This window comes from Anser brachyrhynchus (assembly GCF_964034855.1).
Source record: "Anser brachyrhynchus genome assembly, chromosome: 12".
NCBI lineage: Eukaryota > Metazoa > Chordata > Aves > Anseriformes > Anatidae > Anser > Anser brachyrhynchus.
This window is the reverse complement of record NC_137707.1, coordinates 3,657,381-3,765,629: the sequence shown is the minus strand read 5'-3', so window position 1 is coordinate 3,765,629 and position 108,249 is coordinate 3,657,381. Positions and strand designations below refer to the sequence as shown.

Below are 108,249 nucleotides of genomic sequence, written 5' to 3'. Positions count from 1 at the left end.
TTGCTCCACGTACTCCAAAGCAGCCATCTGGGACATACATGCATCAGCTCGGGCTGGGGCTGGGTGTGTTTCCAAGACATTCTTTGTAACAAAGGCAATCTTACATTTGAGTGAGAGTTTGATGAGCATGGACTTGATTAACTTGGCTGGTGCAGTGATGGAGGAACAGGACTGTACAGACAAGAACTCTGTGTTTGGACTTTTAGAACCGACCTCCAGTGAGGATGGAGACAGACCAGCAGCAAATGCTTTTATACATCTCACCTTGTCCCCTTGAAGTTCTTCAGAGCATTTGCAAGATGGTATGGTTGGGTAGCTTACCTGAGAAGATGAAATTGAGGCTGAAAACAAAGCAAAACAAAAAATCACTAATTCTCGGTTATTGGTATCATTCATTAGGCTTGTTTTTTCCATAAGGATTTGTCCTCATGTCCTATTTAGAATGAATAATTCCTTATCTTCCTCATATTTCTCCTATGGATCTAATGTTGTTTATGCAATCGCTGTGCTAGCAACTGCAAGCTTGATATTCCTGTGATCAAAATGGGACCGCAGTATGGGAAATGGGATGGCAGTACCTCACAGAGGCAATTCAAAGACAGAATATGGGATTTGTATGGTCTGTGAACTGGACATGGGATGGTTATCTTGTACGAGTACTTTGAACACCCACTTCAAACCGGCGCAGAAGTGGAGGGCTCCCCTCCCAGCCCATCCAGCCACCAAGGGTGAGTTAGGCCTGGACGTGGGCCGCAGCCGGCCCCGCCAGCGGCTATCACAGAGGTATGGGACACACAGGCCTGAAGAAGTCACCTGGTGAAGATAAATCTCTAGAAAATATTTAGAGAGTCTTCAGAAAAAATACACTGTAGGAGGTTTATGCTGTCTGAGGAAAGCAAAGCAGCCGAAGAAGCCAGGGTGAGGCCTTTGTTTTCTCCGTCCCCAGAGCCACCTCACTGGAGGTAGCACAAGAGCCCCGTTTTGTCTTGCTGAGATGCCTCTGAGCGTCTGAGAGAGCTGTTTTGCCTCTGTGCTGAGCTCTTTCTTGAGCATTTCATCAAACCCCACACCACAGCTGTCGCTGACAAATTTGTGATGCTGCCACAGGCTTTGAGACCAGACCAAGGCCGGTGTCTCAGTCGTACCCCACAAGCTGTCACATGAAAGTTGATTGTGGTCACTGAACCGATAAGGCAAAGCCTCAGAGCATCTCAGGCTCTCTGCAAAGCTCTTCCCCTTTAGTTATGCCTGTCCTTACTGTCAGCCCTGTTAGAATAACCATTATTTCACTTTTTCAGGGCAAATTTTAATAAGGTTAGGCCCAAATTTGACATGCCCCATGTAAGCCTGTGCAGACTTCCAAACTTCACTTCAGAAGTGTTGCTCTTGCTCCCAAATCTGTTCCTGACCTCTCTACATTTATTTTATGTGGGTGTGAAATTCTCTTTGACCTAATTACAATTCCCACTTCGCATTCTGGTGCTGGAAATTTAGAGGTAGAGGTGCTGAACAAAAAGTGTGTCGGATGCACCGTGGTCACCTCTGCCTGTCAGAGCAGAGACGAGCAGACAAGGGCTGCAGGCAGCAAGATCATTTTACATTTAAGCCAGTGTTTAATTCTCCTAATAGCACCAAGATTGCAAGAGCTCAGAGCCTTACACCGAGGATTAACAGACCTCCTAAATATAGCCTCGTTGTCGCAGGGAAGGTAAAAGAACAACAGAGTCTCTGAGAACTGTTCTTGAAAAACATTTATTTCTGTAATGGGTTTATAGCGCTGACTTCCAAGCCTCAGTACAACACAGTTTTCCCCCTATGCTTAGTTCAGGGGACAATTACCTTTGATGGAATAAAAGAAGCCCCCCAAACAAACAGTTTGGTACCGAACAAACTGTGCCCAGGTTCTCTCTGAGCCTCTGCTGTTGAATTTTCATCCCGACTGGGACAGAGCTGCCCTGCTCCGTCCCTCGGTCACAGCTGCAGGGTGGTTCACTACCTGAAGGCCCCAAATAACGAAGATGTTGTGTTTTAACTGCAAAAATGGGGGTCATGGGCAGAGAAGGCTGCTAGGATTCAGCTGCTGCTATTCTTGCAGACATTTAAAAAGGAAATCTATGCGTTTCAGTTTCACCTCCTGAGCCCCAGCATTAGGAAAGTCAAATACAAACCCAGAGACCGATGTACACAAAATAGTGAACAAATGTCCAGACATTTCTAAGCCCCCCAGTTTACTGTGCCGTGACACCTCCAAAAAACAACAAAACCCTCACATTCAGATCATGTTGGATCTTATTTTAAAGAGGGAGGGGTAGAGATGCAGCACATAGCATAGCAACTGTCAAGCAATGTTTAAGGCAAATTTATTCCCATTTATTAAGAGATGATTTTTGTTTGTTTGTTCACTTTGTGTTTTAAGCTGCTAGGTAACATCTGAGCTGGACATTTAAGCTTAGACAATTTAATCAAAGTTGGAGTGCACTCAATTCAAGTTGATCTGAGCCTAGATCAGCAAAAAATATTCTTCCCCAAAATATCAGTGAGAACAAATTAAAACAAAAAGAAAATAATGGATGTTCACAACTTCCCCAAAACTTTCTCCCCTCAGAGACCAGGTTGAGCCCAACTAAACACACACACATGCATGCAGACGAAGAAGGACACAATGGCAAGCTGCTACGAACACAGAGCTGAATACGGACCAAAGCAGAGTGAAACCTAAATGCCACAGATGCGAGAACATGGACAGAGTTATGAGTAAAAAAAAATGGGGGGAAAATCAGAACCCCAGAGAGGGATGTTTCATGAGATGGAATGGAAAACAGAAGTCCGCTGTATGCAAAGAAAGGGAGTTCTTAGGTGCACACACAGAAAGCTGGGGATTTCAGTTGCCTCATCTCTCAGTTGTGTTAGTTTGTTGTGCCTTCCCTCTCCCTTCGAGATCCAGGTGATGGTGCCAGGAGGTTCCTGCATTTACTCAGTCTGTGCATCGTAATTTGCCCCCCCTGCTTTCTTCAGCTCATTCTTGATGTAATCCTCATCCAGCTCTTTGTGGTCACTGATCACAAATTCTTTGGCAAAGTTCTGCAAGAGATAAGAAAAAGACTGTTTAAAAAGAGGACAGTTGTCCAAGTACTCGTATAAAGAGGACTTATCCTGGAGAAATTTCATGTCTACTACTACAGTCACCATCTCCAAGGCCTAATCCTGCCCTATGCAACAGCAATTCCTAGTGATAAATGCCCAGGCTGGGCTATGTCAAGTTTCCTAAGTAGTATGGAAATTAAAAAGCTCAAAACTGTGGACCTTCTAGCAGCCACAGACCTTCAGTACGGTTGTGGGCAAGTCACTGATCCTGTTGGTGCCCCCGTCCTTCTTAGCAGCCCTTCTAAAAAAAGCCAGTGCTACAGTACACTACAGTAGCGTGCCCCACAGGCTGGAGGGAGGATGCTTTGATTAAAGACAGAGCAAGATGCAGACGGTACCAGCAGCAAATACATCTACTTCAGCAGATTTACTGACCCTTCCTTTGAACTATCTAATTCACATCATGGTCAAAACCGCGATGCTGCACTAGACAGGCTCTGCTAATGGGCTTCGGAAAGCTCTGTGGTCTAATGATCCGAAGTGACCTTTAAGGACACATTTATCAGTACACTTGTGTACTGCAGGGCCGCTATCTAGCTCTTTGAAGGCTCTTTGCAACTGATGTGAGCTGGGCAAGCCCTAGGCAGCATGCTGTAATGTGAGGTTGGGGACAGAGAAAACCTTTCTCGGAACAGATCGCTGTGAATGGGATCGCACGGAGCCTTTAGGGCACTTGTCACCACGGCGTCACCGCGGTCAAGGGTTCGTTCCTTCATGGCCCTCCCGCCTCACAGCAAGGGTGCCATGCATGCGTGTGCACAGTCATTTAAGCAAACGTGCACGTTTGCTTCTTGCTTTAGCATTTTCCTTCACTTCCTAACCACAACTGAAAACATTTCATGCATCTTTCCCTTCCCCCCGCACATAGCATAAAAAACGCGAGCACCCATCGCACTCTGTATGGCCAGGGACAAACGGCTGATGACAAGACGAAGGGAAATCCCTGCTGCCCTGCTGCAGCATCTCAGGGAAGCAGCAGCACCGGGCTCCCCGGGCAGGGAGAGCCCCGAAGGGTGGCGCAGGTTGCCTGGCAGAAGGAGGCGATGCGCTGGGAGATGCCATCGTCTTGTCCGGGTCTCCCCAGCGCTGGAACAGCCCCAGCGCAAATGCGGAGCAGGGATTTCTAATTGGTTTCAGACTCCGAGCCATGGGAGAGCTCTTTATTTGGCAGCGTCTCAAGGGTCTCGGTTTGGGATCACAGTTGGGTAAAGGAGGGGGTGGGGAAGGATTCAGCTTGAAAGAGCCTCAGCACCTCTTTCATGCGGTGGAAAAAATGGAAGGGGGAGCAAACCAGCTCCCTCCCCCCCGCCAGTCTCCCAGGCTGCAGCTGATCCTGTTTCACACTGCAGGAAATCCTCACTACGGAAGAGTTGCTCCGGGGGAGGAAGAAAAAAAAAAAAAAGCTTATAGCAGCCAGGAGGAGCCTTGTCTGCTCTGCTTTCATCTGTGTTCGGCTTTGCTGGTGTGAGGGCAGGCAGACGTTACAGGCACTCCTCCATGTCATAGCAGAGCTCCGGGAAGATGGGAAAGAAATTATTTCCTCAGAAAAAATAAATAAATATATATATATATTGGAAATACAGGCAAACCCTGAAAACATCAAATTTGGTCACAAGTCTGGAGCGTGTGTCCTATTTCCAGCTCTCCTGTGTGAGATCTTTGCAAAGCTCAGCTCTTGCTGAGGCTGAACCAATGACTGCCACCTATGTGATGCTCACCGAGGTATGGTGCCCCAGGATTTTTGGGCTGAGCCTTTTCAATTTCTTCTCTGTGTACTAACAAGTTTAAGAAAACTTTCACAGCTCAGGAAACACAGATTATTTGGGGCTATGTGACTACAGCGCTAGTCTCTGACTTGGGTCAGTGACAATTGGGTCAGGCCCATAAAATCATTTCTGAGAGGGATTCCATGAAAAATGTGTGTATTTTATAAATGCAGGGAGGGTTTCCTTCAATGCCCAGTCTGCAGAATCAAGCTGCTTCTGAAATTAAAACCGCAAGTCCACTCACATATTAATAGAGGGGAACTAAATTACATGTGCCACAAAGTAATTACAATTACTCAAATGTCTTCGCAACTAGACAGCTATCCAGACGATTCCTGGGTGATGAGCTGGGGGCAGCAGCCACTATTTCATGTCGATAGCCCCGAGACACCTTGCAAAGTCTGAACAATTTCCCCCTCGCAGTTGGCCAGATGGGTTATGTTCCCAGCCACTCGTAAATATCCTCTTAGCTGACCGGGCCACCCCTCGGGCCAGATCCGCACCCTCGGCGAGCAATCTGGGTCACTGCCATAAATAACTCCAGTTTATTCCTTTCTGTTGGCAGGTGCTGTTGGGGGCTTCTTTGGTTCTTTGCGCTGGTTCTCACCCACCACGATGTCTCATCAAGCCTGGCCCCAAGGACAGAAGGCGCTTCGGGTGAGTTTGCTGCCTGGCACTCCTGATTGCAGTGTCCTGCTTGACCTTCCCTCAGCCATAGCTCCTTCATCGCTCCGAACTGTCCAAGCTCTCTGGGGTTGAGCTTTGTGAAGACTTCTCCAGGGCAAAAATCATAAGATGAAGGGAGGCATATAAGTGTTTTAGAGACAGCTGAAAGCGTCTGCTGCCTCCTGTGCCATCAGAGCTGCAAGGCAGGAGAGACTATGGCTCTCAGATCAGGGGATCAAACACTTGTGATCAACAGCAGCACTTTGCAGTCAAGGACCATCTTATCCAGAGTTCACCCTTTTTTTTTTGTCCCTGCTGAAACTGCCAGAATATAAAACTACTCCCAGCTGATTGAATTGGGTCTGATGTTAGCTAAACCAGGCAGTGGTCCTTATTCGGCATGACTGTCATCTGCAATTATAAATAACTGATCATAGTGAGCTGGCTCCTGCAAAGCACCAGGCAAGATCGGCACTTCGAGTGGCTAGCAGCAATGCCAACAGGCATCCGACTTCGGTCGGATTTCTGCTCTGCTACCGGATTTTCCTTATGCCCTTAAGAGCCTCTTTCTTTTTGGGGTGGGGAAAGTCCCCGGTTCCTCTTCTCTCACACACAGCATTATCTAGTGCCTTTCAAGTGAACTGCAGAACTCTTACAGCTGCCTAAGGCATGGTGCATAACTGATGCTTGAGCCCTTACTTTGCTGACAAGCATCTTCATTTTACCTCCTCCACTTCCTTTTCTGTTCTCTTCCCCCAACCCCCAAGCTTTTTACAACCACTGCAAGCCCTGCAAGTGAATTCTGCCCTTTGTATTCATAGCAGAGCCACCAGCAGCCTACAGATAACAAAAACAATGATGCCATTTATCACTCCCATTTATCGCACAACAGTAACCAGAGTCTTTGCTTTGCCTCTTCAATCATTGAATGCGACATAAAAAGTAAGGTTTACACATGGCTCTTCAATACACCTATCTAGCACACGCTTCACCCTGTGCCTGAGTAGCAGAGGGTCACAATTTTGTAATCCTGTCCTCTGTGTCAGCCCCCATCTGACACTATGGAGACAAAGGGCTCCAACCACGCAGGCCAGGTCACAAAAACAGAGCCCGCATCTCTCCCTGGGAGGCATGAAATTTGTGCAGCCTTTCTCTTCCAGACAACTTTATGGAGGAAAAGGGTGGAGTAGATTTTCTGCCTATTCCAGGCTCTGAATGTCTAGCATATGGGGCCATAAAATTTCCCTGAGCTGGCCAAGGGAAAATCTGCCTGGTGCAGATACTGTACCAAAAAGGCCTACAGAGGCCCTTATAAATCCCAGCATGTGCAGGCCTGAAGCCAGAAGGAAAATCCTTATATCATCTACGGACACATGGGTTTTTAGCAGTAGGGATGGGGCCAGGCAGTTGAGCAGCTTCTTGCTGTTTTTATTTATACTAGGCCTTGCAGGGGCCTCCACTGATGTTCAAAATCCTCAGATCCGCTGTGCTTAAGGTCCCCACTCCCATCCACTGAATACAAGATGACATCTCCCATTTTTCTTTTCCAGCATGGTGCGAATCCTAGAGCTGGGGTCATGGGGAAGAAAGGACACGTGTTCTGGCTGCAGCAAAGGTATGTTCTAGCGGGGCTTCTCTGAGTGCAAGGAGAGCTATAAAGTAACAAGTGCCTGCAGCAATACAGCACCACTGCCCTCTACTCCGCTCTGGCTGCACCTAAGCTGCAATCAGCTGTCAGAGTCTAAGTAAAACTCTTCTCTTCCACTTTACTCCCTGCCAATTTTTACACGCACCAGTTCCAGCCACTGGGAGAAGCCAGCCCTAACCTCTGGCAAACACATCTCACAGGAATGGGAGCTGCATTTCAGCTGATCTGCAAATTCTTCCTATCTTGCTCCATCCCACTGGGAAAGTCACAGGGCTGTGTTTCAGATGTGGGGTGCTGGGAGGCTGCTTATCCTGGCCGAAAGAAATTACTCATAAAGTTACCGCCTTCGCTCGACTAGGAATAGGAGTTCTTAAATCAATATCCATTTGGTATGGTCATTACAGTAAACCAGAATAGGAAAAACTGTCAAAAAGTACAACTGTGTTTGCCTTCCCAGCAGAATCTCACTCATTGTCCTGAGAAAGGCTGTCTTGAAACCAGTAACACACGAGTTTGATTTTCTGACTGCCTCTGACAAAGCTATGAAACCACGTTCAGTTTGGGTCACTGTACTGACATGAGAAACTCAGTGTACATACACAGAGTTATATATGTTGTATCTGCCCCAAGACCAGGGGCAGTAATCCCATAAGTTGGTCCTTATGAAGGAGCAGCATCAGTGCAGTGTGGAATCCAAGGGCAAAGAGAAAGACCAACAAAAAGATCTGACAACAAGCTCCAAAGCATGAACTCAGTAAACTTGTTGACATCACTAAAGTCAGGCAAATTCCTCACCAAAAATAATAATGAATAAAATGCCACGAATATTTGCCTACAGTAACGGAGCTGTTTTATCCTGAATAAGATTTGGCAAATAACAGAGCGCATGATTCTGTGGGGGCAGGAGTGCTGAAGAAAACAGAGAAGAGCCAGAATTCATGGAAAATAAGACAAATGGGCAAAGGTTGGTCAGTTCCTTTGCTGAGACAGCTCTGCAGGGGAATTCAGTCCATCAAGAACTGAATTCCCCTGAATTCCTCTACACAGCCTAATGAAGGGTTAAAGTCTCCTGGTAGGAAATGCTGTCATGAAGGGAAATGAGTTCCCGGAGGGGAAGCAACACTCAGAGGGAAACAAAGTCCTGCTTCCAGTTCTTCAGCATCTACATCAACGACAGACCCTGGTAGCACTGATTGCCTCTCCCAGTCCCAAACCATGGTGCCTGGGTTTGTCCTTCCTCGAAGAAAAGCACCGTAACCTCGTCCCCCTGCCTCTCCTCAAAGCGAATGGGGCTGCATGCTGTGAGGCCTCTGCTGTACTTAAACCCCACAGCTGCCAGGTTGGACCTTGCAGGTATTTTTATGGCTGAATTGAACCTCACGCCACCGGCTGTTGATAACCACGCTGAGCAGCTTACAACAGCCTTGGTTTCTGGGCTCGGGCTGACTTATCTGTGTCTCCTGGGTCTCTGGGATAAAGGAGGTCAAAACGACAGCCCTCAGAGCTGAGAGAGTCTCCTGGATAGATTTGTACTAATGCTGAATGAGCCACAGCTTGTGCATAGAAAGAAGGCAAAAGGCAGAGCCGTGTTTACTGCCAGGGGCATAAAAGAGGAGTTTAAGACTAGCTTTGGATGATCTCTTTTACAGCCAGGTGAAAAATATGCCCAAAACCTTTCTCTTCAGCTGGTATCTACTGGCAGCTGCGTAGGGCCTTGGCATGACAGCGAGTGGCTCACGGCACTCAAACTGCAGCTGTGCAGAGGGCACAAGGGCTGTGGGGTCGGCTGCACGTGTGGTTTACTGCAAGCATCCACCAGTTCACCCCCGTGCGCAAGACAGGACCTGCTACTGCCAATGGCAAAACTGATGAAGCCCTTTTAGTTCAAGTCATCCTTGACTTACTGTTTCATAAAATAGGTTCCTCAGCTGTAAGCATAGACCATTTTAGATCTAGGTTTAGACTGTACTCCACCAATGACCTCCCAAACATCTTAAACCACGGTCTGCAAAGCGTGGGATGTTGCATGCTTCTGCCCCCAGCCCTAGGCCTGTACTTGGCCTAGGCAGAAACTCAGTGGAGAAAAGGTACTGCATCCCCTTACTCCTTGGTAACACACAGGAAAGCCTCCACACCTCATTACCTAGCTATACCCTTAGGAAGTTATAAATACTTGTTCTCCATCCTGCCCTTACTTTCAACCTGCTCTCGGCTGAACTACTTGGGCCAAGTCTCAGGCTTGACCCAAGACTTCCAGCTGAGGTGAAGGGGAAAGGATGGAAGATAAAAAGCTGTGAAAAATGTTACTGGATGTTCCTTAAATGCAAAATGCATTTTTTTTTCTGCAATCCAAAATAAATGCAGTAAATGAATAACCCACTTTCCAACAACATTAAAGAGGTAATAAGGATAGTCCCAAATAAGCAAGAAGACCTGATTCTCAACTAGTACAGATCAGGGGAACTGTACCAGATGAGATGTGTCCCTATAATTTTACAGTTATCGCTGCTAAAAATCAATTGTCCTTTCTTCCTGAGAGATTTGCTGTCCCCCTCCTCCGATGACTAGTTGCATTGCTTCCCAGCCACCTCCCCATAGATTTCCCAGCATCCCCCTTCCAAGGGACAAATACAAAAGCAAGGGCAACCCAATCCTTCTCCTTGCTTTATAACATTTCATCCTTTTGTTCAAAAGCCCATAATCTACTCTTCAACAGTTAATATCCCTTATGTTTTCCTTACGGCAGGTGCTTCTGGGGGACCTTTAATAATCACCACGTGTGAACACTCTTTATTGTACAGATACAACATGGTGGGTTTTGCTTGCTAGGCAGTATTCAGGCTGAATATTCTTTCACTTTGAGCATCTCGGTCAAAGAACAATGTTTGTTGGCATTTGTTCAGGTTTCAGCAGAGCTCAACCCTAGCTCATCAATGCGTCTACAATGTATCAGAGAATACAAAGCAGATCTCCTCTCACAGGGGAGCTTTGGTCTTGTATAAGGAGCCGCTGTTGGATTTTGCAAATATTACAAGATAGTGAGCATCCTTCAAGTTTCATGGAAGGCATCTCAGTCTGAAGAGCTGTTGTTCTGTAATCCCAACCAGTCTCTTCTATAGATCACAAAAATAAAAGCTGTTACCTGCTATATAAAAGTCTCCTTGTGCCACACTTCCTTTGAAGGACAGCCATGTTGCACAGATTAAGTGCACCTATGGGTCATGCACAAAACTGAAACTGCAGGGAGCCAAATTGTATGCAAAATCTAGTTTCTCTTCAAGGTTTAAAAACAAACAAACACAAATCTCACTTTAGGGTACTGCTTATTCCAAAAGATGAACAAGCACTGGGACAAATTTGTAGTTTATCATTACAGAAAACAAACTGTTTTTCTTTGTATAACCCACATCTCAAATAATCCCTGTAAAAATCAGAAACGAGGGTGACTGGAAATATACTTTGGAAGATGAAGGTCAAGAGAACTAGTAAGAGAGAAATAGCTCTGGGATAAATTCCCTCAACTAAACTGCAATTGGTCTTTCCTGTCTTCCTTTATTTTGACTACCTGCAAGGTCACATGCATTAGAAAAAAAGACAATACTACTACTTTAATCCCCCTCCACTTTGAGGGTTCAGCTGCATGGATGGATAGCTATCTTAGTCACTATGTACTAGGATTATGTCATACATCCTTTTTCCCCTTTACATTGGTTTTAAAACAGCCAGCCACTAACTTAATTTGCATGAAAAGACTGCCAAAGAAATATAGAAAGTTGCTATCTAGCCTCTCTTTGTCCACAGCATCTTGGCAACAGTATGTTTGTCCTGCTACATGTCTCCACAGTGATAAAAAGTGAATTAAAAATGTCTTCAAAGTAGAACTGGCTCTACCTGTGTCACAGGCTGATCTGTGGAGTTTCTGCATGGCTATCCAACAATATCCAAACACGACATGCTGTATTCTTTCATGGTCTTGTAAGATGCTCACAAAGACATCTGTATAAATAGCTTTAATTTCTCTATAACAACAAAACTTTCCAATGGAGAGGAGATCACTGTTGACCTTACATTCAGAAACGCTTTGGAATGGGTCATAGACATGGTTGCTGAATAAAAGTGTACCACCACGTTGTATTGTTTTTATATTTTAGTTTAGATTAATTGGAATATGAAAGCTTTTAAGTAACAGCCAGGAATGGTTAGTGTTCCACTGGATTATTAACTCGCACAGGCTACTAATCAAATATGAAACAAGTGGAATTGCAAATAATATGTAGCAGACCTAAGAGACAGATCTTAGAACAGCAGTTGGGAATGCTATTCAGCTCCACAGGAATAAACTGTCTAAACATATTTTAAAAAATCTTGGTCTTAGTGACTCTTACGTGAGTCATTCATTAGTACCCTATAATTTCATCCCCAGCTGCAATAACACAGTTTCATCTGCCTCACATGAACAGAGACTTGCTTTCCTGTCTCTCAGGTATCATCATGGAAGTCTCTGTTCAGAATGGCCCCCTCAGCATAGTTGTCATTTTGAAAGACTGTTATATTCTTTATGCTTTTTACCTAAAATATCTTCTGTATCATACAAACTACTAGTGGGGGGGCCTTCATTCTCATACTCCATATTGTCCTATTGGAAGATTCCCAGCGCAGCAAGAAAGACCTTGCTTTAAAAACATCTCCAGAGTAAACATGTTAAACATTAGCATCTTCTCTGTCTTTTCAGCAGTTCTTTGTACCCTTCCACAATTCGTGTCTCTCGTGGCAGTTGTTTGTTTTCCCTTGCTTTGACCGAGCTTGGAGCCCGACAGAGCGAGCACAGCTCAGCGAGCCCTGGGAGGCCTCAGCGGAGTTAAATGATATGCTCGGGACAGACAAATTTGGGTGAAGCTCTTCCAAGGTGTGCACTAAGCACATTTCTCTTTTTCGCTGATACGCCCAAGGCCAAACAGAAGAGTATTCAAATTTAGTTAGCTATTAAAAGCTGTTAGTTAATTGGTACTGATAAGGACTTCAGACTCCGGTTGATTTTCTCCATGAATACATTGTGCAGAGACGAAAGGCATCAAGAGAAAAGTTCACACATGGGCGTGGATTCTTCTGTTTAATTTTACCTGCTTAACTTAATAGTGCCTTGTTCTCTACCACTCAATGTTGTATTATTTTCATATCGAGGAAGCAGATTGGAAACATCTTAATGGTGACATGGAGTGGAGTTCATATTCCCTCCTCATGAAATAGTGAAGGCAGCCTTAAGCTCAAAGGTGCTTCTTTATGTCTGAGTGCTCAAAAGGCAGATATTAAGTCTTCCTAGTAAGAAGACAGGCCCTAGGAAACTGTCTTCTTTTTAAAGGATTAACCACTAAGATGAAGGATGATCCAATCCTTCTCCCTCTCTCACCTTCTGCTGATGTTCGTAGAGCTACAAGCAATGAGAACAACTGGTGTTTAGAAGCAGAAGGAAACGGTTACCTGTACTACTTCTTTGACCAGAGTCTTGTCGGTCCCAGTTTTGGCTCTCTGCAGGCCACTGACATCCTCTCCAATCCAAGTGATGAGGGCAAACTTGACTCGCTTGCTCATGGCATCGCCAGTGGTGAATCGGACAAAGCCAAACAATCGAACGTCATCTGGAGGGACACAGCAAGAGGAGTGAAGTGAAGTGAAGTGAGCAACAACAGAAACATCCCTGCCACACCGTTCTCTGGGGTAAGACTATTGATCCCTAATTAAAGACCAAGTCAAGGCACCGATACTTCGTTATGACAGCATTATTTTAGACTAACAGGGCAATACAGAGGCTCTGCTTAATTGTCCTTTGCTGGCAAGGTACACTTTGCTAGTGTTAGGTCTTCCTGGGGTGCTCTGAGGGACTGGGAGGAAGCTGGTTCTGCCAGCAGGCCCATGCCACACTACTGCACTGCTAGAAAGTCATGAAATGGCTCAAATACAGTCAACAGGCAGTTTGAGAGCACAGAGCTAACCCCAGTTACACCTTCAGCCCAGAATTAACCCAAGTTATGCATTCAGCCAAATCACCAATCTGCATGCAGGTCACTGGTCAAGAAGGGAATAAAGTGATTTCCCAGCCTCCCTCTTACCAGATAGCAGGATTAGGATCACATTTTGTAAAATATACCCAAAAACCGGTCGTGGTGCAGATCTGACCCTTTTCCTGACTTCCCTTCAGCAACATTTCTGCCTCACTTGTACTATGAGCTTACATGAAGGAGAGGAGGAGAGGAGAAGAAGCTAAAGAAAATCTGCAACTGCCCCCCCAGACGTGCTTTTCTACTCCTTCCTAAGCCCTGTAGAGAAAGACCTTGGATTTCAAAACTGTTCTGATCGTTGCTTCACAGCTGGTTTCTGCTATATCAGGCCAGACTAGGGTTATTTAGTCTGGCTATATGTGTAAAAACCTTGTAAACTCCTTGTCTCGGAGAGTTTGATCTTTCACTGCAGGGTGACTCATCACCCGAGGCAGTTGGACGCCTTCATGATCACTGGCACTCGGAAATCGGGTGATACCATCCTCTGAGATCCCCAGCCCCGGTGGCATGCAGGATGCTGGAGCCTTCAACCAGGATTGTGCAAAAACAGCAGAGCAGATGGACAGTTGTGCAATCGTGGAATATACCTAATCATAGCCACTTCATCTGTTATAGGTCGCTCAAGACCTTTTTAATGAAATGAGATGACTCAAAATAGAAGAGCAAGCTTGCAGATTGAAAAGAATCATATTAATTCTGGTTACGCTTGTTGTGACCAGTTCAACATGTTTCCTAGTTCCTCGCTGTCTTGACTACTGCTGGGTGAGAACACAGTCTCCAGGTGTAGTAATGTCTGCCAATATCCCCTTCCTCGGGTCCATCCCCTTCCTTCCAGCCCCAGGAGCTCCAGGGAATGAGGAAAAGCAGCTCTAAATTGTGCGTCCCTAGAAAATATGCTGCTAGAAATCAATACAAAAAAAAAAAAAAGAAAGAAAAAAAAGGAAATGTTCTTTAAAAGCTCACAGATCTCTGAGATTCTTAAACACTGTGTTTTGCCAAAGAGTCAGTAAAGACAACTTCCTTTAATGAAAGATGTCAAGGTTTAATGTTTAAAATTAAAACAAACCACCTATGTTCTTCCTATTTTGCTCTCTAGATATTTTTTGCCACTGACAGAGGACTACTGGGGAAAACTGGAAAATGTAAGTAGGGGTCTGTAAGCGTGTGAGAGTGTTTAAAACAAACTGCTCTAAAGATTTCAGATTTGAAGTAAAGAGATATTCAAAAGATAAAAATCCACATGGATATTCTGAAGGAGAATAAGAGCCACGTGTATCGACAGTGCAGGCAAACAAAACTTCTTGCTCGTACCCTATTACTGGCAAGCAGAAGAAACCTATGGTGAGGCTCCCGTTCCTGACAGTAAACCCTCTTGCTAAGATTGATTAGAACAATAAATGAACCAACAGCCAGGAAATACCAAGGTGAAGAGAGACAGTAAATCCCCAAACGTTACTATTAACAGTTCTGTGGAAAAAACCTTGCTTTCCCAGATCCGATGCTAAAGGAGGCCACGTTTTGCTAAGAATTGTACTGGGGTTCCTATGGGAACCCAGTCCTAGAAGGCACTTTAAGGTCATCAAGTCCTGGCCCCTACAACGCTGTAAGCGTGTCACAGCCCTTCTCGTGGACTGATCACCTTCCACCTCGAGTATGTAGGGTCTTGATCCCTGCTCCTTCTACCAAAGACTATAACAAATTCTGAGGACCGCTTTGGAGGATCCGCCTTTATAGTAAAAATAATGCAAAAATATAATGAATGTGAAGAATCCAAGCTTTTCTACAGTGTTTTCTCAACTCAACACAGAAAGGAGGTTGAAAGAATTTATCTGCCTGCATGAACTTTAATTTGAGGTGAGCCCACAGATCGCTGGAAGCAGCAGGTTTCTCTTCCTAGCAGAACAGTTCGAGTGTTTTCCCGTCCTGCCTGAAAGCAGCCGGATCTACAGCAGCTCTGAGAGCCAAGCCTAGCAATTCCCATGGGCTTTTGCCCATTAGATCACCTACTGCCCGGTGACTGAGCAACTCTTACCTCATCATGTGAAGTCCCACTAAGTTTAATGAGCAACTGAAGGTTAGATATGGGGCTGAGTCACTGCCTTTGGCAGAATCTACCTGGGGAAGATCTACCTGTAGGGGTTTCAGAATGAGTCCAAAGCTTGTTCAGAGCGATAGCAGGATCAAAACGCCAGTTCTTTTACACTACCAGGTTTCCTCTTTCACGGTTAATCAGCTCTGCCCTGCCACGTCACCTCGCTATGCTGCAAGTCCTCAATGCCATCAGTGTCAGCTCCGCGAGAAACCCCAAGGTGTTCCTCCTCCAATTCCTCCTCCCGCCCCCACCCCTTTTCACAAAGAAAACCCACCACTTACCCTGGTTTTGGGAATTTGCTGGGTGTGGGGAGGGAGGGAGGGAGTCTAACAAATCATAGGGAGACAGCAGATTTCCTCTGCAAGAGGAAATCCTGCCTCGCTCTATACAACCACCTTCCTTGTCACTAAGCCATGGATTTCAGGGCAGACAGAAGCAGTTAAAGAATATTATTAATAGATCTGGGAAATAGCAGCTTTATTTGAGACGATCTCACGAGTTACAAACAGCAGAAATTAACCTTAACTCCTACTAATATCACTGTTCCCTTAAGTATTGTACAGCAAGGCAATAGGGCTATACAAACAATGAGAAGTACAATGAATGCCTTAATGAACATCACTTAGTATTTTTCTCCAAACCTCTTCCTTATCAGTAGGCAGAATTTCCCAAATATACTGATTAAGCTGCCCGTGGCTGTCAACAAAGCTTGATGCTGAGCTGCAGAGATTTCCTTGATGGTATTTCTCGTTTTTTTCATCCACTCGAACCCTTTGTTTCAGCTGTGCTACAAAATTCCCCATTGGATTAAAATGCACTGACTCATCAGTAAAAGAAATTAGCTGCAAGAAAGAAACACACCATCAAATTTTCATGGTTCTTTGTCTTCGGGCTCTGAACAACCAAGCCAGAGACGTGCCAAGATAAGGCCACTGCTCTCAGCATCACCTGCCTGCTAAGTCAAGGTCGGATACAGCAAGGTAGCTCATAGCAAGGTCTGCTTTTGTGGTCTCTCCAGCACTGAATTACTGATAGCGTATGACAGCTTTCATGAAGGATTTATTGCGTTTGTTTCAATTGTATTCATTTTAGATTCATTTGCCAATTTGCCATCTTTTCAGTCGCCCTTTCAGCCACGTGGCTAAAAGCACAGACCAAACCATCCCTACCTCTCAGCACGCTGTTATTTCTTCCTTCTCTGACGCTGTATGGAAGCCCGTGCATCTCTGATGCAGTACTGCCTTGCACCACGCAGACGTGTTCATTAAGTCATCTAAGACAAACACGTAACGTTTGACCCCGGGACCGTAACCACAGGGGCTGGAGCTGGGGCAGCCACCCATCTCCCCGTCTGCTATTTCAGCACAGAACTGACCCGATGAGTTGCTCCCACAAAAATTTAGGTGAATACTCCCTGAAACCAATTCCCGTTCATTGCTAGGGACATCCCCAGCCCCAGCTGGCGGCCGGGAGCTGGCTGGCAGACACGTGCCATGCAGGCTGACCCTGCTGGGGCACGACGCGCACAGAGCACAGGGAGGGCAGCAGAGCAGGGACACGCTGCAGACAAAGCCAGTGTCAACTTCCCACAGCCACCACCAGCCCTGGGTCTTCCTTTAAATAGACATTAAGGGAAAGCAGGCAAGGCGAACATTAAGGAGGAAAAACAAACCCAGTAGGAGACTGACTTACAAAGCCCATTTTAGCAACTTAAGATGCTGCCAAATACAGATAAGCACCTATCTCATTATATGGCCTTGCGCATTTTTACAAATCTTTCCTACAACCTAAGGTGCCTATGTAATCTTGGCGATCTGTCTCTCAAGTCTTAGCTCCTAAATTTTATATACGGGCCTGGGTTTACTGGGCAATTGTCACGAGCCCCAAAGACCTTGTGTTTATATTAGAAGCTCATTCTATTTCTGTTTTCTTCCCAATATTTTATGTCAACCAGAAATGATTTTATAGGGTATTTATTTCAGACCAAAGATGTTCAGCTCTTCCTCATGCTGAATGCACTGTGTGTTTCTGGTCTGATCTTTTCAGACACATGAATAACTATCCCGTTTCACGCTGTCACTGCAATTATTTATCTGGACTGGGGCTTTCCAAATAGAAGGCTCATTATTTCCTTTGTCAGAGATGCGTTGAGAAATCAACTGTTCACACGTGGCATGGGGAGGAAGCAGTCAAAACAGTCTTCCAACCTCCCTACTACTTCATGACAGCATGCACATGAAAATAAATAAATAAAATAAAATAAAATAAAATAAAATAAAATAAAATGAACTACAGTCAGAGACAATGCAGCGCTCTGCTGCTTTGTAATCTGGAAACTGAACCCAGCTGTCCAGTGCAGTCAGGTATTACTGATACACACAAAAGTTTAGGCGGATGTTTTTGACTGCTGACTTACTCTGATATCTCAGTCGAATGTACTCTTCTCAGCAACAGAATCGCCAGCCCAATTATGAGACTTCAAAAACAACAACAAAGCCCAAGAGCCTTAACATCCTTCCGTACAATAACCTTCAACTCTTATCTGTGTTCCTGGCTTCAAATCCACCAGCTCAGCTTTTTGCTTAAAAGTGTTCTCATGGCGTGTACCACCAAACACCAAATTAAAGCTCCGTCTGGAGCCAGGCCATCCGCAGAGGCAAGAGCTGTAACCGTGAAGTCAAATGGATCAAAAGCCTTGAATTAAGCCCTTGTTTAATGCAGAGGTAATCTGCACTGTTAAGCCCAACCAAAACAGCCCTTAGCCAGAAGACACAGGGGGTGTCTACACTGTGTTTAATGACCCTGACACAGTTAATGTCCTCAACTTATGGTCTCCAGACTCTCTGGGTCAGACAAAGGCCAGAGCAGTCACGCAGGGTGGTCATTACACGGGGCTGCAAGGGGAAGTGCCATCGGCGGCCTCCTCCTAATCTCCTAACGAGGACTTCACTATGTCAGCGGTTTAAACCAACCCGATGACTTTATTTTGGAAAAGACTGGAGGAGAGGTGTTCACACGTCTGGGATGGCCTTTGGAGGGCAGAGAAGACCGCTGCCTGAGGGGAAAGTAGTGCTGCAACCTCCCAGCCCAAGTATCTCAGCCATGTCGAGGCCGGCCACAGCCCTTGGCACGACAGTGACTGATGTGCCAAAGTCCAGGGTTCAGGCTGGGCTTGCAGCACAGGTGTAGTCCCGGGCCCCTGAACAGAAGGGCACTGAAAATGCTTCCCTTACCATGTGCAATCGCAGTCCCCAAACAATGGAATAAGGAAGGGATGATAGTTTAATTACACAGTTCCTTAAACGTCTCTGCCCCTACATAAAGCTGGGCAAAAAGATTAGGAAGAAAAAGCCCCCAGCCCAGGATGTGTGACGTGGTTCTGATGAGCAACACACACCTGGGAACGGAGCAGGATGAGCAATGAAACCTGCACGGGACAGAGCAAGTATGGCCCCGCTCAGGGCATGCACCTCACTGCCTCGGTGGCTGCACACCTCGACCTGTCCTGTGCTCATTGGGCTGCAGGTCCGTGGAGCTGGCTTCTAACGTGGTCTTTTCAAACTGCTACTTCCATTAAAAGAAGCAATTTCAAGCAATTTCTTACTTCGCCCTTTGTCCTCAACCGCTCTTGCTCCCTGAGGAGGTTTACAGAATCGGTAATGGGCTGGGCCGCGGTCTGCATGAAAAGGGTTATGTACGGGGGAAATAAAACTGAAAACACACCTCTGCGACCAACAACCCCCTGCAGCCCTTCCCAGCCTCTGCCACTGCACAAGACGGATATCCACCACAGGCAAATGCCTTCCCAACTGGTACAAAAGCCCTTCTTGGTCTCCGAGCCACATGAATTAGCACACGCTGACACCGCCTGCTCTGTAATTTAATGCCCCGGAGGGAAGCAATATGTACAGCACGCCAAAGGTGCTTTTCATAAGAATGCTTATTAGAGAAAGCAGGGGACACAGCTGTTTGCCACTCAGAACAGCACCGAAATGGATGGTGCAGTGAGTGGAGCAGAGCAAGCCCTGACTGAGGGGCTTGGTGCCGCTCTGCACACTGAGGTTTTTCCATTCCAGCTCGCGCTCTCGCCTTCAACCACCAAATTATGCTCAGCTTCTACCAGAGGCAGCTGCAGCACGCTGTGGCTTTCAGGGCAGTGTTTTTCACAAAACAGGAATTCGAAACAAGGAAGGAAGTTTATTCTGATGGCGGGGTTCTTTTTTTTAATCCTTTAATCACATTTTCTGAAGCTGTTCGCATTGATAGCAGCCCTTGTTCCCTCCAGCAAAATGTAGAAGGAGATGAGATAGGACCAGGAGGGAAGAGATGTAGCGATAGGGAGGAATAATATTTAGTAGCTCTTTCCATCTCTTCCTACTCTTTTTACTGACTCTGTTTCAGCAGAAATATTCCAAGCAGCTCTACTTCATAGTAACATCTGGCACCTTTCTTCCAGTTGGGAAGCAAAGCTGCAACTGCTGGCATGAGCCTTGGGTTTTGACCATGTCTAGTGGTCCAGGTGAAGGGCAGCTGCACGGATGGAGGCACCAAAACTCGCATCTCCTCCTTCCCCAACTGCTGCCCTCAATTCGTGGGTGGGGGAAGATCCTTTCTGGCAGTCAGCCGGGAGCCTGGTACCTGAATTTCCCTGCTTCTCCAAGCCTTGAGCAACCTTGAGCAGCCGGGCTCCAGAGGAAGGTTTGAGAATAAGCTCTTGCCTCTGGTCTGCCAAGGAGCAGCCCGTGCCAGGTGCATGAGGAAGGAGAGAAAGGAAGAGAACCGAGCAGCTATGAGGGACTTGGCTCCACATCAAAGGCTAATAGGCTACTTCTACCCCACTGATGCCCTTTATTTAACTCTTCCCTTACCATGCTTATGCCTAAAATATGTGGAATTTCCTTTTTTGCTGTAAAAATGCTTCAGTACTCGGGTCAGCTTGCCCCTCTGTTGACATAAAAAAAGTTTCCTTAAACTCTGTCTGCTTTAATATCCTATTTTATAAGGGTTTGACACATGCAAGCACTGGCAAGAAAACAAAACTGGCCATATTCCAAAGTGCAATATGTGCCTTCAATAGCTGTTAGACGCGTCCTACCCAACCCAACCGGTGACTGCTCTCTGCCAAAGGCCTCTGCTCCTTATCCACTCGACAGAAGTATTCCCTCTGCTGCAGAAGGGACAGGAACTGTTCCTGAAGAGGGTACCGCTCCAGACCAAACATTAAAAATCAGTTCAGACAGAATAAGAGAGGTGCTCCTTAAAAACAAGGAGAAAAAGTAAACAGGGAAGGTTCCTCTGCAAGCCTCAGATATCTGGAGAGAGTGGAGATGCTCAGATATCCCAGCCACAGGAAGAGACAGATAACAAGGCACTGATGCTGAAGCTGCTGACCTCCCAGGAAAAGTACTAACCCTTCAGATAACGTGGGCATGAACTTCAGAAGTGCAGAGCCCCAGGTTTCCCTGTACGCTGGGTAACTGCTGTTTGCACACTCAGGAGAGTTGGGTGGGAAGGAGTTTTTGGGATACAGGTATCAGCACTTCTGACGTCACCTCTAGGAGGATTACTTTCGGTTTTGAGGTCCCAAGAACAGCTAGAATCGAGTGGCTGTATTAATCCTGGCAAGACCCCACTGCAAATGTCAGAGCAGAGCAGTCTCAGCCCTTTTGATTTAGTGACTCCTTTCCGAAGACTACAATGTATTTTTCGCCTGTGATATTTATTGACTGCTCAGCCCAGCCCTGCCCTCGTTAAGTTACTGGAAGTCCTCCTCTCCATTCAGTAAAACACAGCTGAACCCTAGGACTGGAAAGACTGACTGGGACAGGCACCAGCATCTCCACGGATGTGGGGCTCTGACTGCAGTGCCTCCGGGGCTCGCCACACCTTGAGAAGGGAGAATTGCTCAATACACCATTCCTTTACAGTGCCGATACATAACTCAGGAATTACAGATTAACCATAATACTTGGCTGTAGAGTAGCTGGATGAGGGAGGCAGGCTTTGTCAGCTACAGAGCAGTATGAGTTACGAATGCTTTATATCTCGTACCACTTTGTGATATCGTTAAACAGCCGCCAAGACGGGGAGAACCACACAACACCCCCAAGAACTTATTCCGAGAGAAATCAAAGCGCGCTTTTGTACAAAACACATCAAAAGTTAAGATCGGATGAAGTTAAATATTTGTCCGCTTATTTTCGTTCTCCCCAGGCTTTGCTGCTGCTGTTAATCACCCACATCCGACAGTTAAACAATCAGCTGCCACGTTTAAGGCGAGGGCCGCAACTGGTGCGGTTGTGCAAGGCACGGCGGCGATTGTTCCCGGGCTGTATTGTTCGAGCCAGCCTCTGACTACCCGCTCTCGCGTTTCATGTTCTTAAAAAATCTGAGCAACCTTCTGCCCGCGGTTACCTGAGCACGAGGAGCGGGGTTTACAGAAGGATTTTATTGCGGAATATTCTGTGCGACTGCGTTTTTATAGCCCCAGAAACGGAGCGGTTTTGCGCTCTTCGGAAAGAGGCTGTGCCCTCGAACTGCAGTGCCGAACAATGGGAGCCTTGCTAAGCCAGCGTCGGGTCTCGTTTATAGCTGGGAAGGAACGGCAAATTGTGGAAAGGGGGGAAAAAAAAGCCCAGGGGACCTTAGGGCTAGGGGTGAGACAAAGGACTGCTTGGACTACGGACTTGAGCGAGTTGCTCCCTGCGACGGCAGGAGACCCGGCCGTGCGGGACAGGGCACGGGGCAGCAGCAGCAGCACAAATTGCAGTTCCCCCAAGTTTTCTCCCATCTTTTCCCCCTTGCCCTGGGCAGGGAGAAACGCCACTCGCGCCAAAGCCAGCGAGAGGGAGCTTACCTGTGCACTTCCTTTTGAAGGTTTCATAGTCTACCCCTTGGTCTCCGGGGACGATCGTGGAGCCGTTGTATTTAAATGTCACCCTTTGGGAGCGGGGAAAGAGAAGGGGGGAAGGAGATATTTAAAAGTCAGCCTTTGGGGACGGGGAAAGGAGATATTTAGGAGAAGGGGGGAAGGAGATATTTAGAAGCCAGCCCTTGGGGATGTGAAAGGAGAAGAAATGTAAAGGCTGCCTATATTATATTCCAAGAAAAAACCCTTTGGAAAGGGGAAGGGGAGGAGGGGGTGGCACGGGGGCAGGGGACGAGGAGCGGGGCAGCAGCGGAGCACCGCTGCCTTTGCGGGAGACCGAGGGGGTGCCCGCGGCTGGGAGGGGGGGAGGTTGGAGCGGGGGCCACCTACCAGTTCACCTCGGTGGCATCGTCCCGGACGAGGTTGTACGCCTCCCTGCACGCCTCCTTGTCGATTTTGGTGGCCATGGGGACGTCCTGGAGAAGGGGAGGATGGGGGGGGGGGGGGGTGGCGGGCGGGGAGGCGCGGAGCTCGGGGGGGGGCCTCCGCCGCCGCCTCTTGCTGCTGCAGCCCCGCGCAGCCCCGCACCGCACCGCGCAGCTCCGCACCGCTCCGCACCGCACCGCGCAGCGCCCGGCCCCGCTCCCGGCCCCGCTCCCGGCCCCGGCCCCGCTCCCGGCCCCGCTCCCGGCCCGCCGCTGCTGCCGCCCCCGGCCCGCCCCCGCCCCGCCGCCGCCTGCCAATGGCTCGGCGGCCTCAGCCCGGCCTGCCCCCGGCAGCCCCGCCCGGGCTGCCCGGAGCTGGAGGGGGGGAGAGGGGGAAAAGGGGGGGTCTGAGGGGGTGTGGGGGGGTGGGAGGGGGGGGTTTAGGGGGATGTGGGGGGGTGGGAGGGGGTATGGAGGGTGGGGGAGGTCGTGGGGGGGTGGGAGGGGGGCGTGGAGGGGATGTGGGGGGGTGTGGGGGGGTATTGGGGGTGTGAGGGGGGCGTGGAGGGGATATGGGGGGGTGTGGGGGGGGTGAGGGGATGTGGGAGGTCGTGGGGGGGTATGGGGGTGTGGGGTGGGTGTGGAGGGGTATGGGGGGGCTGTGAGGGGGTGTGGGAGGTGTGTGGAGGGGGATGTGAGAGGGTGTGGGGGGTGTAGGGGGGTGCGTGGGGTGAGGGCGGGGGCTGTGCGGGGGGCTGTGGGGGATACAGGGGGCACGAGGCTGTGTTTTGAGGGGCCGAGCGCCTGCTTTGGGCTCGCCGCGGTGATGCGCGGTCCGGCCGCCGCTATTTTGGGAGCCCGCCGTGCTTGGCTAGCCCCCGGCGGCGGGAGGAGGAGGAGGAGAAGGAGGAGGAGGAGGAAGAGGAGGAAGAGGAGGGAGGAAGGAGCGGTGGGCGAGCGGCGGCCCCGGGAGCAGCGCGCTGCGGTGCCGCAGGCGGCCGGGGGCTGCCCGGGGGCTGCCCGGGGGTCGGGGCCCGCAGGAGCCGGGCCGGGGGCTGCCGGCGGCAGGGGGGCATCGGCCGGGAGCTGGGGGCAGCTCCGTGTGTGTGTCTGTGTGTGTGTGTGCGGGTGTGCGGCCGGGCCCCTTTCGGATGGAGCGATCTCCCCCTGCCGGGCTCCGCTCCCAGCGCTGGGGACTTAAAAAAGAAGAAATGCACCCAGCCGGCGTCAGCCCCGCTGGTGGGAGACGCTGATCTTGAGGCAAAATGAGGCGCTTTGTCTGTGAGACTGCACCCACAGAAGCACGGATGGGTCCTTGGCTTAGCAGAACGCAGCTTCAAAGAGATGTCACCACATGTTGTCGTGCCCACAGATTGAATTTACAAAACAAGTACAGGGGTACACGTTAGCAGGCTTCTACCAAAACCTGGGAGGCTGGATTTTTGCAATTTTAATAAAAATATGCATCCCGTGGTTAAAAAAATATTGCTTTTATTTCAAAGTTTGCAATGTGATGTTATTTCACGTAAAGATGTCGAATGTATGATTTGTAAATGTCAAGTCTGTAGGGTTAGGAAACCTCATTACCACAGTTACTCGGTGCTTCCAGAGACCTCGGGGAACAAGATCACCGGTGCGTGTATTAATTGTAAGATCCATCATTTACTGCCGCACAGCATGAAGCCCTAATCCTATGGATTGTGTAAGAAGCAGCAGCCTCTTCCAGAGAGTCCCGAATGACGTAAGGCTTGCTGTAGCGTCAGGGCCCAGAATGGGAGCTTATTGCTGCAGTGCCTCCCTGTGATCGAGATGAGGTCACAGGGAACAGAGCAATATTCCTGAAGTCAGTACAAGTGTAGGACACAGCGTCTGGGTGCATCACACAGTACCTTTGCAGACTGTAGACTCCAGATGATATTATAATCACACATTAATAGGTCTGAATTTCTATTGATTTTCTTTTGGAACTGTCTTTAGGAACACTCTTTCTTTTTTAAAAGCCTTAATGCTGACCATTATCTGCTTGCTTTTTTTATTTTCATAGTCTGCATTTATCATCCTTTGGCACTACCTCACTGCTATTTATACCTGTAACAACTGCTGGTTGTCCTCGTCTCTTCAAACTCGTTCCTCAGCTCCTGGTGTTTCCTAGGGGAGAGGTGGGTGACTGAAATGTCATTTCCCTTAGAAGGAGAAAAGCTCAACCTCTTTCAGGCCCCTGTGACCCAGCAGCTGGAATGTTCAAATTGCATTCATTAGGAACTTTGTGGGTCATGCTTTTAAGTGACATACTCAGCCCCCAGAAACGCCTGCCTTCCTTGCAGGACCAAACCTCTTCTCTTTGCGTTTTTGTTTTTGACACATTTTCATGGACTTAAAAGAAGCACATGGACTCCCTCAAGGAAATGTCTCCAGCTAGCATTAATTGTTGGGTAGGTGGACTGATGTTCAGCTGAGCAAACAGGATGGCTTTGCTCAGCTGTGGTCCCCTGGGAGGTTTGATGTTCTGCTGAAATAATGTTGCTAGTGCCTTGCTCCTGTGGTTCTTTATCATCATATGTTTTGCTTCTTTTCTGATGTATATGGCTACCTCCAGTCCTGCTTGTCCATCTCTAGTTTCTCTGTGCAGGAACAGAGAGAACAATGGGGGGAATAACACTGTCATTCAGGAAGAGGTGCCTATGAATTTACAGATCACAGTCAGCATTACGGCTGACACCAAGGTAACTTTTTTACTCAATCCAGGAGCTGAGGATCTTTACCCTGGGTCTCCGCGGTCACAAAGGACACAGGAGAGACCATAGCTACCAAAAACACGTCTCTTCTTCAGACTTGACAATCCATTCGATTAGTAGAAATCCATCATCATCTCTGGTTTCTCTGGGGTGGCTGAAGAACCAACAGAGCTGGCTGGACGCCGCTGCCCCAGCTCTTGGAGCAGCCACCCGCAGCAGAAGGCCGGATGACAGCTCGGTAGGTAAAGGCAGGAACATCCGAGGCAGCCCTAGCACACTGCTTGTTTAAAATGCCGCTGCTCCGCGCCGTTCACAGCTTCCACAAGTGGGATGTGGGATGTGTGGCCATGCTGGGCTGCCCTCAGTTAGAGCATGTGGAGCTTCGATGTGTGCACAACCTTGCAAGTTTCTGCTGTCCTGATGATAACCTCTGGAAGATAACCTGAATTTCTGGATTAACAAAGGGTTTGACTTGTAGTGTTGTAATGAAGAACTGCACTGAAATGGCAGTCTGGGGGGGTGTCTAAGAAGGGTCCACCTCTTTCCCCTTCTCTGAAGGATGAGGTGCCCTGTCTGTCCTGCTGTTCACCAGCGCAATTTGTTAACTTTTCATCCCCCGGGGCCCTCCTCTACGAGAAGCAGCCTTCCAGCAGCACGGTGCCAGCCGCAGGCCGGGGACTTTTGACACCAAACAATTTTAGCCCTGCTCGGACCAGATGTTCGCCTGCCCTTCTTGCCGTACCGTAACACGCGCGCCGCATACCTTAGCACCAGCTTCCAAAATAACGCTGCCAAGCGTCCTGTACTCACTGTAACAAACAACCGTGACACAGACGCGGCACCACAGGGACCCGGCACCACAGGGACCTGGCACCACGGGGCCCCGCCGCCATTTCCTCGCCCTTCGGGGGGCGCCTCCCCGGCAGCCCCCGCCCGCCCTTCCCCGCCGCGGGGCTGGCGGAGCCGTGGCCCGGCCCCCGTGGCACCTCCCAGCGCCCTGCCCCGAGCCTTCCCCGCCGCCCGTTCCCTCCCTCCCCGCCGCCCGCCGCCTCCGGCCGGCATTTCCTCGGGCGAGCCATGGCCGCGCAGGGCGGCCGGGGGAAGGCGGCAGCCGCCACGGCCGCCGCGGGGGGCTCTGCGGCGGGGCCGCCCGCAGCCTGTGGGGACGCGGCGCTGTGGTAACTCCCCTTCCTCCTCCTTCCCTCCTTCCTTCCCTTTCTCTCCGGGCCGCGGCAGCGGGGAACGTTGCGGGGACAGCGGCAGGAACGGCCGCAGGGCCGCGGTTTGGGCGGGGAGGCGGCCGGGGAGGGCTGCGGGGAGCGGCCCCTCAGGAGCGGCCCCTCAGGAGCGGCCCCTCAGGAGCGGCCCCTCAGGAGCTGCGGCTGCCCCCGGCTGGGGAGAGCCCCCCCTCGGGCCTGCCTCGTAGCCTCGTTATTTGTGCTCGCCTTCTTTTTGTCGGTGACCGAAACGGCGTGGAAAAAAAAAAAAAGAAAAGGAAAAGAAAACACCGCAGCGGATGCAGCTCTGGTGGCTCTGCCTGAGGCCGGGTTAGCTCCTGGGGGGGGACACCGAGGGCTGGGGGCGAGCCGGTGCCCGGCTCCTGAGGGCACGGAAAGTTGTGGGTGCCCCCGGGTGCCTCTTGGGTGCCCCAGGAGGAGCTGCCCACCTGGGTCCGGAGCGTGGCACTGTTCACAAAGCAGCGATTTTTGCCTCTGGCAGCTGTAAGAGCGGTAAGCAGCTAACCCAGGTCTGCCGAGCTGTGGCATCGATATTTCATTGCGCTCGCCTTTGGTGATAGCCTAGCGCACGCCCAACTTGTTGACACCAACAAACGTTAGTGACGAGAGGGGTGAGCATCCCTCAGGGAAGGGAAAACATCCTTGCTTTTTATGCCGTAACGTTTTCAAGACGCAGGCCATCACAATCCTTCCTGTTATTTATCCAGCATGTTTTTTTTTTAGCATCTTAAAATGATTGTTACACTGCTAACAACTTTCTGGCTTTTGTTCTAGAAGTACTGCGGATCAGCCCGTCATGGAGGGAACCAGGCAGACCAGGATTTGTCGCCCACACAAGATAAGTGAATCCTCAAAGGTCTGTGCGCTTTCTTTTTTTTTTTTGCATACCAAAAAACAAGTTGCAAAAATAAACACGAGTGGTGGTGGGTGAAAGGTTCTCTGTTAGATGGCCAATTTTGGAGGAAGGCGAATATTCTGAGCTTTTAAAAGCAGGTATAAAAACCCTGGTCTACCTGCACCCGTATTTTTTAAATAAGTTGCTACCTAGTGATTAAAAAAAATAGAAAAAAAGGCAGCAGCAGCAAATGGGCATCTGCTCATCATGACTCATAACTTAAAAAAGAAACCCACATCATCACAGCACAGTATTTTCTCTACACCAAAACTTCAGTCATTAAAAGAGATGTGTTTGTTTTAGGAATTTTACATATTGATCCATCTCTTAAAGCTAGTTACAGGGGCAAAGCTAGGACTGCTTTTCAGATTTAATGTTTGTTTTGTAGAAAACAGGAGCCTTGGTCCTGTAAGCAGTAGCAATTCTGGTGAACTCAGGATATTTTCATGGTTTTTTGAGGTTAATTTTCTTTGTATGGGATCTCTATCTGAAAAATACCGTGGTCCTAATTGGGAATCCACAGAAGGCCATCGTAAGTGACCCTTTATCCAGAATTAGGGTGATGGCCTGAGCTTTATAAGATGTTAATATCAGCAGTAATTATGATGTCCACTTCATTTCATACCAGTGACACCTGCTTTTCAGCTCTAGTGTGAGCACTGGGTTACAGGTGTTGCAAAGAATCAACCTGGTACTACCAAGAGTTGCTAGAACAGCTGACTTCTCAGTGCTTGTATCTGTCTTATCAAAGTTGAATGAGACAGATCTCCTTTTCTTCTGCTTCCCTGGGAGCAGTGGTACTGCATTAACAATGTGAAAGAAATTGGATTGTTGAATCCAAAATAAGTTAAAATTTTAAAAGCGATAATAATAAATGATGAAAGGTGAACAGAACTAATTTTTAAAAGCATCCCTAGCAATACAGTCTTTCCCTGAGTGCTGGTCCCGTCTGCCATTTAAGTGGTTTATTCTGAACGTTAATAGTAATTCATCACATTAAAAATTAATTAACTTGACAGCATTGTTTTATTTTCTTGCTAGGACAGCAGCTGTCACTATCCGTTAAACTTAGAGTTTCTAAATAATACTAAAGCTGTTCTGCGGAGTATAAATAGCTTGAGAAAGCCATTTGTGTTTAATATAAAATTTGTCTTGGTTTTGAAATGTGCAGCTATCAGCTTATGTTATTTGCTCACTGAACGAAGGAACGTGCTAAGTGGCTGAAATATGCTAATGTATTCTGAGTCCATCCAGTGCCATGCGTAGTCTTGAGCTTGATTTCTGAAGTAGCAGCAGTTCTGCATGGCAACAAGGATTTGAGGAGTACGAGTTGTTATATGTATTTGTGGGCAGGATTATGCTGCTGAATCCACAGCCGGTTAAGTAAATAGGGATCTCTGGCAGCTCTTGCGGGCTGGTGTAATCTTGTTATGCACGATGGTGGTAACAGAGAATATTAGAGAGAGATCAGCCACTTACAAGGACAAGAGGGAAGATGTTTTTGGTTTAATATAATGACTGTGCCCTATGAGTCAGACTCGGAATAGGGTGCTGGGAGATGTCAGTTATTGTCTGTTGTCCTCTATCCTTTATCGTAGTTGCCACAAATGTATGGTTTGTCCTCTGCCACGTTCATTCATCTTCCCACCTCCTCCACCCCTTGGGCTCTGCTTGGGCTACTGTGTGGCATCTTCATTTCTCCAGCTAAGAAAAATGAAGATAAAAACTTTACGGTCCTTAAAACCCATACTTTTCTCTGTTACATCTCTCTGGAAATCTTATTATTCAGTGGAGGTTACTTTGTTGTCTATGCCCTAGATGCCAGTTTAAATTCAGAGGCAGACTAAAGAGTTTTGGTCCAGGAAACTTAAAATTATTGAAGCTTCTTCAGTTGGATTGGTTTAACTCTGTATACTTGTGCGTACAAAGTCAGTCCAGCAGAAGGCTTTTTGGCAGCTTAGTCTCCATTGTTTAGAAAAGAGCATAAGCAAAACTGAAGAGAAGCCACTTGGATATCACAGTAAGAGCATCCATTTGGGAAGCTACATCTGATGAAACTTCCTTTCTAGTCGACGTCTAAACAGAGAAGCAGGCAGAGGCCCAGATGCATGCTGCACTTCCTCCTGACCCTAAGTGTCAACAAATACCGTGTGATTATTAAGTGGCCCTGCAATTTTCCAGTTTGGTGGAAAATGCGAATTCCTGTATAAATGTTAAGTAGTTTTTTTTTTTTTTTTTTTGGGGGGGGGGGGGTGGGAAGCAGACTAGCTTTAAGGTGAGAAAGCATAAACTCTCAGGCAACAATCATGTCCCCTGCGTTTTCTTTCTGAGCCTGCCAGGTGTACAAAGGGCTGCTCTTTCTACAAATTCAGAACCTGATCCTCAAAGTAAATGAGCAGGCTCAGTTCTGCTACGGAAGCCTGCTTCTGTAATGCATCATGTTGTGGAAGCTTGTCTTGCTGCGCGGAATGGCAATATTACTGCACTGGCTGAACCTTCTCTGCTGCAGCACATTTGGTTATTAATTTGGGTCTAATCGCTGGCAGACTGCCTGTCAGTGTACTACCAGCTGCTGAAAGGCAGACGTGGGAGGTCAGGCTCTCAAAATTGGTATTAGCTCAGGGTGATTGGCTGCCATCATGTCTGGACGGTGGTGAGCTGTGCACGTTAATCCTGGTTATCTCGTTGTATGAAAGTACAATTACCAAATTGTTAAACCCAGAGTGTGTATCTAGAGTGAGGTTGTGTGCAGGAGAAAAAAATTTGGCTCTGGGACTTGAACTTTTCTCGTCCAGGTGGGTAGAGAAGTTGTCTCACCGTGATTTAACCAAGCCATTAATGGCTTAGCCAGACAGAAATAATCATGTGCTTTCTGCTCAGGAAGCTGGGAACGCCAAGGATATTTAGGACTTCTAAAGCAGTGAGGGAGGAGCAGCAGTCTGGGAAAGGAAAGGCTGAATGTCTGGGAGGCTTGAAGAGACCTCAGGCCATCTGTGTGTCTGTTTCCAGTACGGATATGGACTGAGGCACCTTTTCAGGGTGTCACTTCTAGGAGTGCAGTCTGAAGGCACAGAACTGGGCAAGATCTGGAGTCTTACAACCAGAGCTGTTGAGAGCCACTGTTGGTACAACATAAAGATGTGCTTCCTTTCCACCCCCTTTCGTTTCTTCTGCAAGTTCTTACAGGCTCTGCAACTCTGTCTGTTTTGGATTTGGTAATTAAGGTTATGTATTTGCATTTAACTTAACCTGGCTTTTATTAAGAGAGATCACAAGGCAACTGACTGTACCATAGAGCATTCCATTCCCTGTAGGATGGTCCTAAAAGCGGTGTCACTTGACGTGCCGGAGCGAACAGCCCCTTCAATAAATGCCGTGCAGGACATTCAAGGGGTAACAAGACGTCTCCATTTTGGTGGTTCTTAAGGCTGGTAACGTGAGTCTGTGAGAAAGGAGGGACCACTGGCTGCCTCAGAAGCTCCATGGCACGTACAGAGCTAGTGGGAAGAATGCCTGGACCAGAACGGTCCCAGAAGGGCACTTAACAGACGCATTCCAAAGGCATTTTCCCCTTTCTCTAAAAGAAAAATATTCAGTCGCATTTGTTAAAACAAAAACTACCTTGGCTTCTGGAAGCGTGCAGTAGTCTTATGGGGATAAGTCATCCACGTGTGTGGCTTTGCACATAAATAAACAGCTATTAGTTTTGAATGCAGTGTGTTTGTCTGGAATAATATGGAAAGAACGAGAGGACTTTTACCCTAACGAGCTCACCAGTGCACAGTTCTGAAAAGGTTTAGGAGGGGGTAGCTGTCAAGTAAGCACTAGCGTGGGCCGAATGAAAATTTGGCGTGTTGCTGTGTGTGTGTCTCCCACTCCAGATACTTAGCAAGCAGCTTAGTTGTGAAGAAGTCATTTGGGGGACAAGAAAGAAAGGAAATGTCAGCAAGATGTCTGGAAGACAATGAGTGGAAGAGTTTCAGAAAACTCGGCCTGTATAAACCAACAGGGAGGAGGTTTGGATTCAGCGTGGTGGAGGAAGTAGGAGTGAATTATATCAAAAATGGGTAGTAGGAAGTGGGAAGAGCCTGCTTAGGCCATGCAAAGTAAAGGTGAGGAGCTTGGGCTGGTAATACGTTGTGTGCCAATTGCTTCAAATCACGGTTTGTTATTCATGTGCAACATAAATAACTTTTTCTCATGTTTGAATATATCTAAAGGGAAAATGCTCTGTGAACGCTGACGTTTATCTTGGTGAAGACAACATCTGATACTCCTGTTTGTTTATTCCAGGTGTACAGATGGGACGACCACTCTAGCCTGGTCCTGCAGAGTCTGAATGAACAGAGGCACCGAGGCCTCTTCTGCGATATTGTCCTGGTGGTGGATGAGCAGAGAGTCCCTGCCCATCGGAACCTCCTCGCTGTCTGCAGTGACTACTTCAACTCCATGTTCACCATTGGCATGCGAGAAGCCCACCAAAAAGAAGTTGAACTCTTTGGAGCCTCTTACATCGGTCTCAAGGCTGTGGTGGACTTCCTTTACGGCAGCGAGCTGTCTTTAGACGGAGGCAACATCGACTATGTGCTGGAAACAGCTCACCTGCTGCAGATCTGGAAGGTGGTCGACTTCTGTTGCGAGTACCTTGAGAATGAGGTCAGCGAGGAGAACTACCTGTACCTGCAGGAGCTCGCCTCTATTTACAACCTGAAGCGCCTTGACTCCTACATTGATTCCTTCATCCTGCAGAACTTCGGCACGCTGTCCTTCACCCCGGACTTCCTGCAGAACATTTCCTTGCAGAAATTGTGCCAGTACCTGGACAGCAGCAACGTGCAGCAGGAGTGTGAGCATGACTTGCTGCAGGCTGCCTTGCAGTGGCTTACCCAGTACCCAGAAAGGGAGAACGAGGCTTACCAGGTTCTGGATAACATCCACTTCCCCTTGATACCTAAAAGCGATCTCCTCCACCGCGTCAAGCCCGCCGTGTGCTCTCTTCTTCCCAAAGAAGCAAACTGCGAGGGGTTTATAGAGGAGGCAGTGAACTACCACAACAACGTCACCGCTCAGCCAGTGCTGCAAAACAAGCGGACAGCTCTGCGGACCTGCGAGGAGAGGCTCCTCTTTGTGGGCGGGGAGGTTTCCGAGCGCTGCCTGGAACTGAGTGACGATACCTGCTTCCTGGACGTCCGAAAGGGGCAGTGGGTAGCAGAGACCCCTCTCCCAGCCAGGAGAAGTCACCACTGCGTTGCAGTCCTGGGAGGCTTCATCTTCATAGCCGGGGGCAGCTTTTCAAGGGACAACGGAGGGGATGCAGCTTCAAATCTCCTTTATAGGTATGATCCCCGCTGTAACCAGTGGATAAAGGTGAGACTTAAGCCGTATTATTTCTCTGCCTAAAGTTGTTGTTGTTTAGGGTGTTTTCTTCCGTTTTGATGGAAGGGAAGGGCTAGCGTGTAGGTATAGCTAACAGGCAGCAACACTCGCAGACAGAAAATTGAGTTACTTAAGTGAAGAAGCAGCTACTTGAATCTCTTGTGGGGATGCTTAAGTTATGCACGCAGCAGAAGAGTTTGGGAGAGATTTTCAGCATCATTTGGGAAGTGGGCATCTAATCTGTAAAACTCCTGGCCAACATCCACCTGCAACCCTTTAAATTACTTCTGGGAATAGCGCTAACGTGATCCTAGAGGTGATTGTTTAGTTCATCTTTCCCAAGCAGTAGCTTATATAATTAAATCAAAAATGGGTCTAATGCAAAAAGAAAATGTCTCTGACATTTGTCAAGTGTCTCTGTGCTCTGTCTTAGAATGGGTTATTCACTTACCACTTACAGTCCTGCCGTAAAACCCTGCAGCCCGTGCAGGCCCTATAAAAAAATAATATTGTTCCTATGCTATCAACCAATCATCCTGTGCAGTTCAGTTGTGGTTTTGAGTGCTTCCAATGTACGTTATTTGCAGAGTTTTGGAAGGTGGTCCATGTAACGCTGAAACATTTATAGAGTGACCTGGCTCTCAGGTGCTTTCTATTGTCCCCTTTTTTGACGAGGGGTGCTGTGAAACATGCTTCTGCAGGAAAAACAAGAGTATTTTATGAATAAAAATGAGTAGCTCAGATAATAAACAGGAAGAAGCGACTATCCTATCCTCAGACATGAATATGCATCAAGTCAGCTTGCTTGAAGATGACTGAAGATGTCAACGTGTTGTTTTTTGACAGGTTGCCTCCATGAGACAGCGTCGTGTAGATTTCTACCTGGGAGCCATTGGCGACATGCTGGTAGCTGTTGGTGGCCGCAACGAAAACGGGGCGCTTTCTTCCGTGGAGACCTACAGTCCCCAGAAGGATTCGTGGTCCTATATAGCAGGCTTGCCGAGGTAACGGGGGGCGTTTGGAAACGTGTTTGAAAACTGGCAGTGGCGGGAGCTCACTGACTTCAGCTGATGAATGGGTATCCCTCGGAGGGAAGCAAGGAGAAATGTTGTCAGCATCATGTTGTCAGCAAGTAACAAACCGTATCAGCACGGGTTATTTGAGCAGCCATCTCTTCCAGGCAGCGCGCTTCGTGTCGGCTTGACTGGTTTTAATTTCTGTCCCGAGGTACGTCTGAAGGATGGAAGGGAAGAGACCTTGAAATTTCTGCGCGCTGTTCTCAAAATATTTTCCCTGAGGCCACTCGGAGTTGTGTCTTTTCAGAGGCACTGTTGAGATGTTGATCAGAGGCTTTTATAATTTATTTGGCCTTGCGTTGTCACCTTGGTGTGACCGTTATTCTGTAAGGCGTTTTTGTCAGTTTGGCTGCTTAGATTGGCTTTTGCAAGTGAATCCCGTTTACCTGTCTTGCGAGATAACCCCAGTAAATATGTCCCAGCCCAAACGTGCAGTCCGGGTTAAAAACTTGGCTGCCCTGCTTCTGAGAGGCTTTGGTACTGCAGCTCCTGGTGTAAGTGACAGCAGCCCAGGATATTGCTCGTCTGAGTGGTAAAAATGGTGTGACAGTGTTCCCTTCGCAAACAGCTATTCCGATTTTGTAATATTTTAATCTTGAAAATTACAGGGGTATCGGCTTTATGGATGGTATTTGCGTGATGCCTGCAACTTCAGCAGCGCTGCTCGCTTTCTTGTCAGGATCACTGAGGAGATCCTTGCAATTTCATTTTGGAGTTCGGGGCTTTTTCCCTTGTTCCCTTAGCTGCAGAGCCACAGGCAGCCAGCGAGGGCACAGAAGCCCGCTGCCCAGTTCTATTTTGGGTAGGTGCTGCAATGCGAGGCTGAGCCAGGCTAACAGCTGGGCTCGAGTGCTCTTAAGAAGCAGGATGCTTTTGCTTTCTGCTCACACAGGCAGATCTAACGGCTGAGGCTAAACACCACGCTCTTTCCTGGGAAGCTGCGTATGACAGAAGCTTTTGTTCCTAAGCCCTTCTGTTAATTGGGGTGGGCTGCGAGAGCCCGGTAACATCTCACAGAAATTGTAGCACAGCTTTTTTTTGGTAGCATTTTCAAAGAAATGCGAATGTGACCTGGCTGATTTTTATGTTGCTAGAAAAAAACGCTCACTTTAGAACAGGTAAGGATATCTTTTTCCCGGCTTATAAATGGTCCTGGGGAAGCTCGTGCGGCTGGCCCAAACTGACCAGGCTGCTGGCTGTCTGAAAAGGGGCAGCGTCACCTACATATTCCCACCAAAATCTCTGTGTTGGCTTTGGGAACTTTGCAGCTGCAGCAGTTATAAATGAACTTTGGTTTCCCGGGGTGTTAGTTTTTCATTAAATTGCCTAGCTGATCCGCTTGGACTTGGCAAAAATGCCCTTTATGGGGTAGACCTCACTTAAATTGGATCACCTGGTTGAAACTGCAGAGTTAGGCTGTCGTACAGCAACTATTTTTAATTACTGCTGCATCATAGAGAAACGGTTTTGTGTCCTCTCTTCCTGCCTGCTCTGTCTGGGTCCTGTGCTCAGTCCCCCGTGCCAGCTCAGGTGTTTGTGCAGCTGCGCAGGGAACTGGTTGGTTTCCCAGTTTCCCATGTAGCCGCTCTCTTGCATGTTAATATGGCTTAAGTTAGATCTTAATGTACACTTGGTACGTTTAGATTTTCGGCCCCCTCTCCTGTTTGAGAGCTCTCGTGTCAGGCAGTGCAACGTTAGCAACCGCTGCTCTTCTACGCAGCAGGAATAAAGTGGCAAGAACTTCATGCAGGTTGCAAAAGGCAAAAATCAGCGTAGAGGTGAGCAACAAAAAAGAAGCATTTCGAAACAAAGACAAGCAAATGCTGCTGGAGCTCAGAGAGGCGTGTTTGGCTGCTGGAAGGGGTCTGGGCAGTCCTTTGCTGATGTACTTCAGCTGTATTTGCCGAGAGCAGTGGAAGGATGAGAGAGAATTCTGTGCTCTGCTCTAGATTGGAGAAAACGTGCTGGTTTAGCTCCTGGGCGCTCCTCTCTTCCCTTCAGCACATTCTCGATATGATTTCTCTTTTCCTTCCCATCATATGATTTTGTTCCTCAAACTTTTTTTTAACCCAGAGAACATCTTGGTGAGGGACTTCTTCCAAGGGCATGTAGTGATAGGACAGGGGGCAAGGACTTGAAACTGAAAGAGGGTAGATTTAGGTTAGGTATTAGGAAGAAACTCTTCGCTGTGATGGCAGTGAGGCCCAGGCTGCCCAGAAGCTGTGGCTGCCCCATCCCTGGCAGTGCCTGAGGCCAGGCTGGATGAGGTTTCGGCAGCCTGGGCTGGGGCAGAGGTCCCTGCCCATGGCAGGGGGGTGGAATTAGGGATCTTTAAGGTCCCTTCCAGCCCAAACCATTCTGTGATCTTCCCCAGCCCAAATCTAAGTGAGCCTTTTCTCCTCCCATAGAGGAAATGAGAGGGTCCAGTCCTCTGCATCCCAACTGCCTGATCAGGCAACACGTCTCTACACAGCCTTTGGTTTCCTGCACTCTTCAGTCATCTTCCCTCTCAGGAGTACGTGTGCAGCTTTTTGTCCTCCTGGGTGCATGGCCACCAGAAGCAGGCGCCCTGCCCACGGCTCTGGATTTTTTTTTTCTGGCTGTGCTAAGCCAAGGAGTAGTTTTCCAGGCAGTTGCTGGAGCGAAAGGCTCATGTTAAGTCATTCTAGGGAGTTGTCTTACATAGTTTGGTTTGAGCTGCGTGGTGTTGGACTCTCGGAGGTTACGTTTGTTAAAGATTCTACTCTGAGCATGCAGAAAAGGTTTAATTTTTTTTTTCCCAAGGGTTATAGCTCGCCTTGGGTGGGAAGATTCTCAGGGGAACAGCGACGGTTGCACCCTTGCTACAGAGCCCTCCTGTCCACTGCCTGATTCTGCATCCACGGTGCTGTATGCAGGAACAGGAATGCTCGTCTGAGGAAGAGCTTTTCAGGCTCTTTTTTTCCCTCTTTTCTTCCTCCACGCCCCAACATGGCCAAAATACCATGTTGTTTCCCTGACCACGTTCCTGGAAGGAGCTGAGCTGTGGGGACTGAAGCGGTGCTGTCTTACCGGAGGGGAAAGCGCAGCATCTTGAGGCAGATGCTTAACGTGGAAAACTTTAGCTAAGCCATCTCGACGACGCACACCGTCCAGGTCTGCTACAAGTGAGACCGGGTGTAAGTCTGCTAAAAGCATTTTGCTCATTAGGCCCTTGGCTGTGGAACGCTTTTCCCATTCTTAGGAGACGTCCTCTGTTTTTTAGCCGCTTTCCCAGGCTCACTGGGAGCAGCTGCTGCCGCAGTTTCTAGCCTGGAAGGGAACGGCAGTGACTCCAGGTCTGGCTGAGCAGAAGTTTGTGCAACGTATTCCCGAGCAGACCTTGAACAAGCCTGCTGCAGACATCAGTGAAATTAATGGAGTGGCCCTAGGTGAAAGTTTGGCAGAACAACTGACGGCAGCTGCGTAAGGAAATGTGTTGCAGCAGGTTAACAAACGATGCTATCTGCTCTGCTAGTTGGGTCACGAATAATCTCGCAGGGTTGCAACAGGTGGACATCGGGATTCTGAGCAAGCCCAGCTTGCCAGGACTTCGCTTGGAACAGGGGATTCCCAAAGCTTTATCGGGTTGGGCCACGTGCGTGGCGTTTCTTTCTGCTTAAGAAAATAAATCCCAGATGCTCTGGGGCTCGCTGAGTGGTGTCACTGTGACAGAAGCTGTACTTTTAGCAGCATTATGTCTGGGAAAGTAATTCAGAATTGGCAGCTGACTCTAATAGATGTTCTGAACTGAAACTTCGTTCTCCTTAATGCCTTTATCTTTTTTTTTTTTTGGCCACTCCTGTAGCTGCTGCCGCCAAAATGCTCCTTGCTTTCTGTCAGTGGGTTTCTGGACCCGTGGTATGGACGCATCCTGTTCTGTTGCACGTTTGGAAATGGCGCTGTTCAAACCACAGGGCTCATGCAGAGGATTCTTACTGATTTTTTTTTTTTCAGTGTGTGCAGTATATTTTGTGCAGTTTTCTGTTAACGTGAAGCCAGGTACATGCAGTCGTGGATGGGCTTTGCAGAAGTCAGGCTAAGTGAAACACCTCTAGCCTGTTTCACCGGGTGATCTCCCTGTATGGGAAAACAACAACTTGATGGCCAATTTTATGCTTCAGATATGACTGCCTCTTTCCAACTGCTGTTGGAACTATTTGCTGGACATACCTGTTGGTTGAGGGGGGGGAAAAGAAAAGCTGTGGTGCTTTTTCTGAGGCTGTTTACGCTAGGCTGCTTGTGCTTGAGAGGGAGTGCCTACTGCTTGTTTATCTGGAGAGAATTCTCTTTCCTGGTAGCGTAGGAAAATATTTAGTCTACTTCTCTAAATGTCACTGGAGTTTTCATAACTTACGTTTTCTGTTTGTGGTGGGGGTGGTTTTTTGTTGTTGTTTTTGGTTGTTTTCAATCGTTGTCCATCCTTACTTCCCAGATAGGTGCTCTACCTTTTAAGACCCTTTCCTGTGTATAGAGAGAAGCAAAGACAACCTGACTGTGTGCCTCTGGAGGCTTACGCTCCCAGTTCTTGTCCCCAAGGGACCACAAACAAGGTAGAGCAGCATCTCTCTACGCTACACCTGCCACAGCGTTTCTGGCAGGTGCAAAAGCAGGCAGGCACGTGCTCAGGGAATTTCACGTCAAGCAGACGCACCAAGCACGAGTTACATTCTTCCACGGGTAGGCAGATTGTGAGCTGAGGAATTTCTGAGTTGCCTTTTTGGGTAAGGTCTCACAATTATGCCTTAGTCCTTTTATTTTTTGCCTTTTTGTGAGTGGCTAAGAAGCAGCGTAAGTTGTCTCTTCAAGGTCTCCAGGGATGGTGCTCAGCCCCTGTAGGTGCAATGCCTGTCATGGCCACTCAGCATTCTTAGGCCAAGTGTCTCAAGGTTTTTTTTCTGTTTCTTGTAGCAGGAGCTTGTTCAAATATCTGATTCAGGCACTGGTCAGGGATCAGAAGCCTTGGTAGGCATACAGAATAATAACCATCTTAGCTTTTCTCAGAAGTATCATGCTTTCAGGGTAAATGTGGGTTTTCTTTCTATTCCACCTTTTCTCCTGGCACAAAAGCGCTTGGCACTTATTTGTTGAAGCAGTTATGATACGGTTTGTGTAGCTGAGATGAACTATTACAGTACAAAATGAAAACAGCTTAAGGTTCTATCCACATTGAGTTTTGAGCGTGTTCAGGCACAGTTCAAAAGCATTCCAGGCTCAAGTAATGCTAACGTAGGTTTGTCTGCCATAGAGGTTGACTTGTTGAGTCCTTGACTACAAAGGATGGTAGCAGAGGCTCATGAGTGCAGCACGAAGCGTATGTTGCTCTGCAGCCCCGTGGGTATTAAATTGTTTGGGCTCTTTGTGTCAATGTGTGAGCCAGTTTGCTGTGGCTGCTGCTGCAGCTATTTCTTTCAGAAAGAAGGAGAAAAAAAGACATACGTAGGAAGGGTATCTTCAAGGAGGCTGAGGCTGTCCCTTGCTTTGGTATTCCAAGAGCTCAAAAGGTCAGAAATATCCTAGTGTGAAGTCAACAGCCTCAACAATTTAGGTTTGTAGTGCCTTTATTATGGCGTATCAAAAAGGTTTTCTCTCCGCTCTGTGGAAACATCATGCATGAAGTTGGCTTCTGCCATCTCATTTTGTCTTATTTGAAATGTGATCTCTGCTTAAGGTCTGTTGCCTTGTCGTGGGGTGACCAGAGAAGTTATCACCCGTGTAGCAGAAGTGGTAGAGCAGGTGGATGGCTCAGGAAAAGGACACTACGTGTATCATGACCGTAAATACGTGGCGCTGTGAACACTGGTGGGCAAGAAACACGATTTATGATCCTTGAAGCTGTGAAAGGGGACAGCAACAGTGGTTTTGTTGCTGGTTTTTCTTGGTTAATCGCTACCGGTAAGTCTGAGAGGCATCATGATTATTTCCTCTTTCTGTCATAGAGTCCCTTGCTGAGATGTGGATTTTTTCCTCTCTGGCACTCTCAGACTGATCCAACCCAAGCACTGGAGCAGGAAAGTGGGAGTGGAGGCCGTGGCACCTAGAGCAGGATGGGTTACCTCTGTTCTGTGACACACTGCAGAGGATGTGCCTTAAAAAGTGGTTGTCAAACCTTCACACGCTGCAGAGCAGAGTGAAGCAGCGTGAATGAAAGTAGTTACTGGGTAACTAAGCAGCTTAGGAATTCTTCTGTCTTTAGTTACTGTTTATTTTCTTCTTCAGTACCAGTCCTTGTTGAAGGTTTGTGTATTTGGATGAAATCCGCGAGTACTAAGTCGGGTTGTTTCTGTTGCCTGTCCCAGGTTTACCTACGGCCACGCCGGCACGGTCTACAAGGAATTTGTGTACATTTCGGGAGGCCACGATTACCAGATTGGCCCCTACAGGAAAAATCTGCTGTGTTACGATTACCGCACGGATGTTTGGGAGGAGAAGAGGCCGATGATCACTGCCCGGGGCTGGCACAGCATGTGCACCTTGCAGGACAGCATCTACTCCATCGGTGGCAGCGACGACAACATAGAAACCATGGCCCGTTTTGACATTTTGAGTGTGGAGTCCTACAGCCCGCAGTGTAACCAGTGGACCAGAGTTGCTCCTCTGCTGCAAGCTAACAGTGAGTCGGGGGTGGCTGTTTGGGAAGGCAAAATTTATATACTTGGAGGCTACAGCTGGGAAGAAACGGTCTTCTCCAAGACAGTCCAGGTTTATGATAAGGAGAAAAATAAGTGGTACAAAGGAACTGACCTACCCAAAGCGATTGCTGGTGTGTCTGCGTGCGTCTGTGCGTTGAAACCCAAAACAGAGGACAAAAAGAAAAAGACAAAAACAAAAAAGCATCAAGATCGAGGAAGATGACTACTTCTGGATAACCACCCCTTGATGGTGGATTCCAAAAGAACCTTGTATTTATCATTTCTTTCTAACCTTGATTCTTTATTTTTCTTTTTAAATGGTGGGGACACACACACACACACACATCTTCTGAAGCCTCAGAAATGTACAGTTGAATGTGCTTTTTGGATTAAGCTCACGTTTAAGGCAAAAACGAGAAAAACCAAAAAGTCCCTCCTACTGTATAAGGGGTGACGTGGCAAGAGAGGTTATGCTGATCTCCTGAATGTTGAGGATTAGTCTTTTACATCTGTGGCTCATGGCATTTCCACACACATCGTATTATACTGACATTTTTAAAATAAGGTTGAATCTTTGGCTGAGATGATAATGTCAGGGGTGAGGAGGCAGAGTAGTAAGCGATCAGTTGGAAGTTACAGAGCTTTTCAAAGGAACTCGGAAGGGACTGCTCTGAAAAAATGAAACAGGTCTTCGATGTTGGAAGTCTTGAATTTTTGTAACATTAAAGTCCATTTCCAATACGTTCTCAAGTTGTTAGTATCAGATTTCTGGAACATGCGAGTGTTCAAAGGAAATACTTCTTTAGGTGAATGCAGGTCAAATCAGCTCAGAGAGCAAGTAACTCCACTGTGCTCTGAAGATTAAGAAGGTCTTATTTATTGTGTGGCCAGAGAATAGCTGGGGCTGATTAGGGCTTGGATTGATAGCGTCGTGATCTCTGAAATCTGGGGAGCGACGTGACTTTTGCATCCCTTGTTGCAACACTTTCCGTATCTAGACACAATAGCAAGCATTTTTTAGGCTTTAAAACCTGCCCTGGGAAGAGGGCAAAGAACCCATTTAAAGCAGTTGAAGGAAGATTTTGAGGATTTGGATGGTTTGCTTTGAGCTTCAAAGCAGACGGAACCGGTAGAGCTTGCTGTGAGTTTGGGGTTTGCTTTCACTGGGGTCCAGGGGGTAGGGAAATAAATGGCAGGAGGATCCTTTAGCTGAGTGTGAAGCAGGAGTATGTCCTTTCCCAGCCCTGCCCGGCTCTACAAGCTGGGATTTGCTTCATTTAACTTGGACCTCGCAGAGGTCACAGCTGCTAGCCAGTGGGAGCAGGGGCCCGTACTGGACTTGTCTGCTGTCAAGCAGCAGATTAACCAGGATGATTAATTGGGGCTCAGTAATCCCGAGGAAGAGCAACTCACTTTTTACCTGAGCCAGTAGCTCCTGCTTTCCTCCTTTTTCAGATTCAGATTGGCTTCTCGTGAGAGTAGCCTTTCTAACAGGTTTCGTGGGGACTCCAGGCCATCAGGTGTGCGACAGAGCCTCTCCCAGCGAGGTGGGTTCCGAAGAAAGAAACCTGAAATACGCTCGGGACTGTGTTTGGGATCCAGACAGTAGGACCGAACTAAAATCGTCTGCTAGATCGTGTGTCACGCTATCCTCTGCATACCAAGTAAAGAGATTTCTGCCCCAAGTGTTGGTTCACCCTCTACAAACACAGCTGATTCTGCTGCAGATATTAAAATTCCCCGACTGTCTGGCCAGCTTGCAGGCATTCACCCTGGGGCGTTTTACAAACGCACCTCTTGTTCGCAAGGAGTCGATCACCAGCAATCTGATACAACCACTTCAGTTACTGTAATAATGCCAGGCCACAGATTAATGTTCCCCCTTCCCCGAAATAAGTTTTTAGAAAGTTTTTAAGAACTTTTTATACTTTTTTATAACACATTTTGCTAACTCCAGTCTCTTGTTTGCCATATGTTATATTATTTACTACGGAGGCTACCGCTCCGTTCTTGCGGCCCCGTTGTTGCTGTCAGGAACTCCTAATTTGATGGATCTTTTGGTCTTTGTGTAGTTGGTTGGGATGTGGTGCAGCTGTTGGAGCAGCATTTGCATTCCCAGCATTGTCAGGCAGTCAGCTATAATTGTAACCAGCGTACAGCCTCTGCACTGACAGCCCAGCTCGCCAGACACGCTAATAAACACGGTTTATTTTCAGCTATTGGGGATCTGCTGAGTGGTTTGATTTAAAGTTCTGCCGGGGAACTATTGATTGTAGTTTTTTTTATTATTATTATTTTCTCTGTCCTTCTTGCACCTCTCTCCTGCACGCCATAGCCCCGTATTTCACATTTGCCCTTTTTCCACCTGGTGTACATACGGCTGATACCTTGCTAATATCCTGCTACCCTCCCAGTTTGGTTTTTTTTAAAGGTTGGTTATTTGTTTATTTTGGCAACTATTTACCTCATTAATTGGACAACACTACGAAAACATTTTTGCGCTTACCATCGTTTGAACTTCTTGTAATGCAGAGAAATCTCACGTTACAAGAACCTATGTGTATTGGAAGAGGTACCTCTGAACAAACTTCGAGTGCGAGGAAGTTACAGGTGTTTCCTTCAGTGCTAAGAAATGATTTAAGAAAACGAGTTGAAATGAGTTTTGGGAAACTCCGTAAGGTTTTGTTTTGTTTTGTTTTTAAAAAGCTGAAGGAATTGGTCTCATTTGCATTAATGGATTTGTTTTAAAGCCTTTGTACACTGCATGAGGTAATTGGTATTCATTTTTTAATCCTAAAAATTAAAATTTAAAAAAAAAAACATTTTGGTTATGACAAACTCGTTAATGAGTTGTTTTTTGTTTTGTTTTTTTATATCTGAAATCCTTGCTATGTTGACTGACGGCTACTTAACTTTTTGGGACATATTCATGTGTAAGTATAAAACAAATTTCAAAGACTTGCTTTGTTTTTATTAATGGGTTACTTGTTACTATACTTCCTCCTTCCCTCCCTACCCCCTTTTAATTAAACGTGTTTATGTATTACATTAATGCCTGGAAAAAATAAATCCAGTTTAGAATATTGTATTCATCACTGTCTGATTTGTGTATTGATTTAACTGATGTCTTCCTTATTGAGAAATTGGAAAGAAGTGATTTTGTAATTATTTTAGGAGGCATTGATAATGACGGAAACATTACAACAGGCGGAAGCTAAACATAGCAATTTGAGGTACAGATGTAAATTGTTTGGCTAATCCACCTCTTCTGCATCATGTTCCAAACCAGACGCTCAGAAATTACATTTCACAATTTTTTGCAACCGTGACCAAAGACCCAACCCAGTTTACCGAGGCTTTCAAGGATAGCGTTTAATGGGGAGTAGGTAAACGCAGTTAGGACTTCGTAACATGAAACCTAATTGTATATAGGCAAAATATAACCTCAGTTCTCACCAAAGTAAGCTTCATTTTTCCCAGTCCATTTATCGTCCTTCCAAAACCAAAGGCTCTATGAGTGTGTGACATCTCTGACGTTACCAGAGGTCACCAGGGTATCGTACCTGTGGTTGCTGTAGGCTTTTTTCCATTATTTAAGCAACAGAGGATTGCCATTTGCACCTCCGAGTCCCAGGGCAGCGAGCACTGCCAAAAGCCCTGTCGGGGTGCCCCTGACCGTGGCTCAGCATCGCTCGCAGGGGAGCGGTGTGTAAGGCAGCAGCAGGTCATGTTTCAAAACCACCTCCAAAAAACGGCTCCGTGAAATCGGGGCGCTGCAATTCAGCGAAAATGAAAAGGAGGATGTGTGTGAGGAGATGTCTGCTTCGATTCTCGCAGCCCAGACGGCCGTGTCTGGGAGCAATGAGGGCGAAGGGAACAGGGAACAGGCGCCTCCCTCCACTCTCCGTGCTTACAGGGTCAGCCCAGCACCTGTACATTCCTCAGCCTTCATCCCCACGCTTCGTGCAACGCTTTGCTTCTTGTCAGGAAGCGCGGCTCTCTTCCTGCCCTGGGGAGAAATAACTGCTGCTCTACCTCATTTCCAAAAAGGCTCCTGCTGCCAAATTCTGCGGAGAGCTCGTTTTACCTGACACAGCTACTGATAACTTCAGCTCCTCTCGTCCCACACTTGCACCGTGCGTGCACCTCGGCATCGGCACGTCGGGGAGCTGCGCCTCTACCGCTAGCGTTAGATAACCCAAATCCCTTGAGACACCCCGAGGAAAAATTACACCACAGCGTGAGATGCGGTTGTTTTGAAGGCTTGAGAAAGAAGCAGGAAATATTTTTGTTTTCAGGTTGAAATCTTAAATTAAGAATAATGGGCCTGAGCGTCTGCCTTTTCTCTGTAAGAGATCAGACCGCTTTCTTCCAGACGCTGGTGGTTTCTGTGTGCTCCTTAGGATTCAATATTCTTGACTGATAGCAAAGAAGGGTCTCACCTCTCGAGAATTTAGAGGAAGAAATTACCCTTTTGTACTCTTTCAGCGAAGCGCTTTAACTTGCAGAAAAACATCTGGATTCCAATTGTGATTCTTAGCTTGCTGATATGTCCTAAAGATCTGAGCAGTAAGTTTCTATAGGAAAAGAGGTGGCACAACAAATCTTACTTATTATTTTGTTTCAGAACTAATTACGGTTTCATGAACTTACAGTTTTGGGTTGTCTTTGGAGCCGGTGGTCACGGCAGGTGCGTCCCCGGCCCGGGTGGCGATGCTGTCTCTGCAGGGCAAGGTCAAGTGCACACAAGCTCCAGCTCCTTACGGTTCCTTCTCCCTTCTGGCAACTCCCCGACTGGTGAGAGAGACACAGCCCAGTAGCAGGTTTGCTGATACCAAATGTTTTATTTAGCATCGCATGGCCTTTCTCTGAAGCTCTGGATAGCTTTGGGGGAAAAATACCAAAATACACCTTTGTTTTTTTATCGTGATGAGTTAGTTCGGTGACAACAACAATGTGAACGGAAGGTGAGAGAGACTTGCAGGTTCCTTTGAGATGTCAGCCTTGAAACGTACAGTTGCACAAGAGGAGAGAAGGCTCGTGTTTGAGATAATGTTGGAAGAGGCACAGATAATTCAGCCAAAGGGTCTGCGTGGATAATTGAAACGCAAAGTATGTGGAGTCAAGCATCCACATGATCTATCAGAGACCTGTCCAGGCTTGAAATTTGTTGCAGGCTAACTTGAACTAGTTCATGCTGAAGTTCCCTCCGTCAACAAATTAAAAATATTGTTCCAGTTTTTCAGAGAGTTTAGGAATAGGGAGTCAGGATTTTGTTAATGTATTTTGGAATAAAATACCTCCTATCGGTGTCCTGTGCTGCTCCACCTGTACAACCATTCCTGCTGCTCCCTTGACTTCCTTTGGTAAATTCAGGATGCCTGGCGCTGGCCCGTGCAGTTTAGGTCATGGGAAGTTCAGGGCTTACGGTCGTTCAGCGCAGGTTTCAGCACTCGTGGTGTGCTGAAGTCTGAGGCGTTGGGAAAAGCCCCAGGAGCGACTAGCCAGCAGAACGCTGCCCGGTGCGCAAGCAGCTGTCCGAGGGAGATTTCACAATGAGGACCTAAGCAAGTCTTAGATGCATGACTGCTTCTTTTAAGTGCTTTATGGTGTGCGTCTGGATGGATGGAAATGAAAGAGCTTCCTTCCCAATGCCATTTTTGTGCCACCACAGGCACGAGGCTGGTACCAGTATGGTCCCTTAGGCTCCTGATGCTTTAATGTTTCTGATTTTTCTCTAAACACACAGCAGTCACCCCAGCTTTGTGTCTTAGTCCCCTCAACACACTGTACAGTGTTGAGGTTTAATTCCCAGTTGAATCCCATTACCAGAATAACCAGAGAAATAGCAAAGCCTTTAGTGCACCTAGAAACTACTGGGATAAAAGCTCTCTATCTCCAAAGGAAAGTCTCTAGAGCTTCTAAAGCTCTTAGCACTACAGAGAAGCTTTACATGGACATCAGTAAATCTTCCACAGCGATCAACCAGCTCGTGCAGCACTCCAGGAAGATATCCTGTCCCTGAAAGAATGGATGTGCAGGTCCCATCGGGTGCTTCAGTGTGGAGAAGTCAGATGTGCAAATCCTTCACCTCCTGGGCACTGTCATGCACACAGCTCTTTTGATCCTGTGAAGTCACGAGGAGTAAGGAATGGGAGGATAAGCCACTCCCAAGCATTTACAGTAGGGTAAGAACAACTCCAGCAGTTAGTGTGAAGAAGCCGACCTGGAGTACTTTATTTAGCCCTCTAGCTAATGTTAGACAATTCTTTCTGATTTACACAGCCGTAGCCTTCATTTGTTCTTGATCAATTTACGAAACAAATGTCTGTACCACGACGTTAGGTACATTACTCTGTGAATCTTAAGAACCTGGATACACAAAAGCAAGATACAGGACCATTTTTTTAAAGTCGGAAAGGTGACAAGTTGTTTGGGAGTTATAGTGCATGGCCACTGTCATAAAGGACAGAAAAAAAAATGATCAGTGCAATGCAGTAACTAGTAATGCAGTAATAGATCGCTAAAAATGGCAAAAATGAATGATAATGCAGAACTGAGGAGGAAACTTTCTGCAGGTAGAAGTTTCTGTCAAAGCATACTATTACAATAAAACTTACAAAATGTACATTATTACAAAATATCATGGTAAAATTGTAACAGTCTTTACAATGAAACTCTACTAAGACAGGATAAAACTGAAGGTGTTTTAGATGTTTCTGAAGTGTGAGACAGCAAAATCCTTTCTGCCCACGGGTTGGTTTCCATCATCAGCTATGGCTTTCAGCAATACTGGTATGTGAAGTAACTGGTTTCCAGATGGGACGCTCTGTGTGCGTTTGTATTTTCAGCCATTTGAAGGGGCAACCTTTCCAGTAAAAAGTCAGTTTACTTAAACAGTGTTGTGGGCAGAGGGAAATTTTTCCTTCAGCTGGATGAGCTGCTTAAGGGTTTTCACTCCAGTATTTACCTTGTAAATTAGACTCCAGAAGGGAGAGAGGGTTTCAGATATTTGAAATGCTATATGCAAAAACCCTATACATTTCTCTCCCTTTTTTGTTTTTCTATTTTAATATTAAACAGCCATTTTCACTGCCAGTTCTCTGCCTTAGGACAGAAGAGCAACACTTGCTAGAAACAAAAGAAAGGGAGTGGCAGCAGGGTGTGTCAACTAAAAGGCCAGAAGCCGATACAGAAAATCATTTACTGCTCCTCACATTACTGTCACGAGCACAGATGAAGTGTTGCAGTTCATAAAATGAAAGGCAAATGTCCTTATCCAATAACAAGGTGGGTGAAGTCTTTGTGTTTCCAGTGAACCTTCTCTTTGAACTGCCAAACTCACAAAGTTATTCCCTTTTCTTCTCTTCAACTTTCAGGCACGCTAAATTTCTTCCTAATGCTTCCTCCCAAACTGGAGTGGACTTTTGCAGGATTCTGCAATTTAAGGAAAAAATTACGGAGTATATCAGTGATTAATTTGATGGACTCTTGCCTGGGGGGTTCAGCATCCACTCATGACTCAGCCCTCCCAAAATCACGAGATTGGCTCAGTCACTTATTTTTACTTTCTTTCCCCAAACACGCGCTGCCCTCATTTCCCTTCTCATTACTCAGGAGCAAGGATTTTTCACTGCCAGATCCCTTGGCCCGTGCATCTTCGGGTGCTGGCTGCCTCCAACCTACTTGCTGGGGTGATGCTGGGCAGGCAGCCTTTGGCATGAACCCCAGCGGGTTACAGATCATAGAATCGTAGAATCATAGATTCATTAGGGTTGGAAAAGCCCTCCAAGATCACCTGGTCCAACCATCCCCCGGTTACTACCAACGTCACCCACTAAACCGTGTCCCGTGTGGGGCAGCCTGGCAGCTCACATCCCCCGGCTTTTTCAGCCCCGAGGTGGCAGAGGCCCCTACTGCCTCCCTTGGGTCACTCAGCAGGGATGGAGGTTGGCTCCTTCCCACACGGGGACGAGCCGAGGGCTGCCCGCGAGGGGCTCACCCCTCATGGCCGCCCCCCTCACGGCCACTCGCCTCATGGCAACTCGCCTCATGGCTGCTCCGCAACACTCCAGGGCAGGAAGCAAAACCTTTCCAGCAACCCCCCGCCGCCTCAACCTGCCTCCCCCAATCCCCCTACCCACAAAAAGGGCAGCAGGCGCCTTCCTTCCCCCCCTATAACCCCCAAACTCCGAGGGGGGAGCTCCCCCACCTCCCTCCCCTCAGGGCCGCCCCCTCCCTCCGCAGGCGCAGAGGCGCCGCCGCCCCCCCCACTCCCGCCCCGCCACGGGAGCCGCTGCGCATGCGCAGTGCGCGCCGCCCGCCCGCCCGCTGCGTGCGGAGCGAGAAGATGGCGGCGGCGGGGGCAGCGGCGTGAGGCGCACGGCGGACGCCGAGCTCCCCGGGGGCGCCATGGCGCTCAACAGCGCCCAGGTGAGCGAGCGCGGCTCCCCGGGGGAAGGCCGAGGAGGTTTCCCCCTTCCTCTGGCTCTCTGTGAAGGGGGCGGCCGGGCCCCGTGAGCGGGGAGCGTGGCGGCCGGGAGTAGGCCCGCGGTGATTGTGCAGCTTGGCGGGGGCGCTGCGGGGGGGTCCCGCCGCCGCCCGGCCCCGCTGACGGGAGCTCGGGGGGGGTCTCCGGGGGACCCTGAGGGGGAAGGAGAGGAGGGGGAGGCCTGAGGGAGTCCTCGGGGGAGTTGGAGAGGCTGCTGGGCCCCCCCACAGGAGCCAGCGGAGGGCTGGAAGGGATTTGGGGGGGGATTTGGGGTGGGGGGTGGAGGTTTGGGGAGGGGGGCGCCGGGAGCCGCTCTGGGATGGGAAGGGAAGGGAAGGAGGGGGCGGTGAAGGGGGCCGTGAAGGAATCCCCCCCCCCGCGGCACGGCACTCGGTCAGGCTGCGCCCATCGGGGTGCAAAGGGCCGGGTGTCGCAAGATCGAGGCGTGGGGACGCGGGCACAGAGGCCCCAACCCCGGCCCCAGCCCCAGCTGGGCGGGGAGCGGCCGGCCCCGGCCCCGGCCCTATTCCCGGCCCCGGCCCCATTCCCAGCCCCAGCCCCGTGTGCTCGAGGCACGGCGGTACCTCAATGGGTTAAGTTCAGAGTGGCCTTTGTAAGGGTTTTCTTCTTTTTTTTTTTTTCCCCTCCCAAAACTCTTTGTAGCGAAAAGGTTAGGCAGGATCTGCGGCGTGCATTTGCAAAACTTGGTGCAACTTTGGTTTTAGTAAATAATAAAGTTTAGGAAACTTGGGGTTAAAAAATAGTTCTGCTAACAAATCGTGTACTCTCTGGTGGGAAAAAAAAAATTTGTTTCAAACAAGGTGATGCGCTCTCCTGTACTCTGTAATTCTTCTGAAGGGTGATTAAGGCACAGATGTAATAAAGGTGCGTGTTAGTGTTGCTGTGATTTTTTCTTAAAGAAAAGTTTGCGATTGGAGAAAACTGTCCTGATATTTCTTGCCCAGTGGGATTTATTTGTGCTTGAGGGAGAGCGGGACCTGGTTTTGTTGATGTGGATGTTCACAGTGCAGTTGTGTTGCTGGAGTTTGTTTCAAATTTCATAAGGTAGCCTGGGATTACAACGTTTTGTATCCTTTAATTTTTCTTTCAAAGTGGAGGAAACTCAGTTTTGCACATCAACTGCTCTAATTAATGATGTGGAGAACGTGGCATATATCAAAAAGATTTAGCGTCCAAAGCAGAAGCTCTTTGACTCTCTCCTTTCCCCCCCCTTTAGTACTAGACAGCAGCACATGTAGTCAGTTTGATAAGACTGAGTTTTTCATTGCAGCTTTTTTCTTGATTTAGAAGAATAAAGGCAATTTGTGTGTCCGTACTTAATTAAGTTGCTGTACCTTGAAACGAAAAAGTAAAGAGTTCAGCTGATGATCTAGTTTATGGTGAAGCACTGCAAAGCTGTAATTAAAAGTAGGCTGTACATTCATCTTTAGATGTAACTTGCTGTGTGTACTCTTTTAAATCAAACCCTAGGTAAAGATAGATAGTTAGGTCTTGTGAGGATTGCTGCTTCAATTTATATATAATTCAACTTATATATAATTCAATAAAGATATCTTACAGTTAATGTTTTGTTCGTGTCATTGAGCACAGCATCTTTTTTTGTTTGTTTGTTTCATTATCTCTTTTCCTAATTCAAACAATTTATTTAAGTGCTTTCTGGGATTCATATGAATTCATATTCTAGAGTAATACAGTGCTGTACTGCTGAATTGAGGTAACAGTATCTTGGACTCTTCTAGTTGGAGAACCTGAATATAAGCTTAGGGATGTAATTTTCCTTTTTGTTTTAGGATGGTAGTATTGAAGATCAGTAGACAAATTAAAAGTGTTCTGATAACGTTGTGGATTCTGAGCTCAAGAGTAACTAACGTGGTCATTATGTTTGTGTCGTAGTGCCGAGTTCTAGGCAGAACACAGAGGTTTGCTGTATGGTTGTGATTTGATAACAGGCATTTTTTGTCCCATGGGAGAAAGTCTTCTAGGAAACTGTGCTCTTCTAAACAGTTAAACTGCATCGTCGGATTTCTGCCGGCTAATGGATTCACGAAGCGGCGTGCAGAACTACTTCACCGCTCGGTTTGCATGTTGCAATGAATGAGTCGTGGAACATGACCATACCGTGTATTTTCAAAGGGGGGATTAATTTTGGATGGCTGGCTGGTCAGCAAGCGTACCAGTAGCTGGTAACACAGTTCAGATAATACTGGTCATTCATTCATACCTCCGTATTCCCTGTCGTTTATTTCATAATCATTTAATGAGATATTAAAGTGTTGCTGTCAGTTTTCTGGGCGTGTTCTGAGTGTATTCAAAATTCTGAAGGCAAGCTAGAAGTAAACCTGTTGTATCACTCCTGGTTCTGCGTGACACCGCAGAGGGAGAGCTGAGTTAATGCTGGATGTAGTAGGAACCATTTTCCAACAGGGACGTCTAAATTTTACTTTTTAAAGAAAAATAATTAACAACTGTTTCCCCGTTTGAGGAACAGTAATGCTGTGTAGGAACTGCATGCGGAGTTGTTTTAGCCCCTTTCCTACCATTTTGATAGGGTGAATTAATACAAACGTTTCAAGCACAAATCTTGTGAAAACAAGGTGAGCAGAAGGAAGGATACTGTAGCGGAATGAATCATTTATGCTTGTTTTGTTCTTTCACCATTAGTGCGGTGTCAAATTAACTTGGTGCCATTTTAAACGTACCATATTGCCCCAACGCCAGCTGAAGTAAAAACCAGTAGAGTTTGTGTTCAGAAGGAGCTGAACAAGCTGCTGAGCTGCTCATCCTCACCCAAGCCTGCGTCTGGCCCGACAACCAGAAGAACTGGAAGTCGGAGCGTGGCACGCAGCCCGGCTCCCTGAAGTACCGTGCTGCAGACCACGGCTTTTACGGCTCCTTGCAGCGGTGCTCCCTCGCGGCCGGAGGCTTTGCTGCTCCCTGAAGCCAGCGCCGACTCTGGAAGGGTAAAAGAAAATCTGTAGGCACGTGCCTTGTGCTGTCTTGGCAGTGTGCTGCATGAAGTTTGTGAGTAGTGACTTTGATTAGGAAATTGATCCGTCTCAAAAATAAACCTTAAGAAAAAAAAGGTTGTTACGCAGCTGGAGGGGTTTCTTGTGCTAGCTTGCTTGTATCCGTGCAGATGTGTCTAATACTGTGGTGCCCTTACAGACAGAAGGGTTTGAAGAGATGGCAGCATAGGTTCCTTCTGTCGGGATCCTGAAATGAATGGAAAGCTCTGGGTTTGGGGAGCACTCCCAGCACAAAAAGTGGCCTTGGGCCAGCGCTGCAAGCGGATGGATTGGGAGAGAGGTGCATTCATCATCCTGTTGCCGCTGCTGCTGTTGTACTCAGCTGCTTTTCCATGTTTTAAGGGAGTAAAGGGGCTGGATTCGTGTCTGCCTGTTTTTAGAGCCCCTCTTTCCTTGCTGAGAACTGGTTGCTTCGCCCCTTGTGCTGGCGCCGTTGCCGCTGCAGCCGGCGGCTTTCCTCAGTGTCCAGGTCTGGGGAATTCAGGCTGCAACCGAAGCTGCGAGTTTAGGTAGCCAGAAGGTATCATTTCTCTCTCCAAAATGTGAATGGTGAATCCCTGCAGTGCAGTGCGTGAGTGTGGGCTGGTTAGCTTAAAAAAGGAAGTCTGGGAAAACTGACATACAACTTAAATTTGGAGCTGTGTGGCAGCATGCAAATAATAGAATGAAAACCACACTTCTTGTGAATCACTCCTGTTTATTCTGTGAATTTCAGAGTACAGCACTGATTCAGAGACATTTTAGAATGGATCCTGCCATTTACCTATTAATAAATCCAAATTTTGTAGGCAGTTGCATAGACACGCTGCTTTTTCCATTTGTGTAGCTGTTAAAATAGCTGTAAAGTTAAGTGGGGTTTTGCTTATAGGTAAACTAAGCTGTCTGGTTTCTGTTTGGTGATATACGTGCAACATGCTGTGTCGTACAAAACAGGCAAAGCCGTTGGAATAGAACTTGCTGGCCTTGGGCCACTGGATTATAGTCATTTGTCACTCTAATGCCATTTCAGCAATGTAGATGTTCATTTCCAAAGAATTAAACATGCTAGAACTGCGGTTTTTCTTTTTGGTGGAAGTGTTTTATGTGTGGTCATTAAACATACAACTCAGGATTATGGGACAAAGGGTTATGCTTCATAGTGAAAAATAGCGTGTGTGTGTGTACACATGTGCGTATATATGCACAGACACCACAACGAAGAAGCAAATATTTTAAAATTGGGTTTCTAAACCCTATTTTTATTTCATGAAATTGTAATGTATAGGTTTATTACTACATATTTTAAGTGGTATTCCCAATAATGGTGCCATGTGGATTAGTTTGAAAACACTTCAAGGATTTTGCTAGATCAGAGCTCATGGTAATATGTTCATTAACACCCTAATAGAGTAAAACTTTGAAGTACATTAGTCTTTTTCATTTTGCATTTGACTCGCTAATACCTAATTTAATTGCAGATGTTCTTGATATTTTAAATACATTTAAGAACTTTTCCTCTTTGACGGTGTAAGATCTATTAATCTGCAGTGCATGTTGCAAGAGCTGTTTTTTCACCTACACCTAGGCAGGAGGTAGTTTAAGTCACAGTAGCCCTGACAAAGTGATTGTGTAAGGCTAATTTAAAGCATATACCCTATGGAAAAGTATGAAAAAAAAGTTTGACACAAAATTAAGGAAGGCATTCTTGCAGTCCTGTGATGGTCACAAAAGTTAGCACAGCAGAAATGAAAAATGTACAAAGGTGCTTTGGGGAATTTTGCTGTTTATAGCATTGTATGTGGATTTGCATGGTCTATGAAAGTTTTAAAAGAAGTATTATATGTTGTTTGTCTTGGAATTAAGTTTGGAAAGAAAGGGATGTGGATCAGCTTCCCCTGAATGAACTGGAAAACCCCTTCTGTAACTGTTTCAATTTGATAAAAGAATTGGGGTTCAGCTTTGAGCTGGAAGAGAAAAATGCCCTGTCTGTAAGAAGAAACATCTTGTTTCAGGTTGTGTGAAAAGATGCATTTATAAAAAAACTTGAAGTCGATTTTCTTGAAAGAATTGTGTGTATGGAAGACATTTCTCTCTTTGTTTGAATGAAGCTGAGCATACGAGCAGAAATAGCCGTGCTGTATTCCCTCAGTGCAGCAGGCATGTTTTTTCATACGCTCAGAGCCTGCTGGAGTGACTCACAGGCTTCCTGCCTCATTTTTCCCCATGAATTTTGCAGGCTGGCGACGGATTTACAAGTGTAATTTAAAATACAGGAATCGTATATCCTCCATGCAAAGAAGTCAGGGCTTTTGTCATGAAAATGTTTTGTCCCGTTGGGGTGGGATTCCTATGGAGGTAGTGTAGCAACGTGTTCCCCATAGCGATCCTTACAGCAGCAAGGTAATGCTGCTGCTTTCACGGGTGCTTTAACAGCTTGGCCATATGCACATACCTATCTCGGTGGGAACTTGTCCACAGCCCGCTCTTCAGACTGTGTCGCAAAAACACATGCGGTTGAGGTTGGTTCAAGATCACCTGATTTAGCACCGAAGAGTCCTGAGCTGCAGACCGGATCGCCACGTATCGGACAGCAAGAGCGAGTCCTTTGCATGTGCCAGCTTCCAGTGTGTGAGGACAAGGCCTCAGATGCCGTGTGTGGTATCAAACCACGGATTTCTCTCCTGGTTTTCCGGTAAAGCAGAGCTCTTGTTGCACATGCCACTCGGTTGGTCAGATTCACATACCTTTTAGAGAGGGACATGAATTCAAACCATACTTCTGTACAAGGTCAGAGTTCAGGAAACTACATTGACAGAAGGAAAGGGGAGATGGGACAAGATTCTGATACTCCCTTTGTTTCTTGCTGCGAGATGTAGGTTGGATGAGGAGGCAAATGGAAGAGGTTCAGCTGCATTTTTTAATGGTAGCAATAGGCAATTGGATTAATCACACCCAGCATATTTTGGATTGTGTTACTTGGGAGGGGATTTGCTTAAAATTGATGCTCTACCTGTGCATGATGTGGGGTGGTGTTCTCAGTTTAAATGTGAATAGATGTGATAAAAGGAGAGGGGAAATAAAGCAGAGAGAGAGAAAGAGTCGCAGTCAGCACAAGTTCCAGCTGAACTGCAAGAAGAAGCCCGATCTATTGAGTTCCAGTCAACCTCGGTCTATCCATTAAATCATACGGCCTCTAATAATAGCTGGTTGTTACCAAAGAAAGAAAGTGGTGGTGCTATAAATGTCCATAAAACATGGAAAACCTCGCTGTTCCTTTGCTGCCTTCAGGATAGAAAACCAAAGCTGCCACTGTTTGGAAAGTTCTGGGGAGCACTGTAGTTAATTGTTGTAAAACTGGAAGAAAGTCAAAGACAACTTACTTAGGCAAGTCTCAATATTCATGTACTTCTCAGCTAAAAGCTGTGATCGTGGGCTATTGCCCCTTCACAAGTTAAACTTCCGTGAGTTACAGATAGTGAAAGCTCCTTAACGAAACTTGTGACGACAAAGTGTTTATAGAAGTGTTTGTGCAGTTAGTGTGCTCTCACGGCAAGCAAGGATGAAGTACATAAAATTACCATCCTGGAATTGCAAGCGACAAAAACTGTAAGCGCAGCAGAATCATAAAAGTGTGAAAGAGGAGCAGTCAGCTTTCAGAGCAGGCCAAGTAAAGCTGCTGAGAGTGCTCACGCCAACAAGTTTGTGTTCTTGGGCTCTGGAGCTTTACCTTCGTCCCGGCCCAGCTCTGGGTTGCGGTGGTCACTCTTGGTGGTGCAAAAGGGGCGCTTTGGGTGCTGCCAGAGTCAATTGCCTTAATGGAGAGGATAAAGGCAACGAACGCTTGTATACGCTCAGTGCTAACCATAGTCATGGAAAGGCCACTACGGTTTTCTACTTTGCTGTAATTGCATTCTTAAAATAGTTTTTCCAGCGTTTTTAATCAGCATTTACTCCTGGAAGGATTGGGCCAGTTGCGCACCATTTTTTCTGTCTTTTGGGTGCTGCCAGCAATGGTTGGTCCCGGGATGAGAAATTGCCGTGGCAGGGGATCCCTCGCTGCCACGATGGCTCCTGGCCGTGTGCTGAGCTACGTGCGGTGCGCAGGTGTGACATTTCCGTGGTAGCACGACTTGACAGTTAGTCTGAACGCTTACACTTTCTACAGCTTCAAATCTTCGGGTTTAGCTAAGAGCTACGGTGTTTTATATTTTTATAGCAGTTTGCTTTGTGTACCTTTTTTTTTTATTGGTGTTTGTGCTTCAAATTTATTTTATGACAGCATAAAAAAAAAAAGCCTGCAATTAGTGAACAACAGCTGATTCGATTATCTTTGAAGGCTGGCTTCAAGTAGAAGGCTGCCACATCTGGTCTGCTTACTGAGAAGCCAAAAGTTGCAATACTTGATAATGGCAGATGTCAGTATTTGGAAACTTAGTTTGGTTTTTCTGATTGTTATTTGCAAAACAGCCATTTCAGACAATAGCGTGAGTGACTGATTGTATTTACCAGCTGTTTTAATGATTTTCAGGAATCTGTTTTCCTGGATATGGGACCAAAGGAGTCATTGTACGCTTAGGTTAGAAGCACATTCTTTCAAAAGCTTCCTAAATTGGTGGCGTTTGAGAGCAGAAAATGCTGTGAATTCAGTGTGCGGGCTGAGACGCGAGGGTTTGCTCCCAGCCATGCCAGCCTTGCAGATCAGATGGCGCTTTGGTGGCACACACGTGGGGTCCCCCACACTGTTCCCACTCCTTTACAGTGATGTGGGGACTCTGCAGGCACATGGGGTGTGCTCTGATCTCCCAGGGCCCTGGCTTCAGCAGTAGTTGCATGCCACTCTGCTCCAGTCTAAGTTCTTTTCCTCGGGAAGCAAGGTACTGAAATTGTCTTCAGGATTGCAGAAAGCATTGGCAGTACCTTGGGCACTCTGTTTTGCGTTCTCTGCGCTCATTTGTGCAGAAGAATGCTGGCAGGGGGTCTCGTATGGGGGAAGATGTGAAGTAGCATCGCAGTCAGTGTTGCTCTTTTGAAATGAGCTACCTAAAAATGGCTTGAAAATCAACAGCATTGTCATACAGTGAACCTACTGCCGTGTTCATACCCGGCTTTTAAGGCTGCCATTTATAAATACGGGTGTTTAATGCACTGACTGTCTGGGATTTAGTTGCGGCAGCGTACAAATCTGTGAATGCATTCTAACAGCTATCCTGTAGCTATATAAAGTTGTGTTGCAGCTACTTAAGCTCTAAAACCGTCCTCGGAGGAGGTGGCAGAGGTGGCGTATGTGTGGTGTCCCAGTTTTCATTTTAACTTCGATACCAGTGCAAAATAGAAAGCTGCTGCCACGGGCAGTGCCACGTTCGCTCGGGTTTCTGCTGCCACTTACCTACCACGTGCCAGGATGGCAGAGGAGGTGGATGGCTGCATCTGCACTGGGAATCAACATGATAAATGGTGTCCTCAGCCTCTGTCTGCCGGGAGAGCGGATGGCGTACGCATTTATCACCTGCTGAAGTAGCACAAGGGGCTGGAGCTCCTGCAGAGAGAAAACAGGGAAAGAACCTCTGTAGAATTGCTGTCAAACTTCAGCAGGATCGGAGGGTTAGCGTTATTAATGTGGTTGTAGTTGTGTTTCATTTTTGTGACCCCCTTGAGTCAAATCATGTTTTTTTCCCAGATTGCTCTTTTGTTTTTGGCTGTTTCTCCATGAGATTTTAACCCACAGTGGGCAGGTCGCAGCTCTGCAGAAAGGAAAGTCTCCCTGCTCCTTACCACTTGCACCTTTTGCTTTATACTGGTTCCTCACCTGGGATCCCCACCCCCAGTGTGAAGAAAAACCGTGGATAGTTTTCTCTGTTTGAGTGTAATCATCTCGCCGACCTGTTCAGCGTGTGCCGGCACTGGCACAGGAGAAAAGGTGGGATTGTGTGTCCAGGAGGAGAGGAGAAGCTGTGGCCGTGGTTTACGAAGCAGATGGCTCCTGGCTGTAATGGTCAGGCAGCATTTTCTCTTTCTGTTAAATGCATGGTACTGTGCCACATTGCTTGGTATCATTAGCTTTGGCCACCACGAATAATAATAATAATAAAAAAAAAAAAGCCAATGCAGTTGTGGGTTTGATAGGACTTTGCTCTGCATTTGGATTAATATTAAACTTCTTAGGTTAAGGCTCACCCAGCTGTAGTCGTGAGCGCTGAGCACTTCTGAAATGTGGGGCCGGGATGCGGAGCTGGGCCTTCAGGAGAGGCGTGCAGCTGGTGGCTGGGCTCGACTGCCTTCCGAGGGAGCTGATCTGCCCTCCTGCCAGGTTGGAGTCCAGACAGCTAATTTTTACCTCGCCTAATCTTAGCCATCTTAAATCCTGCCTTGAGTAATTGCTTGTGAAAAGCGCTGTGTGGGTGACTCGTTCAGCTGTGGTGCTGTTACAGATGGATTTTAGTTTTCCACAACTACAGTTAAGCACAAGCTACCCATTTTTTCCCCACTTTTCTTTATTTCCCAGTGCTTTTTTTAGCTCTCTTGACAAACTGGAAGAGCAGCAGTCCCCTTACTGCCCGGCATGGCGTCTCCTGGGACAGGTCTGCATTGACTCTGTGAGGCATTAGTCCTCTGGGAAGGTGTCAGCAGTGGAAATGAGCAAAAAATACAGAATGTAAGCAACTGGGTGAGCAGAGTCAAGTGAAGATACAAGCCATCTTAATTTTTGGGCAGCTTTGCATTTGAGTACTCGACTTCAGAAGCGTAACTTTTTGGTGTAATTTCCTTGCCTTAAATAACAGGGTGCTGTTTGGAGCCTCACCCACAGCATCTGCAAGGTGAGCACCTTCACCTGCAGCTGCTGTTTAAGCTTATGGAGCAGTTCATAAGAGAAGGAGCATTATTAAAAGGATTCAAGATATAGACTGCTGTAACTGGATTAGAGAGACTTCTGACAACAGTAGAAGAATGACGTGATTCCAGAATTTTGGGTGCGAATTCAGTGTTTAGAGAGGAGAAGGGTCTGGCAGGCACAGATGAGTTCTTTCCTTTTTTTTTTTTATTATGTGTTCCCCACCAATAACTTCTGATCCCGTCTCTTCTGTTCATTCAACATTTGTTTCTTCATCTTTGGCCTGTCAAGCCAGTTGTAATCTCCTTAAACTCGCTTTAAAATGTGCTTATATTCAAACTTGTTAAATTTCTAAAGCTCAGGGCCTTGCTGGAGACTTTCTTCCCATAACTTTACCTCCCTTTTTTGTTCTTTAATAATAACCTTGCTCAAGTCTAGATGCATTGGCTTTATTTTGATTTTTTTTTTGAATTATCGATTTGAAGGATCAGAGTTGCCCGTGAGGTAAATGTAGGTAAAGCTAGCACAGAAGAAGGATGGCTTTCCTCTGCCAAGCACCTCCGAAGCTCCCAGGCTGGCAGCCACTCCGGGGAAAGGCTGCCTGGGTTCTGCTAGCCCCGAGCATCCTGTGCAGGCTCCTCGATACTAGGAACTCACGGATGGTAGGCAGGGTGTCACGTGTGCTGTTCTTCCCCCTGGAGGAATGGAAAAAAGCTTGTTGAAAACAATCCTTCCAAATCTCAGCTGCTAAATAAAGTTCTGTAAACTTCAGAAAAGTGCCAGTTTATATCGTATGTCAGGAATTTGGGTGGACTTCTGTGAGCTGTTCAAAGACAATTTGCTATTTAACGTGGCCAAGACAGTGTTCTCCAGATGCAAAACCAATTTTACTGCTTTGTTCTTAGAAGTTCGTTCTGCTGTAGGTATGTGGCACAAAAGGTTGCAGCCCTAATAATTTAGTCTGGCAGAGAAAAATGGTCATCACCGAGGTTTTTCTGCTGGGAAGTATTAGATAAAATTAGTAAGAGATTGTTTTGTCTGCCCCACCTATAATAAAATAGCATTCAAGTGGCTGTGTTGTTGAAAAACTTCATGTTCCAACTTCTCTCTCTTCAGTGCTTATCACGTTCTAATAAACCAGAATAGTTCAGGTCTTGATTATTTTTGTTTCTCGTTATAGGAAAAGCTCGGAATTTGCACGTTGGGTGCAGTAACTTGTTCACTGCAAGCAGAGCTCTGAAGTAAATGTCTGCTGATTGTGAGCAACCAGCTCGAAGCTGGTGTTTTCAAACTCTTTGAAACGTGTGAAAGTGGAGGCTTAGCATTAATGTTTTTACCAACAACTGCTCTTGAATTCAGAACCGAGTAAGGACCTATCTACCCGTTTTGGAAGCATTTATTTCTGATAATTGCAACGACTGCCTGCCTGGGGAATTCAATAGGAAAGAATTTTTGTGTTTGGCTCATGTTAGGATTGAAGACATCAGAAGAAAATAGATTGGAAAAAGTTACTTTCGTGGGTCACGGGCAGATGTTCTGTGGGTTTGCAGTGAAGGAGCTGCTGGTGTAGGGGTGTCAGAAATTCTATCTTTTGCTCTCCAGAGTTTGGATGTGATCAGCTCTGACGGTTCAGTAGTGATCTACCCTCCTGCAGGCTGGAGGGCGCTTACCGGGTCCTGCTGCTGGAGTCCCAGAGGGGCTGCTCTTCCCTGCTGCTGCTCTTTGTGTAGCACGCTTACAGTGGTGGGCTCCAGGGGAAGGCCTAAGGAAGACCCTTTCTGTGTTTTGAAAGGGAGTGAAGTGAGAGTAGCTGATGGTCTCCCACAGAATGCAAATTAAAAAGTATAGAAATTACAGCTATATCCTCCTGTCAGTGAGCCATTGCTTTATGGTCGCATGTAATTGATAAAAGTGCATCGCCCTCTTCAAAGACAGAAACTTCCCCTCTTTACAGTAGCGTTGCTTAAAAAAAAAATAATGGTGGCCGTTGGTTTTGGGCCTCATTTTTGTGGAACAGAAGAAGAATCTCCACTGGGGAAAGCCACACCTCGTGGGCAGCTTCCTCAGACTTGCTGCTCTTTGTGGCAGCGTCTGTTTGGTTGAAATGGAAGAACTCCAGTAAGTACCTATTTTTTAGTAACAAAAAGAAGAGAGCACGTGAACAGAAGTCGTTTTGGTATTAGAAATGAGCTAGAGTCTTGGCAGATTTCTGTATGATTATTGATCAGTGCGTTGGTCTTATTTAAAGCGTTATGTAATTGATGAGAACTAATTATAGCAGAAGAGCACAACCAGCTCGGCTTTTGAGAATATTTGAATTACAGTCTTCAGGAGAAACTGCTCAGATCATGTTGTGCCCCCATTTTTGCATGAGGTTGTAGGTGCCATTTTTTCATTAAACCAGCCCTTCATGAACTCCGTGGAGGCAAGTGAAATTTCACCAACCTGTGTTTTTGTACCAGTCAATGATCTGGTTTTTCCTGGGATCAGAAAATGAGTTTTTGAAACCTATCAACTTTTTTTTTTTAACAATGGAATAACTCCCCAGATTAATTCAAGTAAAATGTGTGCAAAATGCCTCACATTATTCAGCTGGAAGAATTCTGTAATAACATCTGAGAAACCCAAATTGGAAAAAAAAGGGAAAGCACAGTCACGCACTCTTGGATTTTTTTTTTTTTTGAGCCTGCGATTGCTCAAATGGCAGGCAGGCAGAGTTGCACTGACTCATGGGCTTAGCTGACCTACATTTACCTAGCTCTGATCTTCCTCCGGGCACTGTGTGGATTTGTTAGCGCTCTGGCTACGGGCTGCAGGCGAGTGAGAGAGGCCTGTAAGCGGTGCGAAGAGTTTGCTCGCAATTTGTTGGGTTTTCAACTGTTACAAGCTTTAACGCGCAGCCCCTCCACCCTCAAGTTCAACTTTATTCCTGTAGTTCTTGTTGATAAAAATGGTCTTTCCATTATATATAATATAATTTAAATTTAATTTACATAATTCAAAATAATTTACATAATTTAAATTGTGTTTTATTTTTGTGCAGTCTTTTTAGAGGATATATCGTTTTTCTTTTCAGAAGCTGGTTTGTCTAAAATATTTCTGTTTCTGCTGTGATATCACCGTAAAGATGGACAGTGGTCTTAGTAGCTCCTGGATGTGGGAGCTTGTCTGTTTTTATGAGCGTCTTAGCATTATGTTTCATGGGATTTGAAAGTTCAGAAAGCCTTGTATCAAACAAAGTAACAATCCATGTACTGGGACTTAATGGATTTCCGTATCAAAAGGAGGGAGGACCTGAAGGAAGGTTGTTTTTTCCCTACATCTTCAAGAAAAAAAGAATTGACAAATCCTGACTAAGTTCAAGCGAAGTAAAGATAGAGAGACCCTTCATGTGCTGCCGGGATGCCTAATATAAGAATATTTTCTCTACTGCTAAAACCCACGTGTTCTCGGACACGTGGCTCTCCACTGCCGCGTCTGTCCGCATGGTTTGCTTCCTTCCTCCGCTCTGGGTCATTCTGGTAGCTCCAAGAATAACCACGCTTTCTAGAAGTATCTAGATGAGCAAGATTGTACAGCTTATGGTGTACATAAACTAGTTTGTCAGTTTATACGTGAACTAGTTTTTACTTGTCAGGCCTTCTGCTTAGATACACTTGAATCGTTCCTTGTTGCCATTAAGTAAAAAGCTGTATTTTTAACTCCTTTGTGAAAAAGCCGTTGAAGTGGGAGTATTTGCAACTTAAACTAATCTGACTGGAAGATCTGAAGCTGTTGGTTATCAGATGAAAGCCACATTAATGCTTCTTGAAAGCAAAAGCTGACACTTCATTTTCCTAGCTTTCTCGTTGCACAGGTGATGCCGAGATGATGATGCATGAGCAGGGCTATTTCTACCGAGTTTTCTAGGACAAGCAGCTGCGTAACGTGCTCTTCCTCCTTGCGCTCCTCCGGAGAGCGTTCATGTGGCAGGACTGGAATACAGCGGAGGTTTAATTCCAGGCAGTGGGGTAACATTTGCATTCATTTTATAAGTGGTTAAGGAGAGCACAGCAAGAAAAGTTGGTGTGGAGAGAGCTTGCGGGTCAGGCTGTTTAATTCTGTCTTTTTTTTTTTGTTTGTTCAAAATGGCATAAAATCTGCTGGAATGCAGATGTATTTTGTTCAGTTGTAATCAAATTGAAAAAGTGAGTTTAGTTTTCTTGTCAGTTGGTGGTGTTTCAAGTGACATTTAGGGTCTTTGGAAAACTTGCTCTAAAAGAGGTGTTTAACATGAGAACTCTGTGAGGCAGGTACTTGACAAAAGGAAATGTGATCCCTTACAGCACGGCAGGCTGAAAGCAAAAACCGGTGATGCCAGGCTTGCTAGTGCGTTTTGGAAATCCTTCCTGCTCTACCAGCTTCACTGGGCTCATTCATTCAATACACGTAAATAATAGAAAAAAATAATGTAAATGTGATCTTTAAAAAAAAAAAATCCATCTGTCTAGTAGTTGTATGATATTGTGGTCCATCCCAATTTTAAGTCCTTGAAGCAGGAGGCAAAGGTTTGGGTCTTTTGATGTCCTCTGCTCAGATAGGAAGGAGGTCAGAGTACAGTTGTACCTGGTTCTTTGAAACCTTTTCAGGAATTTAGTAGTATTTCTTTTTTTGACACTGTCCAAAGCTGTATGAAAATGTTTTGAATAAGTCCCAGAACTGTAATTGCAAATTGTTGATAGATGGAAATAAATAAATTGGATCTGAAGTACTGATAGCATATATTTTAATTAAAACCTGGAGCACCCATGCCATTAGCAGCTTCATGTGGAAGAGGTGCCATTTCAGATTTGCACAAAGTATATTTCATGCTGCTTTGATTTTTGTCACTCGTGTGCCAGTTGTGTCAATATTCTGAAAGAAGAGATTTACCATCATGCCTTCTGCTGTCTTGTTTGTATGGTTAAAAACCTTAGAATTAATGGCAAAAACGTCAATTTCTGCTCATGCATTGTAGGGAAGGCGTTTTGCTGTGTTGGTATGTGATTACTCACATTAGCTAAAATACTGTTTGTTTTGATGCGTTTAATAACATATTGTATGTGTCTGGCAAACAGTCAAATTGGTTTACAGTTGTGAATTCCAAACTGGAAGGGATCCATCCCTGTGTTCAGGGATTGCAGTTTTGTTTTTCCATTCCCGAGGAGAGGTCTGGAAACACTGACGAGAAACTGGGAAGGTGGCAGAGAGGGATTTATTTCTCCCTAGAGTTCCACAAAGTCTCTTCCTCTCCAGCCCCCCGCAGAAGAGACTATTATTTTCCATTTGTTTTTCTTAAACAGCTACAAGTGGAAGATACTTGAAAGTTATAATACAAGGCTGTTTTCATGTTGCTCTTTATCTGTGGCAGAAATCAAGCCCACCGGACTTTGGTTTATCTTAAAGGATACTTGAATGCGCTTCTAAGTAGATGGCTGCTCTGCTAAGGTACACAGTCTGGGGAGCAGCAGGAGAAATGCAATGCAAAATACCTGCTCACTAAGACAGGAGGGAGGATTGCCTCCCAGGAGCTGGAACAGAAAGCTTGTACGTAGGTTGCAGAGGGAGTTTGAGAAGGAGGGGAAGATCAGATTTGACTCTGAATTAAGCCTCTTAAGGATTATGCATCTGTAAAAGACTATGGGCAACATTACAGTAGGAAATTTTCAAAACTCTGTGTTGCCCTCTCAATTTTTCTCCCAACTCTGGTGTTGGCAGAAGACTGCACTCTCCTGCAAGCATTATTCCTGCTCTGCCTTGTGGGTTACCATTGACATCGTTGACTACTAACTATTCAGCATGCTTTTCACGCAGATGTTCTTGTTCAGCTGAGGTCATAGATCACGATTAATTTTTGAAATATGCAGTTCAGTGCTAAAAAATATTTTTGCTTATTGTTTTAAAATGGAAGTTTAATTATTGTTTTAAAATGAAATTTTAAATTCTTAGAATGAATTTTTTTTAGTCTTAGAATTGTAGCATTTCACTATTCAAATACCCAGTGCTTCTGAAGTAACAGCATCCCTTTTGGTAAACTAATTTACGTAATTCTGTTATTCTTTGTATTTTTCATTACTCTGTGAAAACATGGAGGAAGTTTGTATGAAATTTATATAGGAGATGGACTTACTTAATGAGCAAGGAAACAAGATCCTTTCTCATCTCTGCATGACTTTTTCATCCAAATTTTTCAGTAGTATTTTAATTTTTCATACCTTAGTATTTGACTTGTAGACTTTTTGGAGAGGCCTAAGGACTAAATGGCGATGTAAGACAAATGATTCCAGTGTGAGGCTGGACCTGCTCCCTGTTGTAAGCATTGCCACAGTGATTGTGCTCATACTTTGCTCGGGTAACTGCGGGGCTGGAGTCACTGTATGGTAAGAGGCTGCCGATGCCCCGATCTGTGCCCTGGAAACATCTGTGACAAGCAACGATGCTTCTGAGCAAGTCAGGCCCTTGCTGCATTAAAGCTGGGTGTAAGCAATCTGGGTCTGAAACCCCTTTTCCTCGGAGCTTGTGTGGTGAAGTCCCAACCGATTTATTATCTGTGAGCGGGACTTTGAGGTACGGTGAACAGCGTTGCCAGGCGCAGAGATTGATGCGGTGTAGGGCACATTCCAGGCGGGCGTTTGAAGGAATCACAATTCAATGTGTCTGATCTCTCGGCAGGTACACATCTGAAAGTATTAACCTTGGAACTGAAAGAGTCTGAAACAGCTTGTAGAAGTTTTATCAAGTGCTAGTGTATGCCTCTTGTCTTCTAAATGTTATTTATAGACTGTAGGGAAATTAATGTTGATTAATGGTTAACTTGCTGTCCTGAGTGCTCAGATGCTCTTCAGCTAGTTACGACTGATGAGGGTGGTTCAGAGAAACTCCAAGTGCTGCGAAGTGCCAGCATTACAGGCCTGTTGGTTGCCAGTGTTTCACTTGCTGTAAACTAAATGTAAACTATCATCTTAGTGTGATTTTTTTTTTCTGAGTATGTGCTTTTTGATTATAATATAGACACTATCTAAGAGGGCAGGAACTGATGTTGGGAAAAGGCATTTCATCTTAGGTTGGTTATGCAGAACTTCAGGCATTAGGGTAACAAAACTCATCAGAGCAACTGTAATGAAATTGATTATTGAGACCTTGTGTGTTTTTCTGCACCTAGGCAGTTTCAGTTCCGTGGTTCTTCTCTTGTGAAGCGTAAGTATCTGTGTTGTTCTAGAAGGTAAAACAGATCGTGTCTGGGGTTTGTACGAACTGATACAAAGCCTCACCCTACATTTGTTGGGTTAGAACTGGTCACGGGATGAGCTGGAGCTCATGCTGTGGATACCTCTCCTGGGAATTTTAAGGAAATCCTTTGTGTAGGGTTTTAGAGACTGTGATGTAGTTTGCTAATGACTCGGGAAGAGTGGGGGACTGGGCTGCAAACAGGTGAGATTCTGGCTTCCAACACACGGGTCGTTATGATTGCCAGTATCTTTATAAACTTTACTATGAATTTATTAATTGCATAAAATACAAATCCTTCTTTAACAAAGATCCTTCTCTTTTATTTTTAGTATATTTTCGGGGAGTTCAGCCCTGATGAATTTAATCAGTTCTTTGTGACTCCACGATGCTCTGTTGAGGTAAGATCTACTTTAAAGATTTTGTTTAGAAATAACATTTTAAAGCTACATGTATTGTAGTATGTTACAATAAATGTGTAAAATGTTCTATTTGAAATATAACAGTGCATTTTTTTATTATGCTCTTAGCTTGCTAATTTACAAACTGAAGATATTCAACAGGAGTCTTTTTGTGTATGTGGATATTAAATCCATTTTTAGAAATAAGAAACGAATTATTCTTTCTTTTTCATGCCATCTTTCAGAGCTGGAATAGCTGTCATTGTAGTGACAGGATGTGGAAAAATGAGTTATCCAGCCCTATTACCTCAGCTTTGATTTGCCTTTTTTTTTTTTTAATTAGAGGTGGATATAGAGAACTTTTTCAGCAGTGTTCTTGGTTGTAAGGTGAGCTTTTAAATCTTTTGAGCCTTTTGAAGCACAGGTTTTTGTAATATGTTTTGACAGGTGGAACACTGCTAACCATCAAAGCTAGACTTAAAAGGAAGGCTGTGCATGAGGTCTGAGAAATGAGAAATTAATGTGATCTGTGGATCAATAATGAACTAATTACAATTGCAGTGAGGGCCACAGAGTGGAAACAGTTGTCCAATGTGTATTTGAGTATATAATGTACTACAGATACTGTTGCAAATTCTTACTCTCTAGTTTTTGGTAGAGGGTGAGAAACCATTCCCTGTCTAGGGAAGAGTACTGAATTATGTCATTGTCCTAATGTCTAGACTTAAAAAATAATTTTTCCTTTAGGTCAAGTTCCATGTTTTTCCTCCAAACATTTCCGTCCTGCTTCAATCCTCCTCCCTCAGCATAAAGGAAGCGAACACTTCAGCTGTAGCTAGACAGTCTTTTGTCACGTTTTACAAATCCGATGAGCATTGTGAATGTCACTTAGTTTCCTGTAACGTAATTTTCCTCGTATAACTAGAGTAGTGCACCTCTAGCAACAACAAAAGTGTATGAAGAGGATTTGGGAGTGGGTCAGAAGTAAAAAGATAGCTTCTGCTTGCCTTCAGGGATAGCTTTGTGCCTTCTCTGGGAGATGGGAAGCAGTGCAGAATAGATCTTCAGGTAAAATACGCTTCTTCTTTATTACTGTTACCCCACCATTAAATACAGTAACAATAGCATGAAGCTTGTGTCCTACTTCATGTTACTGTAACATTGTACAGCAGCTATTCTAACACTCGCATTGTGGAAGATGAAAATGTCGTGTTTTGACTTCTTTAAAGCTATTCTCATAAAGCATGTTGAAGAAGCATAAACGTCAAAGGATGCAAGGCTGGTTCGAATAACTGTCTCAAGAGTACCACTTGCTGGTTAGCTGTCAAAATCAAAAATGGGTGAACGATGTTCCTTACACTTGTCCTTGATCTGGTTCAGTTCAATGTTCTAATTATCTGGATGATGAAAGAGGAGGGTTAGATTATAAAACTGCAGCGGTGTTTGACATACATTGTCTGGGGTCAGAGCCTGTTCTGGGAGTCCCAGCATCTGTTGCTGCTGGTGGCCTTCTGAAGCCCCTTGCTTACACAGAGGCTGAGGCAAGGGACTAATTAAAGCTAAACCTCGTCTAGAACGTCTCTTTCTTTACTTGGCATTTTGAACATATTCTATCAGACATCTGTTGACTGAGATGATTCAGATGACCCAGCTGCATTAAAAAAGTCAACTCAGAAATCTCAACTTTACACGTGCTGTTGATTAACCAGATATATAGGTGACCAATAGGTGGACTACTCTTTCCTAATTTTCTTTTTCACTTTGTATTTTATTAAGCCCCTTGAATCGTAAAAATAATAAATTACTATTTTTACCACAAGCTGTTGACTGTGGACTTTTAGGGTAAATTTTTTTCTCATTTTAACTGTTAAAAATTATATATGACCTGTGTTCAAAGTTAATTTAGATAATAGATTCTTAACATTTTGGAGTCTTTTTTCCACCGATGGACTCTGATTTTGAGCCTGGAAGGTTGATGCATTAAGATGTATTATGGATTTTACGGTATGCATTCTTATGTACTTTTTAATAATGCAATTTTAGAAATGTTTTTCTTGCTACCTCTGATGCATTGTTGTCTACACTGCTTTAAGAAAGCAACACTTAAGTGTCTGCACTTTTACACAAGTGAAGACTTCAGTGGATGTCTTTAAAATTATCGATTATTGAACTAATATTTAGAATAGCCTCATAAAACTGCACTGTACTCTCATAGCTTTATCTCCCACTGCAGAAACAGTTCAGCTGTTCTCCAGGCAGCTGCTGGAATGCTCTGAGGCAGTGGCTACCAGTTTATGGCAGGCACAAGAGAAGGCATTCAGCTGCTGGGGAAGTTTGGGCGGAGTTGATGGGGGGGATTAGAAATTGCCCACCTCTGGTTACACAGCACAAAGAGTTCTGTCAGCCACCGAGTCCACAAAATGATGCCAGTGTTTTATACTTGGGTGATTTACAATCCAGATGGTTTCTGTGTAGGTTGATTATATTATGCTTAGGTTGATGTTCAGAAATCTTTGCTTTTGTTAAATGTGATTAACAATAGATTTTAGGTTGAAACGCTTGAAGGGCAGCACTGTAGCTGAACTAAGCTGAGAGTTAAAAGGTTTAGGTGTGAATATTATCTGTGCAAAGCTCTGGTTTTGTCCTTCCACAGATAATTGGGTCTGTCTTTGCTTCAGTTTTTATATAAAAGGAGGATAGATTCCTCGTTTTTTAAGGTTGTGGTGAGTTATTGTTGATAAAGGAAGATTCTGATACCGGGAGGTGAATCGGTTGAGAAGTTGATGAGCCTATGATGTGTAACCAAGATAATCTTTATCTTTCAGTGATTGTGGTAATCTGCAAGGACACTTGAAGCTGCCGTGCGGGATTTGATAAATATAGAAACAAGAGTTCAAGACACACTCTCAGAAAATTAGATCTTAACAATGGGGTTATTCTTAAACAAATCAGATGTTTCAAATGAAATTGTTCTTAATGATTTTTTTCATTTCTTTTTTCATACAGCTTCCCCCTTACAATGAAACAGTTACGTGTGGTATTAAGTCCACAGGTAAGTTTCATCATGGTTAGAAATCAACATCCTTTTTTGAAAACGTAGTTGGTGAAACTTCCCTTAGACTTGTTACAAGCTCTTTTAAATTTATTCTTTAGAGCTCAGTCAGCAGGCGTATGTGTGTATATTTTGCAGGTTGCTTTTTTAAACCGATTTATTGCATGAGATGGGCAAGACTATTTGAAAATATTGCATTGAACTTCAGCTTATTGGTGTGGACGTGCTTACTTCTTGATTGTGTTACCACACAGTCTTAGTGTCCTGCTGAAATAGTGCAGTAGCTGTAAAAATCTGGAGGCCTGGAGCCTGCTAGAGAACTTGGACTGAAGAAGCAACTAACTTGCGTCGCATTCAGCTGGCCCTCTTCTAAGGCCACAGGCTGAATATTTTCTGGCAGTTTTAACCTGAAGACAGCTCTGCAAGCGTTGCTCTCTCCAGTGTTCCCTTTGACACTGTTTCTGTCTGGCTCAGCTATTTTTTTTATATTTTTTTCTGTGAAAGTATGACTCGATGTAAAAATGTGTTACAGAGTTCCTGTTTTAAAGCTGTAACAGTCACATTTCTTCTCCATCTTAGCCCTAAACCTTACAGTTAGAAAAAGAAACGTGGCCATACTTCATAGTTGAATAAAGCTGAAAGCTAAGTAGGAGTCACCCTGTGATTATAGCTCTGCATCGTATAAAACTTTCTCAATATTTTATGCAGCAGGTAAATTAGTGTTTTGTTTTTTTTTTTCTTTTTTACGGTGAACCCCAGGGAAGAACAAGGAAGCTGAGATTTACCCAGATGTATGTGAGAGGGATAAAAGCGACATCCAGATATTCTTCAAAATAATCCAGGTGTCTGACAGGACATTGCTCAGAAGTATTTAAGAGGACCAAAATGCACATATTAAAGTTTAAGACCATATGATCATTATGCTTAGCAACTTTGGTCTTAGGTAAATAAGATAGTCAGTCATAAAGGGGACAACAGATCCTACTTGAAAGCAGATGTGCAGCATTCTGAAAATTGGGGAGCTCTGTTTTAGCTCAAGACCCTTTTTAGGACCCTGAGTAGTTTGAAGGAGGCGTTTAACAAGTTCAGTAAAAGGCCCATGGAGCAGTGCAAGCTGTTGCTGATGGCCGGGACATCCAGTCACACATTGTTTTGTCTAACTATGGGTTTAAGTTCTGTTAAGACTTAGATTTCAATGTTAACAAGCCATGCAGAAAGTTGGTTTGTACAAATGTTTTTCAGATCATTCCTAGACCCTGAGAGAATCCCTCCCAGCCCTGAGATTAGGTAATGACAGCAAATTAGGCTTTGCCTGAAAAATGTCTTTAACAAGCTTGCACTGTACTGTGCATGCATATTACCACTGTGATGGCTGCATAGGAAGCTGTGGAAACTAAAATGGAATGCTGTGCTTATGCAGAGTATTTGTAATTACAATGAGACGACACCTACTGACCATGTTGTCACCCCCTAGCCTAATTTTTTCTGCTCATCTTCAGTATTTAACTTTATTACATAATCAGAAGATTTGTTAATACTTAAATAATCAAATCATGGCTGAAGCTCTAATATTCAGAACTGTGTTCAGACTAATTAGTGCCAAGTATTCACAGCTTTGGTTATTGTACCTAGACTCTGTCCTGGGAGCATCTGTTGATGCTTGTTTCAATATGCTACCATGTTGTTCCTGACAAATGCATCTGTTTCAGTCCATTCAGGGAGTGTGCTCTGAACTAGATTGAAATAAAATCACCCAGAAGCAAAGTGGAAGGTCAAAACAAACAAAAAAAAAAACTCTCATTTTTTTTAAAGGAACTTGACACAATCTTACAGCAAATGAGCTTCTGCCAGCCACCCATAAACTAACCATAGCGTAGATACTGGTGTTTATTATTTTATTCCTGGTGTAAGGTTCAGTGCTTCAGTTGTCATCCTAATTTGTGTTAAATGCTAGAATATCAGTTATACTCTTGGCTAGATATTATCCTACAAAGTTTGCATTGCACCTTCAGCTAAATCAACTTTCTACCACAATTATAAAGGATATGTTTTGTTTTCTGCTCTCCACTTGCCCTGAGTTGGCTCTTGTGATTGTCTAGTGTACAGTAAGCTGATTAGCTTACCAGAACAGAAGAAGATACTCTTGTGGATTATTTTTTTGCCAGGTTAGACTTTGGTGTCACAAGTGCTGGAAGCTTGCTGGTGAATGGAGGAGCAGTCTGGGAGGGCAGACCTGAACCCCCTCGCTTTTAGCTGTGGTAGACTTAACTCGCCCACAGAAGGAAACCCCAATCTTTATTTCAAAGCAATTACTATTTTTTGATTCTTTTTCCAAACTGAGATTTTGGAAAAGAAACAAAAGTTCCAGCTTATTTTGAATTGGCAGGGATTTGAAACAATTCACTCTTACTGTGGCTGGAGGAATATTACACGTTATGAGTTGCTGCTTGTGCTTTTTACTGTTTTAACAGCAGGTAAAGAACTAGCTCTCGGTTCATGTGTGAACTAACAAGTTGCTACATCCTCAGATGAACTAATGAGGACTAGTTATGTTGTGGATTTGTGTCCCGTGTCCTCTAAAACCCATGGCCGGCCTCCGCAAGCAAATGAAGCTGCGGCTGGTTTTGAGCTGTGCGTCCTGGCAAGGCAGCCAGCGCGTAGCACTGATTCAGTAGCCAGTTACTGTTGGTGCTGAACAGAGTTAGGTGATGCCTGAGATCTCCCAGCCCTTCCCTCTTAAGTGGTATCAGGCAACATCACTCCACCTCCCTGCCTCCAGGCTGTGGATTTAGAAAGAAACTTAAGCTCTCTCTTCTGCTGGGTGATAGCTAGTGCTGATTGCAGAAGTAGCTGGTGAAAGGCAGCCTGACAGGCACAGTGTTAGGAAATCCTGGGTGTGGGGGGAAGGCTGAGCGAATTTGAAATTCAGGCTCTTGTTAACACGATTTAAAGAAAGCAGGTTTGTATGGAGAGTTTTTCTCTGTCCCTTTTAAAGTTTCTTTTAGCCTAACCGGCAGCCAGATCAAAATTGATAGAGGTCACATCTGTTTACAGCTCATTAATTAACGTATTGAGAGAAAAGCAATTAACAACTATATTTTTATATTGTAATTTAGCATGAAGTTCTATTCTGAAATTGTGTGAGCTACTGATCGTGCAAGACATTATATATGATTACTTGACTGATCTTTATTAATTAATTTGGAGTATTTTGCTATTGCATGCGTCAGACCTCAACACACGTTGAATGTGTGTTACTCTTCACTTGATTTTAAAAATACGTACATCTCTTTTTTTTCAAAGTTAATATTTTTGCCAACTGACTTTTCTAGAAAGGACTTGGGGAGTTTTGAAACAGTTATGTAGCAAAACTTTCTCCACTAGACTCTGTTCTTTCATAAGATTATTTCCTTGATTCTCCTTTGGGAAGTTCTGCTGAATGATTTCATTGATATACTTGAAAACACGCACCTGTTGACATGTTATACATAAGTTCGTCAAAAACGCTGAAAATTTTTGGTGTACCAACTTATTCTATTGGAAATAGTGCTCAGTGTTGTTTGATTCTCTTGTAAAAGTTTTAAAAGTTTGAAAAGTGCTTTTTAGCTCCTCGTCTTAGAGCAAACAGAAAATATTGAAATTCATGTATTTGACACAGTGACATCCGTATCATAGGAAGACCTGCAAATCTAAATGACCTGCAAGCACTAAAATGTGAGCTTACCTTAAACATTTCTGAGACTCAGAAATTTCATTAATTTTATCTCTATTTGTGAAAATGGTTGTAACTGAGGTAGTCAGTGTTAGTAGTTGGAGCACATTCGTTATAAAACTAATTAAGTTCCATGAAATTGCAATACTTTGTGGCTAATAATTTTTGGTGATATTGATATTCTCATGCTTGCCATGAGAATATTTCTTAGCATTTCATGTCAAAGTTCCAGGATAAATTTAAAAAACGTAATCCACAAAATTCTCAGCATTGATTGTACATACGAGTTGAACATTGACTTGCATTGAGGTATGTCTGTTCCATTTCTTGTCTTGGAATCAGTCATATATATATCACGCTGTCAGTCATACATTCAGCTGTCATAAAATTCAGTAAGTTATTGATGAGCTTAGAGTTCCAAAAACTAGTTGCACTGTTTCTGTACAATTTAAAATGAAAATATTTTTCAGTTGTTCATGATAATGATAAATCTTTACACGCCAGGAAAAAAAGTAACAAACTCTACATTTTTAGGGGATAAACTGTTACAGTCTTGCACTTTCTAGTTGCCTATGGAAAAGGCTGACTTTAGAAGTGTGGAGTTAAATATTGCACCATATTCTAGATGCACTTGCTCCGTAATTAACTTAATGCATTCCATTGCTAAAGTCATTGGGTTTTAATAGTTATTCTTAATAGGTCAATTTAACAGGCGTTCCTTGCAGGAACAGTGCAGTGGTTTTGAAAATTACATATTTTAGGAAAAACTGTTTAAGAAAAGCTGAGATAGACTCTATAGTCTTCAGGAAAATGATGCTTTTAAAATGGTCATTAGGGTTGAGATAAAGAACAAGAACAATTTTTGTTTGAGGGAATGTTGCTTGTTTTCTGCGTTGCAGGAAAATACTTTTTTTTTTCCTTGATTTTTGTAGCTGTTTGATTGGATGTCATTCAATAACTAAGGTTTGCTTTCTTTTGTCCAGGGGAAGAGTATCAGAGAATTGAATTTGGTGTTAATGAAGTTATTGAGACAGAGTCCTCTGTGCTAAATAACACTGACTACAGTATTTCAAGCACTCTGAATCCTCAGGCTCCAGAATTCATTCTCAGTTGTGCACCTGCTCAGAAAACCCCTGATGATAGCCTCAGCGAAACAAACTACAACTCCATTGACTGCCAGTTCAGCGATCCAACCCTCGCTTTGGACAGCGGTTCTAACGCTGAAAACGATGGCTTGTCTGGAGGCCTCGGGCAAAGGGAGCGCAAAAAGAAGAAAAAAAGGCCCCCCGGATACTACAGTTACTTGGAAGACGGCATCGCTCCCACAGAAGCTCTTGTAAATGGCCATGCAAATTCATCGGGACTGAACAGTATAAGCACGGAGGATACGGAACTGACGGGAGACATCCCCTCCCTGGCCACCCCAAGGACTTGCAACAGCCCGGACAATTCTGTGGACTTCGTTAACGAAGCTGTTTCTGATGATTCTGTTTCTAGCGCACTAGACAATACCAGGACTGCAGGGCAGCCTGAGGTATGCAGTGTTACTAATTCTGAACAGTTTTGCATCCCCTCAGAGACTGGCAGAGATAGCCCTTTAAGGACAGCTGTTGTACAGTCTTATGCTGGTACTGATACTACTGAAACTCTTGGCGTTACTAATGGACAAACACTTGAATCCTCGGGTGAGGACACAGCTGCCAATGGGGTAGAATTGCACACTGTGGAAAGCACTGACTCAGACCAAGCTAAGCCTGAGGAAGCTTCACCTACTACTGAGGCAACTGTCCCGGTTGCAGGATCAGTCCCTGTTAATCAGCCTGCAAAATCGTGGGCTAGTCTTTTTCACAATTCCAAGCCCTCTGCTTCCACATCTGTGGTCTATGTTGAGACTAAGTATACCCCTCCTGCCACATCTACTCTGGTCCCTGAAAAACAGGTTGAAGTCAAAGAGGGGCCTGTTCCAGTTTCAGAGGATCCTGTAGCCATAAAGATTGCAGGTATAGTTAACACACACGAGTGGATGGTACAGTAGAAGGGTATTGTTTCTTCGCTTGTAAACAGGAGTGCACAGTGTTGAGAGAAGGTTCCTCTGCTAATGTTCTTAATGAGATGACTGTTAATACACAGCTGGGAAAGGTGCAATTTAAATAAGCTAGGTTTGCGTCCCCCGGAGTTGAGTAAACATTGCAACGAGACATTGTCATATTGTACCAAGTGCAGTAAAAATAGTGCTGCTTTTCAAACAATATGCTTAAATGGCCTGTGATTTATTTTTTTTTAATGTACTAGTTAGATTCGACTGTATACTGTTGTAATAGGGAGAACACATTAGAAAAGTTTGTTTTGAAAACAGTGTGTCATATTATCCGGTATTTATGATCTTGTAATGCATTCCAGAAAAGAAAAATGTTAATATTTTTGTGCTGAAGTACCTGAAATTCCTGGATGCTTGCAGGAGCTTAAGTGTAACACCTAAATAGGTTCTGCTTCAGGAATTCTAATTCAGGAAATAGTATTTATATTTATGGATCTGTTGCTTTAATGGTTTGTCTTCTGAATTTTGATGAATCATCCTTACCCATTTTAAACTATATTATTTTATTCAGAAGTAATACTATTTACTGCCTGTTAGAGTAATCATAATGAACTGTCCAAAGGGTACATTCGGAAAAAATGTGTGATATAAAGGCTCGGACTGTTGGTATTGTATCTGTAGTTCAATGAGAAATGCTAGCACGTGAATGACGTTTGTTTTCCAACTGAATCTGCAAAAACATGAAGAAAAAGAGCCAGTTAGTTGTATTTTATGTCACTGAACAAAAATAAGTATTTTAAATTTGTGAAATAGTCCGTATGTAAAAAGGTTTTTGCAAAATCTTGCCGACTTAGGCCAGAAGCTAATTTACAAGTACTGCAGCAGTTCATGTGTGACAACTTCAAGTCAAAGATCATTTTCTCCTCTAACTGGAAGCTGACCTGGAGATTTCTGTTCAGGATACCCCGAAGTACATGCCTGCCACGCATCCACATGCTTGCTCAGTAATTGTCTCGTTGCTTAAACCTGTCTGCTGAGAGGAAAGTTTATCCTGTGTATTTTTCATTTGAGTGTCACAAACGCAGTTGGCTGTACTAAGGTGTGTGTATGTGCAGATCCTGGTTTGTTGGAACCCATACATGCAGTGTATGTTACACTCTAAGCTTACGCTATCGTTTGGTGATTGATTTTAACTTAAAACTTCTGTGGTATCAGTAAAAATAGAACTGCTTACCACAGAAGAAGAAGTTACTTCGTCTTGTCCAAGTTGGCTTCAGCTGTAGGTTAACTTCGTACAGAAACAGTAAATGTCTACAGTTCTTTTGCCACCAGGTGGGAGCAGAGCTTTTATTTTGTCTCAATATATTAAAATAGCAATGTTATTTTTATGCAGTTTTCTTTTGCACCTTTGCTATTAGCTTGCTTTGCAGCGGAAAAAAATTGATTATAGATCCTTTTTCCAGTGAAAAGGAATACATCTGCTCATTTCAGTTAATTTAGGTAGGAATTATATTGCTGCAATTCCTGTAATTCAGGTGCTGCTGATTTTACTATAAAATGTTTACACAAGCATCTGTATGCCACTCGATCAGTGCTTTGCTCTGTGGAAGGAGGGGACTTTCTTTAGAAAATAACAATAAATGAAAGAGATGGTGTACCTGTTTCCCAAACAGGACTGAGAACACTTTATTATGTCCTTTGTTTCTACACCCACGTACAAAAAGGTGTTATGTAAGTGTTTTGAGTTCAGCAAGCAAAGTTAGCAAATCTTCTGACTTAATGTTGGAGCTCTGAGGCCCTTCTGTACAGCTTCTGTTTAGAACAGATGCTCAGGACACGAGCACAAATGCCTTTTCCATGGATAAATCAGTATTTTGTACCTTAATTTCACCAGTTGCTACACAGGGATTAATGGTTCACAGGCACCTTGAAATTAATTTGATGCCACTTCATTCATCCACAAAGGTCTGTGGCTTCTTAGTCCTCGAGTTAGATGAAAGCTACAAAAGGTGAGGTGAGATTCAGGACCAGAAAACAAAACCGTTCTCACGTTCATCTTCATGGGGACAAAAGTCCCGAACAGTTAATTTTAGTAAGTGGCTAAGGTGTGTTGTGAGTGGCTTTACTGGCATCGCTAGTAAAGAGGTAAAGGGAACTTCTGAAGCAAGTTAGGAACAATTGATGTTTATTTGGCAAAACTTGAGGAAATCTGGGAATAGCAGAGCGGTAGAGGAGAAGAGGTGCAGGCTTGCATATTTAGAAAGGGACTGTGGCATGAGTTCTTCATGTTAGCCTAATTTAAATGCTAGGACAAACATTTTAATAATTCATTTCTAAGGGATAGTATGGTTATAAATATTCTATATCTGTCAAAAAATACCAAACTTGGTCAGGTTTAACTTGCCACATTTCACAGCTAATAACTGCACTGTGGTGAATAACTGGATGATAGTTGATAGCCTTGTCTAGGCTCTGAGTAAGCTAGGATGACTAGCTATTCTCTGGGTAGTCTTTTAACCATGTTTTTGGTAGCGAGGAAGAATTTCTATGGGGGAATCTAAAAAGATTTTCTGAATCCTGTTTTCTTGCAGTATTTTCATTATGGATGTGGAGGATGGAATGAACAGTGCACATAACGTTTGTTTAAGCAGGCAGTTTCAGATGAATTGAAGAACACATTTCAAATCTGAATAAATCTGGAATGCTTGTAAATTGAAAGGAAGTTAATCCAATAAAGATAAACGTGGAAAGGTACACTGGAGCAGAAATCAAATGCAAGCATACAGTGTGAGGAAAAATTGTTGTTAATAGTACTAGAGAATAAAAGGATCTGTAAACTCTAGGGAGTTTAAAAGTGTCCTGAGTAAAGCTGAAGATGACTAAATTTGATTTCCAGTTTGTCTTAATACCAATTTATACAACAAAGATGGGAGGTAACTGTTGTAATTCTGTTGTTGCTGATGAGGACTTGATGAAAATGTTTTGTTCCTCTTTGAGCTTTCCTTCTCTGGGAAGATGTAGTAGTGCAGCAGAGAAAAAGAGAAGTAAGATTTGAAAACTGTAATCTTTCAACAAACTTGGAAAATGAGGATTTACTTTGTCTCAGAAGAGATTGTAGGAGCTGCTATGAGAGATACTTCAAATATATAAAACAAATGTGAATTCCAATTAGCGATGTGTGCTTTAGAATAACTTTTCTCATGGTTGTAAATGTATTTTGCTTTCTTTCAGTACTCTTGTAAACGTTATTTTACTGTGTAAATGTTAGATGTGGTATGAAAATGTGGTATTGAATGTAATTACTGTAAACAAAAATAATTCTTTGTTAAAACAAACTTGCTGCAGTTACTGTAGACATTGTTTACAAAGCAGTTTTATGACCACAAGAGGATGCTAAAGTCCCTAATAATATTTTTATTCCATATGGTATGGTGTGAGGAAAAATAAAGTTAGCCTAAAAAGTTATTGGTAGGCGTTAAAAACAAGAGCTTTTTGGTTATTTTTACCCTAGTTTTCAATAGTGATTAGTTATGTTATAGGAAGTATATGTTAGTTATGTTATAGGAAGATTGAATGTGTGGACAACACGTTTAAAGCTTTGCTGCATTAATATATTCTGAAATACCTGAGCATTAATAATTCAATGGCAAATACATTTCAGCAGTCCCAGAAGGATTTTGATCTGTACCCGCAGTAGGGGCTGAGGTCTTCCCTGTTAGATCTGTTTGCTCTCTGCCCTTTTGGGTGCCCAGCTCTTTCTGTCATAGAGGACTGATATTTATACCTTCTGGTTTTTGGTTTGAACTGGCATGTTCAGAGCTTATAGTTGCAGAGATTGGAAGAAGCAAGCCGTGGATTTTTGCTATTATCACCTCCTCTACTTACTGCTTTGTGCCTTGTTCTCCTGTCACCTTACTGTGTCCGTTTAGACGGTTCTTGTAGTGAACAGCTCCAGCTCTTAAGTTTATGTGGTATGTAGCATGATGGCTTTAGAGGCCCTCACATTCATTATGAAACCAAATAACCCTCTTGGTAGGCAGTTGCTATGTTTATTTGCATTTTCTGTTTTGTCTTGTATGCTTCTAGTCCTTGTTTCACAAATGTAAAACATGCCAGACCCAATATTTTCCTTAAACGGGTTTTATTTAGGTACATAAATAATAGGTCAGACTTCTAGGAAAAACTCCCCTGCTTGCTCTCCATTTCGGAACTGTGACAGACTTCAGTTTATGAGCCACAGTTTTTACACTTGTGCCATTGCTGATAGATTTGGAAGTGTGAAAGCAGTAAAGCTTTAAATTGTGTAAGCCAGTAAGTAATCCTGTAGATTTTAAATCTTAAAGCAGTAAATAAAACGTTCTGTTCAGAAGACTATGTTAATATCTGCCCGTCCTGTTTGCACTAAGATATTTTTGCTGTATGATAGTGTATGTTGAAACTTGTAAGCTAAGGCTACTATATCAGCATTAGTTCTCTTCGGAGCAGGGGAGGAATTTCACAAATGTTCCATACAACTTGTAGCAAGGGATTGCAGCTAGTGGGAATTTATATCTACATATGCATCTATATCTATTTATCTAAATAAAGGAATCTTATGGTAGTAAAATAACGATTAAGACAAATAGTTCTCAATTTTGAAATGACAGTGATCATTTTTTTTATACACCTGGCCCAAATTCCAGGATGTCTTCTGCTGAAGAAATCTGTCTGATTGAAATACGAACCCTCTTTAAATGAAGTTAAAATTACTTGCTAAAGTTTCTGGGAATCTTGTTAACTCATTTGCATTATTCTGTAAAGCATTAAATTCTTGTGTTGATGGCTAGCATGTGCATTTTATTGATGCTCAATTTACTGTTTCTCATTCTGCAGAAATACTGGAAAATGTAAAACTAATACATAAACCAGTGTCTTTGCAACCGCGAGGGCTGATCAACAAAGGAAACTGGTGCTACATCAATGCTGTATCCTTACCTTGGAAAAAATTAATATGCTTAAGTTAAAACATGTATTCTATCTGTCTCAAAGTTTTCCTGGTTTACTCTGGTAAGTACTGCAGAAAAGTATCTTCACATAACAATGCTGTTGATAAGATGTTTAATGCGAGCATCTGGGTATTCGGGTATCATTGAACTCAGTGTCTGAGGTTCTCTGCAGCTGCTTGCACAGTCCTGTTCAGTTTCTCTTACCTCTGTCAAAATATTTCAGAACTGTAGTTGTCTCATGACTGGAAGGAAACCTTGTAAATTCTAGTTGTGTTTACTTGTGGCTCTTTGTGCAACAATTTAAGTGGTTCTTTTGTTAAGTGCTAGTACTGCTAGTGAAAATATTAAGACTAATTTCAAGACCGATCATTGCAGAACCTAATAACCTATTGCCAGGTGAGCAGTTCTGCTTTAAATATCCACTTCTGTCTTATAACCGATTCTGCACTCATCTGATTTTCTGTATTAGCTCCCAGTGTTCACTCTTAACATGTTCCATGAGAATTTGTTACTGAATTTTTGCGCACTCTAGGGGTCAGGTTTATATCTCACTAGCTGTTGAGATAGCTGCCTTTTTTATTTCTTTGCCCCTTTAGTATTGTAATACATTTCCTCTGTTCACTGTTTTCATCATGTAGTAGCAGATTGATGTTTTTAAAATATTTTTCTCCCAAGGCATACTGTAGTTTTACTGGTTGCTCTAGACTTGTCCTTAAACCAAAGAATGTTTCACATCACTGTTTTGGTTACGAGGGTGAATCACCACCTTTGTCTTCTGGCTTCTTCCGTTGTTTTTAGAAAACACACAAATGTTTCCAGGTTATCATGTGCTGACTTTCAAATAGTTGATTTTGTGAAGTCATTCCTGTGAAAATAGCTTTCCTCTTCTGTTCCTAGACCAAATGCTACCTTCATCTTTAGTTAAAGTATTTGGAATGATTAAAAGGTCAGTGAAATCACTGCATGTTTCAAGATGCTGGGGTTTTTAAGTAGGACTTCTGTACATTAATAGCTAATATTTTTAGAAAAGTCCGTCCATGAGTTCCACTGTAGTTATCAGATTAGTCTACATAATAAAGAATTAAGTTTATATAGTTTTAATATGATTGAATATTTGGTTAATATGCAGATTATTTTTTCTGAATATTTCCTTAATGCCACTGCGTAGACCCTGCAAGCCTTGGTTGCTTGCCCTCCAATGTATCATTTAATGAAGTCCATTCCAATGTATTCAAAATCACAGCGGCCGTGTACCTCAACACCAATGATAGACAGTTTGTAAGTAGCTTGTTTAAAAAAATAATCTGCGATCGGATTAAGCTTATTAAGAAAGCTCTAGTGATTGCTACTGCAACTGATAAATGCTAGTATCTATCCAAAAGTTTATTGTGCTTTTTTTTGATGACGCTTTACTTTCATAATGAACTTTATATTTTATAATTACTTGAGTTGTCAAGGAAGATATTTCCTATTGCCTAAGTACAGCTTTTAATTAGTGGTCTATGTGCAAAAGTGAACTGTGAGAACTGCAAGAGCTAATCTAGCACCTCATCATGATTAGCAACAGTCTAGTTAATTTTTATGTCTGAGCATTGAGACTTCCGTAGTGATAATTTAGGGTTTTTGGTTGTCTGTAATGACAATGATCTAATTTTACTATTTGTCCTTTTAAGTCTTAACTTGCTGCTCATGTGTAGTTGTTCCTTCCATTCTGTTTCAGTGTTCGTTTAATGAATGAATTCACTAATATGCCTGTACCTCCTAAAGCCAAACAAGGTGAGTGGGAGTAGAAGGAGAAAAGTCTTTTAAAAGAATAATAAGAAAGCTTTGGGGTAAGGATCTACATTGTGATGTACCTAAGACCTGTAAATAGTGGTGTTTGATCCCTTCAGACTTCGATCTTCAGACTTTGAGGGTTTCTGAGTATCTTTAAAAGTTTGCAGTTACTTTTCTGTCGGTGTCATGTTTTTTCTTATTGGTATTTCATATCGAGAAGTCATATGTGTTGGACCTTATATACTTTATTCCGTTTGGTAGATCAAATGTACAAATGCAATAAGAATATATATATTTTATAAAGGTTAGCTTAATTGTTACAATGTCTTCTGGTAACATCCTCGTCCTAACAAATCATTTGGTATTCACTGTTTCCTTCCTGATATATTTCCAGCTGTTTGGTTTATCAGCTTGCTCAGTTCTGTAATTCTGTGTTGTTTCTTTTTTTTCCCCTTAAATACTTTGCACATATATTACTTCAGAACAAAACAGGGCCATAACAAGTCTCTTCAGCAGTTAGAGATTCCCTGCAGGAATGTGATCATGGCTTTTAATTCCTCTCCATCCTGTGCGCTATTGCAGTGTTAAAACTTTGTATGATTCTTGATAATATGTGTTTAGGATCAATGACACTTAGGTAGTGGGGAATAGAGCATTTTTCAGTGTAAGTAAACCATTACAGGTTTCATTGTTCTATCTCTAAACCAAATCTGTTATATTACAAACTTATAGAAATAAAAATCAGTTTCAGGAATGTGTTTATGTAACATTATAAGAAAATACCACAAGGCCTTGATTGTTCCAGTGATTTCCAAGCAGTTCAGACATTTCTGTGGTTTGCTGCTTTTAAGTCTTGTTTCTGTAAAACAAATCTTACTGCCTTATGCAACTTATTTTACTTCTAGGTCATTTTCATTGTGTTGTAGTTTTCAAGTCTATTTTCTGAGGCCCTCCTTTTATTACTGTTAAGTTGAACACTGTGTCGAAATGTTTCAGGGGTGTTTGTTTTTTTTTTTCCTCCCTCCCTGCAGGAAGGAAAAGTGATCCATTACAAATACTTCCCTAAAACAAAGGTATTACAAAAATTTAAATAGAAGCAGAATTAGTTTTTTGTGGTGGTTATGGATATTCTTGTTAATCTTCATAGTGTTAGGTGCAAAAAGAGAGTACTAAATTTTCCAGACCATCTGTAAGTAAATGTCGAATCAAGTATGATGTTTCTTGAAGAAAAGATTATGGATGTGAGAGTTGTATCTTAAGGAGAGTTGTATCTTAAGCATTCTGACCTTCAGTTACTTGGCTGAAACTGTAAAAAAAACAAACAAACAAACAAAAAAAAAACCTGTTAATGAAACTGAATTTTGGATTCCAAAATCTAGTGATGTGTGAAATGATTATGAAGGTATAATGTAGAACAACTTCTGTATGATGTTACTTACATATACTTCTCTTTGTCTTGCAGCTTTAGGCGAAAAAATTGTGAGGGACATACGACCAGGAGCTGCCTTTGAACCTACGTATATTTATAGACTTTTGACAGTTATCAAGTCAAGTCTGTCTGAAAAGGTGTGGTTTACAAGTCTTTTATTTCTGTAATTGCATCACAAGAGAGTCAATATACTTAAAACAACGTAAACACCCTACATACATCAGTTTCTGTGCCTAAATATCACCAAAATCAATTAGTTGGTAGTTAGTTATAATTAAGCTAGACTTAAATTGTAGGAAGATGTTCATAAGAACTTTAACAGTTTAATGTGTCAGAATAATGAAAAAATTGGAACAGAAAAACTTCTCTTTCTATAGGGAAGGTACTGTATTGATTCCTATTTAAGAAATGATCAGTTGTTCGTTTCTGCTTGGGATTCAGCATGGAATGATGGAAGTTCCAGTGAGGCTTAAAAATACCATTTCAGGTTTAGTTTCAATTTGAAGAAAAGATAATGGTTCAAGCCATCTTTTGATTTGGACTTGGTTTGACTGCAACTTTTGGTATTACTTCTAAAGGAAATTGCAAAAATATTATAAACTAGCATGTTAAATTAAATACGTATCGAAAAGAATGAAAAAATGCTTGTATCTAGGTGAAGCTTATGTATGTACTCGCTGTCATGGTAGGTTATCAATTAACATGTTGGCTCTTTTTGAAATAAAAATGAGGGGCTGTTACAATAAAATTAAAACTTTGACTTTGCACTTTAGACTCAGTAGTTGATGAATTTTAATGGGAAAGCCAGGTGTTCAATGTCCTCTGTCTACTGTTAAGTTGAAAATATGAAAATGCCATACAGTTATTTGAATTTTTTTTTTCAGGGCAGACAAGAGGATGCTGAAGAATACTTGGGATTTATTCTCAATGGACTACACGAAGAAATGCTGACCCTAAAGAAACTTCTTTCTCCACATAATGAAAGTTAGTTTTTTTTCTGTAGCAAATTTCATTTCATTCAAATACTTGTCGGTAAAGATGTTTCCCCTCTTTTTGTGTTAATTTTGTCATACTGAGAAATGTTTGGATTAGGAGTTGAGATAGGTTTAGAAAGCTACATTTTCAAGGACTCATCATATGTATTTCAAAAATAATCTTTTGCTAAAGTCTGTCCAGAGGATAAAGTAAGTCCATACTGTTTACTAATAACCTGAAATGCTGCACTGTATTTGTAAAAGCATTATGCTTCTGTAGATACTGAGTGACATCTGATAACATGACGTGTACCCAGCCTTCCTGAACCCAAAATTTCTGTATTACAAATTTTTACTGAGCTCAGTTGAACATTATTTGAGGGTAACTCAAGTTGATTGGCCATGTCTTAAGCATAGGTATGTTTCTCTGCCATTCATAATATCTGCAGTGTCAGTTGTTTACTGGGGTTTTGGCACTCTCCACAGAAGTTCAAAAATATAAGCGTATTTTGTCACTGATCTTGAAACCACTGTTGATTAACATCTCTTTTTGGAAGTGCAGTTTTCTAGACTAACGGCTAATTTGTATCTAATTTAAAACAGAACATATTCTATGACTTAAAAAGTCTTATTGACACAGGGGGAGACAAGAGACAAGTTTTCTTTGAAAGAAGTGTTAGGATTTGTACACAGCCTAAAATGCCATTTTATTTTACAGTGGCTTTATGTCTGGGTCCACTATTAAAAATGAAACAAAACACTGTTAGCCAAGTATAGAGTTTAGATCACCAGCTACCAATTTCTATTTAGCAGGGTAATTTTTTTATGATATAAAATGATCATTCCCTATTTTGTTGTTTAACTGTATGCAGTTTATAGCCTCCTGACTTTGGCATTCATAAAGAAAATATTTGCTAAGTCTTGGGTTCCCTGTAAAATATCTGTGCAGAAAGGGAGTTGTATTTAATAATAGCATAATTATGTTTCCAGAATAACACTTGACTGTCTAATTTTCTAACCAATAAACTTATAACTAAAATATATCAAGCTTTGTTAGAAAATTACAGCTGTTTACATACACTTATCAATGAGCTGCTTTCTGTTCATATATGGATAGGTCCAGCTATGAGGGAACCAGGAACATACTAATTCTCATTTTCCTTTTCAAATCTATGGTCTGTGAAATCTCGATAATCTATGAAAACATTTTATCTTCTGAAAAAAGTTCATGTCTTCCTTTTAAGTTCTTTACCTAGATGCAGGTTTATTTGAAATATATATATATGTTTTTTTTCTTCTTCCCTTTAAGAACTCACAGTTTCCAATGGCCCTGAGGCTCAGACTGTTCATGAAGAAGAGGAGCAAGATGAACAAGGAGAAGGCAGTGAGGATGAATGGGAGCAAGTGGGACCTCGCAACAAATCATCAGTCACTCGACAGGCTGACTTCGTTCAGACTCCAATTACTGATATTTTTGGCGGTCATATAAGGTATAGTACTTGTTAGCAAAAGATGTTGAGACTGTAGGCTGCTTTGCCTTCACAAATAACTTCTTCCTTGTTGTGTTTTTCACAGTAATTGGGTAGAAGAAATTTAAACATTCATCTCTCCCTGCAGGAAAAAACTGTTGTACCATGAAGCATACGTTATGCAAGTGAGGGTCCAGAAGGTGAACCGGAATGATCAAAAGATTGATCCAAATGGATCTGTGATTTTTTGTAGAGTATGAATTTTTTTAAGTAATTTAAATGAACAGGTTGTTCAGGGAACAAAACTCCTCAATTGCATATAGAGGAGGAGTGTGAAATGTGTGCTTTGTGTAGTCATATTAATATCTAAAAATTCCAAAGAACTTTATAGCTACCTAATTTTTGTGAACTCTGAGGAGCCTTTCCTCAGAACAGAAAGGGATAGCGATATTTGCTAAGAGCTAAATGCAATCAGTAAAAGAATTGAAATATAATCAAAAAATTGTTAACTTTTTATTGTTTAGACACGTGCTTCACAGCGGCAGGAAAGTTATGTGTAATAGTTAATAAATAAAACGTTAAAGACGAAAGAAGTTTGGAAAAATGTAAATCGCTGCAAGATGTTACAGGAATGAAAAGAGTGTGGGACATTACTTGTATTCAGGTCTGATACCAGAGGAAGTCAGAAAGTGGATACTGAAAGAATGTTTTTTGGAAAGGACACCTCATGGCTTGTTTGGAGAAATGTATAATTTAAAATGAAAACAAGGTAAACACTTATTAAAAACGTATTCTGAAACAAAAATGCTAGACTTGACGAATTATTTTTATATTGGAGACAGACACTTAATTGCTAGTGTTTGACTCCTTACGTTGCCAGGTATTCAGTCCAGAGGTGTGAATAATGCGGGCTAGTGCCTTCTGCCTGGGAAATACAGTGAAATTATTCTTTACGGATTTGAGTCAGACAGCTGGCAAATAAAATGATATTTTCCATAAAAATTGGCAGACAGATGTTTGTATGTATCGAAATACCATGTTCATGGTATCTTCACGTACCCAAAGTATTGTTAATACCCTGTAGTGTTTTTATCACGGTTGGAGTCTAGATCTCTGTAGGATCCCATCAGTATGGTAAATTACGAATATTTAGGGAATGCTGTCTTCTGTAGAAATCCACAGGAAGTGACATAAAATAGAGGTGGTACTGAAAAAGGCAAAAACTTGCACAGAGTGACAGAACCACAAGGTCCGATCTGACATCTGTTGTCTACAGTCACCACACCCATTTTATTTAGCCTCCAAACTAGGTCACACAATTTACCGCAGAAACAGTATCCAACATTGTGATGTTGGAAGGCTTCCTCCTCTGGGGCTGAGGGTGGAGATAGGAAGGACTGAATACAGAATTGCCAGTAGAAGTCTACCAAAAAAGCATCAGAAATTGGAAAAAATCAAATGGAAAAAGGAGCTAGGAAAACATGGTGTGAATTGGCATCTTCTGGCTTGGGTCAGACTATTAAATGCCTATTTAGATGTAATCAATTTATTTTTTTTAATGCAGTGTGAGGCTTAAATGTAAGCACATAGAAGAAGAGTTACGTCGGGGTCTGGTTTGTTCACATGCAGAGACCCTTTTGATTTTTTCACCTCATGCGAATTTCAAATATTAGTTTCACAGGCTAGCTCACATCCAGTTAGAAGCCTGCTAAGTATTTCCATAAATAGCAACAACTCTTCCCTTCAAATGAACTGTTATTTTAAAAGAATATACATATAATGTATTGTTGAGGTTTAAGCAGGGTAGCAATGAGCAGTTTCTGTTTTCATGAAAAAATTGTATCTTGGAACAGTACTGCTAACTGTAGAGTTCTTAGAATACATGAGATTATTTACTGAAAATGATGGATTTTTCCTTGATCAACTGAAATTTCTAATTATTCTGATTACTAATTTTATCTATGGAAAACTAAATTAAAACTAAATTCCATCAAAGGTTTTGCTGTCAGATCCATTTCTGCATTTTGAAGAAATGTTGCAATCTCATTTCATATAACTTAAAAAAAAATATATATATATATATTTTCAGAATATCATCCATATTATTAATGAAGTCTTTAATCTATGGACTCGAAAACAGTTGGAGTTGCTAGCAATTTTCTGTTGATTATTGCACTAAATAATGGTTAGCTTAAAAGGGCTGGGAAATGTATCCAAAAGCAGCAAGACTTGCACAGTGGAGAGTTTGTTTGTTGGAACACTGTGCTTGCCATGTGTTGAAGGTTTTGTCCTTAAATATAGCCAAGGAGGAAGTGTTAAACTGAAATAAAGATGCTACTGTTTTTCATAGGCTCTCTTCCCTCTGAAGAATATATGTTTGCCAATATAAAGATGCATTGGCTTTCTGTTATAGCTTCAGAGCTTTGCCTGAATCAAATGGAGTCTTTTGACAGGAATTTGCAGTAGAAGCATAAAACCTGTATGTTAGTGTTTCATATATAACGCAAAGAAGATTCAGCATGGCTGCATGAATTATGACAATGTTAATTATCTTACTTTCAGGCTTAGTGTGGCAGTATAATAAACTGAACAATATCATAAACAAATTGTTTCTTTAGTATAAAACAAACAGCTGGGACTTTTTAATGTAAGTACTGCTTTCAAAAAAAAAATAAATTCCTGAGCCATGTTTGATGGTCTTCAGGAAATCGGGAAGAGTCCACTCAGTGCAGTGACGTTGTGGTTGAAGAGCCTACTGTCTCATTGCACGAAACAATTAGCACCAAGCCAGATTACTTACAGGCTCCAACTGAATGTACTACAAAAAAAACAGGAAACATTCCCATGCCCTAGGTCGCTACCACTACCAGTTTTGCAGAAGTCTCCAGTTTTTGTACAAAAGAGTACATAGACAAAGTCTGGACACAGAAAATGATGGGAGGAAAAGGAAACGCCAGTCCTTGACAGAGCATAGTTTATATTTCCTATGGCAAGATCTAAGCAAACAATTTAAAATCAGTATGAAATTGGACTTAGTGGCTGAAAAAAATACGCATTTTTATTGCAGAATTTGGACTTCATTGTTATTTTTTACAGTAAAATGTAGATTAGATAAGGATTAGTATTTTTGATTTCTGAATATTTATTTCAAAAGCATAACTTCAGAAATCTGATGTGATAAGGGATTGTTTTAAAATGGTAGGAATCACGGTTCTGGATTTACATACAAGCGTTGTGTGCCTCTCTGCATAAAGAGCTGGGTTCCAAACATACTTGCCAAAAGTAGGTATGTTTGACAGAGCAGAAATATTTTTGTGGTTGGCAGTTTAGAAACATACTTTAGTGGCCAAGGTAGGAATACAATTAGGTATAGTTTGGACTTTATTTTAAAGCTCTGTGTTTTACAATTTTTACAAAAATCTAACTATAGCCCTGTGGTATCTTACCTGCTTTTTTAATGTAAACTATTCCCACTCTTGAGACTTTTTTTTAAAACCTAAATCATACTTGGCTGTGCTCTGCTATGAAACACAAGTGTTTTTGTTTCCAGCTCAGAATAAAATGGTAGAACTGTCTGAAGGCTCAAGATGCAAATCATTAGACTTGATCATAAATGTTTTAATGTCTGATACTTTGTCTTTTGGTCCTAATTTGTGATAGATTATTTTCCTTTCCTGTATCCACATTTCATGTTTACATGGGAGAGAAGAAAATTGTCCTGAGTCGAATCTTTTTAAATGCGTGATCAAGAATTTCCCCATTTCTCTTTAACTATCTGATGCTTACCCAATAACTGTTTTAATCCTTGCATAAATAAAACAATTCATATGTAATTCCAGCCAGTATGCTCTAAGGGGGTGTGAAAGTCATTTTACTTGGCATTAAAGTGTATTTAAGTTGTTGAAACTTATGCTTAAGCTTTGTATTTGCTTATTTTGTTTTGGTTAAACTATTAATTGAGTTACCAAGGTAGACTTTGATTCGTTATAACTTAAAAATTCTGCATTGTTGAAAATTACTTTGCTTTTTTACATTTTATTTTTATTTTTTTTTCCATAGATCTGTTGTTTACCAGCAGAGTTCCAAGGAGTCTGCTACACTGCAACCTTTCTTCACCCTACAACTGGATATCCAGTCTGACAAGATACGCACAGTTCAGGATGCGTTGGAAAGTTTGGTGGCAAGAGAGTCTGTCCAGGGTTATACCACAAAAACCAAGCAAGAGGTGTGTTTTGTTGACCCCTTTTTACAGTCAAATATTAAACTTTTTTCAAGGGTTTTTATTCAGCTCTTGGTTTACAAATAGTTACTTGAACACTATTCCTTATGTTAATAAAAGAGGTACTAACCTTTTCAGTGTCCTCCAGTGGTAAAACGTAATACATTTGAATACATACAGTGAAAGTCATTCAAGGAAGAGAACTAACTTGTAAGCAGAACCGTGCCTGTAAATTAGTATGTTTTCGGAGTTGGTGTAGTAATTGGTTGAAGATTTTACTTGAGTATATATTAAATTAACAGGGTAAACTGTGATAATAATATGTACTATTCTGAGCAAAATGGCTTTAGCTAATCTTAACATGCTGATTCCTAGGGATTGCCAGGTGTTCTTGCTAAAGGAGCAGCTCTTCAGAGCATTGCTTGAAAACACACCGTAGCGTTGGGAAGAAAACTCTGGTGGCAGTACGCTTGCGTGGTTGTCTGTGTTTTTTTTCCCCGATGGGTTTTTATTTACACATTTAACTTACAAATCAACAATGAAACTAGTTGTTGATGGCTGGCTTGGTAGAGGCTCATGCAGAACCTCCCTAAAACACACAATGATCGTTATCGTTGTCTGGAATGATGATCTAAAATCTTTCAATAGCCAATAGAACTGCTTGAGTGTCCATGACAACTATGTAGTTGCTTGGTTTGCTTTACGCAATTTTGCAGGAATACTGTATTCAGTTTTAGGTAGTCAGTTGAACAAGATTATTCTTTACAGTTAGGGAATATCCAGAAGAGAGCAAACAGTGAATGGCAGGCTAAAAGCTCTGGTACAAAAGGAAAGAACAAGGGGCAGGAGCTGTTCAACATCAGGAAGAAACGATATGGAAGTAGAGGGGTGAAACTGGATTTAAGACATGGCAAAGGCTGCTCTAAAAAGGAAGAGACTTAATTTTTCTGTGATACTTGAACAGGAAATAGGAACCTGGCTGAGCTTGTCTGAGGTGCTTGTGGAGTTGTCATTACTACTTAAGAGAAGGTTAGAGAAACGCCTGTCAGGATTTATACGAACTGTTCATCGTTGAATTAGAGGGGATAGACTGGAAGACCTTTAGTGATCTCCAAGCCCCGTGATTTTCTGTCACTTGCAGAACAAAACATCTTGGTCCTCCACACTCATTGTGCTGGGTCTGGCTGGGCCGGAGCTAACTTTCCCTGCTTTTTTTCTTTTTGCTTCTCTATAGCCTTTTTTTTTGTTTTGTTTTGAGGAAAAGGAGTGAGAGTGATTGTGATGCAGTTTACCTGCCCTGCAGGGTGAAGCCACCAGACTCATGCAGCTCTGCTGACTGCTTATCATAGTTTTCAAATGATACAGTGCATAAAAGGAATAATTGCTTGAGAACTCGTGATACAGAGTAATAAATTAAACTTATTTCCCTAGTGAGATGTTGTCTTGCTTGTTACAGGGTACATTGCTAAAGAACATCATCTCTGTTGTGCATGGATTGCTCAGATGACAATTTTTCATACACTTGTTGTAATTGCTTTCAGTAGACCAGGATGGAAAGAGACTCCTCAGTTGTAGTTGTTCTGTCTGGCATTTTATTTCTGGACCTCTTAGTTTTCTAAATATGCCAAATAAAAATAGGGTCAGATTAAGAGAAGATGGACTACTTTACTTGAAAACCTGAAGGTGGATAGCTGAAATTTGTCTGCTTTGTATGCTCAGTAGGAGTGAGTGAGTGTTAGTGAACATTTATTTCTCTGGTCGTCTTCCAAGTAGAAGAAACATTTGCAATGCATACTCATCAAAATTTACCACATCAATTTTGTTTTGCTAGTCATTCTTTTTTTTTTTTTTTGGTTTTTACTGCAGATGGTATTAAGTTCTTTACTGACAACCCAGTGCTCAATTACAAGGTTTGGAATAAATGGGTGTTCAGTTTAGGTGCTGGAGGTTTGGTCTGCTTTATATTTTAGAGTCTGAATGGAAATACAAGCATTGACAATGTCTTTTAGATTTTTTTTTTCAAAAGAAATTCAAGTCAAAATAGCTGCTCTAGTACTACAAATTGTAGAGAAAACACTGAACATGTTGACTTTTAGGACTTTGCAGATAGTAATTTTCTAAATGTGTTGCAAAGAAGCATTTCATCATCATTTTCCAGATGGGGAACTCAGGAACTTTTGCTAAAGCTAAAAATCCTATTGTATTATTTGAAATTTTTTATTGTCTTCTGTTTGTTTTTAATCTGAATTGTATTCTTTACAAGTGCTGGGCATAAGCAATATATATGGAAAGAATAATCTTCCACATATGCGAATGATTTCTCTTAAATTTTTTGAGTTACTAGAGCTAATTTTGAATTTTATGTGTGTATTAATATAAACAGGAAATCACTCTGAGTTGCAGTTCAGTTGAAAATAAATAGGTAGTTTACACAGATGTTTAAAATGGAATGCCATTCTCTTGTTGTTTATGCCTCTCTGGTTCTTTGTGGTCAAGCAGATCAGTTCCTGAAATCTTGAACATTGAAACAGTGAATATATATATGTATGTATTCGAAAGGCTTAATTTTTAACTTCGTTGGAGTGATTTTTTTTTCTTATTCGCAGACCTGTTCACGTTTTTCTAACAGAAGTGAATCTTCTCGAGCAGGAAAGTAGCCTTGCTTCATTTACTTTTCCAGGTTACCTTCCTCAAACTCCTTAGAAGGAGTCTTCACATCCCCTGGAGCTCTCAAGCTGCTCCTTGAGGCTCATACAAATATTTTCTTAGGACTCTGACTCATGTTCACTAAACACACATTTGTGGCAGTATTTGCTGGTGGTGTTGCTGCCAGGAATCGGGGCCCCTAGCAGTGTCAGGACAGCAGAGCGCGTGCCTGCTCCTCAGCTGCTGCTCTCCAGCCTGGCACAGGCACACACAGCTGCTTTGATCTGCGATCTAAGCCGATGTGCTGGAGGAGGTGGCACAGCTGAGGGGCAGGCGTCTGGTCCCATGCACCAGCTGGGTTACTGGGGGTGGAGAATGGCAGCTGCTGAAACCACTGCAGTGACGTTCTTCAGCATCCTCCTGTTTTTGGGCTGGGCTGGGACCTGTGAAGTTCTTTTTTTTTTTTTTTTTTATTGCACAAAACTGGATTAAAGATTTGGGATTGAGAAGACTCAATTCCAGGAAAATCTTGAAGTAGTGTTAACTGTGTGAATCGAGTGCATATTTTTTCCTATATATAAAACCTATCCAGATTTGCTCCCTAAAAACAGGAGCCATTCCGTGCTAAGGTGCATGGTACATGCATGCTCCTTTAAGTTCATGGGAGAATTGTGTGAACCTCTTCTTGTCACCTTCCCTTTCACAGTCTGCCTTACAGCTTCTTTTTTCTGCATGTTATTCCTGGAAGATGGACAGGTGGGCACCAGCAGGCACTTACTTGAGTGGAAAAGAACAGGGCTCTGTTTGGCGTGCTGGTTTAAAAAAAAAAAAAAAAAACAACGACGAAAAGCACAAAATAAAACCTCTCTTAAAGCTCAGAAGCTGCCACTGTTGCCAGTGGTTAGATGGTTTTTGGATGCAGGAAGGTGTATTTTGAACCCTTAGGCTGTAGGTAAAATTTTACAGTTTGTAGAGACTATTTCTGTTTCAAATGTCAAATTATTTCTTGTAAATCGGATTAGCTCAAATCCGTGAGGAAGTCAAGTGCCCTACAAAATCTGCTTGCTTCAGCATCGTAAGAGGCCTAAGTTTTAATGGTCAGGCTTGGAAAAGTGGTAGCTTTTCTGCATGAATTTCTATTCTACATTCAGTAGCAGAATTTGTTGGAATACAACATGCTGATTTATCGTAAAGACCATGAAAGTGGCATTTCTCAATCAGAAAATTCAGGAAAAAAACTAAAGCAATTACCTGGACATTTGTTTTTTACTTTAGAATTTCTAGGAAGGCAAAAAATTTTTCTTCTTAATCCAGTTTTACATTTCCAGACAGTAACTTTATGGGTAACTTGGCTAAAGATCCAGTATGCTTTAAGATTTTAAACTGCAGTTTTTATTATAAGTTAATAAATAAGATGTATTATATTATGTAGACTTTTTTGTGCTAATGTATTTCAAATTAAATACAAATTTTAAAGGAGTTGAGCAGTCAACAAGAATCAGTTTTTCTTCATCTTTGTTTTGTATTTTTAGGTGGAAATCAGTCGAAGAGTGACACTAGAAGAACTCCCCCCTGTTCTTGTTTTACACCTCAAGCGGTTTGTATATGAGAAGACTGGTGGATGTCAGAAGCTTATCAAGAATATTGAGTATCCTGTTGATCTGGAAATTAGTAAAGGTAAAGATTTTTGAACAGAATTTTCCCCTGTTTTGGAAAGAACAATGTTAAATTCTCTAGTGTGTTATCTGTGTGGTTTTTTTTTTTGCTCCCAGTTTTGTGCACAGTATTTCTTTTTCATGAAGGGTATTGCCACCTAGAAACTTTAGTAACTTGGATGAATGTCTTGTATGCTTTCTTTTTTCCTCTCTAAAGAGAATATATTTAGACTTCTGGGTTCAGTCTTGCTGATTCTGACATTGCCTGCAACGCATTTCGGGCCACCGTTGTGCAGTGGTGAAAGATCTTACAACCTTTGCCACATCCTAGGCATTGAGTTGGCTGAATAAGTGTTTCCTGCAGATGTAAGGAGTGAGGTTGTAGGCTGAGGACATAAAGTGGAAACGACCCTGTTCACCAAGGGCTATGTCCCTACCCAAGGCTGTTGCCAACTAATACTAGATACTTTTATGTCAGATTTCACTCAGAATTGGCAAACTGTTGTGATAAATAGTGGCTGATGAAAGGAAATCGGTACTTTATAGAAAATACAGCCTGGAGACAGACTAGGAAGCAGCATTTCAGAGGTTAAATGATAAAGGTCTGCCTTTCAATAAATATTTTAAGAGATGTTGATTTTTATGAACTGCGAGAACTTGCATGTAATCCAGCATCTGAAGCTTGCAGCATTAAATGCATTTTGTTTTGATCTGACAAGATGACTGTTAACCATCCAGCTGAGATAGGGGAAAAAAAAAAGAAATAAGATTAATGATTACTAATCATTACTAATAATCTCAAGTTGGATAACATACTTTGTCAGATAGTAATATGCTTTTGTTTTCCGTAATATTTAATTTTAAAATGTCTTAATGGGTATTTGTAGAGCTAATCTGAGCTGCCATGACGGGCAGTTCTAAGATGACTTGGAATCAGAAATGGATTTCCTCATTTTCTGACAAACAGAGTGAAAGGAAGAAAATGTCTAACCTGATCTGTTGCCTGTTTATTTCTTTTTTTTTTTTTTTTCATGATAGCTTTAAGCCTTCCATGAATTCTGGGTTTCAGCAAACCTCCAAAATTCATTGCTTTCATTGCCAGGTATCAGAATCTTGAACATCCTTTAAAAAATACAGGAGACATTTTAATTAAAACTTTGTCCATTATGCTGGTGTTGGTTTCTCTGTTTTTAGAAATAATTGATGTCTGTTGAAACTGAATTTCCACATTTGCTAACTACTGTCTTTGACTTTTTTCCCTCCTCCAGAGCTACTGTCTCCTGGTGTGAAAAGTAAAATTTTTAAAGGCCAAAGAACCTACCGGCTCTTTGCAGGTATGTTATCTGTAATTATCTGTGTGCCTCTAGTTCCTATATTGCAAATACAAATTCTGCATATAGAATTCTAGAAACCCTGGAGTTTTCTGGATGACATAATAGTTTCTTTTAAGTTACACTGAAATAACTTGGGAATATCAAGTTCTGGTAGTGATTTTTTTTTCTGTGCATATACACATATAATGCTATATCTCTATTTATGTATCTGACTGTTCCAGCTTGAAACTCTTACAAAAAGAGTTCTGTAGCAGATCAATCCTGAAAAATATCACCAAAAGTTGAAATACAGCTGTAATATGGTTGTGCCTAAAATACACCACAGGTTTTCAGAATAATGTCTTAAATGTCTATTGAAATAGCAGTTTGAATGCTGGCCTCGCGTCCCTTTCAACCCTCAAGATGAGTATTGCTGGCAGCATATGAATAGCATGCTGTAGGTAGAAAAGTTTATCTTGGAGGAGATGATGATTTTTGTGTGAAGAAATGATGTTTTTAAGAGAGTCTGCGATGTATACGGAATACCTAAATTGGTAGTTAAGATTGGAAGCTCATGTAAGAACTCAGAAGCAGCATTTTAATATCGAACAAAACAGTCTCTGGGCAGTAATGGATTTCCTGCAGTTTAACACTCCTACACAGTTTACGATCTGCACCTGCTTATTTGCGTTGGCATCAAGAGAACATAATAAACGGGAGAACCAGGTTTTAACTTTCATGTCACCAAATCTGTGCCAGTACTGGTGGCCTTATGTGACTTGGTGGTTTGGATCCAGTTTTGTGATCACTGAGGTCATAGAAGGAAAAAAAAAAAAACACAAAACTGTCTCTTTTGGAAATTCAGAACTGTTTCTGGCAGTGTAAATTTTTTTATTGATAGATTTCATGGGACAAGTTTGGAGACTGTGTTTAAATGGCTTGAAGAAAAGTCATCTTGTCTGGGGCCCCCAGCACAAGAAGGACGTAGAAGGATTAGGAGGAGTCCAGAGAAAGGCCACAAAGATGATCAAGGGCTGGAACACCTCTCCTATGGAAACAGACTGAGGGAGTTGGGGTGGTTCAGCATTTATGCACTGTTTTTTTTTCTGATTTCTTCTATGGAAAAGTTACAATACTTCAGTCTTCTGTCAGTCTAGAACTTCTCATCCACAGAAACTCAGCTAGTTAGATGATTTTTAAATTATTAAATAAGGCTTTGAAGAATCCACAGGAACCACACAGGATAGTCCTAATTATGTAGTGATAAACTAAATTTTAGAACATGGATAATTTAAGTTGAAGTTGCCATAAAAGGTTTATTTCACAAATTCCCCAGAATTTGTAGATGTGGTATATTCTACTTTTTTGCTTTCTTAGTTCACATCACTGTAAAATGTTTGGTTGTGTACAAGTATGAAGAAAATTTGAGCAAGCTTGAAGTGTGTTTCTAGGCTGAAAAGACAGTTTGGAAAATGTTTCATAAATATGTACTTTTGCTGTTGTCAAATATTGCAGTATTTCTGCCTCTTTGTTTGTGCTTGTTAAGTGTATGGGTAGGGCTTATGTGTTCCTGAACAAAACTGCTTTCAACTCTTTATGCATCCTTAGATTTACACACAGAAAAGATTTCTTCCACTTAGAGGCACTGTCTGCACCTAATACTGAGAGCTCAGTATTAAGTTTTGGGTTTGGTTTCTCTAAGGAGAGCTGAGATGTATCCTCTGAAAACATTTCAGATGTGAAGATATTTGAGGAGGGAAGACAGTTTGACCCTCTCCTGGAAGTAGTAATATTCGTAGTCAATCAGATATATTCCATTCACAATTTTAAGGAGATTACTGAGAACTAATATATGGGAAACATGTAGATTGGTACTTCAACAGAACCCGTTTTCAGAACAAAATTCTAGTTAAGGCAAAAGAATCATCGTGTATGGAATAATTGGCTTTATAATCAGTGTGATTTGAACAGTGTTCTGTTCCACAGGGAGTTTATTGTCCTCTCATATATCTTCATTTTTTTTTTGCAAAAAGAAAAGCTTTACAGTCGTTTGCAAAAAGAAAAGCTTTACAGTCGTTTGCCATATAGAATGCCTTATAGTCTTGCCTGATTATTTTTTTTAGACTATGTAGTTCTACCTGAGTTTTCTTTTTAATAAGCAACTTCAATAAAATATTGTTATCAGCAGACAATGTGTAGCTTGCAGTATCTCTTCAGCATGGCAGTACCTGGGGGGAGTTGAAAAGGGTTGCCTTCTGTTGCAGATGACCTTTGTGAGGCAAATCCCTTCCCAGAAAATCCTCCAGGAATTTTTAAAATACATTTTGGTGGGTTTTGTTCTTAATTTACTTCAGTGTCCTTTAGATTCAGGAGATTTGGTATAGTGGAGAAATATCACTAATATTACGTAGCATTTTGCATTTTTTTAGGCTGAAGTAATATTTTGCAAAGACAGTTTTAACGCTTTGAAGTAAGATCTTCCTCTGAATGAATACTGTCATGAAGTGTTCAGGTTTGTAAGTGGAGGTTTTGGCTGAAGTTTATCACCAAGTGTAAGGAAGCGCTTAAAGATTCTTGCTTAAGCCAGGTCAAGCCATCTGGCTAAACTATGAGTATGCTATGAAGAAAGCAGGACGTGACTTTTTCTTGATTTCATCTTTCAGGGGGTATTTATCTCTGTATACCGTGTATGTGCATCATGAATTTCTCTTTGCAGTTGTCTATCATCATGGAAACAGCGCAACTGGTGGCCACTACACTACGGACGTCTTCCAAATTGGTCTAAATGGCTGGTTACGCATCGATGACCAGGCAGTCAAAGTGATAAATCAGTACCAGGTGGTGAAGCCGTCTGCAGAACGCACAGCCTACCTCCTGTACTACCGCCGAGTTGACCTGCTGTGAAACTTCTCCCTTTTATGCTGTGTGTGCAAGATACCTGCTTTGTAGAACGCCAACTATCACTAACTTTTTTTCCTCCTGTAAATGCTCTTTTGAGTGAATCTTTTTTTTTTTTTCCCTTGCAACTATGGGATAGAGTGAAAAAGGAAACTACCTTGGGTTTGTGCACAACATAGTTTGTGTAGACTTTTGACTTTGCAGAATGAAGTCACTTGGTTGAAAGACTCAGTCTCAAGAATCAGAAAAATATTAAAAAAGAAAAAAAAAAAGAAAAAAAAAGAAAAAAATCTGAGTTAATGCTGAATCCTAAGATAATGAAAGGGGATTTGCATTTAATTCCCACTTTCTAATTGCGTAGTAGAAGAAAACCCTGCACCAGCAACAGAACTTGTAGATTTCTGTGAAAATGTTTTATCTTTACTTAAGTAAAAAAATAAAAAAATAAAAAAAATAAAAAGCGCTCTCTGCTTCCCCAATAGTTTTTGATAAGTGGTAAAATATGAGCCGATGTGTATGAGATGGGAGTGGTCCTATGTGCTTCAAAAAATGTACAAACGTACAAAATGCAGAGTTGCTGGTTCCTAATAGGAAGACACATTTTAATAATTGTGCGATGAGAAACTGCTTAAGTACACATTGCAGATCAAATATTTGGAGTTAAGATGTTAGTCTATATAGATGGGTGATTGTAACTTTATTGCTATTAAGAAATTTCAAACTGCATTTATGCTTCTGTGTACATGAAATTAAAAAAAAATGGGCAAAATAATTAAGATTGATATTTCTTTAAGTCTGCTTTGTTTAATTTTGCTGTCTGCTCTCCTATAATGTTGAGTTCCTAATTGTACACAGTTTAGTGATATCTAGAAGTATAAAGTTGTCGCCCATCAATAAAAGTCACAAAGTTGGTTTAAGGTGTGTGTGTGTGGGTTTTGTTTTTCCTCTAGTGTAAATTCTAGCCTTGGAAGCTCCTGAAAATGGCTACGGGAACACTTTTTACAAGGTGGAGATGACGTCCCCTAAATGGAGTGCAGATGCTTTTTGTCTTTTACAACTTCAGAAATGCTCCCATTTGGCACTGGGATCAAACTGAGCTTTGGGAAGAGAGGAAAAGGGAGAAGAGATCAGTCAGCACGGAGCTACGAGGCTCCCGCAGGGCCCACGCCTGGGATGTCCCAGTCCCAGAGGAGACGGGGGGGTGACTTCCCTTCGTGCCCAGCACAGATGCTTTGAGGCAGATGTGGTTTTGTCTCTCTAAAAGAAATCCGTTCATTAAACAATTGGTGTTTTCACTGAATAGTTTTTGTGAAAATATTTCCTTGATCAGCCCTGCTGCTGAAATATATCAAAAATCCGTACATCATTTAGTCTGTAATTTGAAGTTAGTAGCGTTATATGCTTGTTGTGTCGCAGTAACCATAGCTGCCAGTGAAACATGGCTGATTTTAACATGCATGGCCAATATAGGATTAAACTGTGTATACTTTGATCAAATACACTGCTCTTTTTCCAGATGGTATTTAGATTTTTTTTAAAAGTCTTCTTTTCCTCAAAGCTGTGGAGAAAGTATAGCTACGTTAATTTTTCAGGAATGATGTTCCAATAAATTTCTGTAGCATTTCTTTAAACTGCCGATTGCATTTGATTTGCATTGCCTGCGTGTCCCGGAGATAGATGAGTGCAGGTCTTAACAGCGTTAGCTTTTTCAAAAGAAGCATGCAGCTCCGTAAATGCCTTAGGTTTCAACACTTGCCCGTTGACGTGGGATTCCCTCTTGTGTTCTCTGCCCAAGTAAAACAGCAGTTAGTCACCTTACAAAAGACGGGAAGTTTATTCATCGCTGCTCCGTGAAAGGAGTACGGTGGAGATGTTAAGTCACGGCTGCAATTTACACAATGCCACCGCGCAGGGCAGCGGACACGTGGCTCCCGTAGCGGAAACAAAACTCCCGCGCCAGGCCCACGTGTTTGAGGAGCAGCGAGGCTGTCCTGGCACCGAGGCTGCTGAGTCAACAGCCTGCCGGTGGCAGGAGCAAGCCGCAGACTCGCTGGAGCAAGCCCTGCTGACTTGCCCTGGGACTTTTCTATGTTCTCATCGGATGGTGGAGAACTTGGGCTTTCCTGCAAGTGAGTCAGTCGTGGAGATGTTCCCGCGTAAGGAATGAGCGTGCTGCCCGGGGCCCCTTCCCAGGTTTTGACTCCCGTGGGATGCAGCCAGCGGGCAGTAGGAGCGCTCAGCCCCGTGGCTCCAAGTTGGATGATCTTCACTCGCTTTTTAAAAATTATTAGGTAGTGTTAACTGCATGCTGTGCCACAATCCTGAGGCTGAGAAAACGTTACGGTATTTTTTCAATTGTCCTGGATAGCCGAGTGCATAGTTAGGTGTTTGATCAGCAAATTCTTACTGTTTTCTGATCTGAAGGTTGGGTTGGAGATACTCCTCCTGAGTCCATGCAGCCAGGGCTAGCAAGGGGGCATGCCAGGGGGCTGCTGCTTCCAGGGCTGCCCATCAGGGGAATTACCCTGGAGCTGGTGCTCTGGAGACATTGGTTCTGTGTTAGTTGTTCCAAATAGGAGAGAAACCACGTTTTGAAATCTGTGAAACATGATTACTGTTCTCTGCTCAGCTGTCATGCTAGTTATTCAAGTCCCGTTTCTTTGCAGCTTAATACCCAGCCTGTGTGGCTGTAGGGTTGGCTTGGGGGAAAAAAATAGGTGTTGTTCTGTCTCCTGGCCTCACTGTACACATACAACAGACAGTTACGGCTGCAGCTTTTGCTCTTACAGCTGTATGTGTCCAAAGTGTTGGTTTTTGGAAGGAAAACCTTACAGCTGTATAGAGGCGCTCATCTCTACAGCTTCTGATACCCTCATTGGGAGCTTTCTGCAAATGTCATAAACCTCAAATTAAAAGTACCTGTGCAGTCGTTTCCTCTGTTATGTCTTTTAAATGAAAACATTTTTCTCCAAATGAGACGGAATAATCTTTCTGATTGTGGGTTTAAGCATCTGTATGCACGTTATAGCATCAGTTTGGAGATCACGATCTCTTTCAAAGAGGCTTAAATGTGCAGGCGTGTGCTGTTGTGTTGCCTAAAATCTGCTGGGAAAATTGCACGTGGGAGCGTATCGTACCTTAGTTGAAACAGTTCTCTGTTCTGCAGAAATCATTTTTTCTTGCTGCCAGAAGATAAATGATGTGAATCTGCTTCTTAACTGCATCTCCAATGGATTGTGAAAACCGATGTTTTAGGTAACACAGGCTTCCTGTGTGCTTTTTGCCTTTGTGGTGACCTTTCAGAGTCAGAACGACAGCAGCTTCGTGCGGCAATTTTTGTCTTGTAGTGCCAGTCATGGCAGCAGGGAAGGAAACGAGCATTTCCTACATCCACGTATTCCAGCTAAAATTGCAGGTGATCGCTAATTGAAATATTATTTGATATCAAGTCCTTGCAGCAAGCATTGGTTTTGACTGGACGAGGTGATAGGCTGGTGAGTTTTGACCGACGTCAAAAATTACAGGTCCAAGTTTGTGGGTAGGGTGTTAGATATGTTCAGTAGAAACAAATTGGATCCCTTGCCTGATCTACTCCTGCGCCAACAGGAGACCTCGTAGCGGCAAGGGGTTTTCTAACAAAAATCTCTTAATGTTTATAGCGGTCTCATCAGCTATGGGTGGGTTTGTAATACAAGTATATTAAAAATACAGGAGAAATAAAATGCTTTTTTATTTTGGGGTTTATTTGTGTTCATAAGAACAATCCATTAAATATTTTTTGCTGTCAGGTGGTTTTTGGTGTTCAGACGCAAGGTTCTGCATTCCTTTGTATCAGTGGCAGCTCCAGGGCCTTTTCCTATGTCCTCTGTATTTTCTCCTGCTCAAGAGGAATAGAGAAGGAATTTATATTGGAACTTGGATTTTAATATAAAATCTAAATCTTCAATGTTTATAAGGGACCTGTATGGGCGTCTTAGACAAGTTGTCTCCTAGCTCCCTTTAAGTGTTAAATAAGTAAATATATTTGGAAAATATTGGAAGGTCAGATAAAGTTGTAAAAGAGGAGCTCCTGTCTTCAGAAACGTTGCAAAATTGCAATACACTCCGAGTCGATACATTCAGTTGATATGAGCAGGTTACCAGTGTTGTTAATTATTTTAAAGAAATGGCAATGAGTAATTGCCAGTTTAAAAAGCAAGTGTTGAAATCCTCTCTTATTATGAAATGGAAGTTGTTCAGATGGTATTCATTTCTTTGATTTGCAGTAGGGGTATTACAAATGCACTTGTTGCTAAAATCTTCTGCAGTGTATTGCTCAAAAGGGGAAAAAAGTAAAAAGCATGTGGCAAGTCTGACACGAACACACACAACCACATTTTTTTTTTATATTAAACTCCTCTCATTGTTCCAAAACAAGGATTTTGCAGCCTTTTGGTTGCTTTGTCTGCAATTATGTAGAAGAGAAAAACCACCCAAAACACCCCCCAACCCACATGAATGCACGATGAATTTGGTGGTTCTTCGATGATTTTTAAACCAGATTTTAAGAAACTAAACCTAGTTTTCAAAACCAGAAACTTTGGCCATGTGTGATGTTAGGAAAATCCTATGCCATAAACCATTCGTGGGGAGGGATTTGATGGGATGGGGGAGAAAGACTTCCAAAACCAGAAGGTATTTGTGGGTGGGGGATGTTGTGGTTTTATTTTTCAATTATTTAAGAAAATATACTTCTTTTTAGAGTATCTTTTCTTGTGTATTTCCTTCAATAGAAAGCATTCGTGGTCTCTGAGCATCACTTAAAGGCCGAAGGAAGCTGCTGGGTGGGGTGGGGGGTAAGGGGGACATAGCTGCAACCCCACTCCTGCATGGCCGTGCTGGCATCTTCTTCCTTTGCCCCATTGCGATGAGCAGTGAACACGGACTGTGATGCCAAAATGCCCGTGTGGACCATGAAGGAGACCCCACAGGCTGGCCCCTTCCCTAAAGCTGCCGCTGGACCCGACGCTGTCCCAGCCTTGGGTGAGTGCCTGGGTGTGGGCTGGGATGAGAGGTACAGCGGGGCAGCCAGCACCCGGCATTTGTGTGATTTTTAGGGAAAAGCTGTTCTGCTCCAATTTTCCATGAGGAAATCGAAGCACGGAGAGCTTACGTGCCTTGCTTCTAATGATGTGACTTGTGCTGATGCAAACGGTGGAAAATACCCTGGTTAACTGGGGAGAGAGGGAAGGAAAATGAGTAAGTTTGGAGGGGTTTTAGAATCACGGAATCATAGAATAGCCTGGGTTGGAAGGGACCCACAAGGAACATCAGGTCCAACTCCTGGCTCCACACAGCACCACTCAAAAATCAAACCACATGTCTGAGAGCGTTGTCCAGACGCCTCTTGAACTCTGGCAGGCTCGGTGCTGTGACCACTGCCCTGGGGAGCCTGTCCCAGTGCCCGACCACCCTCTGGGTGCAGAACCTTTCCCTAACACCCATCCTGACCCTCCCCTGTCCCAGCTCCATGCCGTTCCCTCGGGTCCTGTCGCTGTCCCCAGAGAGCAGAGCTCAGCGCCTGCCCCTCGGCTCCCCTCGTGAGGGAGCTGCAGGCCGCCATGAGGCCTCCCCTCGGCCTGCTCTTCTCGGGGCTGAACAAACGAAGGCACCTCAGCCACTCCTCATACGCCTTCCCCTCCAGACCCTTCACCATCTTTGTAGCCCTCCTTTGGAGGCTCCCTAATAGTTTTATGTCCTTTTTATGTCATGGCACCCAAACCTGCACACAGTGCTTGGCGTAAGGCCGCAGCTGACAGAGCAGAGCAGGACGATCCCGGCCCTCACTGCCTGGCAGGGATGGTCCCGTTGGCTGCCAGGGCCCACTGCTGGCTCACGTTCATCCTGCCATTAACCAGAGCCCCCAGATCCCTTTCCACAGGGCTTCTCTCCAGCCTCTCATCCCCCGTCCGCACGTACAGCCGGGATTGCCCTGTCCCGGGCACAGAATCCGGCCTTGCTCTTGTTAAACTTCACACAGTCAGGGATTGCCCAGCCCAAATGTGCCTCAGGATCTCTGCAGCTTTACATCAGCTGCACTTCAGAAAATCTCGCAGGCTGCTCATGGCCGTGCTGCTGCCCTCAGGCACCATGAGGGGACGTGGGTGGCAGGGGACCGTGGCAGGGGCCCAACAGGCTGGGCTGGAGCGGGGCTGCTGCAGCAGAGGGCAGTGGTGGCACACAACGGCAGGGCTTTCCTATCACAAACGCGCTGTTCATCTAACCAGCGTGGCCGTGACATGGGGTGGATGTTCCTGAGGCGTTAAGGGGTTCATCCAACTGTGTATTTTATTCCTCATTATTGCTGAAGACCCAAGGAATCTGGGAAGAGTTTCTGTCAGCAGAAAGAAATTGGCTTCGCCACTGCACGTGACTGTGATTCACCTTCTCCACCTGGGGGTAAAATCTCCCAAGTCGACAGAGTTGGGTTAATATTTCTGAGCTGTTTCAATCTGCAGTTCTCTGCTGGTCACTCCTAAAAAAAAAAATAAAAAAATAAGAAAAACAGAAAAATCTTTTGCAGTGTTTCAGTGTTGCTCATTGCAGATGAGACCAGGAAATGTGGCCGGCTGCGATAACAAGGTGCAGGCCTTTGTAGTTTTCAGTTGTTCGTGTTTCATTTGTGCTCAGTGGGGTCAGCAGTGCCTCCCAAATTCAGCAGTTAATTTTCTGAAATTTCTGCTGCTTGTGTGCTCATTTCCTTGTCTTAGCGTCCTAAATTTTTGCTTGGGCACTGATGAAATAGCCCAGGCTTTGGGAAGGTTTGTGTGAAGTTGTTGTCTTGCACATCGCCATCAGATTAAAAGTTTTGGGAAATGTTTGTTATTACAAAAAGGAGGAAAAGCTGCTGCAGATGAACCCAGGAGATTTCAGCCCAGGCTGCCCCAAACTTGGAGAGAAGCAAGAAAGATCAAATTGACGTTCATTGTGCCAAATATTGGTAGTGTTTTGGGGGTAAATCCATACCTGCATGGCTTTCACTTGCAGAGATTCAGGATCCCCGTGCAGTTGCTCCCTCAGTGCTGGAGCAGCCTCCCTGTGCCCAGCAGCATCCTCATCCTAACCCCTGGGGGAGGCAGGACGGGTGACCCACGAGGCAGGGGGAGCTCACGGCTCCTGCTTTTCTCCTGGTACATAACTATGGATGCGTTTCTCTCGGTTTTCTCTTATCACTGGTTTCCTTCATCCACATTATTCTACTTGTGCTCCTCGGCTCTGAAGAAGAATGATAAATGTGAGTTAGTACCACGGTTTTGGGTCTCTTGCCCAGATCTTCACTTTGCCCCTGCTCATCAATGGTGCCGTTATTACTGAGCTCATATTTGAATAAGAAATAGGGGGAATTTAGTTTAGGTTGAAAATCAAGACATGCTGTCTGCATGTTCAATTAGGGATGACTAGCGAAATCTGTGTTTCTTCCTATGCATTGGCTATTACATTAAAAGCTTTCTCTCCTAATATGTACTTACATATGCAGCCTGCTTTATGTGGCTTTTACCACATATGAAATCGAGACGTTATAATCAGGGCAGTAATAACGCTGAATGATTAAAAGTAACCTGATTGTTTTGGCTTCGGTCACATTTATGACCTGAAACTGCTGACTTGAAACAAAACAAGATGAATAAAAAGCCTCATTTTAGGCTGTGCTCATCCCTGAACAAAACCGTGCACAGTGAAACTTCACTGGCATATATTAAAAAAAAACAAAAAATCAAATCTTTGTAAGGCAGCAGGGTTGATGGAGGATTTGGACAGCTCTGACCAACCTATGAGGAATAATTTCCCATAGGAACATTTGTGGAGATTACAAAATGCCAGGTTTCTCAGAGAGCTGGAAATAATTTGTATGCTGGTACGTGAGATGTTAAATGAGCTAATCCAAGTTTCTGGTAAGTGGAGTGAAAATCACCTTTGGGGACCCATGAGTCAGTGCTGCAGAGCTGCCCTCGGGACAACCTTCGTCTTGGAGGAGCGAGAGAAAAATGGGAAGGATGCAGTGATTTCAAGGTAAAGCAGCGCAGAGCCTCGTTCAGCCCAGCTTTGTGCTGTCTTTGAATTGCCCACGTTTGTGGCAGCATCTCTGCCTTTTTGGAAGCGAGCTGCCCGAATTGCACCGAATTGCTGTAGGCAAGGTAGAAGTGCCTGTTACAAATGAAGCAGCATATATTGTCGGTTCACACACATGGTTTGCATTGAAGTAAATAGAAACTCTGTAAATACATCTGTGACCAGAAAGGGGATGGTACCAGTGCCAGTGGAACTGGGACTGAGTGGGTGGACTGGGACTGACTGGGTGGGCTGCATCCACCGTGTCCCAGCTGCAACGCAGACCAGAAATGGTGCTGAACATCCCCCAGGTGATGAGAATCTGCTACATCTGCAAAAGTTATCTCAAGAAAAAGGTGCAAGACATTAAATTAGCAGAGATATCACGGGCCTGACTTCAGAGGGTTCATTGCTTTCACCCTCTGGAGTTGTTCTGTGAGCTGTCAATATTTCTGTTTTGCTTGCGAATGTCTGATAAACATTGTCCTGCTTTTTGAGCACTGCTGGAGTTGAAACAAGCCACTTAGTGGCAGAATATCTTGCAAGCGTCCTTCTTGTAAACAGTAAATAGTTTGCTGTTTGGCTTCAAGAAATAAATATTTACTGTTTAGAAGAATGGAAGGACTTTTCTTCCCAAGAACCTCGAAGAGAGGACAGGATGGGATATTAGGAAAAACTAAACCTATTTTACTTGGGTGTGCTAAATCCGGGAGATGGGGGAAGCACTGGTTATTGGTTTTGCTGTGTTTTTGGGGTTAAACTGTGAGCTTCCCAGGATCAGCCACCACCAGGTAGGAATTGCCCCCGTGCTGGCCCGTTGCTGGTACCCCCTGATATGCAGCCCCACGGGGATGCTGGTGCCCGTGGGCAGTGATGCCCGGACATGCTCTACCCGCAGCAGCATCCTGCTGCTGCAGCAGAGGTGCTGTAAGACACTCATGTAGTTACTCATGGTACTGCTTTGTGTTTTCCTGTTTGTTTAATTAAAAAGAAAAAAAAAAAAAAAAAAAGGATCTTTCAGCTTGTCTTTTGCTCAATCATTTCCTTTCGCAGTGAATCAAACCGTGTTTCAACAGTGCATGTGGGATTGCAACCGCAGGCAAGGATCTTGCTGTGAAAGCTGGGCTGGGGCTCTTTGGGTGCCGGCCATCCTGCAGGAGAGGTGAGCCTTGCCCGGATGCTTCGCTCCCTTTTTATTTTCCTCGTTCTCTGAGAGTGCCAGCAGCAGCGTGTGTGTGCAGGGAACATCGGTGCCGGGTGAGCTCTGGGAACCGCAGAGGGAAATAAATCTCCCTTTTCCCACCAAACGCCCAGCTGTGGGACAGAGGGGTGCTGCTGCCAGCTTGGGGACCCCGCTCCTGGCACGGG

At 43.6% G+C, this 108,249-nt stretch overlaps 3 protein-coding genes and 1 long non-coding RNA gene across 6 annotated transcripts; 2 read left to right on the top strand and 2 right to left on the bottom strand.

The window, feature by feature from the left end:
• Positions 1-1,736: 1,736 nt before the first annotated feature.
• On the bottom strand, positions 1,737-22,957 carry COTL1 (coactosin like F-actin binding protein 1). Its single transcript, XM_080552041.1, has 4 exons — positions 22,631-22,957; positions 22,229-22,311; positions 12,703-12,860; positions 1,737-3,081 (listed from the first exon to the last, which is right to left on the bottom strand). Exons 1-4 carry the CDS (start codon positions 22,705-22,707, stop codon positions 2,971-2,973), a joined length of 429 nt encoding a protein of 142 aa, XP_080408167.1. The 5' UTR covers positions 22,708-22,957; the 3' UTR covers positions 1,737-2,970.
• Positions 22,958-26,378: 3,421 nt separating this feature from the next.
• Positions 26,379-43,727, top strand: KLHL36 (kelch like family member 36). Of its 3 annotated transcripts, none has more exons than XM_080552037.1 (5): positions 26,379-26,578; positions 27,416-27,494; positions 31,827-32,900; positions 33,756-33,913; positions 40,303-43,727. In XM_080552037.1, exons 1-5 carry the CDS (start codon positions 26,478-26,480, stop codon positions 40,856-40,858), a joined length of 1,968 nt encoding a protein of 655 aa, XP_080408163.1. In that variant the 5' UTR covers positions 26,379-26,477; the 3' UTR covers positions 40,859-43,727. The 3 variants fall into 3 exon arrangements, with proteins under 3 accessions (XP_080408163.1, XP_080408164.1, XP_080408165.1); XM_080552038.1 differs by having other exon boundaries at positions 26,421-26,578; positions 27,413-27,494; XM_080552039.1 differs by lacking the exon at positions 26,379-26,578 and adding an exon at positions 26,833-26,947 and having other exon boundaries at positions 27,413-27,494.
• A 2,711-nt stretch (positions 43,728-46,438) lies between these two features.
• Positions 46,439-48,824, bottom strand: LOC308176393. Its single transcript, XR_013938244.1, has 2 exons — positions 48,685-48,824; positions 46,439-48,072 (listed from the first exon to the last, which is right to left on the bottom strand). It is a non-coding gene; the product is annotated as an uncharacterized lncRNA (long non-coding RNA).
• Positions 48,825-48,909: 85 nt separating this feature from the next.
• On the top strand, positions 48,910-99,710 carry USP10 (ubiquitin specific peptidase 10). The gene is made up of 14 exons (XM_080552036.1): positions 48,910-49,068; positions 66,559-66,627; positions 69,634-69,679; positions 74,375-75,391; positions 80,302-80,393; positions 81,583-81,692; positions 82,135-82,190; positions 83,653-83,756; positions 84,504-84,603; positions 85,903-86,083; positions 90,122-90,287; positions 94,460-94,604; positions 95,851-95,916; positions 98,612-99,710. Exons 1-14 carry the CDS (start codon positions 49,048-49,050, stop codon positions 98,797-98,799), a joined length of 2,361 nt encoding a protein of 786 aa, XP_080408162.1. The 5' UTR covers positions 48,910-49,047; the 3' UTR covers positions 98,800-99,710.
• Positions 99,711-108,249: the final 8,539 nt, after the last annotated feature.

Bases quoted from the DNA above. Each gene is read 5' to 3' on its own strand.
- COTL1 (XM_080552041.1), bottom strand. From the start codon at position 22,707: ATGGCCACCAAAATCGACAAGGAGGCGTGCAGGGAGGCGTACAACCTC. The intron at 22,312-22,630 runs GTAGGTGGCCCC...CCGCTCCCAAAG, and splicing joins GATGCCACCGAGGTGAACTG to GGTGACATTTAAATACAACG. The intron at 3,082-12,702 runs GTAACCGTTTCC...TATCTCTTGCAG, and splicing joins TGGTCAAAGAAGTAGTACAG to AACTTTGCCAAAGAATTTGT.
- KLHL36 (XM_080552037.1), top strand. From the start codon at position 26,478: ATGGCCGCGCAGGGCGGCCGGGGGAAGGCGGCAGCCGCCACGGCCGCC. The intron at 32,901-33,755 runs GTGAGACTTAAG...GTTTTTTGACAG, and splicing joins GCTGTAACCAGTGGATAAAG to GTTGCCTCCATGAGACAGCG. The intron at 33,914-40,302 runs GTAACGGGGGGC...TGCCTGTCCCAG, and splicing joins TATATAGCAGGCTTGCCGAG to GTTTACCTACGGCCACGCCG.
- USP10 (XM_080552036.1), top strand. From the start codon at position 49,048: ATGGCGCTCAACAGCGCCCAG. The intron at 75,392-80,301 runs GTATAGTTAACA...CTCATTCTGCAG, and splicing joins TGTAGCCATAAAGATTGCAG to AAATACTGGAAAATGTAAAA. The intron at 86,084-90,121 runs GTATAGTACTTG...TTTTTTCCATAG, and splicing joins ATTTTTGGCGGTCATATAAG to ATCTGTTGTTTACCAGCAGA.